Source organism: Haliotis asinina, chromosome 8 (assembly GCF_037392515.1).
Source record: "Haliotis asinina isolate JCU_RB_2024 chromosome 8, JCU_Hal_asi_v2, whole genome shotgun sequence".
NCBI lineage: Eukaryota > Metazoa > Mollusca > Gastropoda > Lepetellida > Haliotidae > Haliotis > Haliotis asinina.
Window position 1 is genome coordinate 55,560,453 of NC_090287.1, and position 121,896 is coordinate 55,682,348.

Genomic DNA, 121,896 nt, shown 5'->3' on the forward strand with positions numbered 1-121,896 from the left:
GTCTCCCTCTCTGAGAGGTCGAATGCTATATGTCTGCAAAATGCCAAGAGTAACAAACTTCCATCTGTATCTCTTAGTTTTTCAATGTAATGTTTCCACAAACCCAAGATAATACAATGTCATCATCTAAAATCTTGAAATTGAATGTTGGAACAGAGGTTGAATTAACAAAGACGAAGCAACGTTTGGAAGACACCTTAGTCACCTGAAATACCATGTGATACATATCCATCAGGAGTTAAATTTGTGACACATTTACGACAAAGAAATTCCAATGTAGACACGTTTGCGGATTTGAAAAAGGGTTTGTTTCTTACCACTCTTTCATTTTTATTTCGAAGAAGACTCTTTCAGTTTGAAAATCAGAAACTGTCAGCTGCTTCACATTGAATTGTCTCCCCTTCTGAGAGGTCGCATGCTACATGTCTGAACAATGCCAAGAGTGACATACTTCCATCTGTATCTCTTAGTTTTTCAATGTAATGTTTCCACAAACCCAAGATAATACAATGTCATCATCTAAAATCTTGAAATAGAATGTTGGAACAGAGGTTGAATTAACAGAGACTAAGTAAAGTTTGGAAGACACCTTAGTCAGCTGAAATACCATGTGATACATATACCTCAGAGTTAAATTTGTGACACATTTACGACAAAGGAATTCCAATGTAGACACGTTTGCGGATTTGAAAAAGGGTTTGTTTCTTACCACTCGATCATTTTTATTTCGAAGAAGACTCTTCCAGTTTGAAAATCAGAAACTGTCAGTTGCTTCACATTGAATTGTCTCCCTTTCTGAGAGGTCGAATCCTATATGTCTGCACAATCCCTAGAGTGATTTAGTTCCATTTGCATCTCTTAGTTTTTCAATGTAATGTTTTCACAAACCCAAGATAATACAACGTCATCATCTAAAATCTTGAAATAGAATGTTGGACCAGAGGTTGAATCAACAGAGACGAAATGAAGTTTGGAAGACACCTTAGTCAGCTGAAATACCATGTGATACATATACCTCAGAGTTAAATTTGTGACACATCTACGACAAAGGAATTCCAATGTAGACACGTTTGCAGATTTGGAAAAGGGTTTGTTTCTTACCACTCGATCATTTTTAATTCAAAGAAGACTCTTTCAGTTTGAAAATCAGAAACTGTCAGCTGCTTCACATTGAATTGTCTCCCCTTCTGAGAGGTCGCATGCTACATGTCTGCAAAATGCCAAGAGTGACAAACTTCCATCTGTATCTCTTAGTTTTTCAATGTAATGTTTCCACAAACCCAAGATAATACAATGTCATCATCTAAAATCTTGAAATTGAATGCTGGAACAGAGGTTGAATTAACAAAGACGAAGTAACGTTTGGAAGACACCTTAGTCAGCTGAAATACCATGTGATACATATACCTCAGGAGATAATTTGGGACACATTCACGACAAAGGAATTCCAATGTAGACACGTTTGCGGATTTGAAAAAGGGTTTGTTTCTTACCACTCTTTCATTTTTATTTCAAAGAAGACTCTTTCAGTTTGAAAATCAGAAACTGTCAGCTGCTTCACATTGAATTGTCTCCCCTTCTGAGAGGTCGCATGCTACATGTCTGAACAGTACCAAGAGTGACATACTTCCATCTGTATCTCTTAGTTTTTCAATGTAATGTTTCCACAAACCCAAGATAATACAATGTCATCATCTAAAGTCTTGAAACTGAATGTTGCAACAGAGGTTGAATTAATAAAGACAAACTAAGGTTTGGAAGACACCTTAGTCAGCTGAAATACCATGTGATACATATACCTCAGAGTTAAATTTGTGACACATTTACGACAAAGGAATTCCAATGTAGACACGTTTGCGGATTTGAAAAAGGGTTTGTTTCTTACCACTCTTTCATTTTTAATTCAAAGAAGACTCTTTCAGTTTGAAAATCAGAAACTGTCAGCTGCTTCACATTGAATTGTCTCCCCTTCTGAGAGGTCGCATGCTACATGTCTGAACAATGCCAAGAGTGACATACTTCCATCTGTATCTCTTAGTTTTTCAATGTAATGTTTCCACAAACCCAAGATAATACAATGTCATCATCTAAAATCTTGAAATAGAATGTTGGACCAGAGGTTGAATTAACAGAGACGAAGAAACGTTTGCAAGACACCTTAGTCAGCTGAAATACCATGTGATACATATCCATCAGGAGTTAAATTTGTGACACATTTACGACAAAGAAATTCCAATGTAGACACGTTTGCGGATTTGAAAAAGGGTTTGTTTCTTACCACTCGATCATTTTTATTTCGAAGAAGACTCTTTCAGTTTGAAAATCAGAAACTGTCAGCTGCTTCACATTGAATTGTCTCCCCTTCTGAGAGGTCGCATGCTACATGTCTGAACAATGCCAAGAGTGACATACTTCCATCTGTATCTCTTAGTTTTTCAATGTAATGTTTCCACAAACCCAAGATAATACAATGTCATCATCTAAAATCTTGAAATAGAATGTTGGAACAGAGGTTGAATTAACAGAGACTAAGTAAAGTTTGGAAGACACCTTAGTCAGCTGAAATACCATGTGATACATATACCTCAGAGTTAAATTTGTGACACATTTACGACAAAGGAATTCCAATGTAGACACGTTTGCGGATTTGAAAAAGGGTTTGTTTCTTACCACTCGATCATTTTTATTTCGAAGAAGACTCTTCCAGTTTGAAAATCAGAAACTGTCAGTTGCTTCACATTGAATTGTCTCCCTTTCTGAGAGGTCGAATCCTATATGTCTGCACAATCCCTAGAGTGATTTAGTTCCATTTGCATCTCTTAGTTTTTCAATGTAATGTTTTCACAAACCCAAGATAATACAACGTCATCATCTAAAATCTTGAAATAGAATGTTGGACCAGAGGTTGAATCAACAGAGACGAAATGAAGTTTGGAAGACACCTTAGTCAGCTGAAATACCATGTGATACATATACCTCAGAGTTAAATTTGTGACACATCTACGACAAAGGAATTCCAATGTAGACACGTTTGCAGATTTGGAAAAGGGTTTGTTTCTTACCACTCGATCATTTTTAATTCAAAGAAGACTCTTTCAGTTTGAAAATCAGAAACTGTCAGCTGCTTCACATTGAATTGTCTCCCCTTCTGAGAGGTCGCATGCTACATGTCTGCAAAATGCCAAGAGTGACAAACTTCCATCTGTATCTCTTAGTTTTTCAATGTAATGTTTCCACAAACCCAAGATAATACAATGTCATCATCTAAAATCTTGAAATTGAATGCTGGAACAGAGGTTGAATTAACAAAGACGAAGTAACGTTTGGAAGACACCTTAGTCAGCTGAAATGCCATGTGATACATATACCTCAGGAGATAATTTGGGACACATTCACGACAAAGGAATTCCAATGTAGACACGTTTGCGGATTTGAAAAAGGGTTTGTTTCTTACCACTCTTTCATTTTTATTTCAAAGAAGACTCTTTCAGTTTGAAAATCAGAAACTGTCAGCTGCTTCACATTGAATTGTCTCCCCTTCTGAGAGGTCGCATGCTACATGTCTGAACAGTACCAAGAGTGACATACTTCCATCTGTATCTCTTAGTTTTTCAATGTAATCTTTCCACAAACCCAAGATAATACAATGTCATCATCTAAAGTCTTGAAACTGAATGTTGCAACAGAGGTTGAATTAATAAAGACAAACTAAGGTTTGGAAGACACCTTAGTCAGCTGAAATACCATGTGATACATATACCTCAGAGTTAAATTTGTGACACATTTACGACAAAGGAATTCCAATGTAGACACGTTTGCGGATTTGAAAAAGGGTTTGTTTCTTACCACTCTTTCATTTTTAATTCAAAGAAGACTCTTTCAGTTTGAAAATCAGAAACTGTCAGCTGCTTCACATTGAATTGTCTCCCCTTCTGAGAGGTCGCATGCTACATGTCTGAACAATGCCAAGAGTGACATACTTCCATCTGTATCTCTTAGTTTTTCAATGTAATGTTTCCACAAACCCAAGATAATACAATGTCATCATCTAAAATCTTGAAATAGAATGTTGGACCAGAGGTTGAATTAACAGAGACGAAGAAACGTTTGCAAGACACCTTAGTCAGCTGAAATACCATGTGATACATATCCATCAGGAGTTAAATTTGTGACACATTTACGACAAAGGAATTCCAATGTAGACACGTTTGCGGATTTGAAAAAGGGTTTGTTTCTTACCACTCTTTCATTTTTATTTCGAAGAAGACTCTTCCAGTTTGAAAATCAGAAACTGTCAGTTGCTTCACATTGAATTGTCTCCCTTTCTGAGAGGTCGAATCCTATATGTCTGCACAATCCCTAGAGTGATTTAGTTCCATTTGCATCTCTTAGTTTTTCAATGTAATGTTTTCACAAACCCAAGATAATACAACGTCATCATCTAAAATCTTGAAATAGAATGTTGGACCAGAGGTTGAATCAACAGAGACGAAGTGAAGTTTGGAAGACACCTTAGTCAGCTGAAATACCATGTGATACATATACCTCAGAGTTAAATTTGTGACACATTTACGACAAAGGAATTCCAATGTAGACACGTTTGCAGATTTGGAAAAGGGTTTGTTTCTTACCACTCGATCATTTTTATTTCGAAGAAGACTCTTTCAGTTTGAAAATCAGAAACTGTCAGCTGCTTCACATTGAATTGTCTCCCCTTCTGAGAGATCTCATGCTACATGTCTGCAAAATGCCAAGAGTGACAAACTTCCATCTGTATCTCTTAGTTTTTCAATGTAATGTTTCCACAAACCCAAGATAATACAATGTCATCATCTAAAATCTTGAAATTGAATGCTGGAACAGAGGTTGAATTAACAAAGACGAAGTAACGTTTGGAAGACACCTTAGTCAGCTGAAATACCATGTGATACATATACCTCAGGAGATAATTTGGGACACATTCACGACAAAGGAATTCCAATGTAGACACGTTTGCGGATTTGAAAAAGGGTTTGTTTCTTACCACTCTTTCATTTTTATTTCAAAGAAGACTCTTTCAGTTTGAAAACAGAAACTGTCAGCTGCTTCACATTGAATTGTCTCCCCTTCTGAGAGGTCGCATGCTACATGTCTGAACAGTACCAAGAGTGACATACTTCCATCTGTATCTCTTAGTTTTTCAATGTAATGTTTCCACAAACCCAAGATAATACAATGTCATCATCTAAAATCTTGAAATAGAATGTTGGACCAGAGGTTGAATTAACAGAGACGAAGAAAAGTTTGGAACACACCTTAGTCAGCTGAAATACCATGTGATACATATACCTCAGAGTTAAATTTGTGACACATTTACGACAAAGGAATTCCAATGCAGACACGTTTGCGGATTTGAAAAAGGGTTTGTTTCTTACCACTCTTTCATTTTTAATTCAAAGAAGACTCTTTCAGTTTGAAAATCAGAAACTGTCAGCTGCTTCACATTGAATTGTCTCCCTCTCTGAGAGGTCGAATGCTATATGTCTGCAAAATGCCAAGAGTAACAAACTTCCATCTGTATCTCTTAGTTTTTCAATGTAATGTTTCCACAAACCCAAGATAATACAATGTCATCATCTAAAATCTTGAAATTGAATGTTGGACCAGAGGTTGAATTAACAAAGACGAAGCAACGTTTGGAAGACACCTTAGTCAGCTGAAATACCATGTGATACATATCCATCAGGAGTTAAATTTGTGACACATTTACGACAAAGAAATTCCAATGTAGACACGTTTGCGGATTTGAAAAAGGGTTTGTTTCTTACCACTCGATCATTTTTATTTCGAAGAAGACTCTTTCAGTTTGAAAATCAGAAACTGTCAGCTGCTTCACATTGAATTGTCTCCCCTTCTGAGAGGTCGCATGCTACATGTCTGAACAATGCCAAGAGTGACATACTTCCATCTGTATCTCTTAGTTTTTCAATGTAATGTTTCCACAAACCCAAGATAATACAATGTCATCATCTAAAATCTTGAAATTGAATGTTGGAACAGAGGTTGAATTAACAGAGACTAAGTAAAGTTTGGAAGACACCTTAGTCAGCTGAAATACCATGTGATACATATACCTCAGAGTTAAATTTGTGACACATTTACGACAAAGGAATTCCAATGTAGACACGTTTGCAGATTTGGAAAAGGGTTTGTTTCTTACCACTCGATCATTTTTAATTCAAAGAAGACTCTTTCAGTTTGAAAATCAGAAACTGTCAGCTGCTTCACATTGAATTGTCTCCCCTTCTGAGAGATCTCATCCTACATGTCTGCAAAATGCCAAGAGTGACAAACTTCCATCTGTATCTCTTAGTTTTTCAATGTAATGTTTCCACAAACCCAAGATAATACAATGTCATCATCTAAAATCTTGAAATTGAATGCTGGACCAGAGGTTGAATTAACAAAGACGAAGCAACGTTTGGAAGACAACTTTGTCAGCTGAAATACCATGTGATACATATACCTCAGGAGTTAAATTTGTGACACATTCACGACAAAGGAATTCCAATGTAGACACGTTTGCGGATTTGAAAAAGGATTTGTTTCTTACCACTCTTTCATTTTTATTTCAAAGAAGACTCTTCCAGTTTGAAAATCAGAAACTGTCAGCTGCTTCACATTGAATTGTCTCCCCTTCTGAGAGGTCGCATGCTACATGTCTGAACAATGCCAAGAGTGACATAGTTCCATTTGTATCTCTTAGTTTTTCAATGTAATGTTTCCACAAACCCAAGATAATACAATGTCATCATCTAAAGTCTTGAAACTGAATGTTGGAACAGAGGTTGAAATAACAAAGACGAAGTAACGTTTGGAAGACACCTTAGTCACCTGAAATACCATGTGATACATATCCCTCAGGAGTTAAATTTGTGACACATTTACGACAAAGGAATTCCAATGTAGACACGTTTGCGGATTTGAAAAAGGGTTTGTTTCTTACCACTCTTTCATTTTTATTTCAAAGAAGACTCTTTCAGTTTGAAAATCAGAAACTGTCAGCTGCTTCACATTGAATTGTCTCCCCTTCTGAGAGGTCGCATGCTACATGTCTGAACAGTGCCAAGAGTGACATACTTCCATTTGTATCTCTTAGTTTTTCAATGTAATGTTTCCACAAACCCAAGATAATACAATGTCATCATCTAAAGTCTTGAAACTGAATGTTGGAACAGAGGTTAAATTAATAAAGACAAACTAAGGTTTGGAAGACACCTTAGTCAGCTGAAATACCATGTGATACATATACCTCAGAGTTAAATTTGTGACACATTTACGACAAAGGAGTTCCAATGTAGACACGTTTGCGGATTTGAAAAAGGGTTTGTTTCTTACCACTCTTTCATTTTTATTTCAAAGAAGACTCTTTCAGTTTGAAAATCAGAAACTGTCAGCTGCTTCACATTGAATTGTCTCCCCTTCTGAGAGGTCGAATGCTATATGTCTGCAAAATGCCAAGAGTGACATACTTCCATCTCTATCTCTTAGCTTTTCAATGTAATGTTTCCACAAACCCAAGATAATACAATGTCATCATCTAAAGTCTTGAAACTGAATGTTGAACCAGAGGTTGAATTAATAAAGACGAAGAAAGGTTTGGAAGACACCTTAGTCAGATGAAATACCATGTGATACATATCCCTCAGGAGTTAAATTTGTGACACATTTACGACAAAGGAATTCCAATGTAGACACGTTTGCGGATTTAGAAAAGGGTTCGTTTCTTACCACTCTTTCATTTTTATTTCAAAGAAGACTCTTTCAGTTTGAAAATCAGAAACTGTCAGCTGTTTCACATTGAATTGTCTCCCCTTGTGATTAGTCGAATGCTATATTTCTGAACAATGCCAAGAGTGACATACTTCCATTTGTATCTCTTAGTTTTTCAATGTAATGTTTCCACAAACCCAAGATAATATAATGTCATCATCTAAAGTCTTGAAACTGAATGTTGAACTAGATGTGGAATTGATGACGACGAAGTAAGCTTCGGAAGACACCTTAGTCAGCTGAAATACTATGTGATATATATACCTCAGGAGTTATATTTGTCAGACATTCACGACAAAGGAATTCCAATGTAGACACGTTTGCGTATTTGAAAAAGGGTTCGTTACTTACCACTCTTTCATTTTTATTTCAAAGAAGACTCTTTCAGTTTGAAAATCAGAAACTGTCAGCTGCTTCACATTGAATTGTCTCCCCTTCTGAGAGGTCGCATGCTACATGTCTGCAAAATGACAAGAGTGACACAGTTCCATTTGTATCTCTTAGCTTTTCAATGTAATGTTTCCACAAACCCAAGATAATACAATGTCATCATCTAAAATCTTGAAATTGAATGTTGGACCAGAAGTGGAATTAATAAAAACGAACTAAGGTTTGGAATACACCTTAGTCAGCTGAAATACCATGTGATACGCATACCTCAGAGGTAAAATTGTGACACATTTACGAGAAAGGAATTCCAATGTAGACACGTTTGCGGATTTGGAAAAGGGTTTGTCTCTTACCACTCGTTCATTTATATTTCGAAGAAGACTCTTTCAGTTTGAAAATCAGAAACTGTCAGCTGCTTCACATTGAATTGTCTCCCCTTCTGAGAGATCGCATGCTACATGTCTGCAAAATGCCAAGAGTGACATACTTCCATCTGTATCTCTTAGCTTTTCAATGTAATGTTTCCACAAACCCAAGATAATACAATGTCATCATCTAAAATCTTGAAATTCAATGTTGGAACAGAGGTTGAATTAACAAAGACGAAGCAACGTTTGGAAGACACCTTAGTCAGCTGAAATACCATGTGATACATATCCCTCAGGAGTTAAATTTGTGACACATTTACGACAAAGGAATTCCAATGTAGACACGTTTGCGTATTTGAAAAAGGGTTTGTTTCTTACCACTCTTTCATTTTTATTTCAAAGAAGACTCTTTCAGTTTGAAAATCAGAAACTGTCACCTGCTTCACAATGAATTGTCTCCCCTTCTGAGAGGTCGCATGCTACATGTCTGAACAGTGCCAAGAGTGACATAGTTCCATTTGTATCTCTTAGTTATTCAATGTTACGTTTTCACAAACCCAAGATAATACAATGTCATCATCTAAAGTCTTGAAACTGAATGTTGGAACAGAGGTTGAATTAATAAAGACGAGCTATGGTTTGGACGACACCTTAGTCAGCTGAAATACCATGTGATACATATACCTCAGGAGGTAAATTTGTGACACATTTACGACAAAGGAATTCCAATGTAGACACGTTTGCGGATTTGAAGAAGGGTTTGTTTCTTACCACTCTTTCATTTTTATTTCGAAGAAGACTCTTCCAGTTTGAAAATCAGAAACTATCAGCTGCTTCACATTGAATTGTCTCCCCTTCTGAGAGGTCGAATGCTATATGTCTGCAAAATGCCAAGAGTGACATACTTCCATCTGTATCTCTTAGCTTTTCAATGTAATGTTTCCACAAACCCAAGATAATACAATGTCATCATCTAAAGTCTTGAAACCGAATGTTGGACCAGAGGTTGAATTAATAAAGACGAGCTAAGGTTTGGAAGACACCTTAGTCAGCTGAAATACAATGTGATACATATACCTCAGGAGTTAAATTTGTGACACATTTACGACAAAGGAATTCCAATGTAGACACGTTTGCGGATTTGAAAAAGGGTTTGTTTCTTACCACTCTTTCATTTTTATTTCAAAGAAGACTCTTCCAGTTTGAAAATCAGAAACTGTCAGCTGCTTCACATTGAATTGTCTCCCCTTCTGAGAGGTCGCATGCTACATGTCTGAACAATGCCAAGAGTGACATAGTTCCATTTGTATCTCTTAGTTTTTCAATGTAATGTTTCCACAAACCCAAGATAATACAATGTCATCATCTAAAGTCTTGAAACTGAATGTTGAACCACAGGTGTAATTGATAAAGACGAGCTATGGTTTGGACGACACCTTAGTCAGCTGAAATACCATGTGATACATATACCTCAGGAGGTAAATTTGTGACACATTTACGACAAAGGAATTCCAATGTAGACACGTTTGCGGATTTGAAGAAGGGTTTGTTTCTTACCACTCTTTCATTTTTATTTCGAAGAAGACTGTTCCAGTTTGAAAATCAGAAACTATCAGCTGCTTCACATTGAATTGTCTCCCCTTCTGAGAGGTCGAATGCTATATGTCTGCAAAATGCCAAGAGTGACATACTTCCATCTGTATCTCTTAGCTTTTCAATGTAATGTTTCCACAAACCCAAGATAATACAATGTCATCATCTAAAGTCTTGAAACCGAATGTTGGACCAGAGGTTGAATTAATAAAGACGAGCTAAGGTTTGGAAGACACCTTAGTCAGCTGAAATACAATGTGATACATATACCTCAGGAGTTAAATTTGTGACACATTTACGACAAAGGAATTCCAATGTAGACACGTTTGCGGATTTGAAAAAGGGTTTGTTTCTTACCACTCTTTCATTTTTATTTCAAAGAAGACTCTTCCAGTTTGAAAATCAGAAACTGTCAGCTGCTTCACATTGAATTGTCTCCCCTTCTGAGAGGTCGCATGCTACATGTCTGAACAATGCCAAGAGTGACATAGTTCCATTTGTATCTCTTAGTTTTTCAATGTAATGTTTCCACAAACCCAAGATAATACAATGTCATCATCTAAAGTCTTGAAACTGAATGTTGAACCAGAGGTGTAATTGATAAAGACGAAGTAAGCTTCGGAAGACACCTTAGTCAGCTGAAATACCATGTGATACATATACCTCAGGAGTTAAATTTGTGACACATTTACGACAAAGGAATTCCAATGTAGACACGTTTGCGGATTTGAAAAAGGGTTTGTCTCTTACCACTCTTTCATTTTTATTTCGAAGAAGACTCTTCCAGTTTGAAAATCAGAAACTGTCAGCTGCTTCACATTGAATTGTCTCCCCTTCTGAGAGGTCGAATGCTATATGTCTGCAAAATGCCAAGAGTGACATACTTCCATCTGTATCTCTTAGCTTTTCAATGTAATGTTTCCACAAACCCAAGATAATACAATGTCATCATCTAAAGTCTTGAAACTGAATGTTGGAACAGAGGTTGAATTAATAAAGACGAGCTAAGGTTTGGAAGACACCTTAGTCAGCTGAAATACAATGTGATACATATCCCTTTAGGAGTTAAATTTGTGACACATTTACGACAAAGGAATTCCAATGTAGACACGTTTGCGGATTTGAAAAAGGGTTTGTTTCTTACCACTCTTTCATTTTTATTTCAAAGAAGACTCTTTCAGTTTGAAAATCAGAAACTGTCAGCTGCTTCACATTGAATTGTCTCCCCTTCTGACAGGTCGAATGCTACATGTCTGCAGTATGCCTAGAGTGACATAGTTCCATTTCTATCTCTTAGTTTTTCAATGTAATGTTTCCACAAACCCAAGATAATACAATGTCATCATCTAAAATCTTGAAATTGAATGTTGGACCAGAGGTTGAATTAATAAAGACGAGCTAAGGTTTGGAAGACACCTTAGTCAGCTGAAATACCATGTGATACATACATGATATAAAATCACAATTATCCCATAATCTGGCCGCAAACTCACCATAGACATTGTGTGAACAAATCACACCACATATATACATAATCATCAACACGTACATGCTATAGACATCACACTATACATATATTATACATGCACAACATCAGTATGTAAAATCACGCATATACAGAAGCAAAATTGCCAAACTGACATCATACGATGCATATCTGCTTACATGCAGTAGAATATAAAGCGTGCCTGATCTGGCAACATGCACAAATAATAAATCCAGAAAATATATACAGTCAATTGGCACCAAAGTGCAAGTACATATAAAGTTAGAGACATAATTCTAGTGAATGATCGATATTGATTTTACAAAAAATAGAAGAAGAAGCCAATACTTTGAAAAGATAAACAAAGGAAAGCGCCAAAAGCCAACCTTCACACGTGTCCTAAGGAAACAGAAAACGCAACATGATATCATTTCCATTTAATTTTGTGTGCTCAAATTTATGTGAATTTCGAACAAGCCAAATTGTATACTTTGCCAAAATCAAAAGGTAAATGAACCATGATTTTTTATAAGAACTTGGAATTTTGGGAACCAAATGAAACCGATTCACCTCGTTAGATCTTTTTAATAAACCGAAAGACAACTGATCTAACCACTGGAAAACGATATCCCACAAAACATCCACACACGAGCAATAGATGAAAAGATGGTCAGAAATTTCTATTGCTATGCGACAGAGTGGACAGTAAGGAGGGACAGACATTCCCCTACCATAGAGAACATAGCCTAAGAGGTTGAGAATAATAGATGAGACGATAATTGACAGCTTCGAACTGTCTTATAGCCAATAAATACGTCTGACAGAATGGCGACATCGTCTCAGAATGCGGAAATAACAGTAAAGCAAAAGTAGGACAATAGTGACGTAAAGACATTCCTAACCAATATTTTGCAAAAAAAACCCGTCCACTTAGCTGAAGAATTAAGCAAAATATTTTGAGTGTGCTTTAAATAAAAAGAATATAATTTCGATTGGATGTGTACTACACCAAAACCACTATCCAAAATAGTTTTGTAGCACACAGACCTCCGAATAGGCTCAGCAGTGGACTGACAAATAAACCGAAAAGTCTCCCTCTGAAAAAGGTCGACATACCGTTTTGAAAATCGATACCAAAATTTGGACAAAGCCATGACATTGCACAGAGTAGATTTGCCAAAAATAGAAATAGAGCGTCCCCTCGCAGTGTTTAATACAGAACGGAATTTAGATAGTATAGGGTGAAACTGATCATCAGCACTGAAAATTCCAACTATTTTTGACTGCTCAATCCAAGTAATACCAAAAGGATGGTCGGATCTCGAACGCCATTTACCAACAAAAATGCCATGGGATTTTGCAAGATTCAATTTAGAGCCTGGCGCTTTGCCGAAAAATGAATAAGCTGCCAAAAGATGACCAACAGAAGCGTCAGCCAGATATTTTTGCTGAATCATCAGTACCAGGCAAAGAAATCCCTACAATTTTGGAATTTTTCCGAATATAACAGAACAGAGGCTCCAGGGCTAATACATACAGGGATGGAGACAAACCACATCCCTGCCGGACAGACCTCGTTACTGGAAATGGCTTTGAAATGTGTCGGTTCATTATGAGCGCACTAACTATAGATTGTCCTGATATAAAATTTTGACCCATGTTTTTAAGTTTGGACATAAGCCAAAACCGTCCAAGACTTTAAACAAAAACTGATGAGAGACCCGGTCAAAAGCCTCCTCTTGGTCTAAACTAATAAAAGCACAAGGAGCATCTTTTTGATCCACATAATCCAACACATTACGAATTAAATGACAGTTATCCTGAATAGATCGGCCAGGAACAGCACAAGTTGGGTCTAAATGCACAATACTCCCATTAACACTGCCTAAACGTGTGCATAACAATTTAGAAATAATTTTGACATCAACATTAATAAAGAGATGGGACGCCAGTTACGAACATTATCAGTATTATTAATGCAGATTTACACAAAAGGGAAATCCCTCAGCTTAAACGACACATAATCATGGTCAGAAAAACTACAAGGAGATATATCTACAGACTCAAGTGTATAGCGAAGAGTAGAGGAAATATAGAAACGGTCCAGACGAGATCCGACACCGGCTGTATTGCTTCAAGAATCCGCAACAGAAACAGGAGTGAGTGAGTTAATATCTATCGTCACATCGGCAATATCGCATCCATGTCGTGACGAGAACAATGAAAAATACATGATCTATATGAGGAATATTTGAAACAATCTAAAAACTGTTAACGAAGAACAGCAAAACCACTAGTAGATCAAGATCAAGATCAAGATGGTTTATTGTACATAAGGCATCTGGCCTGTATACATAGTGTTATAATGACAGACACCATATTGACATGATTGCAAAGCATGAAAAGCATCATAGCATTGTGAAATTAGTTACCAGGCGAAATGAGACTCTTCCTTAACGACAATGAATGTATTAGAAACAGAGCTAATTTAACATGGACAGATTCGTCTTTTGATGATAGAATTCTTATAGGGGATTCCCTTGTAGGGTGACGCAGGTATTTCTGTGGAATGTACTCCTTTCTTAAGTCGGTGTAAGCGTCACATATAAACAACAGATGATATTCATCCTCGATATCCGCCATACAGACCGGACAAAATCTTCGATGTTTGGCCAGTGACTTGTGACGGCCAGTATTGATCATGATATCTGTTGAGCCAAGTCTAAATCTAATAATTGTATTTCTAAGTTTCTTGCTTGTAATGTTTGTTAAATATGTCTCAGGTTCTATCAACATTTTAAAGGATCTATATACATCAAATCTAGAACTTAAATTAAGGGTATTCATCCAATTCTGTTGAAACATATCCACGGCTCTTTGACGGAATTCGTTCATAAACAGCTGCTCGTTACCGACCCCTTGGAAAGTCCACACGTACCCGAATCCATACGAAAATAACAGATATCTTACATTTGCTTCCTGCATGTTCCCCAGCTGGATTTACACCGTCCCTTCAGCCTTTAGCAATTTCGTCATATCTAGCCATACATTAAAATTGCACGTATGCTACAAGTAAAACAGTGGAAAGTTAAAAAAAAGTAAAAAAGTGGACTTACGTACCCTCTCGGGAGGACAATACTTTTACAGTATTTTAACCCCCCTTGAGGATACTGCCACTAACGATCTCAGTTACGAATTCAAACTTCCATTCGTAAAATATTTATCCATTTACAGCTCAGATAACAAATCTAACTCTTTTTAAAAAGCAATAATTAAATGAGAACTATTATTAATAAAATGATCCTTCAAAGTTCGTGATGTAAAATATTTATCCCTTGTGATGGAATATTTTACACAGTCAAGCAAGACATGCTTGACTGTGATTCGTTCATCACATGGGATACAAAACGGAGGACCTTCACCTTTCAATAGATGCTGATGTGTATACCTGGTGTGGCCAATACGGCATCGTCGTATGATGACCTCCTAAATCTGGACTGACAACGCAAGTAGGTGTAACCAATATAGGGTTTTATTTCATGTAAGTTATTGATACCAACTTGAGTGTCCCACTTCTTCTGCATTATATCACGAATATAAGATCTGATAACAGCTTTGTAATAAGAGTAGGGAATAAAAAGTGGTGTTACAGATTTGTTCAGTGCTGCCTTCGCAGCAAGGTCGGCCATTGTGTTCCCACTGATACCAACGTGGCTGGGTAACCAACAAAAGACGATGTCGTACTGGCCAGTAGCAAGATCATTATATAGTTCAATCATTTCTATTAAAAGTGGATGTTTACATGATACGTTTTTAATAGCCTGAAGGTATGAAAGAGAGTCTGAGTAGATTAGATATTGTTGATGGTTAGGGTGTCTTTGAATATATTTAAGAGACGTTAATATGGCGTTTCCTTCAGCCGTGAAAATTGAACTGCTATCGGGTAATCTAGAAGATATTGTTTTGGATCCAATGACAGTGGCACAAGCTACTGCGCCACCATCCTTGGACCCATCTGTAAATAAGGATTTGTAATTGCAATATGTATTTTTTAGTTGATTATATTCTTGTTTGTATTGTAATTCATTAGTTTCTGATTTTTACATGTAGTCAGTGTAAGGTCCACTTGTGGCCTCACCAACTGCCACGGAGGGAGCTATGTTGTCTAGCGCTATGCCAGCAGCAGAAAGGAAAGGTTTCACTCTTAGTCCAAGAGGCGGAACAAGGGAAGACTTCTTGTTATACAAATCTTCATACAGAGGTTTAAAGACATAGTTAATGCAGGGTTGACTCGTTGGAATATAATTTTGTTATATACTGAAAAGATAATTTTATACGGCGTTGTTCAAGAGACGGCTCATCAGCCTCAACATATAGGCTGTCAACAGGTGACGTTATGAAAGACCCAAGACAAAGTCTTAGACCTTGGTGGTGGACAGAATCTAAAAGTTTTAGGCTGCTTTTGCAGGCTCCACCACAGACTATGGAGCCATAATCAAGCTTCGAGCGGACAAGTGATCTGTATAGGTGTAGGAGGGTAGTCTGATCACCTCCCCACTTTGAATTAGACACAACTTTCAATAAATCAAGTGCCTTCAGGCATTTAGTTTTTAGGGATTTGATATGCGGAAGAAAAGTTAAATGCAAGTCGAAAATCAGACCTAAGAACCTGGCCTCCTTGACAACTTTGATGGGAGTGCCATTCAAGAACAGTTCTGGATCTTTATGTGGTTTATATTTACGACAAAAATGTATGCAACTAGTTTTTGATTTTGAAAATTTAAACCCGTTTTCAAGACACCATTTATCTATTTTGTTTAAACATAACTGCAGTTGGCGTTCAGTGGTATGCATATTTTCCCATGACAAGAAATATTAAAATCATCCACAAAAAGTGATCCATCAATTGAATCATTTAAAATCTTTGATAAACTGTTGATTTTAATACTAAATGATGTGACAGACAAAATACTACTTTGCGGGACACCCTGATCCTGACTGTAATGATCAGACAGGGTTGAACCCACTCTAACTTGAAATTGCCTGTCATTTAAAAAGTTCGATATAAATTGAGGCAAACGGCCTCGTAATCCAAAGTTATGTAAATCTGTCAAAATCCCATGTTTCCATGTCGTGTCATACGCTTTTTCTAAATCAAAAAAGATCGACACTGCATGTTGCTTATTAATTATGGCATTCTTAACAAAAGATTCCAAACGCATTAGGTGATCGATAGTGTTTCTGTTTTTACGGAAACCACATTGTATATCTGTTATGAGGTTATTGGTTTCCAAGTACCAAACAAGTCGATTATTTATCATGCGTTCCATGGTCTTGCAAACGCAGCTAGTTAGTGAAATGGGCCTATAATTGGAAGGATCAGGATGATCACGTCCAGGCTTGGGGATCGGAACAACAATGGCATCGGGCCATGACGAAGGGAATGTTCCAGTTGTCCAAATGTCATCAAAAATATGTAAGAGTGTCTCCAAACATGATTCAGGTAAGTGTTTCAGGAGTTGATAGTGGATGTTATCAGCTCCAGAAGCAGTGTCGTGGGCCTGATCAAGCTCATGTATCAAAAAGGTTTCATTGTAGTCTTCCCCATTATCTGAGTTGAAATTAATAGCTCTCTTTTCTTGCTGTGTTTGATATTTTTGGAATTCAGGTAGATAATTAGATGAGGAAGAATGTTTGGCTAACGTCTCTCCAAGCTTATTTGCAATATCTGATTTAGTGGTTAATAACTGTTTCCTATCTTTTAGATGGTGAATGCTAGATTTAGAGCCCTTACATTTGATTTTCTGGATCATATTCCACACCTTTGATATCGGCGTACGCGCATTGATTTTTGATAGATAGTTTCGCCAAGATTACCGTTTACTTTGCTGGAAAGTACGCCGTGCTTTAGCATTGATAATTTTAAAATTATCTAAGTTGTGGACCATAGGATGGCGACGGAAATAATGTTCAGCTTTCTTCCGTGCCTTCCTAGCCTGTTTGCAATCATCTGTAAAGCATGGTTTTCGGACATGAGGAACAGGAGAGGACTTTGGCATACATTCATCAGCAATTTCATTTCATTTCATTTATCTGAAAGGCATTTTATGGCACCAGGAATATCATTAAAAAGTTCAGATTTGAGTTTGTCAGTGCAGAGAACTTCATATAATGGCCAGTTGACCTTTTTAAAATTCCATCTTGATGATGGCGGAACATCGGATGGCGTCACAGGCTTTAGTATTGTAGGGAAATGGTCACTTCCACAGAGGTCATCATGGACTGACCATTCAAATTCACTCAATAGGTTAGAGTCAGTAACAGATAAATCAAGAGATGAATATGTTCCTGTGCCAGGGTGTAAATACGTATTTGAACCATCATTATAAATGCATAGATGATTATTTGAAATGAAATCCTCCAGTAATTTACCTTTAGTGTTTGTATTACTACTGCCCCAGAGAGGATTGTACCCGTTTAAATCACCCATGATTATACAGGGTTTAAGGAGTTCATCATACAGAGCCTGAACATCAGCTTGCTGAACAGATGATGAAGGGGAAATGTACAAACAGCAAAGGGTAACTGCAACATGCAAAGTAAGCCTTAATGCAACAGCCTGGAGATTTGTTTTAAGTAGAACAGGGCTGTAAATTACATCATTCCTAACGAGGATTGAAGATCCTCCAATGGCTTTATCACCCGGAAGAGAAAAACAATGATATGCACTATATTGACGTACTTCATAGTGATCTGTCTGCTTTAGATATGTCTCTTGTAAGCAGAATGCTGACGGTGTAAAATCTTTAACTAAAATATGTAAATCAGTCAAATTTGTCCTGAGTCCTCTGCAGTTGCACTGTACTACGGGTGACGAAGTTATCTCAAGCTACGTGTCCGAAAATGGCTGCTTTCAGACACATCCATGTCCTCGAGTGATCCAAACTTACTGAACAGTTGGACCTCATTATTTGACCTTTTTGGGGCTCTTCCACAAGGGTTCTGTTTTGCAGATTCAGCTTTAAATTTCGATTTAGTTTTTGTAATTTGTTTCACATTTGTGGCAGATTTGGACAAATGAGTTGAGTGTGATAATGATTGTGCCTGAGGTAAAGATGAATCCTTATCACAAGACGCCTGAGACCCAATGATTGTTTGACTTGAAGGAATTGTTTGTGAACAAGAGCTTTGTTGAGAAGGCCTCGCTTGAACTGCTGTAGATATCAAAGGTGGCGCAGACGTCTTTGTCCATGTGTAGTCTGGCAAGCAACTGTTTCAAGAGATGCATGGTTTGCCTTTGGGTCTGAAAGTCGTGTAGACACAGTGGTGGCATAAGTAGATCCTGGCTGTTCTTGAGCTAGAACAATCTTCCGTGCTTCCAGAAAGCTTACATTACGATCATGCTTTATTAGAGAGATTTTTCATTGAAGTTTCCATGTAGGACATTCCTTTGACGAGGACGGATGACTACTTGAGCAGTTGACACACGAAGGAGGATTTGTACATGACTTGCCATCCTCGCATGTTCCACCACATCGATGACAAGCGACTGGATTACGACATGACTTAGATCCGTGGCCAAACTTCTGACAGCTGTAACATCTCAGGGGATTCGGAATGAAAGCACCCTTAAGTTACAGTATCCAGCCTTACGTGATTCAGAACGAGCCGGAAGACCAAATGTAAACAAGCATGTGTTTGTCTTGACCGTTCCATTGTCTTTCTTTATTGTAAAACCTTTTAGGTCAATAACATTTTGTGATTTTAGTTCTGAGACAACGTCAGCTTCGGTCATGTCCGAGAGACACCGCATTGCGTCTCGTACAATCCCCTTGCTGCTGTTCAAAGTCCTGTGATTTGGTGGAAAGGAGAATCCGTGACTGAATGTGTTTCCTGTACTCAATCAAAAGACAGCCATAACGTAACATTTTAACTTCTTTAACTTCCCCAGCTAAACCTTCGATACCCTTTACAATGGCAAATGGATTCAGCTTTAGATGATTGCCATCAGTGGAAGACATGACTAGAAATCTAGACCAGTGATCAGAGTTCATGTTTGTGTTGAAGGATCGTCATCTTCGGAAGAGAGTGAACCATCTGGTTCATGAGTACGTTTTTTGTAAGGGGGTGCCATGTTAGTAGTAGTTATGTTTCATCCATCTGGCTCCCCCACCCACCACGGAGTGTCAACAAGGACGATGCCTTACATCTGTGGATCTCCAACAGATGGCACCAAGGATACCAGGTGGATATACTCAAGTAGAAACATATCTAAAAAGACATATCCTACTAGATTGGCCCATGAGTCACCGCCTTCTGGCATAGGACTCTAGGCAATGTAATTCTAAGACACGTTAGAACATACAAAGTCAAAATCGTCAAAATTGTTCCAACCCTTTTTCAGTTATCATAAATAATATCCATGCACAGGGCCGATTCTACCACCCGTCTAGGTGAAGTAAGGGCCGAAGTGGTGTGTTGAGCAACAGGAACACGGTTCAGGCTCCTACTGCTCTCAACCACCAGACTACCGTCCTCCACCGACACGGGACGTAACCCACGGCAAACAGGTTGCCCAATTCGGTCGCTCCTTGCGACCAGCAATGAGGTGCTATGGACCTAGTTGACCCGGGTCCACACGGGGGTTCGAACGGCTCTTTACGTTACCCAGCACCCACCACGAGGAGGGGGTCGTTCACGGGTGCCCACAGAACCAGGAAATTTAGAGCGATAGACATCGAAAATAGAAAAGTCAGAGACCCATTGCTTAATTATACTGGACCCTGCCTGTGATGCTAACCTTCCCCCTATTTTATCCAAATTTAGATTAACAACACAATTAAAATCCCCGCCAAAAATAAGAACCTTAGTGGTAACTAGATGTTTAGCAATATTTCTGAAAAAACTCAACCCTATCTTTTTCATTATTTGGCGCATACACATTTATAAATCGAATACTAAAACCGATAAATAAATCGACTACCAATACACTCCCATCAACGTCAAAATAAAAGTGTTCCACAGTAAGTTTAACATTATGCGAATCAATAAGGCCAACATGACGACAAAAATTATTCCCAAAGCTCCAAAAAGCCTTCCCCTTGAATTTAGACTCAAAAGACTTACCAATTTGTAGATTGTGAATATGGGTCTCTTGAACAAACAGAAAATCAGTGTCATCATTATCAAAAGAATTTGCCAAAATATTTACTTTAACAGGATTATCTAAAAGTCCGTTGCAATTTATAGACACAAAATTACACATGATGCTTTTAGTGAAATGATGAAAGCGCCCATAAAATACATGTAACATGCAAACCACATGTACACAGCAAGGCTAAACAAATAAACATACAAATAAATATACAAATAAATTGGATTGTATATTCCTATTAACATACAAACACAAAAAAATATAATAATAATAATATAATATAATATACATATAATACAGAGATATACATGCCACACGCATAACAAGAAATCATGCTTTAGGACGAAAACACAAATGAAGCGGCCATAAAAATATACTCCTTCCTTGGTATATTTCAAACAGATTGATAAATACCACAATTTTGTTCATTGACTCTTATAAAACTTACCAAAATGCCGACACTGCAATAGAACATTACAAAAGAAACTTGATTCATTAAATATAATGAATATTTAAAAACAAAATGACTTATTTAATATGCAAATTAGGTAAACCCTCCCACAAAGATGCCCAATAAGCCTGATATTAGAAAGTTTGCCAAATTGCAACAGCCACACCCTCCAAGAAACATGCGACCCCACAAATACACTTGCATTAAAGGCATACGGCTCAAATAATGCTGTAGGAAAATACCAAAATATGACACACTCTCTCAAATAAGGGAGAACCTGGCAGTCAATGTTGAATCCATTGTTCAGTCTGGTGTGTGATAGACATGGCAAACTAAGTTTTAATTAAGTTGCATCATTGTGATCCTGTTTACAACTAGCCTCGACTCGGCGCCGTCCAGAGAGAGACCGGTCAATAGCGGCAGTAGCAGCGGCAGTGACAGCTGCAGCATCCGCGACCCCAGGAAGAATGGACGAGACCCGCTGCATTTCCCACCAGAAGCCCCTTTTGATTTAGATCTGGAGCACTGTTTAGATTTAACTGGTTGCCATGTTTGAGAATTAAGTTCCAACAGTGCCTCGTCCACACTATCCTGCAAGCCAAAAGAATCTATAGGGGGCAAGGAAGCAGCGGCTAAGTAAGAAGAAGAGGGAGGGAAAGTACCCACCCCATCACCACCTTTATCCTCACTCTCTCCCTCTGCCTGAGTTAATACATTTTCAGAATCCTCATCCATGTCTACATCTTTAGCCACTGAATCATTATCCACAGAATCATGCTGCCCCTCACTCACTCCAGGGGTAGTCTCAGAACTTTCAACTTGCTCAGCTGCTTGTTTGTTATGCATTCTCCTGGGGCAGTCAGACCTAGTATGCCTCAGTGATAACACGTTAGACACACTGGCAACCGACCCGGGGCAGTGACTAGCATGGACATGCTGTCACCCAGTCTAACAATATATGGAATATCTTCAGCTTTACCATTATCATCTTGCAACTGGACAGTTCTCACACCAGTCTCAACAGGGGATCCCCCAATTAGCATAGTTTCAGGAGTTAAGCTCAACACCTTCCCAAATCTCCTAAAGTAGGAGTCCAGGAATTCATTGGATACTACACCATGAATCCAGTGTACTCTCAAGTCTATCTTAATGTCTCTATAAAATACTGAGCCCACTGAAAGCAGTAATCACACTCTATTTTCGTTCTTAAACGTCACAAACCAAGTGCCATTCGCCTTTGTTGTTCATATAGATAGAATTTCCTTCGCCTGTATTAGGTTTTTGCTTGCATGTTGAATAATATCAAACACATTTTCCCTGTCAAAAGTTTTAATTGCAGATTTCATACGAACCGTCTGATGTATCTTCCTCTGATCCATGAAACGGGTCGGCACAGCAGGTTCCACAACGGCAGCATGATACACCATGGTCTTTAAGAACAATGGGGGGAGACCCGAAGGTCACACAGTCTTAAAGACTGATGCCCACCCGTAGACCTGGAACACAGGGAAAAAAGTTAATGAAGGGAAAACACAACGACACACTGGCACTCACAGTATCCCAGGAGAGTCTCTCTAACTGGTCGCTTCTAGAAGATGTGGGTTGAATATCAATCGAAGCCAATATGACTGAGAAGCATCTCCTCTGATTTAAAAAAGAAAAAGTGGTAAGAAAAAAAAACCCTCCTTCGAATCCGCAAACTTGTCTACATTGGAATACCCTTGCCATATAAATGTTACAAACATAATTCTGAGAAATATGTATCACATGGTATTTCAGCTGACTACGGTGTCTTCCAAACGTTACTTCGTCTTTATTAATTCAACCTCTGGTCCAACATTCAATTTCAAGATTTTAGATCATGACATTATATTATCTTGCGTTTGTGGAAACATTACATTGAAAAACTAAGAGATAAAAATGGAGCTATGTCACTCTTGCCATTCATTAGACATGTAGCATTCGACATCTCAGAAGGGGAGACAATTCAATGTGAAGCACCTGACAGTTTCTGTTTTTCAAACTGAAAGCGTCTCCTTTTAAATACAAATGAAAGAGTGGTAAGAAACGAACCATCGTGTTCTACATGTGTCTAGATTGGAATTCCTTTGCCGTACTACGAGACAATTGTGAATTCGGCATATCAAAGTTCGCACCAACGGTGTTCAAATGTACAGGACAATTGACATTGTGCGTATATGAGTGAGTGAGTGAGTGAGTTAATATTTAACGTCACATCGGCAATATTTCAGGCATATCGTGACGAGAACATTCAACAATGAAAATGGCCATGTGTCCATTGTAAAACCTGTCAACGAAGGACAGAAAAACACCTAGAATATCACAATTAGCATTAAACTAGTGAGTGAGTGAGTTAAAACTGATATCATCATATGAACAATACAGTATAAAAACACGCTATAAATCGCCAACAACAGAAGGTAGATCACCACACTAGGGACCATGGGGACTTACAGTACCTTTGCTACCTGCATGGACCCTATTTGGATTTACACCATCCTTTCAGCCGCTGGCGATTGTAAGAAATTTTAGCCAAAATTAAAATAACACAAATACTACACTTAAAAATCCTGGCATGTATAAATTTACTTTGAAAATGTTGGAACTTAAAACGTTGTTAAAAAGATCCGAAAGTGTTTTTGGGTTGAAATATTTATCCCTTATGATGGACAGTTCAACACAGTCAAGCAGAATATGCTTGACCGTGGTTCTCTCATCACAAGGGATGCAAAACGGAGGATACCTTGTATGACCAATACGACATCGCCGTAGGACGACCTCTTCAAATCTGGACTGACAGCTCAAGTGGGTATAACCAATGTAAGGTTTTGTCTCATGTAATTTATTGATACCCACTTGGGTGTCCCACTTCTTTTGCATCAGATCACGGATATAAGATCTAATGGTGGCTTTGTAATCACTGTAAGGAATATGAAGTGGTGTCACAGATTTGTTGAGTGCTGCTTTAGCTGCAAGGTCAGCCAATGTGTTACCAGAGATTCCTACATGGCTGGGTAACCAACAGAAGACGATGTCGTATTGGCCAGTAGCAAGATTATTATACAATTCAATAATGTCAATTAAAAGTGAATGTTCACTTGATAATTTTTTAACCGCCTGAAGACAAGAGAGAGAGAGTCTGAATAGATTATATATTGTTTACGCTTAGGGTGTCTTTGAATATATTTAAGAGACGTTAATATGGCATCAGCGTCAGCTGTAAAAATAGAACTATTATCTGGAAATCTAGAAGATATTGTTCTGGATCCAATGACAGTGGCACAAGCCACTGCGCCACCGTCCTTGGACCCATCTGTAAATAAGGATTTATAATCGCTATATTTAAGTTTTAGTTGATTATATTCTTGTTTATATTGTAATTCATTAGTTTCTGATTTTTTAAATGTGGTCAATGTTAGGTCTACTTGGGGCCTAAGCAACTGCCAAGGAGGAGAAGAAAGAACACGGGAGGGAGATATGTTTTCCTCCTCAATGCCCGCAGCAGAAAGAAAGGGTTTAATTCTTTGTCCAAGAGGCCGGACAAGAGAAGACTTTTTGTTGTATAAATCCTCATAAAGGGGATTGAAAACACAGTTATATGCAGTGTTAGATTCATTAGAGTATAATTTGGTAATGTGCTTTCAGGCATTTAGTTTTAAGGGATTTAATATGCGGTAAAAACGTTAAGTGTGAATCAAAGGTTAGACCCAAGAACTTAGCTTAACAGCTTTAATTGGCGTGCCATCTAGAGGTAGTTCTGGGTCTTTATGTGGTTTATATTTACGACAAAGATGTATGCAGTTAGTTTTCGATTTAGAAAAATTTAAAGCCGTTTTCAAGACACCATTTATTAATCTTGTTTAAACACAACTGCAGTTGCCGTTCAATAGTATGCATATTTTTACCACGACAAGAAATATCAAATATCAAAATCATCCACAAATAACGATCCATCAATTGAATCGTTTAAAACATTTGATAAACTGTTTATCTTTATACTAAAAAGTGTGACTGACAAAATACTGCCTTGTGGAACACCCTGATCCTGATTGTAACGATCAGACAGGGTAGAACCCACGCGGACTTGAAATTGTCTGTTGTTTAAGAATTTGGCTATGAATTCAGGCAAAGGGCCTCGCAAACCGAAATCATGTAAATCACTCAAAATGCCATATTTCCAGGTTGTGTCATATGTGTCTTTTCACCACAGTGAGCACAAACAACAGACAATGTGCAGTTATTAACCCCATGGCCGAACTTTTTGCATTTGAAGCATCGAAGAGGGTTTGGAATGTACATTTCAACGTTGATGTTACAGTATCCTGCTTTTAGTGATTTTGGAACATTTGGAGAAGAGAAAGAGAACAAATATGTATTTGTGTTTACAGTAGCATCATTTCTACGGGTTGTAAAACGTTTGACATGAGGAACACCTTGATCCTTCATCTCTGAAGCGATGTGAAGATCTGACATATCAGCAAACAAACGTTCACGGTCCCTGATAATTCCTTTGCTCGTGTTAAGTGTTTTGTGAGCCGAGATCGTAACTGGAATGCCGACAAAAGATTTAATACTCATAAGATTAGTGGCTTGCTGCCTTTTTGCACACTCAACCAGAAGGGCACCGGAACGTAATCGCCTAATGTTTTTAACATCACCGGTGATGCCTTGTATACCTTTAGCTACGGCAAAAGGATTCAACTTTAAAGGGGTCTTGTCAATAGTCTCAACAACCAGAAAACGTGGCCAGTAATCAATTGAGTTGGGCAGTCTGTGGTCAGTTTCAACGGGATCAGTATCAAGTTGACGTTTACTCTTTTTTTAGGGGTTTCGTAAGCCATGTTTAGTCAGTTAGATTTCATCATCTGAGCTCCCCACCCACCACGGAGTATCACAAGGACAATGCTAAATGCAAGTGGGTCTCCGACTTGCAGCACCAAGGATACTCAGATAATATACTCTAGCGGAAGAATTATAAATAACTAATCCACCAGATTGGCCCATGAACCATCGCCATCTTTCATAAGACTCTAGGCAAAGTTCATATGATCATAATTCAGAATAAAAAAAGTTACAAATCAACAGTAGTGCCAAGACCAAATTTCAAAATTCCAAATCAAAATTGTGAAATGACATATACACAGTCTATGCACAGGGCTTGGCATGATTGGTTGCACCGGGCCCATTCAACCACCCGTCTAGGTGAAGTAAGGGCCAAATTGGTGTGTTGAGCAATAGGAACAATGGTCCTGCTCCCATGCCCTCAACCACCAGGACCCCTTCCTCCAACGACACAGGGCCGCAACCCACGGCAAGCGGGTTGGTGGACCAAATATCCCCACGGGTCCACAACGGGGGTGTCGGCGAGCTCTTGGCGTTACCCAGCACCCACCACAAGGAGGTGGCTCGTCACGGGTGCCTGTGCGTATATGACCATTTATGTCTATATATGAGGCTGTTCAGTGTTATCCTTGGACTTCCTTCTAGACAAGAGCTAAGATCTCTTGTGGCGAAGACGTAGTCGATGTATCGGTGTACCCACAAAGATATACCAGTGTATACTTTGCAGCTACAGGTAAGGTTGGTCCGCGTATTTAGTTCGGTTTGATACTGACTTTGGCCCTGTTCCTGAAAGTGATCGTACTGCTACGACAGTCGTAACTTCCATACTTTAACATAGACTTATGATTGTTGTCACGCTGATGACCCAGGTTTGATTCCCCATATGGGTACAATATCTGAAGCCCATTTCGGGAGTCCCCCGAAGCGATACGAGGCTTAAATGTAAACTTACTCACTCCAGTTAGAAGCTTTATCTCCAGCGATCTTCTGGAATTCTTTTGTACCTCAGTTCAAACCATAGTTTATAGTTAAACCTTTGACACTGGACTCCAACACAACTAGAGCGTCATATATTGATGACAGACAATACCAAAGTTAAGCAACCACACTGATGGCCGTGGGGACCTCCGGTCACTGACTAAACAGAGGCTAATGAATTTGGTCAGAGCTGAGAAAAACTGGCTATGTACAGCTTTACACTCTGTCATGTCCAAGTCTGTGATAAGCATTACACAACTGGTCTTCTAAGTAACCCACGCGTGTCCTAAGAGGCGACTAACGGTATTGTGTGCTGGGCTTAGCTAATTTGGATGACACATATATATTATCTTATTCCTGTTTGATGCTCATGATGTTGATCGCTGGATTGTCTGGTCCAGACTGGATTATTTACAGACCGCCGCCATATAACTGGAATATTGCTAAGTGCGGCGTAAAACAAAACTCACTCACTCATGTTCTGTGCTCAGTGTTCCGAGGGACATCCAAACAATCTTGTAACCACAATGCGTTTCAAGTAGCATTGAACGTGCCAGTCAGTACTATGATGTTTTCGTGTAATTATTTAAACATGGATGATGTTTCTGTTAATTACTGTAAAAGGTCGTGAGTAATGGGCCGGGATGAAAGCAGTGTTCAGAATCTCTGCTAAGGGATAACAGACTGTTTCATCTGACTGGTCCCTGTTTTAAACGTCTCTTTAACGAGCACCTCATTCTGACTATTCGATCACACTTAGCGATGTAATTACACTGAATCACTATTAATCCAAGCCACCATGATGATACCTGAGAGTACCATTGTCCGTTGCACTTCTGGAGCAATCCATTTAATCTGGTATACAGAGGTCCTGTGATTCTTCAAATCAATGTAAATTAAAGCAGTGAATGCATGTTTAAATTACAAACAGACCCTGCTGACAACCACAGTTTCCATGAGCACACATTCATGTATCCTCCTTTTTGTATGTCGTTGTTTACCTTGTTTTCGCCGTATTACTAGAACTGATGTCGCTAATCGCTTTGTCGCAGTATCGGGCGAATATCCCCGAGTAATATGGCAACGGCACTTATGAGCAACCATAGTTCTCTCAAGAAAATGGTCGTAAATTGCGTATGTTTCATGTACATGGTTGGTTTTCATGAATAGATACTTTCTCCATCTTATTCTGACATAAATAAGTTGACATTTCAGGAAACCAGTATGTGGCCATTTATGTCCGCTCAGACCACAGGTTTGCCATTTGGAGACATTAGGAATAAACCATCATTTCCTCATGTGATACTCCAACAATAACTTTGGACAAAGCCATCTCCAAATCGTCACGGTAAGCCTTATTGTAGCCATACAGCTCATCACTATTTGTGCCCACATGGGTGCAACACCCATTTCTTCCCACGTTGCGATATTGATGGAATATTGCTAAAAGCAAAATTAGGATACTCAAGAAGTAGGTGACGAACAGTAAACTCAGCTAAAACAGAAAACATACATTAAATGCATATGTACCATGAATTTGCACAAGTGAAAACCCGATTTTACCTGAAACTTGATTTTGATGAAATTTTTTACAAGAACTAGAAACGCATCGTCACAACGCTACAGAAACCTCCCTCCATATGCTCTTGCAGCAAAGAGTGTTCACTGTCTGACAATAAAAATCCAGATTACTTTCAGAGTGAGTGAGTGAGTGAGTTAATGTTTAACGTCACATCGGCAATGTCTCAGCCATATCGTGACGAGAGCATTTAATTCTGAAATGGAATATATGTATAGTATAAAAACCTGTCAACGAAGGACAGTAAAACAACTAAGAATATCACAATATCAATTAAAACTAGCATGGAAAGTTAAAAATAATATCACTATTCGGACAATACAATATAAAATCAGGCTATAGATTGCCAACAACTGAAGGTAGATCACCATACTAGGGACCATGGGGACTTACACAGTACCTTTGCTACCTGCATGGACCGTAGTCGGATTTACATCATCCCCTCAGCTGTTAACAATTTAGACACATCTAGCCAAATATTAAAAATACACATATGCTACGATTAAAACCAGTGGAAGTCTAAACCTACAGGAAATGTTTTGGGACTTACGTACCCTCTCAGGAGGACAAAAAGTTTACGGTACTTCAACCCCCTTTGAGGGTACAGCCATCAACAATTCAAGTTACTAATCCAAACTTCCAATAATTAAAATACATCTATTTACACAACAAGTTTTCAAAATTCAACTAAAAAATCAATGTCTTTTAAAAAACCAATAATTAAATGAGATCTAACGCTGGTAAAAAGATCCTTAATTGTTTTAACTGTATAATACTTATCCCTTGTGATGGAGAATTCAACACAGTCAAGCAGGATATGCCGGACCGTGACGATTACTTTCAGAAATTGGCATTCGTTTGAAGAAGTTTCAAGGTCAAGCCACTATGTCACGTATTGACTCTGCGGTCGAAAAATGGATCAGTATGATAGCACCCTTTGTACGTTATTTTAAAAAATGTAGAAAGATGAAAACTGCGAGTTGGTCTTGATATAGGATGAAATTGTCTTGTCTCCCCTTCCTATAGGTCGATTATTGTCCACAGCATACAATTAAGGACATAAGTCCGTTCTTATCTCTTATTTTCTGTAAATGACAATTCCACAAATTGAAGGTAATACAATGTCATCACCTAAAGTCTAGAAATCGAGTCTTTCTATTGAGCTTGAATGAAATAGGAAAACTCTGGTTTACATGACACCTTGGTCGGGTGAAATGCCATATTATATATAAACTCTGAGGATTACTGTTGAGGTAAATTGCATAACCTACGTGTGAAATAAAGTGGCAGTGTCAAAGAATGTTGATTAAGTATGAAAGGCTAAATCTTCATGTTTATCATTAATAAATTGTCTCCTCTTCTCAGAGGTTGAATGTTTCATATCAACAACATACCAAAAAGAATATCTTCCATTTCTAGCTCCTATTGTCTGCAAAATAAAGATTTCACATACAGACGGTAATAATATGTCGTCACTTAAAGTCTGAGGAATACGTAAGGTAAACCACCACTTAAATTAACCCTTAAATGTAGGCACCTTAGTTTGTCGGAATGAAATATTAGTGTGTTGGCGCCTTTCATTTCTTTATTCAAAGAACATTTCCTAATTTTGTAAGTATTTAACGGTGACTTAATCTTCCTGTTTGTCATTACTGAATCGTCTCCCTTTTTCAGCGGTCGAATGCTTCATGCCAGTAACATACAAAAAAGAACTTCCTTCAATTTGTATCTCTTATTTTCTGTAAATAATGATTCCGCAAACTGAAGTTAATACAATGTCGTAACCTGAAGATCTTGAAACTGAGGTTGAATCAATTATGACTTTGAGTGGTGACATTGTATTACCTTCATTTTGTGGAAACATTATCTACAGAAAATAACAGAAATGGAATTTTGTTCTTTTTTTCCTATGCTGTTGACATGAAGCATTCGATCATTCAAAAGGGTCGACAATTCAATAACGACAAAGATTAACGGCCAATTTTCAACTTTCAAAATTAAACAATCTTCTTTGAAATAATAAAGAAAGGCTGCCAACACATTGATCCCTTGTTCAACCCCGCAAACGTGACTAGATTTGGTTCCTCTTGCTGTGAATTGGTCCAAATTATTAGATACCCGTTCCACGTCGTCATCTTGAAGTTGTTTCATTACTTGTAAGAGGGCTTCTTCACATTTAGAACTTTTGGGTTGCCCTGAATCAGTTCCTTTCCTTTTCTTTGGACGACCAGGTGTTGATTTTCCATCAACATGGAAAGTGCAGTGGCAATCTCATTTGGCATTTGTCTTCCAGTGCGAAAATTAACGCTGCATTTTTGACGGGATATAGCATCAACTGCGGGTAGATGTGTCAGTAGTCTCAAGTCTTCATTTCTTTTTACACAGACAGAAACTACTGATTATTTCAAAATGGACACACATCATTTCCTCATCTCCTCTCATTAACTTTTCCAAATTGTCCACAAAGCAAACACTTTTCATTAAAACTGAAGCCACTAGTATGTGACTGTAAAGCTGACGAGTGAGAAGACGGTTTGCCAGGTTGAGTGGTAATTGTGTCATTCCTCAACAGATGAAATCTGCTAATTGTCCTACATCCTTTCTCTCTCAATTGTGTAACAGGTCTTCCCCCACATATTCCACACAATTTGAGCATTTGGAAATAATAAATAATTAAGTAAACTCAGTACTTTAAATATTTCCATAAAGGAATTGATAATTGAAACTGGAAATAATGGTGGAAACGTTGAGAAAATAATTTGAACTAAAGAATTCAAATTAAAAACAAAACAAACAAAACCTCACCACAAATCATGTCTCCTCAGATTCAGTCTAAGTAAACATATCCTCAGTACTTTTCGCTACACTCCACCACTGAGTCTAACAAAACCTTATGGGAGTTCGGGTCAGGTAACCTTTGAGACTGACCAATCAGAACACAGCTTACCAAATCGCAAAAGTGGACATTCGTACATACCTTCTGAACTTTTTATCTCGAAAAGGTTCGTACCCGAACGATTCCGAATGCTATTTAGCGTACGCTCGCTTCCGGGTGATGCACACGGCGTACGTAACGGAGAGTAAACAGTCGCTGAAAATAGTGTTTTGGGCAATATTCAATGAACTGAGCAGATCCGCGCAAACAGACTCGGGTTATCCGATTGGCCACTGCCACTGTATATTTTATTTCCCACCAATCGGATTGCGCCGATCTGCTCAGTTCATTGAATGTCAAGGTCACTTATGGCCGACAAGTGAGTAGGTTTGCCAGCGATTTTGGTGAAAATGTTTGCTTACTGTCGAGAAAATGACATGTAGATGTTGCAATAAGTTGTCCGACCCACGGAATGCTGCAGCCGTTCGAATCCAGCCCAGCGCTGGTGCTGTCAACGTGTCTGGATTTAATAAACTAATTTAAAAGGTGAGTTTTCGCCGTATTTGGTGATCCATGATTTTGGCGTGAAATTGCGGAGGTAGCTGTTTTCGATGATTCGTGGCGTATAACTGAAATAATGATCCGATTGTGACCATTTATGGCTCGTTTTGTAGGGAAATCATCTGGCGTTCGATCCGTTGGCTTCGACGTTGCCTTAAAAAAATTTATCCGGTGACATGTAACTTTGATCGAACAGGGGGTGGTTTCTTCGTTACATCCCTTTCCTTTTATGTAGTACTAGGGTAGGGTCTATACACATATATGTCTTTCGAGCGCTGTTTCTAAGCGATACAAGTCAATGTGGTCTGATTGTATAAATCTATTTAACCGTCTTGCGTTTGTTTGGACGGCCATTTGTCGCTCAAAGGTTGCCTGACGCGACCTTCTACTAGGTTTTGTTAGACTCAGTGGTGGAGTGTAACGAAATACTCTGAGACTAAGTGTACTTAGACTGCCTCAGATTAGCTCCAAACTGATATACTTCAAAACAATTAAAATGATGGTTCTAAAACTAACACAACGTGAACACTGATTGAAAAATACAGACTGGCAACAAGAAAGCATTAGGAAACGTCAGAATAGTTTTAGTGGGGATTTTTACAATAAGATAATAATGCAACAATAAGATTTTGGCGAAAATGGGCTTCCATACTTCTTTTCATTTTGACAGACGGTACTGAAATTTACAGTCAAAGTAATGTTAGTGTTGACTGAATCTTCCAATCATTTATCGAAATGTATCACCAGAATCACACATGCTGCTATTCATTACATACAGTTCATTGCTACAGTGTTGTAGTGATAAGTTTGTTAGAAGTTTGCATATCAAGTGAATACAAACCACCTCCTGTAAATGAATGAGTCGTCATGATAGATTTACACTTGTTCAAGACGGTTTCATGTTTAGCTTAATAGCGTGTGACCTTTTGATGTAATAAGGACCACGATTGTTTTTCTCACTAACAAGCGGACAACTCACATGTATGAAGATTATGAAAACACCATTCGTCGTCTGCTTCAGTGAGTGAGTGAGTGAGTGAGTTAATATCTAGCGTCACATCGGCAATATTGCAGCCATATCGTGAAGAGAACAGTTTGATATATATCATTAGTAAAATTTATAAATTGAGAACGTAAAATCCTCAGTAAAAGTACTAGATTATCACAGATATGAACTTAAAACTAGCATGTGAAACTAGAACAGTGTAATTAAAGAAGTCAATACATTATAAAAAGAAATCGGCCATAGATCGCCAACAACAGAAGGTAGATCACCATAGTGGGGACCGCGTCTGCTTCAACCGCATTATCTGCCGGTCTACGGTTCATCACGGCACACACAAAATAATCGAATGTGAAGTTGAAGGTCATCTGTTCTCAATATCTCACATGGTTCCCTTGAGAGGTCAGAACTGCCTGGCGCGGCAGATACGCCTTATGGAACCAAACGTAAGAATTGTGGCCGGGGGAAGTTCATCCACTCTTCCTGCAGTGCGTGTACTAACTCTTACCGGTTCAGAAGATGTTGGTGACGTGATCACAGACATTGATCACGAACATCCCATGTATGCTCGATGGGGTCTACATCTGGAGACCTTAAGGGTCATAAGGTTGTCCTGTTGAAAAATGATATTTGCTTATGGGATCGGAAAACGTAGTGCATCGTTTTGCCGTCAGATTTCCCTGCACACGCACTATGTCTGTTCTTCGGAATAGGGACAGTGAGTTAGCCTTGTGCTTAAAGCAACCATTAATCAATCGGGTGACCCGTGCTTGATTCCAAACATGGGCACAATGTGTCAAGCCTAATACTGATATTTTTAAAGAAGCGTAAAACACAACTCACTCACTCTGAACGTCAGATGCCGTCTTCACCAAGCTTGGCGTGTGTAGCCTTGGCGTGTGTAACCGTGGCGTTGTGTGAAAGTGACGTAGCGCTGGATGTCAGGAAGGGCTGCTAGGATTCTAGTCTAGGTTCCTTACGTTACATATGAACGAGCGATCCCTCGGCACCTGGTACCATTCTGTTCAAACCACAGAAACACGTGTTTGATTCTCATGTTGCTAGCAAACAACCGAATCTTGCAGACTGTGTATCGCAGACATAAAGTCTTAGATGTCTTCAAGAATATGCATTGAATGATTTTGGCTTATTTAATTTCAAACGATTTACAGTTACTTCATATGTGTTTATGTTAGTGTGTTAAAGTTTAGCAGATTATGCGTGAAGCCTACCCACCGCTTCCAACCTACCACTTACCGAAAAAAGAATTCCTTTATCACTTTCACATTCTGAATAGCTGTGATTGTTGTGACGTCCACACTGATAACGGTGATTTCGCAAATGGAGGACAAGGACGCAATGCCATTTGTTCATGCTTTGTCATGTAGCTGTTTGCTGTAAACTTGATATTTTATCATCAATGTAAAAAACATCACATCGACAAATTGGCATTCTTATTCACGTTATCTAAATTGATCTGCAAAGACACCATTAGTGGAAATGACGATCAAGTAACATGTGCAGTGTTTTATCCTTCACAACGCCTTTTACAGAAAATAAACAAAGGAGCTTTCATCCACTCCATCATGGTTTGCATTATGTTTATTTTTTTATTATTACAATGTTATTATATTCTCTTTTGTTGGTTACTCATTCATGCTGCAGTTCCGTAGTTCATGCAACACTCCCCAATTCTGTGACTTTTGATACTTGCAGTCACTATAAACGTGATTAGAAGTAACATCCGAGATCTATGGGGAGACACCCAAGGGATCATCAATAAATAACATCCAATAACTACCTTGGCTGTCAGTCAAGATTTGAATTGTTCTTTTGAGATCTACTGGCCCAAAACGGATATACTCATGAGTATTTGTCAAAATATAACGATACCTTTCTTCATTTTCACTACAATTTATAACCAGTGATTTAAAAGAAGTGACAAAGTTGGGGTTGGACTGAATGTGCCAGCTGTTCTCAATTAAAACATTTATCCACTTCAACGATCTTGGTTGATATTCCTACAACCTGCTCTGATCAGGTGATATGGCAGTTCCAGTTTACAGGCAGACGTACAGTTCATCGTATCAACTTTACAACGCGTTAAAACCGCCCAAGGAAAGCATTGTAATTTCACGCAGTTTATCCTTCCTTTAATCAATAAAAATTATAATCATTATGGTAAAAATACTTTTGAAGTTCTATTTATGTACTTTTAGCTTCTATGTAAGCATCATATAGGTTAGATCGCTGACGTTAGTATGTAACGTTTATGGTGCCGACAATCCAATAATCATTATCAGGGGATTCGAAACCACACAGACAGGTGGTATTTCACTGTCTGCCTCAGCTTAGTGGCCTGTGTATCTTCGACGTTTTCGCCCTGCTGCAGATTTAGGTACGGACGATATGCAAGAAAATAGGCTTGATCTTTCTCACACAAAGGCTTCCAAAGTCATGTGCGGATGTTGTCTATTAGCGTAGTAAATGCCTCGAGCTCTGATGACTGTTAAATGCCTCACGCAGTGTGCCCTTTAAACGGCAAACCCGATACGTTATCCAGTGGCAGTGTACTCAATTGATTGCTAGCGGTGGTTACCGGATCGGTTTTCCTGTAATTTCGCTGTATGGGTGTTTTCAGAAGAGTATGCCAATGTGCAATATTACGATTTACAGTAAATTCTTACATCTCCGACTGACCTTAAATTATCAACTAGTTCTAAAATCTACGTATTAATCTATTCCTTACACCCAAACTGGAAATGCCTTGTTTTGTCAGCTGTGACAAACTGGGATTCCAGCCAGAAAACAGAAATGGGAGGTGTTTTATAGCTGGAACAATTTTTCCGAAAGTCGTATTACGTATGCTCTGCATGAGTGGGTTAATATTTAACGTCACAAGTTCTGTATGAATATGGTATCCTTTGCAAGCACGGTCAGATCACCCGTCAGATTTCAGCATAGTTGTTACAGCCCAATCAGAATAAAGTCAGCATACCATGTCTTCTCCATTCCACAACCCTTGTTCTGCAACTACTGCTGAGTCGACTTCAGGAGCGTCTTGCACTCTCAAATGAAACCATTTGTATTTGCATACTGAATGGTTTGTTTGTTTGTTTGTTTAACGCAATATTCCAGGTATTTGATCTGTAATTGGTCTGTAATTAATTGAGGCTGGACCAGACAATCATGTGATCAACAGCATGACAACTGATCAACGAAACTGGGATACGACGACATTTGTCGATCCTGTTACGACACGCATGGGTTGCTGAAGACCAATTCGAACTCGGGTGAATAATGCTTGGAGTCTTTTTTGACCCTGTTCACACCGAGTTTACACTTTTCCTAGTAAGTAATATTTTATGACATCTTCAGCTAAACAAGTTTAATTGCTGACAAGAGGCATATGACCTATGCTCTGTTGTAGAAATGGGTGCGTCTTGTGTTTGCATTTTTTCAAACAGGAGGAAAAACTCAAACACGTTCAGCAGAACATAGAGTGCTTTACAAACAGCGCGGTGAGCCATTGCTTATAGATGCTAATCGATGTACTTCCTGTGATACAAAGATTGACCTTAGTATATTTACTGACTCACATTAAGGATGAACGAGGCTGTCTTGGTTGTCGTTCCCAGACTCAGTTCTTCCCAGAGAGCCGTTTCTTAGTAAATATATTGCTGAAGCGGCGTTTGAAAATGTTAAAATGAAAATCGCGGCAGTCTCCCAAGACAATTGTTTATCCATTTCTATCCATTAGATAGAACTGATGTTAGGGTTTTGTACATCCAATTCTGAACATTCAGTTACTGTTAAGCATGCGATCTAAGTGGCCTGCTTAGTAGGAGACGTACACGCGTGTCCAGTAGTTACAGCTGCAAGGTTCAATCCCCATTTCCTTTCACGTCACTTTATGAAAACTAATTCCGAAATATAATAATAATGATGATTCAACTGAATGTATGCCTTTTAATAATATTTTAAATTGTATTACTTTCTAAATGACGCTCCAAACCTCAATGACCTATTGAATGTCTCGCTTGTACAAGAACTGCAGGAAGTGTGGATTAATATGCCCCTCACCCACCATCTTCTAAACCTGCAATAGTTAGCACACGCACTGCAGGAAGTGTGGATGAATATGCCCCACAACCCACCATCTTCTAAACCTGCAATAGTTACCACACGCACTGCATAAAGTGTGGACGAATATGCCCCAGACCACATAGTCTAGGTAAATAGTGAAAGAGTTGCTCACAAGGTGATACAAACACCAAGAGGCAGAATCATAGTACCTCACAATTATTCAGAAATTGCATCGTTGGTGCCTGTTCCTAAGGAAAATGCTTGCCTAACAACCGTTGCTATGCAACACTGAACTCCACCCTTGATATTGTTTAGTGGGTTCTTATGAACATGTGTGCCAAGTTTCATGCTTGTACCACCTTGTGCTCTATTTAACACCCACTGCCTACACTAACAGTTCTTTATTTTGGTTACATGGGGTGTATCTGCCAGGCAGTTCTGGGCTCTCAAGAGGGTCACATATCGAGAACAGATGACTTTCACATTCGATTTTTTTGTGTGTACCATGGTGAATCTTTCTGACTGTGATTTGTGCCAAATGTGCACAATCTATCATGGTATGTTAACTATTTATATGATACATACAGTATACATATGATCCCGCGAAGACTACTTTTGAGTTTCTCTTCTGCACAGTGTACAGCTGATATTTGCAGGCATTTTCCCTTCTCGCGATAGTCAACACAATGCTGTGTTTTACCAGAGAAAACAAAGGAGATTTTGCCCATCGATAATTTATTGATTCACTATGCCATTTTAATTGACATGAAGGACAGAATCATGTCACCAGGGATACGTTAGATCACGTGGGGAAGTGTTAGGAATTATGACATGTCTTCCTCGCATTTTTTCAGAGGTGACGTATCTTAAATTCGTCTGACCTGTCGTGAAGGATCTTAACAAAGTCTGTTCCTGGTTTTATTCTCTGACACGCAACAAAATTATCCACCCACAACAATGTTAGATAAACGCACACTGGACATTGTACTACATCAGGAGTGAGTGAGTTGAATTTTACGCCGCACTCAGCAAACTTCCAGCTATATGGCGGCGGTCTGTAAATAATCGAGTCTGGACCAAACAATCCAGTGATCAACAACACAAGCATATTGGGAACCGATGACATGTGTCAACCAAGTCAGCGAGCCTGACTACCCGATCCCGCTAGTCGACTCTTACGACAAACATAGTCGCCTTTTATGGCAAGCATGGGTTGCTAAAGGCCTATTCGACACCGGGACCTTCACGGGTCCGAGTGAGTGAGTGAGTGAGTGAGTGAGTGAATATTTAACGTCACATCGGCAATATCTCAGCCATATCGTGACGAGAACATTTAATTCTGAAATGGATTATATGTATACTATAAAAACCTGTCAACGAAGGACAGTACAACAACTAGAATATCACAAATGAGATTAAAACTAGTGTGGAAAGTTAAAACTAATATTACTATTCGGACAATACAATATAAAATCAGGCTATAGATTGCCAACAACTGGAGGTAGATCACCATACTAGGAACCATGGGGACTTACAGTACTCACTGGTCCGAAGCTAAAGTGAGTGCATTTGCTCCAAAATATATAACACAGGGCAAAATATTCTACCTTTAACGGTAAGTAAACAAAGTGTCTGAAAAGTAGACCATAATGTGTGGTACGCCAAGACAATTTCTTTTTTCTCTTCTGAAAAACATAGGTTTTTCACATATTAAACTATCGCATGTGCATAGTGTATATATGAACATACACAGAGCATACAGTGGTGTATGTACTATCAATAGATGAGTCTTTGGTAACCAATACACGGTAACTAGAATAAAAGTTGACTTATTTGCCGGGTGTACATAATGCCTATTTGCATACAGATTCAGAACAATCAGGGCGATGAGGTAGCCGATTCCCCAGATGGGTACAATTTGCGGTGTACTGGAATATTGTTAAGGGTGGCGTGAAACCATACTCTTTCATTCTCTCGAAACAAAGCCTCTTACTCACTTGGTAGACTATACTGTTTTTAAAAAATCTGAACACTGTCATTTTGCAAATGAATTTCTAGTCTTGTGGTCCCATTTACGAAATGTCCAATGACCGGTCGGAAAACGATACAGGTTTGATGTATCCACAGAGCCAAGTACATTACTCCGTTTCAATTTCTTTATTCCAACAAACCACCTTCGGTGGTACAGGAACATTTTTCAGGGTGAATATTTAATAAGTAAGATGTGATCAGTTGGATAAATAGCTGTACATTGTTTCACAATTTGACGGCTTCGTACAAAGTTTGATAAAGATTTTATAATAGAGTACTTACAGGTGGACAAAAAGGTATTTAAATTTTCGAAGGTTTGGTCATTTACAGTAATAGTCTTTAATACATTTGTGTGTCTGATATTATCGGAATACGAACCTTTAAACAGGTAATGGTAACTGCTTACATTCAGAGAGTACTCAGGGTGCGTACCCAGCAATCCCCTTCCCTACAAACTTTGCCTCACTGTGTAAACGTACACGCGGAACAATTCACGTGAAACAGTTGTCAAGTAAGTCTGTAATGATTTTCTCGCACAGAGCACGCTTTCACCATGACCAAATTGGAAGGGATACCTTTCAGGCCCTAGATTTTCGAAGCTCTCTTAGCGCTAACATAGTCATGCATTAGGACTAACATACGACTATCTTAGCCCTAAGATAGCTTCGAAAATCCACGCCCTAATTTCAGCATGTGAGATTCATTTATTCGTTTAAGACAAAGGTGTGCATTCAGCAGTATGTACTTAAAACAACGAAAATACCTACAGACACCAGTACGAACCATTTTTCACTGCTCTTTTACTACTCGACGAAATCGAATTTTATGGGCAGAAAAAAGGAGACCGTTTTTTACCTTAAATACAGTGTATACTCAATCAAAGTAAAAACCTGACACTTGTTAAGTTGAATCCCACAATGAAAGTAGTGTGTGCATAAATAGGAAAGCCGGTGTGTATCCAGTTACAACGGAGACTATGAAATTTGGATTGTGGCATCGTTTTATGGAAACAATTCCATCACACACAAAAAACACACTTCACTGCTGAATCATAGGAATTATTGTGGGAAGGGCAGTCGCAGATTAATGCGTAATGTATGCCATATAAAACCTTTTCTAACCTAAACACAGATACGAAAACATAAAAAAATATGTCATAATTTGAAAATTAATATTAAAGGGATAGAAATTTTATCTACACATAACAGTGAATAAGTAAATGTACCACAGCTGAAATTGCCACTACTGTGTGCCATACAGTATGTTGTTTGATTATTCACTGGTGAAATGTATCTACATTTTGTGGAATGTTTTGAATGTCTGTTCACCTTGGCTACCAGGTGCCAGCCTATATCTTGAATTGCAACAGGAGGAACGAGTAGGTGATGAACAGTCCACCCAGCTGAAATGAATGAATATAGAGTTACGTTGCAGTACAGAGAAGTCGGATATTTACTGTAGTCTGTCATGTAAGTAGCCTGTTGATAATCCGGACAACTAGATCACAGTGTTAAATAACCCATACAACGTCATGTATGTAACCCACTACATGGGTATTTTGACGTGACCCAAAATCAGTGAGTGAGTGGGTGAGTTTAGCTTTATGCCGCACTCAGCAATATTCCAGCTATATGGTGGATCAACAACATCAGCATCGATCTGCGCAATTGGGAACCGATGACGTGTCAACCAAGTCAGCGAGACTGACCACCCGATCCCGTTAGTCGCTGCTTACGACAAGCACAGTCGCCTTTTATGGGAAGCATGGGTTGCTGAAGGCGTATTCTACCCCGGGACCTTCACGGGTCGACCCAAAATGACCAATGAGTTTACGGTAAATGAACATTTACGTGAAAGAAAACATACCGTCAGTTCTTAGTCAAATTACTTTTCAATTTGAAAATATCACATACTCCACTACACGCCATAGTGTTTTTGAAAATTACTATATTGAATTCAATATTTTTCAGTTGTCAAAATTACGAACGATAGACGTTAGCTTTCATGGCATGGGTTGTGGAAGATGCTACTTACAGTCAGAAGGAACTCCTTCTTGATGACAAAGAAGTTAATGGCCGTGAATCCAGTTGAGGTTCCTGTCAACTTGGTGACAAAGAGGTTCAGCTGAAACAAAGTATGCGTTATTTGCTAATAATGCACTCACTAATTTTAATTGTGGAACGCAGTTTTGGGAGGTGTGTGTGGTGTTTTCTATTTGGTTGTGTATGTGTTTCCTGCACTAGATAAAATCACTGATTTTCTGTACCCTCAAATATGATTTTGACACTGATGAGTATTACCTAAGATAAAAGCCGATGTTTCATATATATTTAGCTTTAATATGTGTGTGCGTGCATACGTGTGTATACACATATATTACCTTGGTATTTCAAAGCAGGAAATACTTACACGACAAAAGGGGAATATAGATATAGAAAGTTTTGACAGAAACTTGTAGTGTCGAGAAAATACTAGAAGCACAAAGAAAAATAGTTGAAGCAACAAGAAAATAACCAAGAGTGTGAGTTAAAATTTATCATCACATTGGCAATATTTCAGCCTTTCATTGGCGAGAACAATTTATAAATAAAAAAAAGTAAAAACAGCACTAAACATGCTATAGTATCACAGAGAAGCTAAAACTTGCGGGCATTCATAAAACGATATCATTATAAGAGAACAAGACAAAAGTAAAGTAAAAATGGGCTGTAGATCACTAAAGGTAGATTACCATACTAAACAATATTCGAGGAAGAGAAAATAATGAAAACGACAAGAAAATAATCGAAACAATAAAACTCTCGCTGAAAAAATATTTTATGCTCCAAAGGAGGCAGCAATATGCTTTCCAGACATGTGGGCAAAGGGAATTAAAACATCTTCACGGACACAATCCATGTACGTCCCATGGACTACATCTACTTATCCGACACAATCAGAACGTATTTCCAGGTCACATCAAACCAATGGAGCAAAACAAATCAAATAAATTCAAATACATTTGCGTCATAAGTGGCAAAGACTTTCACCGACCTGTCCTAGATATTCTGGTGTTGCGTTTGTTGTCCCAATCTGGAAAATATCCTCCAGCAGAGAATGGGCCTGAAACAGTTTTAACTATATATCTAAACAGCATTCTTTCAGACATTAGTCTGTGAAACATTGAGGCAACTATTCACCCCGAGCTAATTACGTACATGCCAAAACACGTGGAGCAATACCCTCACTGTTGGATACCTTTGTCAACATCCAGTGCATTCCTGAGAGTGTTCAAGTCAAATCGGCAGAATTTCATCCATATCGTGACAATGAAATCTATGTATCCATAAATCATAATACACTTAAAAGCTGAACGATATATATGCCTATGAACAAAGGACAACGCAACAACAACAGTATCGCAGATGTAGATTTAAAACTCGAGTTTAACTTAATATTACACTGTGTTTATTGTTAGAATTCCTGTCATGATATTCTGCTGTATCTGTCTTCTCACCATACTGAGCACACACGACGGGCAATGTGAAAGTGAGGTATGAGACCAAGCAGGATACTCCGGTGATGTAGTCATCTGCTTAAAAACAAAGATCAAGTTTTCAACCTCATTGCCCAACCCACAGCCTTCAAACAAGAGGCTGCCCGATGCAGTCGTCTTTTCGGACCAGCAGTGAATTAACTATGGCCTGTTCCACCCCAGGTGCTCATGGGTCACTCACATCGAATAAGTTGATCTCCATGAGTGCCGCCAGTATGCAGATTATAGCATACCTATATACATATACACATCACAAAGCGTACGAGTGATACAATGACATGGGCCAGATCCGGAAGTAATGGCACATCTAGACCCATCTTCCTATTTCCACAACTGAAACACAAACAGTGTGTACTTACTGCGTCATGGACATCTGAACTGCTCCCTGTCAGCAAAATTATGAATACAAAAGAACCTCCAAGCCAATACAAATAGATACAGGTTGTAACAATCTCGTTTGGACCATTTATCAACTGGTAGGAAATAAAACAGGCCAAGAGCACTTGAAGGAAAAACGACATTCCAAGAATCCACTTGAAGGTTCTGTTGATGATAGCAACAGCCTGACAAAGCTGTGAATAATGACATCTCAGCGATTGTAGGCAGGCAGGGATGTGGTCACCTGCTTCTTGAATCTCTTCGGACAGGACAGCCCTAAATCTTAAAAACTGGCCCTTGATGACCTTGGAAATTACAACCACGAAGATTACAGGAAATACCCAAGCGCCAGTGTTGAAACTATACAGGATAAGAATGAGCGAGACCTCCCACGGTTCTTCTTGAAATGGGCGAGTGAAATCTCCAGTGATAGGTTTCAACGTTGGTGAGTTTCCAAGAGTGACTATAGAACATGCCGCGATGCTGACGGCAACTACACACCATGCTACTGATGTTACAAGATTGAAATACTCTACTGGACATTTGATTGCACATCCGATTTCTTTCGTCGCAATGTTCTTGAAATGAGAATCCCAATGTTTGTAGAATGATCGCAAGTGACTAAGTCGCTCACATGAAACAAGCAAGACTGTTACATTCAGTGTGCAAAGGAGGTACCAGAAAGTGAAAATAATCCTCAAGGGTAAACCCTCATTAAGAGGAAATAGGCCAACAACAGCTCGGACGAAATTGAACCAGAGTAGAAGAAGAACCATGTAACAATACATTCGATGACTGAAAATGTTCAGAATGACTTTTGAAATTCGTCTATTCGGTGACGTTTCCAATTTTTTGCCATCCTGTTGTGGGTTAAAGTACAATCCAAAGATTTTCATAGACACCAGAAGAGATTTCATTCTTTCCTCAATGGGCTTCACAGTGTTCGTTGTTTCTCTCATGGCTGGTGGTAATGGTTATGTGTTCTATAACCACTCTACTTTACAATAAATTAACAATCAGAAGTTGTGTCTTCAGCTCAGATGAACACATTATGTATGCCTGGATGTAGACGTGAAGCATTTTATCAAGAGAATGGATTCCATGCTAGACATGAACAGAGCCACGTGACCGTTTGCGTAAGTTATTGAACAATACAACACGTGCTCGTGTCGACATCCGCGGCCAACATCATACAACCACATTTAACATCAACCAAAGCTTCACAATACAAACAGATCGTCCCAGTAAACACAATCTAATGCATGAAATTGTGTCAACAGTTAAATTACAATTTCAACTGATCCAATACTGAGAAACTAAATACACATTTCATGTAAGAGACATTGATTACATTATGAGAAGCATATGTAATCTGAAACACAGAGTTGGCAGTCATTGTGGAGTATTGATTAAAGCATGGACGTGTTGTCGTGTAGACCATGTAAGGATTGGTTCAGCTTTTAAGGGACTGCTGGTAGAGGACAAGTATGTTTTATCATTTGGCTTGCAAGTTATAAGACATAATTTGTTGACAGAAATTAGTGACTGATGCCTTTAGGATGCAGTAATTACATCAACAAACACATTTCAAATGACTAGGTCCTGAACGTCTGTAGACTTCAACCAATTTGGAAATGGGATGCAATAAACGTAACACAGAGGTATTGATAATATCACTGAAGTATATGTATAGTCTTTTAAAACGTAGTGGAATCTGAACTTTCAATCTGGATAGGAAGAATTAGTGTTGACAAAGCTTTCAAAGACAGACGCTTTATGAACGCACCACCATTTCTCTTTATCACCACACCCTAAACACAACGTGCAGTAACACCACACTCGTTCCTGGCGCGTCATTCTTGACCTTTGACGGTTTTCAAGATGGTCGATAAGTCACTGTTGACCATTACTTTTCAAAACCATCATGCATGACATGAAAATGATAATGTTTGAAAATGATAATCCTACTCATGCAAATCTCGGCTCATATACCAAATTTCTTTCAAGAGCGATTACTGTACAAACACAAACGCTGACACCGATATATCAATCAAGGTTTTCAATGTAAATTGAAAATGAAGTTCCCTTACTTACTTTTAGGAGTATAGTATTATGAATACATATATACTAGTACTTCATGTTGCTTCCTCACCTAAAATTTGCACTCGGTAAAATAACTCTGTGTGAACAAGCAACAAACAAAAGTTTACTGCCCATCAAAAGTCTAGACAAGTGTAAATGCAGGCAATGACTTCAGGCAACTGTTTTAAACTAAATTCTGGAAAATATTTCATATTGTTAAATGCCGGGGAATATAGTCGACGCCTAGTCTGTCCATCCGTCCGTAATCATTTTGTTTCCGGAGCATAACTCAGAAAACCGTCCAATATGTTTAGACCAAACTTGATAAATATAATAATCTCAAACTATTGTTGTGCCTTTTGCTATTTACAGAGTTTGAGCATTTTTCCATGGAACATTTTGGTGTTAGTGTAATGGTGGGGTGGGCTTCGTTTCCGGAGCAGAACTCAAACACCGTTCCATATTTTTATGCAAAACTTGGTAGATATATCAATCAGAACCTATAGTGGTGCCTTTTGCTACTTACAGGTTGTTGTAATTTATTATTATTTTCTCGCTTTCCATGGAGACGTTTCGGGCATAGTCTCAAAAGTGAAGGTGTGTTTCGTTTCCGGAGCACATCTAAAAAAGTTTCTAATATCTGTCAGCAAAACTTGGTAGATATATGTGGCAGACCCCAACGTGGTGCCTTTTGCTATTTACAGGTTTTTGTGATTTATAACTTTCTGGGTTTCCATGGTAACGTTTCGCACTTAAAACGTTTCGGACTCTCAAAAGGAGGTTCGTTTCCGGAGGACTACTCGAAAACCATGTCATCTTCTGATGACTTTAGTTTAAAGGTACTGACTACATATGAACTGAAATTCAAAACGTTGAACAACTTGTTGTCATGAATTCAATAATTGATAGAACAGAGTGAACATTGGTGAATTCTCAACAACATTTTACACCAAACCGCTGTTCTTCACATGCACGATATGTGCACATGCACATGGTCCTTGTATAATTCATCTGCATAAGGTGTGCAGTTGGTTCCCCACGTTAGTGGAGAAATTCCTCTTCGATGTAACATACATATATGCATAACATGCAGTGAATGCTTTAAGTGAGTCTAAACTTGGTAGTGTAGGTGGGGTGGGCAGTATAATATATTTAACTGTTGCATTCGAATATTAACAAATATTACTCACGTTTCTAACAATATGCCAAGGCTGAGTTCCATGATAAGAATATTCTTCAAATAATTTTGGTCTTCTGTAACTGGAGATTTATCAAGATATGAGTCAGCGGTTAACTCCCTTGGTCCGAATATCGTGGAAGAGCCCACAGTGCTGAACTTTCGTGCACGGTCACCATAACTCTTAATATAACACTCAGATGCCAGATGTACATCCGCAATGTATTGCATAAAAATGACATAACCCCACAAATATGGTTATTCAAATAGAAATATTTTATGTTCACCTAATACATGACACGTATCATCCAAAAACATATAAGTGTTACTGCACTCTTTATCAAAGAATATTAGCGTTGCAAACGGTTACTCAGCCATGAAAGTTGTCATTGTGCGAGCAACTGAATTACATATGAGGTCAGTGTTCAGTTACTTGGACATTGACAACCGTATATGGAACCAACGGAAACTTTTAGCCTGTATCACAGATACCAAATAGCCTCAAACCCAAGTGTCGTTGATAGATCTATTTAGGATGACAATCAAAGGAGAAGTAATCTAGCCATTAAGGTAACATGGCAGTTCCCGTGATGTCTTGTCTCTGAGTGTCTTGGGACAAATGCCGGAAACCGGCAAAATGATGCATCACATGTGTTTAGTCCTCTTAGAAATGTTAATTGTTTTATTGGGTCCTGTTTCACAAAACTGCCGTAAGCCTGAAACAGGCGCTTCATAAATAGCCATTATTTTCATTGGTGAGCATAAACCATAACATTTGCTCGATATTTGGATTCAGTCACAGTGTTTAACGTATTTTTTTACAAGTAATAGTATCAGAAAGTTTATTCATACCCATGCGTAAAACATGAATGTATGAGATAGTGGCGTTACAAATGGATGCGCCATGCGGAGGAATACACGACAGGAATAAGTGTGTCTGACCCTGACTCCTCAGGAAATGGCACAGCAATATCACTAAAGATAAGATTTGACGCTGTCAATTTTTTTAAAAAATGGTTGTGATGCCTGCACAAAATACACAGTCCATCCACATGATAATACATAATTCAAATACGGTATTTGAATTCACATACGATTCCTGTCGTCAGAATCCCAGTGTTTGTAGAAAGATCGCAGGTGACTGTGTCACGAAACAGGAATGATTGTTGCATTCAGTGTGCACTGAGGTACCCGAAAGTGACAGCGACCCTCAATCGTAAACCTTGATTAAGAGAACATTAACCCGCAGATCGAACAAAAATCAACAGCAAAACGACAACTATGTAACAACCCATATGGAGGCATAGAAATACCAGAATGCTATTACATATTTGGTGACTGTTCGGACAGTTTTGCTATCCTGCAGCAGGAAGTGTATTCCAAAAATTTTCACGGCCACCAATAATGGTTTCATTCTATTGTCAAGTCTTATATACGTGAAACTGAAAATTTCGATTTTTGCCTTTGGTTCAGTGGAATCTTTATTTCCAAGTGTGGTGATGAAGATAAACACTTTTAATTTTTTTATGTCCGTTTCACATGATGAACCACGTGGCATCTCGGCACATGCACACGCACGTGCTCATAGCTTCTTAATTAACAATATATAAATCCATTTACCGTTCGCTCTGTAAATCAAATAACAGACGGCTAATGGCTGCAGAACCATTTTAACTGATTGGAGTAGAGAGATGAAGCATCAACACTATTCACTATACATACACTGATAAAGTGATTAAAAGCTGTTCGGTGTATTATGCAAGAGGACAGATGCCGCTGTCGTGTATAGTAATTTTATGCAAAAGTAGTGGGACACATATCCGTATTTGTTTGTCAAAGTACTGCATATTTTGCTTAAATCTGTTCTATAATTCTGCCAAATACATTCTATCAGAAACAGAAACCATCTCCCGTGCTACATTATGACTCTTTGTGTTTTATTTTTAGTTTACAGTTTATTTCAAATTATACACATAAGCATTAATTAAGCACCATCCATTTTCATTCTATAAGATTGTGTTTAACACAACACACTGGTCATTCATGATATGGAAGCCAAACACATGGTTATAATTTCGTTAACTGAACCATCTAAAGTGTCAATCCATCAACTACCAACACTGCTGCTACTTTCGGCTGTAATTTACTGACGGCCCTATGGGGGCATTAAAAACGTCATCAATAATCATATTAAAAAACTATGGTCACACAGACAATGTCTGTGGTCTAACGTACACAAAGTTCTCAAAAGACGTTCACTGTTCAATCCTAATCCAACAGTAACGGTGACTTCAGTATTTGGTGCATCCTCCAAATTAACTGCTGCAACCCTCCTCAAACGCCGAATGCGCATTATTGGAATCCTCTGCCATTCCTCATGAAGAGCTAGGGCTAATGCCTGAAGATTTTGAACAGGTGGATCCCTTACTTGAAGTTGACGCCCCAGATGGTCCCATAAATGCTCAATTGGGTTGAGGTCAGGACTTCTCGCAGGCGAAGGTAACTGTCAACTGCGTTGTTCTGAAAGTATGCGATAACAGCTCTGGAACGATGGGGCCTAGCATTATCGTCCATAAATACTGGCCGACTGGCGAGGGGTGGTTATCAAAATGCGGGACAACAGCAGCTTCCAGTACTTCCTGTTGGTATCTATGGCCATTGAGCGTCCCTTGAATAGTAATAAGATTCAGCTTACAGTGATAGGAGATACACCGCCTCACCATTACAGTGAGTGGGTGAGTTAATATTTAACGTCACCCTCACCATTACAGAGCCACCGCCAAAGGATTCAGCTGCATGGATCATCCGCTGTTGATAAGCCTCATTACTCCTCCAAACTCGCCAACGGCCATCGGTAACACGAAGAAGAAAACGGCTTTCGTCTGACAGGTGGATCCTACGCAATTTCCTCAGATTGTGGTTTTGCCGTTGATTACACAAACGTTTAGCCTTGTGTCTATCAGTGAATAAGGGACGTCTGATTGGAGAGTGCTGGGTGAGAGACGAACACCCACTCTCAATTGTTCTCTGAGATCTTTGGCATTGGTCATCGGCCTGCGTCTCACTGGGCGAACTAGGGCACGGTCATCACGGAGAGTGGTCTTTCTCGGCCTTCCTGATCGTGAACGATCATTGACGTAACCAGTGGCTGCATGTTTCCTTACAAGGCGACTAATGACAGGGTGATTGATTTTCAATGTGGACCCCTAGTATGGTGATCTACCTCCAGTTGCTAGCGATCTATAGCCAGTTTTATGCTGTATTGTCCATATGATGTTAGTTTTAACATTCTACGCTAGTCCCCGTGAAGGGTCCGGGGTAGAATAGGCCTTCAGCAACCCATGCTTGTCGTAAGAGGCGACTAACGGGATCGGGTGGTCAGACTCGCTGACTTGGTTCGCACATGTCATTGGTTCCCAATTGCGCAGATCGATGCTCATGTTGCTGATCACTGGATTGTCTGGTCCAGACTCGATTATTTACAGAGCTCCACCATATAGCTGGAATATTGCTGAGTGTGTAAAACTAAACTCACTCACTCACACACATATTCCAATTTCTCTTTATCTGTCTGATTTTTGTTGACAATCAGACGATGTAATGTCAAAGCTAGCGTTTTTTACCAATACGTAAAATCCTAAAACATATAATTTATTTCATTTCCTTTTCGTTTTCATATTCGAAATTGTCTTGAAGGAGTAAAGCATTATGTCTCCAGGAACTATGGAAAAACTAACTAAATAATGAATATACAACTCCAAAGCCCAAACCTGTAGGTGACATGTACAACAATTTCTTGTGGGGCATTACTGAAAGGCCAGACTGAAGGGAATACTCTTCTAAGGATCCACTTGCAGTGAGTGAGTGAGTTAAAATTTAAATTTACTTTGGCAATATTTCAGCTATATCGTGACTAAAACAATACATAGATTAACAATACTGAAAGATAAATTATACAATCCTGTCAACAACGGACAGTAAAATCACTAGACTATCGCAGATATACATGTAAAACTAGTAATTAATTCTAAAATATTTAGCTATAGGGGACAACACAATATAAAACTAGGCTATGGATCGCCAACAACTGATGGTAGGTCACCATACTAGTGACCATGGGGACGTAAAGTACCTTTGCTACCCGCATGGACCCTAGTTGGATTTACACCATCCATTCAGCTGCTGGCGATTGTTGGAAATTTTAGCCAAAACAAAAATAACAAGAATACTACGTTTTAAAATCCTAGTGTGTTTACATTGACTTGGAACGTTTCGGGAGGACAATAATTTTACAATACTTCAACCCCCTTTGAGGGTACAGCCACTGACAGCTCTAGTTCCTACTCTAAACTACCAATCATTAAAATACATCTATCTACAGATCATATTATTCAGAATTCAACTATTAAATCGATTTCCTTTAAAAAACAATAACTGAACTAACTGTGTCAAAAAGATCCTTAACTCTCTTAACAGTAAGATACTTATCCCTTGTGATAGAGAATTCAATACAGTGAAGCAGTATATACTTCACCGTGACTCCCTCATCACAAGTGATACAAAACGGAGGATCTTCACCTTTTAACAAGTATTTGTGAGTAGATCTAGGATGGCCAATCCGACATCGTCGCATGTGACCTTTTCAAATGTGGACTGACAACCAAAGTAGGTGTAACCAATGTAGGGTTTTATTTCATGTAGCTTATTGATACCTACTTGAGTGTCCCACCTCTTCTGCATCAGATCACGTATGTAAGTTCCAATGCTAGAGTAGTATAGGGAATGGGGGTTCTGGCTCACTTTCAAGAAATGTCTCTACAAAGCCTTATTTACTAAATAAGGCTTTGGTTGGGCCATTAGCTCTTGCTACTATTACCCCTACTATAAAAAAGTTGGCGGTAATTACTGTGCCTTGGTAGGAGGTAATACTGTGCCGTACGGTACGATCAATAATTCTTCTCTTACAAATCCCCTACCCGGCCCATCCCTCAAGTAGTACAAGTTAGGTTCGTCGGCTTTCATATCCACTTTATCTATGTTGTAAGTTTTGACTGACCATATAGGATCGGTGGCTCGCTTACGGCTATCGCCCTCGTGTTCCCCCGGCTGGTATAGATACCTCACTAAGGCCCTATCTGGTATCTGTTTCTCCTTCCCACGCAATGGAGCGGCCGACTCTGCAACTATTGATTTTAGTTTGATAGCGTCTGCCGGTTTCTTACCGGTGAGACGGGTGACTTCATGGTTGATTGCCGACACCACCTTGGGTAACCTCGTGACCCATTCAGTCGATCGTTTTCCAGGGGTGGCCATCTCCCTAGCATACTGATAGCCGAACAAGCGCTCAGCCAAAGTCCTATTAAATCTCTCAACTATGGCTTGGCTGCGATGGGCTCCGGCCGTGCCACGCCTGACCTTTGTATCGTGTTTGGCTAGCAGTTGTGACACGGCACCCATGAACTCCCGTCCGGGGTCAACTTGCAGCTCTGTTGGCCACGTCAGCGGACTGCGTTTGTATATGCGTTCGAATCCTCTGGCTACCTGGGCCGAATCTTTCGTGGTCAAGGGTTCGGCTTCCTTGTAACGACTGGCTACGTCCACTACGGTTAAGGCATACTTGTACCTCTTGTCGTGGGGTAGGAACAGTAGGTCTGCCTGGTGAACGCTATTAGGTATGTTAATACCGAACCTCCTTCTAGGCACGTAGCGTGGTGCCGGCAAATAGATCTGCCACAGGGCTTGTTTTTCAAGCCACGCTTTGGCTTCCTCCGGGGGTACTCGCGCTAGTTTAGCTAGCTTATCTACTGCGCTAGCTCCTTTCCAGTACCCACGCGGGCTGTAGTAAATAGCCTCAAATTTTTTCATGTCCATACGCGTATGTGTTTATACCATCAATAGCTATCCAACGTTTCGTGTCCATAGGCGACAGGGACGTCTTGTTTATAGTCAGTCAGTATATCTTATGTCCATCACTTCTAAGTGTGTTCATTTTATGTCTAAAGGTACGGGTCTTGAACAGGGCTTCCTTGAATCTGGCGTGTTTGATGTGTTGTTTCACCACATACTTCTTAACCCCCTTAGCCTTCCGGATCTCACTATTGTCGGCTTTCAGTATGGAGTACATCTTAGGTCTCAAACCTATGTACTCGGCTATGGGCGTGCCAGCACACTCGTCCTTCATCTTACCTAGGACCTTTTTATTTACCGTACTGTGTAGGGTATGGGTCTTAGGGTAGTCGCTGGTGTCGTATAAATCGAGGTGTTTCTTCATGTCCTCGTACACGTCCTCGGTTCGAATCTCCATCAGCAGGGAATCCGTGTCAGTGTACAGCACTTCACACCTGTCGCCGTACTGTTTCTTGAGCTCGTTGTAGTAAAAGTCGTACATCAGGTGTTTGGATAAATCGAGGATGCTCATCCCCACGTAAACAGGCCGGTTGAATTTTATGTGGCTTTTCTTCATGTGTAGGGCAACCAGGTTGTCTGTGAATATCTTACTACGGTTGAATGCCGGATTGGCTATCAATTTCCTGAGCTTGTCTTCCTCACTAGATCTAACCAGCTTCACGGTCACGCGTTTCCTCAGGTTCTCCATAGTCTTACCAAACACCGAGTTGTTCATGAACTTGTAGAGATTTTTCTCAAAATCACTGGTGGCTTTTTTTCGTAGGTCTGTGTTCATTCTGATGTAGGGCTCCATCCATGGGCTCTGGTCGAACATGAGCACCCTGTGTATTTTGGTCAGCCTCATACCCAACGACAGGTACAGCTGTAGGTTGCGATAGTGAACGATGTACTTGGTCTTATTCATTAAGTTAGGCACGAGTTTTTCAACGTCTGTCACACGACCACCTGACAAGTTATGTTGGTACTCAGACATCCAGTCTGTGTTAACCCTCATACGTTCGGGTGCAAGGGGATAGCTGTTGTGCGATGTGTGTAATTCCTTGGGATACTCTAAGTCAACTTCGAGGATATACCCTTTGTTCGAATCTGGTGCAACCCCCATAACATCAACGTGGGGTACCCATTCGAATCCCCCTGTAGGTAGATACTGACTCATGGCCCAGCCGTACAGGTTGTTTGCGTCGAGGTAGAGAATGTGATTGGTTGGTTTGTTAGGATCGTAACCTTTCACGTATTGATTATTTGCTTTAGCGTATCGTTTGGATGCCATGGAAATCCCACCTCGCAAGCCTTTCTCAATGAATAGGTGCATGTCGTAATCTGTGAGCAATTCCAAATTAACTCCGGTCTTTTTAAGCAAGGCGTCCCACGACAGACCTGGGCTGGTGTAATACCATGCGGGGTCGAGTTTATACTGCTTTAAACAGGTCCGCCTGAACGTTTCAAACACGTCGGCTAACAGCAGTACATCTGTCCTTAAGTACAGGTCGTGATAATCACCCAGGTTCTTACAACCCAGTTTATTCCATACGTTAGTCGCGTGCGAGTAATCATCTCGTGAGACGGACGCCTCATTCAGCTTGCTATAAAAGCAGTCAATAGGGGGTAGTCTGGTCTCGGTGAACTTAGCCCAACTATCCATGTACTCATAGGGGTACACACCCTTCCTCATAAGCAGGGGTCTAGTCTCAGCGTCTGTGTATCGATCGGTGATAGGGAAGGTATTGTTGGCCTTGACCAGACTGTCGAGTGACGACAGGAGGAACTGAAACGAGTCAATGAACCTAAGTCCGTTTAAACTGAAGGATATGTATCTCTCCATGTTGTTGGGGATGCACGTTATATTACCATCGATTTTCGCGATGGCCTGCATGATCAAGTGTGAGTCGTACCCTCTCAAGTTGTGAAAGACAACGGGGATGTTTATTGTCTTAGGGTTGATTTTAAGCTTGAGGTTGCACGCGTTGTGAGCGGCGCCTCTATACTTACCAGTTATGTGACAGTGATCTCTCACCGAATCACCGTTAAGTGGTGAGTCGCACACGTGACAGTTAGTGCTACTAGCGTGAGCTAGCCTGGCGGCTCGGGTCATACGCATGGGAGCGATTCTATACAATGCATTCCTAATAATTTTTTCTTCCTCCTGCAAACATTTTAGAAACCTTTCAGCCGCGTCAGGGCCCCTATACACTACCGGAGCTTTCGTTTCCCCGTCACAACGGACGACAATGTATCCAAACGAACAGGCTTTATGCTCTTGTGTCTTGTGGGTGAAGCTACCCCCACTAGGGGAATCCCCACCCACAACTAAGGCTTCGAAGTCGGCGTATATAATATAAGGTACAGACATTTGGTTCTTGTGGTTACTGAATTTTAGGATATTTTCACCTTCCTTAGGCATGTCGACTCGTATGGCCGTCTGCCCCACACCTTGACAATCATCCCGGTGGGATTCTAATAAATCAGCTCGACTGAAACCGTGTAGGCATCGTTCACAGAAGTGGGTCTTTTCTCTGTGTGCCGATTGGTCGTGCAACAACCGGCTGAGATGTTTTATCCATGTGTAGTGATACTTTTCACCTCGCTGGATCATGAATATATTGATAACTTGGCGATCCTTCACCGGGCTGACCCTGTGTACTATTGTTTTGTTACCTTCGTGCCCAAAGACATTTATAGCCATATTATTCTGTTTTTCTACTTTAGTGATCTGGGATATGGGGGTGGGTTCATCTATACCATCCCAATTAAGCCCATCGTCTTGGGGATAGCTAGAAAGCCTATCTGAATTCTTGCCAGCTGGAAATAAGGCTGACCTGATAGCTAACCTCAGGCAATCGTTTCCTCTATTCTTAACGTTTACTATAGCATGTTTATTCCTATAGTAGGGAGGCAAGGCTAGGTATGACCCGCCTCTGAACGGCACGTAGTTAGCTATGTCTAGATAGACATTATCGATTTTATCTACAGCCCACCCGGACCCCAAGTGTGTGTAGCGTTCTAGGTATTCTCGTATCTGCTGAAAACTTGTATCGATTGATGCGTCAATGGTCTCTGCATGTGTGACGACCTCTTGTTGACCTCGGAAGTAAGGCTGAACATACTCAGTGGTACTCCCAACCTGCTTATCGAGCGACATTTTCACTGTGATCTGAAACTTGATACTTCCTAGGTTATTTAGTTCCTGGTTGACCTTATCAGCTATCAGAGGCTTGATATCTGTAATGTCTATGTTTCTATCAACGTGCATGCGCCAACCTCTCAAATAGTTACCTACAGCGCGCTCAGTGCGCACGAACTGTAGGTCAATAGCTCTATTCTGTCGTAATAATTCTACAAGCTGTGGTTTTCTCATACGGGAATACCCGCCTAAACCCAAATCGTGTGCCTCGGCTTTCAGTTGTTTTACAGTGGGAGGTTTTGCTACGGGGGCATGTGATAACAATGCGGTTAACCCGGCTCTCCCCAGGTTTGAATAACCCGTGTGCCCAAGCTGTTTCGCTTGAGCTTTTAATTGTTTTACCGTAGGAGGGGCTTCTAAACCTAGTAATCTCAACAATGCTGACTTCCGCATTCTAGAATACCCGATAACACCTCTCTGTTTTGCGACCCTCTTGAGCTCGCTTACAGTAGACATCGTGTTTACACCTAAGAGAACTAATGTCTAATTGGTTCACAGTAACCTTATTAAAAAATATTTCAATCCAGAAGAGGCCAAACTCGGGCAGCCGGGTCCAATTCTAGTAATTCTGTCAAATCGTCCCACGTACCTGGTAAAATATATAGTGTGGCTGTTTCAATCCAGCACTCGCCTTGGTTATAGTATTCACTTAGACTTGAAAAACGTTCTATATGGTATTGAGTCGCGATATCCCGCTCCCATTCGAAGGGGTGAGTATACTTAAAACCCTCTTTAATCCATACCACGTCCAATATTATCTTAAATCTGAAGCTTCCCCATAAAGCCAGTTCATATTTGAATATGTTTTTAATCACACTTTCCGCAGACATAGCTATACGTAGGTGTGTATAATCTCTAATTGGTTCACAGTAAGGGGAGGTAACTCTTAAGTGGCTATCTTGAGCAGTCGCCTACGTTCTTTTATGTAGCCTTTTTTATTCTCGTATATGAGTTGATGTCTGACTACGTTCGCTCCGTGAGCTTTACATAAACAGTAGTGCCCTTTAACCCCGATACCACACACAGAACACGTGTAGTTAGGACTTCCCATATGGAAACAACAGAACCCCTGATTCCTGCATTTCCTACCACAGGCCTCGGTCTTCCCCATAAGTATATATTCGCATCGGTATGGAGCGGGTCTCATGTTTACTTATATAGGTATTTTAGTTTAATTGCTTAGCAACCAACGCAGTAGCTGCTATACCCAACACTATGAAGCCCAGTTCACGATTCATTTGTCCCTTGGATGGTGTGTAGTACTGAGCGAGTGTGGGTTTATTGAGCGGTTCCAATTGTTTACCAGTTAGTAGATAGTATTCTTTCATTGCTTCATCGACATCGTAGAATGTTTTAATGGCATGGTTTTCACGCTTGAGTTGTTCGTTAATAAAATCGATCCTCTGGAGGCGTTTTTTAACGTACTCGTCCTGTGCTCTTTGTAATTTCTCAGTAGCGAGATCGTGTCGCTTCCTTTCTTCCTGTATTTCAGCCGCGTGATCATCTCGTAGTTTCGAGAAGAGGAAATTACTCCCGGAAAATGCCAGGGCATTCACTAACGCCCCACCGACCATCATAGCTATCGTGGCCATCCCTATATTTATTTCATTATATTATCAGGTATTATTCCTTGTTTTACTAGGATGTCTTTTGTGGCCATCGCCATACCAAGGTTCATTATGAGCATACCCATATCCTGCAGGTTGAAATCTAGCTTGATAGTTGGTTGTTTAAGCACCATTTTAGTCAACCGAGCGTACCCTACGGCTAGACTAGCGACCACTGTGGCGTGGTATGCGTCGTTGACGAACGTTTTCCCCTCAGACATTATGTATATGATATAAAATATTAAAATTATAACATGATATGCGGGTCGACGGTGGGGGTACCCCCCACACCCCCAACAGTGGGGGTTACCACCTCAGGTACCACCTCACGGTGAGGGTTTCCCTCACGTGTATATAACCACGAGATAGCCAAGGCAGCAGTTACACCTACAGCCAACAACAGTCGGGTTGGGTTTGTCACTTTATGTTGGTTACACCACCGTTTTTTACCGGCAGCTACTCTCTTAGGATTCTTCTGTCTGGTTACTGTTGAAGTGGTCTCCACCGTCACTGGTTCCTGTGAACTCACTGTTGGGGGTACCACCACTGGGGTTTCCTCCCTCACTGTTGGGGGTGTGGGGGGTACCCCCACTGGGGTTTCCTGTGCAGCATCCATCTATACTATTATTATTATTCTTTCTCTCAAATTGACAATGTTTTGCTGTGATAATCGCCGCCGTCACTGGAGCCAACAACATACCATATTTGTGGTACAGCCCGCAGCTGATAGAGCTCACGGCGTGTTCGATAAAAGGGTCTTTCTCGAGGTCCTCCCACAGGTAAAGTCGGCGCTCTGGTGGAATGGGAAGGAAGTGTGATACAATACCGGTGTATATCTGGGTCATAGCCGATCCTATTGTCTTTGTCATTTCTGCTCCGAGCCGGGACTCGTATCTAGCGTACAGCTTATCGATTTCTTCGGCTGACATTTTGTTAATTTTATCCGGAGTGTAGTCTCCAAAGTAATGTTTGGCTTTGCCGCCAACAGCCAACGCCACCAGTTTCTCTCGCTTGGGGGAATCCCCCACACCCCCACTGGGGGTACCCCCCAACTGTTCGAGCAATTCCTCACACTCCATCTTATAATATAACAAGTAAGATTTAGTTTTAACTATATAATACCCGATGCAGACAAAACACAGAGAAATGAAGGTTAAGTTGCACACGACAAATACTTCAAATATCATAGCTATATGCTTAGCATTTGCTTAGCTTTGCTTAGCTTTAGCTTAGCTTTGCTTAGCTTTGCTTAGCTTTAGCATACTATATATGCTACTGGTTGGTCGGTCTTTAGTACGAGCTTAGCGTGTTTAGTTTCAGCGAGCTGTTTCTTCACCCATTCCCGTTCTAATTTACTCATCACATCGTTCTCTCTCAAACACTCCTCAAACGAATCCCTGTCCTTGCAGTGAAATAAGGCCACCCATCGCGTCTGCTCCCTGAGGTCTTTCAACACCGAGTTGAACTTCTGCGTTAGCACCCAGACGCTGTGATTTGCATGCCGGCCGGAGAAGGCCAGGTACGATAGCATGTCTCTCTTTTTTGTTATCTCGCGATTAGCGCTGCAGTCGTCCAGTATAAACAGCGTCGGTTCCCCTTTAAATTTCTCGTGAAGAGCTTTCAACCAGTCCTGCAGGCGTGTTCCAGGGTCGATTTTATGTACGTCCGGGTCCGTCATCACCCAAGGTCGCGCGTACGTTTTATTCATGCTCAGAGTAGGGCACATGATAACGATGTTATCGAACACATCCTTGTAGTAACCCTCCAACATATCCAAGACGAAAACGGTCTTCCCACAGCCAGTCTGCCCGCACACTATGGCGCAGTGTGGGTCAGTGGGCAGTTGTGGGTACCCCCGGGGGGTGTGGGGGTCTCCCCCACTAGTAGATGGCTTGCACAAATCTCCCATTGTCTATATTAAGTTGCGCGTCCATAATTACGTACAGATATAATTTCAACTTACCAGCGGTTTGAGCCTTCTTAGTAATCTGGATGGTTATCCCTTCGCTGCCGTTATCTATACGGCGCCCGCTACCGTGCAGTTTATCATCATCCGTGGATCGCATGTCCAACCATAGGGCGTACTTGGTGGTCAGGTATTCACCGATCTGCACGGAGCTTAGGTCCAGGTCCTTTGTTATGTAGTCCCCAACTGGTAGCTTTTTTATCTCATCCCACTGCTGGTGTGGTCTCATACCATGACTGAACAGCTGGTTGGGCACGCCCTCGATGGTCACTTCCACCTTTTCAATCTCGGGGTTGAAAAACTTCTCACTGTCCCTCTGGAATGGCTCGTAATCCTCCACGGGGACGACCAGGATACCTTTCATCGATCTCGCCGGCACGTTCAGGTTGATATTCCACACAGTGTCGCTCTTATCTCGCACGACTGATCTATGTCTCAGTACGCGATCGTATAGGATAGCCATCTTCCCAGAGTACTGACTTCGAACCTGCCTGGCCAGCTCCGGGCTAGTGACCATGTCGAACTCAAGAGAGATGTTGTCTATGGCATAACTGGCCTCATCACCGTTCGGCGTACGCACTACTTTGCTATAGTCGTTAAACGTGAGCTCGTATTCGAGCCTATCACCCAGCGCGGCCTGGTAAAACGGCGCGTGTCCCGTGAGCAACTCAAAGTCGAGCGGCACGCAGAATCGATTCCCGTATGCTAGAGCGATGGCCTTTTCACCGGCCGATAGCTTGTCTTGCTGGTCTTGCGTGAAGACATACCCTATGCGCGCCCGGGTTGATTTGCTGATACCCTGGTACACATCATTGACTCGTTCTCCATCGCTTTTCCAGAGATCCCTGTAGCAGTGAAACACGTCGCTGTCGTCGATGCTCAGCACCTCGTTACCGCTGATCTTGACGGTCGTTTTCTTGATGATAGCTCGACCCACGTTCCGCACTAGCTCGCGTTTATCGTTGACGGAGGTCAACGTGATATTGAACGCCAGTCGAACAGTGCCTGGTACAATGAGGTCATTCTCACCAAGGTTTGGAAATCTAACCAGCAGAGTTTGATTCTGGTCTATCTTGCTGGGATTGTTGGTGATGGTCACCGACTGTCGCACGGCTCTGGCACCTAATGGCTCTCTCAATTTTCTGAAAGGATCTAATTTTCTGCCGTACATTGTTATATAAATGAAATATATTTTTAATACTAATGGATGAAGACATACCTATGGATGATATGTGGGACGATAGTGCCCAGGCATTCAATGATGACCAGGAGACCTCATTCTCGCAAAGTGACGAGCTCCTTAAGGGCGCCGTCGACGATTATTACAACACAGTTGAAAATAAATCCAAACTCAAACCGTTGGGAAGGAACTATTCCGATTTTACCCTCAGCAATGGCACGCTGCGTTTGAAGTCTCGCCCGGGGATCGATCTCATGAATAAACGCACTAGAGAACCGCTTGCTTTATCAACATTGGCCGGTAAACATGGAAGTCAGTTGGTCCAAGATGAACTAGGCTTCACAGATTACGGTGGCGCGCGACCTAAGCAGTATCCTCCGAAGTTAGTTCAAGGTCTGGAAAGTATCAGGGACGCCATATCAGATCAAAACATGACTTATGATATTAAAAAGGTGTTGGCCGACTACGAGAACAAACCCTTCCCGGGGCTCGAATTTACCGTTCGGGAACTGCGGGGGTTGGATCTGACGATGCAAACCATTCGCGGACATCTCGCGAAAAGCACGGCCAAAATAAGTGAGTTAGACAACAACATCGCCTATGAAAAGAAAAAACTCGGTGAAACTGATAACGAGGCTCTGAAAGCCCACATCGAGAAACAAATACGTAATTTGGAAGAGGAAAGGCAGACCTGGTTGGAGACAGCATCCTCCTTCAAAGAAAAGCTTCGATCCCAGGTCAACCGTATACGGGAAACCATCAATCAAGTCCTCTACCGAGACACCACGTTAGCAGACAGGATTCGGATATTGTTCCGGGAGCAAGGGATCACCATCGCCAGCATTCTGACTGCATTGGGTTTCATCATATCAACCCTGGTGGTGTCACTGACGGGGGGAACCCCTGTGGGGCCTGCCGGTGGGGGAGTTACCCCCACACCCCCTGGCGGTGGGGGTGTTAAAGACTGGATTAAAAAACTCGGTGAAGGCCTAGCTAAACTGGCTGGTAAAGCCGCCGAAGCCCTTCCCGGCATCCTGGGTAGCATCGTCTCGTGGTTGTTGAGCGCTCTGTCTAAAACTGCCATGTGGCTCAGTCAAAACCTGTGGGCAGCCATCGTCGCCGTGGCGGGTCTGGTGTACGTAGCGGCTAAGAAATCTTTAACCAAATAAGTCCCAAAGTTACCCCACCAACCACTAAGGCTGTTTTATTATCAATATGCTGCTGATAGGAGGCCTGCATATGAGGGGCCACCTCCTGTGGTGTTGGTTGAACTTTAGACTCCGGAGGTGGCGCCACTATACCCTTTTCACGTGGTGGGATGTGTGGGATATGTGGGGTGTTAATATCGGGGTTGATACCCAACTTTTGATCCTTCGTGGCTATAACTATTTTGTTGTTATAACCCACCACTTTTTTTATTCTCAGTTGCATATCACTCGGGGCCATGTACAACCCCACGCCGAACACGTAATTGACTTTCGATCTGGCGTATTCTAACACGTTTTGGTAACGGTCGATAACCCTCGGGAGATCAACTGGAGAATTGATAGCATCCTCAACGTTGGAAACGAATTGTGTCTGAGCGTCGTAAGCAGTTCCCTTACCGAGGATGTTAGAACGCGTCATCGACTGCGCACCCAACAGCGCCCACACGTACGTTCGAATCGAGTCGTTCAAGCGTATTGTACCAGCACGAGTGAATCCTTTCGATGTTTTTGAGATCATTTTAGTCCAGGCTGTGGCTGCATCAGGACTGGTTTGCTTTATACAGCTGACATGGATCTTTTCATTCGTTGTGGGGCCTGTAAATGTATGCCGGTTTGGGTTGTATGAACCATCTTTAGAACCGGCATAATATTTTCCGGACCTGTAGAAGTACACGAGAACTATACCGAGACCATGGTTCACACCAGGAAGGCGAAAGTCTTTATTCGTTGGAATCTCAAACTCCCCACAAACACGTTCATAAGCGCGTCTATCATAGGGGTTATTCGTCATACTCCACGCTTTATCTTGGGGAAGAGGAGCACTTATTTCCTTCAATATTCGTCTCGTTTGATAATAAATATGAAACAAAATAACCGCCTTACTCAGTTCGTCTATACCGTAGTCTGGTTTCACACCCGACCCTGTCGTCGCACACCACACAGCAAAGTTGAGTTGGTTCTGCCAAAACTGCATTGGGTTTTGATTCCAGTTTACCACCGCCTGCGCGTTATTAACGGACACGACATACTTTTCAAAGATATCAATAAAGGTTGTTTTAAACCCCGTACCATCTGCATTCACCACGATTTTCAAGTGTGCTAAATCCATATTATAATTTATAATTCATATATTATAATATGTACATAACACTTCCAGGAATAACGAGCGGTGAGGCCATTCAGCTGACGCACGCGATCGATAACACGTCAGGTCAACTCGAAGTCGCACTCTGCGATATCACCTACCTACCGCAATGGACTAACATTAATATCAGCAACAATAAGCTGTTCGTCAGTGGAACTCGCAGCCAGATAACTGACGGCTACTACAGCGTGTGCTCTCTAAACGACGAGGTCTTCAAACCCCTGGGAGCCGAACTCAAGATGAACGACTCAAACGGTACAGTGGTGTTAATCAACAATGGAATAAACCCTTTGAGGCTCGGCCGACCATTAGCAAGGATGCTCGGTATGTCTCCTGACGAGATAAAACCAACAACAACCGTCACAGGCACGAAGTTACCCGACCTAGTACCGTACCGAGAGCTATACATTCATCTCGGTCAGGTGAGCACAACGTATAACATTCAAGGAGGCCACCCTTCCACTATACTGAGAGCAGTGCCGGTGAAAACTGAGAAATACAACGACGGAAGAACCGAGTCGTTTTCACCACGGCAGTATAAGAAATTAACCCAGGGCAACATACCTGAGCTGACAATATCGGTGTTAGATATAAATCATAATCCTGTAAATATAGGATACCTCAGCTTAACGCTTCATGTAACATGACCAGCGCACAAGGGCCCGGAGTGAAAAAATGCGTCAATATCGGGATCTCCGACCTAGGAGACACACGCGGTTTCGACGCTCCCGGAGTAGATGGTAAATCGTACGCCTTGCAACTGAAAAACAACATTTACAAACGCGTTGAAGTCACCTCCGGTGGAACCCTAAGTGATATAGTAGATACCACAAGAGCAACAGTCAACACTAAGTACACCCTTGTCAACACCGGTGATAATAACTGGGTAATATACCCATCGTTCGGTGGTAAACTGTTCGACTTAGACGATGTTGAGAGCACTACCGTCGTCAAAAACAAACCATATATGCTCGTTTTCACCGAAGATGACAAGTGGGTGTTGTTACCCGATAACAAATGGTTTCTCAATATTAGACTCGTCTCCCCTTACGTGTTCACGGATAACAAAGACAACCACCTAAACAAAGTCGTGAACAATGGAACCCTGCTCGTGGCTTACGTCCCAACTCAGAGACGTAGCATAGTCGTCAGCCCAGTCAACACTATAGCAGCCCACATGCTATCGAGTAAACCGGCCATGCAAAACGTGAAATTGCAGTTGGTGTCTGAATTCGAAGGCGTGGTCAAGATACTAGAGGATCTACCGGCAAACTCAACATTGTTCATCAAAGTCTACCTAGGGGAACCATCGGGGAATGATGTCGAGATCGTGAAGGGGATCAAACTCGGGTGGGTGAAACGACACCAGTTTCAAGTTTGCAACGTTTACGTGCGGGTGGGTGTCGACTCCAAGACCAGTCTGCAGGGGGTCAACGTGATCGTGGAAAACAAGATATCATTAATCAATATATTCCTGCCTGACAACATACACTTCATGGGTATTAAGTTAACCCCTGAATTATTATCAGAAAACCAGTTGGAAATTATATCATAATAGTATAATAATGACCAGTCATCATCCCAACACTACGCTTAACGACCTGGGAGATACGGAGGGATTCGATCAGCCTGGTGAGGAAGATGAATTATACATCCTGCACTTCAAAGACAACGTGTACAGACGGGTGTCGTTATCAGATTTAAAAGAACCCAAATGGCTGATCAACTTAACACTCGCCTCACCTTATATCACAACAAAAGAGGGGTGGAGGTTTATCTCTAAGATTAGGAATAACGGTATCTGGCCCGGGGATTTCATTACGGGGAATGAAGCAACAGCCGAGGTATATTTTCATGAAGGAAAAATTGGATTAATTTCTGGAATAGAAAGTAAATTAACATTTAGCAGTAGTTATTTACACGAAAGGCAGCTTGAGATATACTCCCCCTACACAATCATCATAGAAGTCATGTTTACGTATTTTGACCAGGAAAACTCCTCGAAAGGACGTCAATTTTTACCCGGGGTGTCAATACACTGGTTTACCGAACACTTAGATCAATATTGCCGTATTGTTATACAACGGGATACCCCCACGGGTTCTATAATACGTTTAATAAGCCTCCCTGGGGTTTTTATTACAACAGAAAAGTCTATTGGCTTAACACCTATTATCATTAGTTATGATCTACTCCTTATAGGCTTCAAATACATTGATAGACTATTAACTGAAACCCAATTAAAATATTTTTCAAAATATATATTATAGGATGGGTCTGTACCCAGTCGTAGAGGAAGTAGCGAAGACGTTGGAAACCGTAGATGGGTTCCGCTTGAGGCAGTTATGTGATGTGAAACGTCAACTAGAACAAGACCGTGACACGCGAAAAGCATTATGTAAAAAGTACAATAGAGCTTTCAATATCGTGGACGGGGCTGACACTGCCCTTATGACAACCAGCATGGGACTAGGGGCGGCAGGCGTTGGGTTGTTAACCACCATCGTGGCTGCACCTATAGTGCTAGGTATTGAAATAACGGCTGGGGTGACAGGGTTGGTAGGGGTGGCGCTTAAGTTAGTATCACGTAGACTTAATCGTAAGGCATTGAAACACGACGAGATCAGGGTTCTGGCCGAAGCAAAGCTGAACACAGTGAGTGAGCGAATTTCCACGGCACTCTCTGACAGTAAGATCTCAGAAGAGGAGTTTCGTTCAATCCTATCTGAACTCACAAAATATAACGGAATGAAACAAGATATTCGGTCCAAGTCTCGTAAGTCTGCTATCAGCGAGGATGAGAAAAAAAAGTACATAGAACAGGGGATACAAAAAGCCCAACAAGCCTTTATTACGAACACCAAAGAGATCATAGGCGGTTCACGTTAAACTGTTTCATCGATATAAACATAACATAGGGGCGATAGCCGTAAGCGAGCCACCGATCCTATATGGTCAGTCAAAACTTACAACATAGATAAAGTGGATATAAAAGCCGACGAACCTAACTTGTACTACTTGAGGGATGGGCCGGGTAGGGGATTTGTAAGAGAAGAATTATTGATCGTACCGTACGGCACAGTATTACCTCCTACCAAGGCACAGTAATTACCGCCAACTTTTTTATAGTAGGGGTAATAGTAGCAAGAGCTAATGGCCCAACCAAAGCCTTATTTAGTAAATAAGGCTTTGTAGAGACATTTCTTGAAAGTGAGCCAGAACCCCCATTCCCTATACTACTGCTAGCGTTGTAATCCGGGCAAGGAATAAGAAGTGGTTTCCCAGATTTGTTGTGTGCAGCCTTGACAGCAAGATCGGCCATTGTGTTACCAGAAATGACCACGTGGATGTCGTATTGGCCAGTAGCAAGATCATTATATAGTTCCATAATTTCTATTAAAAGTGGATGTTTACATGAAAACCTTTTAATAGACTGAAGGCAAGAAAGACAATCTGAATGTATATGTATTGTTTATGTTTAGGGTGTCTTTCATTATGTTTAAGAGCCGTTATTTTGGTATTTGCTTCAGCTATGAAAATAGAGCCGTTGTCCGGTATTCTAAAAGATATTGCGGATCCACTTGGATGTTTTGTCCCATGGTGTTAAGTGATGATGAAATTTCCCCTCAGTGTCAATAATTCATGTGACAGCAAGCGAAACACATTCTGAACCAGAAGGAAATAATCTGTGTCGAAATCTTCATGACGTCTTTCGAGGAATTAGCCTTCACAGTACCATTCCATTCAAGCAAGTAGACTATACAAACAGAGGACTCCATGATGACTGACTGAGTATGAAGATGTATAAGGAATGCATTGACGTTCGTAACTAAACTAAAGTGTCATTTAAAACTTATGTTACAAGGGTGGTTTTTTTTTTCAAATTTGTATAATCATCGATTAGGTGATAGTCATTATGGGTCGCACCTCGCATCATATATGTTCAATGGCAACATTATTTTAGCGTCAAGCCTTTTTAGATCGCGCTTCAGAGTTGCCTCCCTTTGGGGCAATCTTTTGCATAAGTATCTGTTTTGACTGGTGGTGAACACGAGGCCGATCGAGAAGATTCTGAGAATGATACAGCCACGCTTTGCTGCATTGTTCAAGAATCTATGCCAGTATGTATAAAGGCTGGTTGTTGTGTTGACGGGCACACACAGACTAACACTCGTCGGAATTATACTGGAGTGGTGTACATCTGCCTACCCTCATCGTCTGTCAACTTAATCTAACCTACACTCTGCACTCAAGATTGACTCTCCGTGCAAACCTGTTTTCTGTGTAAACAGGCTCCATATAGTATAGCTGGTCTCATTGTAAATGCCAAGGCTCTAGTGAGTTATTACTGGACATTTGTGATCCATTACCTTATACTTGTGGCTCAACTGCATTATACTAGAAATACGTACTGTGCTTCACTGTAACTTGATCACTGTTTGCTCAATATATTTTTGAATATTTTAGATTTGTGTGTGTTATATTTTGCTGGTTCAAATGGGATTTCTCATACCTTTTGTGACGGCAACTTATTAACCTTAACAAATGACTGAAAATGTATTAACAATAGCGGGCACTTGATCAGATGACTTTGGTTCCTGCACTGGCTCCACCTAAATCTAATAATAATGTATAATAATGTATCCAGATTTGTTGTGTTTGAGATCCCATATAAAGAATAATTACAGATAATCTATCAATTAGTTTGTGAAACCTAATTGTGTAAAACGTATCTTAAGTACGTGAGACATCACTCGACAACTAAACATGTTACAGCAAAAACATCAATTAATGTATGGTCCCAAAAAATAGCACAATATTGGCACAATCAATGCGTTACTAACTGTACTATCAATATTCTTCACTCGCGCCAGACTCTTTATGCTTGCAAACTACGAATAATGGTATGTGAACACTTGGTGTGAACACTTGGTGAATTGGGCCTTCAGTGCCTGGCTTTGTACCCTAATCATCTGAAATGGTAATTGAGCCAGCAGCAGTTACAGCAATAATAAAATCCAATAGATAATGGTCTCCACTGTGTGTTTGCACTGGAAGCCTACAAGGGTAATGACCACTCGGTCTTTGTTATTTGCTAGTTTTACATAAATTGGCACGTGGCTCATAATGAGACAAAGTCATTATAAAACACAGAAAAAACGACATTTCAACACTGTACCGCTAGACAGGGAAGTGTACGCTTTGTGTTAAAGTCAAGTCAGGTTAAGGACTGCAAAGCATCAAGCATGAAAGTAGAAAATGTCACCATTTCTGACGGACAGAACATTGCAAAGGATTTCATGTTTACCACAACTGAGGACAGATTGAAACCACTTTTGATGACCATGAAATTATTTGGAATGTACTTCAATCCCAAACAGGATAGCAGTACACTTGAGTATCCACCAAATGGACGAAAGAGAATATCTACAAGTATACTGGCATTTTTCGGCCACCGAATGTATTGCTACATGGTTCTTCTTTTGATGTGGTTCAATTTTGTTCGATGTGCAGTCGCCGTGCCTCCTTATAATGAAAGTTTACCCTTCAGGATCCTTCTCACATTCTGGTACCTCCAGTGTGCACTGAATGCAACAATCATGGTTGTTTCGTGTCAACGTCATAGTCATTTGCGATCCTTCTACTATCAATGGGATTCTCTTCTGCAAAACAACACGTCAAACCACATAGGACGTGGATTCAAATGCCAAGTCAAATATTTTATGTTTCCAACATTATGTGGATGGATTGCGTTCTCCATGGGTACAGCTGCGGCATTTACAATTTCTGTTGGGAATTTGTCCACGTCGAAAATATTCCTCAGTGAAATAGTCAAGCCATTTCCAGAGACGCAATGGGCAGTCGCACTCCACCTCATCTTGCATATTTTCTGTTCTGCAGCATGGATATTTCCTGTAATCTTTGTGTTTGTAGTTTCCAGAATCATTAAAGCTCAGTTTCACAGATTTGGGAAAGTCCTTTCCAAGCAGATCCAGGAAGCCGGTGACCACATTCCTGAACGTCTCCCAGAACTTAGATCTCTTTACATGCAGTTTTGTCAGGCTGTGAATATCATCAACAGAACTTTTAAATGGATCCTTGGCATATCATTTTTTCTTCAGGTTTTCCTGGCCTGTTTTACTTTGTATCAGATGATTAATGGCCCACAAGGGATGTTTCTGTTTTTTGCAAATTCATTCTGGCTTGGAAGTTGTTTTCTACTCATAATCCTGCTGACAAGGAGCAGTTCCGATGTACATGAGGCGGTAAGTGTCCACTCGTTCCTCGTCCAAGTGGTTGCAGTTAACGCAGTGGTTGAAAGGGCCAAAGTTCTAGGTGCGCGTTTGCAACCAGAAACATAGAATCCTTCGTTCGTATCGTAGAGTCGTTCTCATTAGGATAGGTACGCCACTTCTTCGGGCTTTCTACGATTGTAAGTGGTCATAACCGGCTCGCGCATTTACTCTGTGATGTGTGACATGACCTACATAATGACAAAAGTATGTACGTCGTATATCTTACACCAGTTATTTCCCTCTTCCCAATTGTAACGACTGCCTGCTGTCCTTTTCTAAAATATTTTAGAAATATGTGCACGATTTTGCTATTTGACTACATATCCTCGACTCTTTCAGGCTCATTGTTTGCTGGATGATGTTTACAAGATTGGAACGAAACATGCCACTTCAGAACTTCTGGGACAGGTAGGTATATTGTGTCATAAAACACTGTTTACAAATTACAATGAATTATTTAGGTTCTGTCAGAAAGCAAACATATTGTTGTTATCTAGCAAGTGTATGTGGGTTGGGAAATTGGTCCTAAAGTAGAACCTAACTAACCCAACTGCATGGATGGATTCTCCGGTATGCCATATGAAGTTGCACATGGCCTTACTATGTCATATACTAACAAGTGACAAGTCTAATTGCAATAGAGGCCTCATGGTTCATAGTCCTATGATACAAAATCATCATACAGTGCGCTGGAAATCATGGACTACAATACAGCACTACTCAATTACATTTAATTTATGCGGTGCACAACGAAATTTACAGTATACACTTAGGCGATCCTTTGACTGGAACAGCTCTAATACATACTTCTCCGCTTCAGGGTTTAAAAAATACCAAAAAGGATCATATTGAAATCTTGGAATGGCACTTTTGAAACTCAGTGTGTTTGCAGCTCTGTCAAAACATAGAAAAAGGAAAGAAAAATGCTAACATCACCACATTCTTAACTATTTCAAACATAAGCAAATCCAGTTTCAAACAGTAACTTAGAGTTTGGTCGAACTGTTTCAACATTTCGTAACAGGCCTTAGGATATCTCTACCTGTCCATATAAAGTAATCTACACCAGTAGCTAATAAAACGACTATAGTAGTTTACACATAAGAAACTTCTGTCTACATCTCCTAAAATGGATCAGTTCCCAATTGCGCAAATCGATGTTCACATGTTGTTGAACACTGAATTGCCTGGTTCAGACTCGGTTATTTAAAGACCGCCACCATATAGCTGGAATAATGCTGAGTGCGGTGTAAAACTAAATTCACTCAGTCACTCACTCATAAAATGGCATTACAAGAAGTACATAAAGATATCGCTTGAAAAAGTCAACCTGTATATTTTCTATCGATGAAAAGTATATCCTAAGATCTCCGAACCATATAATAAGATAGGCAGTATTTTCGAGTCAAAAATACTTTGGGCATTATGAAAAGGGAGCGTTGAGAATGATTTCAATAATCTAGAAGACTTGCTTTTCTAGCATGAATAACTGAAGTCTCACATGCCTTTGACCAAACTAATCGGGAAGAAAATACAAGCCCAAGACACTTATAATATAAGTTATAATTAGTTCAACTCCAGAACAGAACATCTTTCCACACTCCTTAAATTCGCCCTCTTGTCCAAATTTACGTCCAATCCCCATTTGCAGCATTACCAAAAATCTATTTTTTATAGACCCGTGACTGAGTCTTCAGTAGAGACAAGATCTGCAAACAACAATAGTAAAATGTCCTCTTGTCACTTGTCGTGACCAAATATACCCCCGAAGCCACTCTAAATTCTGATGTTAATTCATTTATGAATAAAATGAACAAAACCAGACTTAACATGCAAACGTGTCTAACACTAGATGATGTTATCAAATGTGTCTAACATGCTATTATTAGATATGACACAAGCTTTAACGTTAGAGTACATATCACTGAGAACATTGCACAATTTACCGCAAATACTCATTTTATGTAAAATGTAAATTAATTGATATCCTTTTATCAAATGAAAAGCTTTCCGAAAATCAATGAAAGCAACCTGTGAACGATGTCTTGGTTTTCATAAATATTCAGAGTGACAGGAAAGTAAATATATTATCCACTGTAGCATAATCCCTCCTCAAACCTACCTGTGATTCATGTATAATAGAGTTTAATTCGAGCCAGTATCTTATTCTAGCTTCTATAATAGAGGTGAAAACTTTCCCAGGAGTGTTCAACAGAGATATACCATGAAAAGTATTAGGGTCTGAGATATTGCCCTTCTAAAATAAAGTAACCATCATGCCAGTATTCCAATTGTCAGGGAAATATCACTGTCAAGAACTTCATTTAACATTTCAAAATATGGAATTAATGCCTTTTAAATAACGTCTGCGGGAATACCATCCATACCTCCTGATTTACTGATTTTCAATGCATTTATAGGTCTAACAATCTCCCTTTCACTGATAGGGTTGGACAAAACATTCGAGTTATTGTATCTTTCACATTCTAGAACATCATGATTAGTAATAAAATTGCTAACAATATCGTCAAACTCAAATTGATGGTTTACGTGTACGATGATACAAATTTTTAAAATATTCATAACAGTCAACAGTAATGGGTCAATCTTTATCTATCACACATAACAGGAATTTAAGTTTATGTCAAAACATTTTACAATCCTTTTCTAAAACAGCTGATCTTATCTCCTCAACAACACGCTCTTTATACTGCTGATATTTACCTTACAGACATTTCGCAACTTCTTCCTGTTTTCATGATACATTTTTTGAGTTTGTTCTGATTTACAATTCCTAGGTAAATTTAGAAACGTATATTTCTCTGATTTCAATAAATTATCATGGGGACCAGCTATTTGGGGACACTTACGGTCGGCCATATTTATCAGTTCTGGCTTATGTTTTCAGCTCAACCTCTTTGTTTTCAAGTTGACGGGAGGATCCACCGGATTCACGGCAATTAACTTCTTTGTCGTCACACACGAGTTCGTTCTGACGGTAAGTTCATGCCATAATCGATAACAACTTTCAACTCACACGCCACTTGCACATAGTTGAAATCAGGAAATTAGTAATACTGTTCCAGAATACTGTTCATCAAATATTAAATCACTTGTGACTGATGGAATTTAGGTTTTTGGAATGGAAAAGTAAGTTTATATCATAAACCACAAAGTCATGGTTTATTGCTGGGCATGAATACATACGGATTCATTTCAGCTAAATCTTTTTGGAATCTGGTTCACATTTAATAATCCCATACTGATGATTAATGGATTTATTAGATTTAAATGCAGATGAATATTGTCCGTATGTTTTGACATACTTCCACCACACATCGTGCAGTTACTGCTTCATTCTATCGTAAATAGTCAAATATAGTCGGTACAATAGGACTGTCATTCCAGTATTTAAGTAACAGAAGTAAATCTTGAACAGTTCTATAATCGTGACATTCTTCGGCAGGTCATTTGCTTTGTTCCCGGATAGGGCATGAATAGAAATCCGGCCTATTTGTGGTATATTATAGATGTTAATCACTTTTAAAATTTCAAACTGAAAATCATAAGGTCACCGTGTATGTTAAGAATAGAAAATTAATGGGTGTGCCAAGGTTATGATTGTTGGTATGCAGTTGAACAATGGAGCAATCCTAAAAAGTTTGTACTAACTTACGTACTTCTTGAGAGCCGTTAGCTTGCTCATTACGACCCATTTCAATTCGTCGTCGGTAAATAGTTTTTTAATGTTGAAATGTATGCCTCGGGGTTCTAAAACATCTATATATTTACATGTTTTCTTCCGACATATCAAAAGGCATCGCGTTGTTTCTGGAAATGAACGCCAAGAAAAATACCCCTCGCAAGCACTTTTTGACGACTGAATTTTACTGTTGTGACTATGTACACCTGCACTCAGCTACACAGCCTTGCTGCAATGTAACTCAACATTTATTCATTTCAGCTTGGTGGAATGTTCATCACCTACTTCTTCCTCCTACTGCAGTTCAAGATATAGACTTATATTGAGTGGAAGACTACCTAGCCTAACTGGATCTACACGCACCTCATCCTCCACTCACAAATCCCTTTCCCCATTCCACACACACGGCACATCTATGAACACCATAACTAACTGGGCCAGCTGTTAATACCACAAGCAAACGGCACTGAACACGTACAAATGATATTCATATAGCAGATCCACTTGGACCAAGATGTCATAAACCGATTCAGCTGATCGTGATACAACATATTTATCATAATGTAACAGTTCATAAGACGAAATTAATGTTTCATTCCAAATTTAATTCTGCATATTTGCATGGCATGGCTTTGACAGATATTGTCGGTTGCATCTCTCCTGTCTGAAACCTCGAGTAATATTTCAGTGATGGCGTCTAAGATTCAATGTTCCCAAAATTGCTTTATTGACACTCAGCTTTCCACGTGGTCATGTTTCGTTTCAATGTAAGTTTTATTACAATATTGTTTAAAGAGAGAACATGAAAAGACCGATAACTAGCAAATGCGGGTTAAAACAATATTCATTCATTATTTTTAAAGAGAAATGGACAGGTATACACAGAATCACACATAAAATTGACGTAATCAGTACAACAATGATGCACAAAAAGGAAAACGTTGATGGCAGGAGGAAAAATGTTTCAATGGCCTGATACTTGATTTAGAATGAAGAGATACAATATTCTGTCATAACCCTACGGACAGCGAACTGTCCCAATGAAAAGTCTGTTAAACCATGCTTAGCAATGTTCCAGTTTGTTAAACGAATGTGTATTTTCCTATACATGTATCTGTAATAATGTCAGCATTCTATTTCTGTGCGTGTTATCTTGTTTTATGTTTTAGATACTAGTATACATCGCATATCAGATTGAGTTAAGTATGTAAGTAAGTGACTGCTTCCATAATAAACACTGGTACACACAAATTCCTCCACGTCATCTCTAACTGGGTTTATCTTACTTCTTTTTAAAGGACTTCTTGAGACTAGTTTGCATCATGTCACTTCCTGCATAACGTTGAAGCGCCGTGTAATAAATGGACTCTTGTTCGTAGCAGCGTTTAACCTGGTTTGCTCATTCACACTCATTATATGATGTATTTCGTGGAAGAGAAAAGGAATATATATTGGCCACTCTTTGGCACGTTACATTCATCACATTTCAGTCCACAGGATAATTCTCACAAAATGACTCGTGACCAGATTCGCAAGGACAACAGAACAACACAGCAGAACAACAACAAAAGATTCGTCCAACAGCTGACGTTGTGACGCAACATCAGTCTGTTAGTCCAGGGTAGAATAGGCCTTCAGCAACCCATGCTTGCCATAAAAGGCGACTATGCTTGTCGTAAGAGGCGACTAACGGGATCGGGTGGACAGGGTCGCTGACTTGGCTGGCACATGTCATTGGTTCCCAATTGCGCCGATCGATGCTCACTGAATTGTCTGGTCCAGACTCGATTATTTACAGATCGCTGTCATATAGCTGGAATATTCGGAGTGCGGTGTAAAACAAACCCCACTCACTTAACTCCTTGTCTCAACAGAACTCATTGCACTCGAAATTTGTTTCACATGACAAATATCAATCAAAAATATTTCCTCTCTTTATCCCGACATCGACTTTCGTCACACCAGCTCATGCTTCTCGTGACCCTGAGCTTGACACCAGGCTGGTCGTGCTGTTATGCTGGCTCTTGACCACGGCGATTTCAAAGCGTCCGGTTGGACATACGGAGATGTGGTTTCCACACTGTTGTTTTCACATCCTCATTAGACATGAATGACAATGAACAGTTCTCATTCGTGATCGGCCTGAACTCTAACGGCCCTCTAAGTGATTACTTTGCTGGTCACTCGACTGACAGTCGATGAATGCAAACCAGAGTCAACCAGCCAGCACTGCACACACTAATAACTTGCAATCTTTGCACAGCCGTCAGTTGAAGGGGCCCCATATTTGCTTCTTAGCAACGAAACCAGCTGATTTTGTAAGTTATTCAACTGTAATCGCAGTTTACTAAAACATAATATTGGCTTATGGCGGGTACATGTACTGCTCACCTGTGATCCAAGCACGTATATATCTAAACTCAATGTATGGTGCGGTCTAAATGTCAAAATAGTCATACAAACTAGCATAATTGTGATCTGAATATAAATGGTTGTATGGAGGTTAAAAAATCTAAGTGTTACGATAGCTTTTCCATGAGTATGTAATTGCAAAATACCCACAGGGACTAGGTAATGTAACCAGGGAATGTATACTCATTATATGAGTGAGTGAATGAGTGAGTTTAGTTTTACGCCTCACTCAGCAATATTCCAGCTATATGGCGGAGCTCTGTAAATAATCGAGTCTGGACCAGACAATCCAGTGATCAACAACATGAGCATCGATCTGTGCAATTGGGAACCGATGACATGTGTCAACCAAGTTAGTGAGCCTGACCACCCGATCCTGTTAGTCGCCTCTTACAACAAGCACAGTTGTCTCTTTATGGCAAGAATGGGTTGCTGTAGGCATATTCTACCCAGAGACTTTCACGGGTTAGGATGCAAGTAAAATAGTAGGAATGTAAATAGTATAATTTGTTGGCACGCTATAAGGACAGGCTAGGTTTACTTTGTTGGAAATTATAAACAGTAAATTGGCTTAATTCATTGCCATTGTAGAGTTTGCCAAACATTCTAATTTGCCTATATATTAAGATTCAACAAGCCTCTTCCTTTTTACTTTTCATTTATTCACATCAGTTTATGAACCACAGTATGTAATTTCACAGGCGTTTCCCGTGTTCCTGATTCAGGGTTTATTTCACGTATTTACCATCTTTTAGTAACATAAGCTCTCATTTAATTATTGCATTTTTCAAAAGAATTAGATTTGTTGACTGACTTGTAAATGAATATTTTATGATTGGATGTGGAAGTAAGTGAGATTGTTAGTAGCTGAAGTACCGTAAAATTATTGTCCTCCTGAGACGGTACGTAAGTCACAAAATATTTTACGTCAAATTTAATCTTCCTTTTTTAGCCGTAGTATTTCTGTCATTTTAATTTGTGGCTAACTTTTCATACAGTCCCCAGCAGCTGAAGGGATGGTGTAAATCCAGCTAGGGACAGTGCAGGTAGCAGAAGTACTGTAAGTCCCCATGGCTCCTAGTATGGTGACCTACCTTCAGTTGTTGGAGATCTATAGCCTGTTTTTATTGTATTATCTGAATATTGATATTAGTTTCAACGTTTCACGCTAGTTTTAATTCGTATTGTGATATTTGATTTACTGTCCTTCGTCGACAGGTTTTTTACCATATACATACTTTCCTTTTTTTCAAGAATGGCTGCAATATTGCCGGTGTGACGTTAAGTCTTAACTCACTCACTCACTCACTCAACTCACTCACTCACTCACTCACTATTTACCATCTTATTAGACACAACGCAAAGCGCCGTGAATCAGGAGCACGGGGTTCGATCTACTCACTCCGCATAGGCAATGAGTTCTCACATCACTTGTCGCTCTAGGTGTTCTTATTACACATTGATTGTCACGTGGTTCATACTGCGGCAAGTAATACATTGATCAGAGGCGATACCACACTCCAGGCAGCTTCTAATCTGAACGACATTTGAATTAAGGGCGACTGTGCAACGCATCAATCATGAAAGTAGAAAATATCGGCATTGCTGATGGACAGAACATTGCAAACAATTTTAAGTTTACAACCGAGGATAGTTTGAAACCTCTATTGATGACCATGAAAATATTTGGATTGTACTTTGATCCAAAACAGGATAGCAGTGAGTTTGAAATTTCACAGAATGGACGGAAGAGAATATCTACAGGCATACTGGCATCTTTCGGCCACCGAATGTATTGCTACATGGTTCTTCTTTTGATCTGGTTCAATTTTGTTCGATGTGCAGTCGCCATGCCTCCTTATAATGAAGGTTTACCCTTGAGGATCGTCCTCACTTTCTGGTACCTCCAGTGCACACTGAATGCAACAATCATGGTTGTGTCATGTCAGAGACTGAGTCACTTGAGATCCTTCTACAATCACTGGGATTCTCTTCTCAAAGAGAACAAACAAAATGAAATGCCGCGGGCATTCATATGTTCAGTAAAGTATTTGATGTTTGCAACATCATGTGGATGGATGTTATTCTTCATCACTATAGCCGCAGTATATACAGTTGCTTTTGGTAAATTTCCGACATCGAAGTTTTTCCTTAGTGAAATTGTTAGGCCATTTCCAGATGGACAGTGGGCAATAGCACTCCATCTCATCTTGCATATTTTCTGTTCTGCAGCATGGGCATTCCCAATAATGTTCGTGTTTGTAGTTTCCAGGATCATCAAAGATCAGTTTCACAGATTTAGGCAGGTTTTTTTCAAGCACATCAAGGAAGCAGGTGACAACATTCCTTATCGTCTGCCAGAACTTAGATCTCGTTACATGCAGCTTTGTCAGGCTGTTGATATCATCAACAGAACTTTTAAATGGATCCTCGGAATATCATTTTTTCTTCAGGTTTTCCTAGCCTGTTTTATTTCTTATCGTATGATTAATGACAGACTGGAGATGATTACAACTTTCACTAATTCATTTTGGCTAGGAGGTTGTGTTCTAATCATCATCTTGCTGACAAGGAGCAGTTCTGATGTACACGAGGCAGTAAGTACACATATTACTTATTATTAGTAGTTTCACAAGGGTGTGTCCCTGTTGTACAGCAGACCTGTTTTGTGATAGTTTCGTTCTTTTTGTGTGCCTGAAAGACATGATCAAGTTTATTAAAATAATTTAGTATTTACTTCTAATTTTGCTGAAAAGGATCCATTCAGATGTACATGAGGAAAGTACTACACACTGTTCTAAAGGGTCACAGTTCAACGCCCATAGCTGCATACAGAACCATGTAGTTGTTAGTTCAAATCGCAGAGTCGTTCTGTTATGTATCAAGCTTTGTCATTACTCCGGGCTTTCTCTTTCCAGTTATCATAACTGGCTCGTCCAGTGCGGGAATATTCGTTTCTTACATCATGCCATCTATCTTGGATCCCAAACGAATAACTACTGTCCACCTGTGTCTGAACTATTTCAGAAAAAAACGCGCCTGACATGTTTGGATTTGTACATTCAAAATGATCTGGGTACAACTATTTCAGGCCCATTCTGTGTTGGGTGATATTTTCAAGATTGGAACAAAAAGCGCCACTTCAGAACTTCTGGGACAGGTAGGAGTATATTTGTGGCATGTAATACTGTTTCCCAAAGTAAGGGACTTCAGTTACTTATGTTGGGCTTCCTACAGTGTGATAAATGTATGAGTCCCGAGCCGCCTGAGTGGATCGATCTTTCTAATTTACATAGACTGTGTCGGTGAACGGATATGTGTTTCTTCAAACGTGCATGTGAGACGCAGTTTGTTTTGAGCGTCATTACCCCATATTCACATAAATATAACATTCCAAATTTCATGTATGCAAATAGGCACGCGTGAACAGCCACCTCCTCGTGGTGGGTGCTGGGTAACGCTAAAAGCTGTTCAAATCCCCGTGTGGACCCGGGTCAACTAGGTCCATAGCACCCCACTGTTGGTCGCAAGGAGCGACCGAATTGGGCAACCTGTTTGCCGTGGGTTGCGTCCCGTGTCGGTGGAGGACGGTAGTCTGGTGGTTGAGGGCAATGGGAGCCTGCGACCGTGTTCCTTTCGCCTAACACACCACTTTCGCCCTTACTTCACCTAGAGGGGTGGTAGAATCGGCCCGATTGGTGGGTGAGGAGCTAGGAGGATGAATTCTATCCAATATAACCATGGCACCCCCACAAAAAAACGTTCACACGAATCGGATGATTCGTGCACTTCAGATGATGATGTTATAACACTTCCAAAAAATCTTGATCATTGGGCACGGTTTCTCGTTATGTCTTCTCCCGATGGTAGTCCTCTCAAGTTAAATCCCTTTGCCATTGCTAAGGGCATTGAAGACTTAGCTGGAGACGTAAAGGAGGTCAAAAGGCTTCGATCTGGACTTCTACTGATAGAATGTAAGAAACAGATCCAGTCTCAAATTTTACTCTCTACCAAATCACTGGCAAATGTTCCCGTTGAGATTTCACCGCATAGAACCTTAAACAACAGTAAAGGCATTGTACGCAATGTTGGACGATGCCTATCAGACATGAATGTGTATGACATTGTTTCAGAACTTCACTCACAATGAGTAACTGATGTAAAGCGATTCACATCCAGAAAAAACAATGAAGTCACGAACACCAATACGTATTTGTTTACCTTTGGTGTCCCAACACGCCCGGATTCACTCAAAGCAGGCTATTGCAATTTAAGGGTAGATGCTTTTATACCAAATCCCCTTAGATGCTACTCTTGTACAAAAATATGGACATCGCTCAAAATCTTGCCGAAACCCAGCTGTCTGCCATAGATGTGGTGGGAAATGTGACAATAGCACAGTATGTGCCAAATCTCCTTCTTGTGTAAACTGTTCTGGCAATCATCCTTCTTCATCGAAAGACTGTCCAACTTGGAAGGTACAATCTAAAATTTCACTCATCAAGCATGAACGTAACATATCTTTCCTTGATGCAAAGAAACTTGTTCTTGCCCAAGAATCACCAGGGCCATCATACGCTGCTGCTGTTTCCACGTCCACTGTAACTTCTAGCACAGATTCTAGAGCCATTTAGTGCAATTCCGTTGTTTGCTAGACTGACTACACTTGGACTGACTCCACCTATCCAGATTCAACCCGGTCGGAGGACATCTGCTTCACAGACAACTCCTGTTTCCAGAGAAAAGAACACTAACGCCAATGTTAATTATTCGAAGAAAAAACCGCAATCTGATCGTCTTCCTAAAGCACAAGTTTGGGGTGCTAGAGGACATGGACGTGTCCCCTCTTCAAAACACCCGCTCCCGGAGTAATTCTCCAAAGAAAAAAGATCGTGAGCGGTCTCCCATAACTCCACCTTAAATGACCACCAATCAAGTAATACAGTGGAATTGTAGATTTCTTAGGAATAATTTAAATGATTTACAACTCTTAATTGAAGATTTTCAACCATCGGCCATCTGTTTACAAGAGACATACTACAAAAACACTGATAGATTTGACGTAAGAGGCTATACTTCCTATAATGTTTTCCCCTCCTGGGCCTAAAGCGACTGGAGGTTCAACCATCTTATTAAAAAATGGCGTCATCCATAGTCCTGTCCATCTAAATACTCCGCTTCAAGCTGTAGCACTCCGTATAACTTTGCACATTGCGTTTACATTGTGTTCACTGTACCTTCCACCATCTGCTTCTATACAACAGTCTGAACTTCAAGATCTCTATAACCAACTCCCCAAGCCCTGCATTATTACGGGTGATTTAAACGGACACAACCCCCTTTGGGGTGGTGCTCAGACGAATACTAAGGGGAAGCTCATAGAAGATTTCATTTCTAACAATAGCTGATGTATACTTAATGATAGCTCAAACACCTATTTACATCCCGGCACAGGAACTTACTCTGCTATTGATTTAGCAATTACAGATGCAGCATTATTAAACGAATTTGAATGGTCTGTCCACGAGGATCTCTGTGGAAGTGACCACTTCCCCACTATTGTGAAAACTGTGACTCCTTCAGATGTTCCTCCTACTACAAGATGGAACTTTTCCAAGGCCAACTGGTCTTTATTTCAACTGCTTGCTTCTAGTACATTTAAAACTGATCTATTTCTTGACATCGCCGACCCTGTACAATTATTTTCAGATGAACTGAAGAAGATAGCCGATGAATGTATTCCTAAGTCCTCCACAAATCAACACATTCGAAAACCATGGTTTAATGATAACTGCAAACAAGCCAGAAAGGCACGGAGAAAAGCTGAGCATTATTTCCGGCGCCATCCAATGGTCCATAACTTGAACAAATTGAACATTTTAAATGCAAAAGCACGGCGTACCTTTAGGCAAAATAAACGCCAATCTTGGCGAACCTATGTCTCTAAAATCAATGCACGTACACCAATTTCTAAAGTATGGAATATTTCTAATAATAATATTTATTTCTAATAAACTTGGTGAAACACTGGCGAAACATTCTTCTTCATCAAACTATGTACCTCAATTTCAAAAGTATCAAAATCAGCAGGAAAAAAACCTATTAATTTTACTTCCGATAATGGTGAAGATTATAATGAAGTATTTTCGATTAATGAACTCCATACTGCTCTTGACCAGGCTCACGATACTGCTTCAGGAGCTGATAACATACATTATCAACTCCTGAAGCATTTACCAGAATCATCTTTAGAGACGCTTCTTCATATTTTCGATGGTATTTGGACGTCTGGAAATTTTCCTTCATCATGGCGTAATGCTATAAATGTGCCAATTCCTAAACCTGGACGTGATCACACTGATCCTTCCAATTATAGGCCGATTTCATTAACTAGCTGCGTTTGCAAGACCATGGAACGCATGATAAATAATCGACTTGTTTGGTACTTGGAAACAAATAACTTATTAACAGATATTCAATGTGGTAAAACAGAAGTACTATTGATCATTTAGTGCGTTTAGAATCGTTAATAAGCAGCATGCAGTGTCAATATTTTTCGATAGCTGTGTCTATCTTTTTTGATCTCGAAAAAGCATACGACACAACCTGGAAACATGGGATTTTAAGAGACTTACATGACTTTGGATTGCGAGGCCGCTTGCCCCAATTTATATCCAACTTTCTAAATGACAGGCAATTTCAAGTCCGCGTGGGTTCTACCCTGTCTGATCATTACAGTCAGGATCAGGGTGTTGCACAAAGCAGCATTTTGTCTGTCACTTTATTTAGTATTAAAATAAATAGTCTTTCAAAAGTGTTAACAGATTCAATCAACGCTTCCCTTTTCGTGGATGACTTTAATATTTCTTGTCGTGGCACAAACATGCGAACCACTGACAGACAGTTGCAAATCTGTCTCAACAAAATTCATAAGTGGTGCCTTGAGAACGGGTTTAAATTTTCTCAATCTAAAACCAACTGCATTCACTTCTGCCGAAAATACAAACCTCATAAAGACCCTGACTTATCTTTGAATGGTGCACCCATCACAGTTGTCAAGGAAGCTAAGTTCCTTGGTCTCATCTTTGACTCACACTTAACCTTTCTGCCACATCTTAAATACCTAAAAAAACAAACGCCTGAAGGCGTTCGATCTGTTGAAAGTCGTTTCAAATACAAAGTGGGGAGGAGACCAAACAACCCTTCTACATTTATACAGGTCACTCATCAGATCTAAACTGGATTACGGCTCCATTGTCTATGGTGGAGCCTGTGAAAGCAACCTCAAAATACTTGATTCTATCCATCACGAAGGTCTAAGGCTTTGTCTTGGATCATTCCAAACTTCTCCTGTTGACAGTCTATACATTGAAGCAGATGAACCTTCTCTTGACCACCGTCGTATTAAATTATCTTTACAGTATCTCGCTAAACTGTCTTCAAATAAGTCCAACCCTGCATATAACTGTGTTTTCAATCCCTTGTACGGGGATTTGTACAATAAGAAATCTTCTCTTGTTCCACCTCTTGGGCTAAGAGTGAAACCTTTCCTTTCTGCTGCTGGCCTTGAACTAGAAAATGTAGCTCCTTCTCGCTTGTTTTCTTCTCCTCCGTGGCAGCTGGTTAGACCACAAGTTGACCTTACATTAAGTAAATATAAAAAAGCAGAAACGAATGAATTACAATATAAACAAGAATATGATCAATTAACACATAAATATAGCAATTATAAATCCTTATTAACAGATGGGTCCAAGGATGGTGGCGCAGTAGCTTGTGCCACTGTCATTGGATCCAGAACAATATCCTCTAGATTACCAAATAACAGTTCCATTTTCACAGCAGAAGCACATGCCATATTAACAGCCCTAAACTATATAAAAAACACCCTAAGTATAAACAATATATCATTTATTCAGACTCTCTTTCATGCCTCCAGGCTATTAAAAATGTATCTTCTCAACATCCATTTTTAGCTGACATCGTTGAATTGTATAATGATCTTGCTACTGGCCTATGCGACATCGTCTTCTGTTGGTTACCCAGCCATGTTGGAATCTCTGGTAACACAATGGCTGATATTGCTGCCAAGGCCGCTCTCAACAAATCTGTGACACCGCTTCTGCTCCCTTATTCTGATTATAAAGCCGTTATAAGATCATATATCCGAGATCTAATGCAAAAGAAGTGGGACACCCAAGTAGGTATCAATAAATTACATGGTATAAAGCCCTATATCGGTTATACATACATGGGTTGTCAGTCCAGATTTGAAGAGGCTATTATGCGACGATGTCGCATTGGCCATACGCGATATACTCACGAATACCTGTTAAAAGGTGAGGATCCTCCGCTTTGTATCCCTTGTGATGAAAGAATCACGGTAAAGCATGTCCTGCTTGACTGTGTTGATTTTGCCATCACAAGGGATAAATATTTCAATGTGAAAACTATAAAGGATCTTTTTTATAATGTTAATCATCATTTAATAATTGAATTTTTAAAGGAAATAGAATTGCTACATAAATTCTGAATATGCATTGTACATAGATAATATATTTTTAATCATGGTATTGTCAAATAGCATCTGCGATCGTTAATGGCTGTACCCTCAAAGGGGGTTGAAGTAGCGTAAAATTATTGTCCTCCCGAGAGGGTACGTAAGTCCCAACAACTTTCAAAGTCAATTTTGCCCAGCTATACTTTTTAGTCGTAGTATTTTTGTTCTTTAAACTTCTGGCTAAATCTTCATATTATCGCCAGTGGCTGTAGGGATGGTGTAAATCCAACCAGGATCCATGCAAAGTAGCAAAGGCACTGTGAGTCCCCATGGACCCTCGCATGGTGATCTACCTTCAGCTGCTGGTGACGTATATAGCTCGTGTTTTACCTTGTCTTGTCCAAATAGTTATATCAGTTTTACCGTTCCACACTAGTTTTACCCGCAACTGTGATATTCTAGTCGTTTTACTGTCCTTTGATGACAGGTTTTTATCATATAGCCATATCCCATTTCAATTTCAAATCTGTTCTCGTCACGATATGGCTGAAATATTGCCGATGTGACGTTAAATATTAACTCACTCACTCACTCATGTAGGCAAATAAAACTATAACGAATACAAAGACTTACAAAACTATGTATGTATGTATGTATGTATGTATGTATGTATGTATGTATGTATGTATGTATGTATGTATGTATGTATGTATGTTGGACAGCGGACGCGGACGTTGGGACGACTTTCGTGGGGGGGGGGGGGGAGGGGGACTATAAAATCTGTTTGCATTCGCTTATGAGAGGCCATCTTCATCACTCCCTTTTTTTCAGCTGAACCTCTTTGTCCTCAAGTTGACAGGAACATCCACTGGATTCACAGCCATTAACTTCTTTGTCGTCACAAACGACCTAGTTCTTACTGTGAGTTGACACATTTCACGCACAAAAGGGCTAACATTTATCAAAATGATCTATCTGTATAAAGTTTATTCCTGCATCACAGTTTCCAGTTTACGTTCAGGGACCACAGTATCAATAATAATCCAGATTATTTGTAGCATGTTTATACATTTTTTTTGATTGGCTGATTTAATGTATCGAAATATCTCTTTACAAGTTCAAGTTTATATTTCATATATTTCTTTAAGCACATTTCGACCACATGTGATCACTTAATCACTTGTCACTTAGTTCACTTAATCGCTGATATAGTCAATATAGTTGTAAAATAATGTTCGAATTGCTGGTATTCATTTGAACAAATGCGATCTTACACATATTGTAACCTGTTACATTCTCCTGTTCGTGTGTTTTCCATGTTTTGATCAGACAAATCAGCAAATGGGTACCCAGTGGGATAACTCGTGTGAAGATTAAACCTGTAGCGCCTCTCACGCAGCTGGCGCTATCCGGGGTAGTAATAACCAGATTGTTAGCGCCATAAGTATTCACCTAGTGGAAAGAGTTCAGCGCATTATAAATTCTTATCATTAAATAGCATCACGTTGTTTTGAAAATGGCGATTTCTAATCCGACTGCAGTGTAACTCAACACTTATTCTTTTCAGCTGGGAGGATTGTTCATCACCTACTTCTTCCTCCTTCTGCAGTTCAAGATATAGGCTGACACCGGATGGCGTCATGTGGAGATGTGTTCACACCACATGTCAACATCAAAACAGAGCAGACAGCTTACACCATAAAATTATTAAATTTGATCTGCTTAATCCCAAATAACCAAACTAAATCTTTAATATGCTCAACTGTCAACTCCTCCCCTAACCAACACGAACTGATTCCTCGTCCCCATACCTGCTGACCATAATGTAAATAGAATGTAAATATGCTACATAATAACCGACATTCTGCGAGCCAGATTCCGCTTGGCGAAAATGGCAAACTGCATTGAACATTTTATCAGACGTCAAAGATTGCACAAGCATTTTGTTATTTTTCTTTATTGTTTATTTCTTTTGACTCTCGACTGAGATGTAACAGTACATGTCTTCACTACATTTCGTCATTTGGAATTACGTTCTTTCGAAATGGTTGTATCGCTGAACTTGTTAAGTCTTTAACACCAAGATATAATCTTTTTGTGTGTAAACGTATGAAGGAACTCAACCGTTCTTGAGATGTCATATACTGACGTTTCGCCAATATAATGTTTTATTACCAAACTTTGTTTTCGTTATACATATTTGCTGGAATGTTGTCTTGAAGGATGTCATTGATACACGTTGCTTCACTCCAGTGTGAAACGTCAAGCAATATTTTAATGATGATGTCATCCCATATAACTGGGTAACCACAAAGAATCTGTATTTAACGCGTACAGATTGTCAGCAATTCCCGTGAACCAAGATATCTTAATCTGATTCAGTTGGTTATGATACGCCAAACCTGTCGATCATAATTCAACAGTTCCTGAGGCAAAATTTATAAACGCCTCACTATTGTAATGTTTGATTCCAGAATATAAGTTCCTTCTGACCTTTGCAGATGTTACTTGCTGCCTCTTTCCAATGTGAAAGTTGAAGTATTATTTCAGTGGTAACGTCCATACTTCACTATTCACAAAATTGCTTTGCTATTCAAATTGAGGATCAAATATATTTAACCATAGGATAATGGAAACACACTAATTTCTATCCACCAGAATGTATGTATATTCCCCTCTACAAACATACACTCACGGGTCATACACTGGTCAAAGCATCAAATGATCCGCAAAACCAAAAGGTTGATAACAAGAGGCAGGTGCTTCATTAGACTGCTGTTCTGATTTAGCTGGAAGAAACACGTGTACGAATCTAACTGTCCGTTCAGTCTAATACCTGTAGCTCTGTGAAGCTCATCTCTAGTTTGAAAGGCACCTTGACCACGTTTTGTAATGGAGTCGTCCTGATGAAATGGTCAAGTGCTTTATTCGTTGCCTTGGTCGACCAGATATGTCATCAACCTTATTTGTCTGTGTATTACTTATGTGAAACGTTAGGACCTCATGCCAAAAGGCTGTCAGTTGTTTTCAACTCCCAACATGTCATGGTGACTACGTCTACCTTCAGTTGTTGGTGATGTTTATCCATTGTCTCCTTGTTTTATATTGTTTTATTCAAATAGTGCTATTGGCTTTAACTTTCCATACCGTTAAATACTAACTCACTCACTCACTTTGGTGAGTACATTCTGTGAAATCTGAATCTCTTGTTTATTTCCGTCAACTTGGCGTGATGTCATAGTTGTACCCAAATAAAATAGACGTGATCATATCGACCTCTTATAGTATCGTGAGACAATACCTTAACTCCCTTTGGAGATGCAGTCACTAACGGTTTTAGCTACTATTTAATCTAAACATTTTTTTTATTTTATGCAAAACATTACAACATTAGTCCAAGCGTGAAGAGGTCATTATCCGACGATGTCGTTATGGCCATTCAAAATTTACATAAGAATATTTGTTGAAAGAAAGAATTACTGTATCATGTATCAATTATATTTCGGCGTAGCATATCTATACCACACATAAGAAAATTAACAAATACCTTACAACTTTCTACCATGCATAAATATATGTATATAATATGTAGCAGTAACATTCTCCTAGAGCAGTATCATTGCATATGGAAGACGTAACACCAAGGGCTCGCTTGCCAGCCAGTGTGTGTATCTTTCCATTTTCATGCAGCCATACTGGGGCATAAAGGACAGGTATAAGTTTCATATCAAATGTTTTGAAGAACAAGTCATACCCTGTACATTTATTCTTTGCCAGTCATCTTCAGACAGAAACCTTGTGTCCAGGCAAGGCATGATTTTAAAAAAATGTTCAGACAATATATACTTCCAAGAACTTGACACCGAAACATTTATTCAAAATCCAATTTAAGAGATCAGTTTTCTTTACTTGACAAAGTTCCACCTTTCTGAAAGCTTCCTCTGAATCCCACTATCTGAGTGAGTGAGTGAGTTTAGTTTTACGCCAGACTCAGCAATATTCCAGCTATATGGCTGCGGTCTGTAAATAATCGAGTCTGGACCAGACAATTCAGTGATCAACAGCATGAGCATCGATCCGAGCAATTGGGAACCGATGACGTGTCAACCAAGTCAGCGAGCCTGACTACCCGACCCAGTTAGTCACCTCTTACGACAAGCACAGTCGCCTTTTATGAAAAGCATTGGTTGCTGAAGGCCTATTCTACCCCGGGACCTTCACGTTTCGCCCACTATCTGAAAGACGAATAATCCTGTCTGCTAATGATAGAAAAAATAACTGTGTGATATCTGGGGGAAGATGTACTCCTGCACCAGAGTTCCCAGGATCCAATTCGTTAATCAAAATTCTAAAATAAAGCCGAGCTAAGTACGCATCCCTGATGGACTCCACATGGACAAGGAGTTGCCAATGAGGATCTATCCTCAGATCTTCCAGAGTCGTATATAGCACCAGTCAGCACAAGAACATCATCCGTGTGGTACCCGCGTTCGTTTTGTTACTTGTCTTCCTCTGGTTACGTGTTAGCTCACTAGTTATTCCATAGCCTGCTGCTTCTACTTCGCGTCTCAAATTAATTCACTGTGTTTTCCAATCCGAATTACAACATGTAACACTGATAGGTATGGCTTGTGACGAACGCATTGTCGATAATGTCATCGTTCACGTTTTTGTTTAAAATGTCACAAACTAGCTTGTTATCTTCTTTGGTGGGCGGTGTTGTAACCTAGCAGTTAAAGCCTTCCTGTTTCTGTTGGAAATATAAATAGCTAAAGTCCTGTTTCCTTGAAGATCGTCAACAGTAGCAGTGTTGTCAGGTTTGCGATTCTATCTTAAAATTTCACGAGTAAGTTCGTTTCTCAGTGACCGAAACTCCTGCAAAATATCACTTTATCAGAGGTATCCATATTTGTATACAGGGAGAACGGATCAACAATGACAATTTGCCGTGGGAGAAATAACCTATTTTCAACCTAAATCTTGATAAAGATGGCCATTTTAGATCAGAACCATTTGCCAACTTGGTGTATAAAGAAGGTTTCAGTATGATTTCGTGCAAGTGAATTCCCCAGGAAAATGGAAATTCTGCATTTCCGTCATCTCTTGAAAAACGTTTGAAGATCAAAATGTGCCGTTTATGCACAGCTGTTTTGGGTCCTGTAAAGCAACGTCCAAATGAAAAGCTGCACATTATGTAAATGTAGCATTAAAAATTGTATTTAAGAAATTCTGATACACTCTCCAAAACTCGTTTGCAATTACGACACTTCCCAATTTTTTCTCACGTTAGGTCTTGATTGGAAAATGTCAGAGCAGTAACTTTATCTTATACGCCCAGTCATTTAGTCAGTCCTTCGACATAGCTCACAAAACCTAGATTGTTCAATGAACCTGGCATTAGTGCGTTGTCACGTTTTAACGTTTATCAAACATTTCAATAAGATGTTGAGTGTCAGTATTGATAGTCTCACATCAGCATCAGCATAGTCACGCCCAAATCAACTTGTACTACGGCAACTGTTATTTAACCTTTAGTCGTTGTCAGGAGTTATGGCCTTGTTCGATAGCTGTATGTTATCAGTCACGTGGTTTACCACCCGGCACGAGAATTACACCGTGTTGAGGACTTCAGTTCTACACTGTATCACTACACCGGATAGAGTGAGGTATATGCTTCACAACTTCTGATTATCTTCTGGAGGTATTGTCAAGTGAAATTACGTAAGCATCAATCATGAAAGTAGAATGCATTGCCTTTTCCGAAGGACAGAACGCAAAAACGTACGTCACAATTGAAGAAAGAATGAAACCTTTGTTGGTGTCCATGAAACTGTTTGGAATTTACTTTGACCCAAAGCAGGATGACAATACATCGGGGCAGCTTCAGAATGGACGTAAGAGAATACCTACACGAATACTGGCTTTCATCGGACACAGACAGTACTGTTACATGGTTCTCCTTTTGTTGTGGATCAATTTTTTCCGTGTAATTGTTGGGATCTTCCCTCCAAATGAAACATTACCGTTTAGGGTTCTGAACATGTCCTGGTATCTCCAGTGCACACTTAATGTATCTGTGATGGTTTTCTCATGTCAGAAACTGAGTCAATTGCGATCCTTTTATAACTACTGGGATTCTCTTTATAAGCACAATGTCACAAACCAAATTGGATGTGGATTCAAATGTCCAGTGAAATATCTGATGTTTGCAACATCGGGTGGGTGGGTTTTGTTTTTCATCAACATAGCAGCAGCATTTACGATCCTTTTTGGAAATTTGTCAACTTCAAAGGATTTTCTTGATGACATGCTTCAGCCATTTCCAGAAGAAACCTGGGCAGTAGCACTCCAAATCATTTTGCATGTGATTAGCTCAGGTGCATGGGTATTTCCTGTGATCTTCCTGGCTGTCATTTCCAGGATCATCAAAGATCAGTTTTTCATATTCAGGCGGATCCTTTCCAAGCAGATCCAGGAAGCAGGCGACCACATTCCTCATTGTCTCCCAGAACTCAGATCTCGTTACATGCAGCTTTGTGAGGCTGTTATCATCATCAACAGAACCTTTAAATGGATCCTCGGAACATCGTTTTTTCTTCAGGTTTTTATGGCCTGTTTCAATTTGTATCAGATGATTAATCGCCCACAGGAGATGTTCACACTTTTTGCCAATTCATTTTGGCTTGGGAGTGGTGCTCTAATCATAATCCTGCTGACAAGGAGCAGTTCTGATGTACACGAGGCAGTAAGTACACAAATTACATTTTCAATAAGGACAAGGGTGACCATGTGTTCGGGTGTACCATAGTTCATTGTGATAATCTCATGTTTTATGCCTGACAGAACACACGGTCGTCGAATCGTTTCCTACATATGTTTCCAGGTTTTCATTACTTCTGGTTCAGTTCCCTTTGTGAAGTGTTCAGGGAGTTTTTCTTCCAGCTTGGGCCACAGATGCTTCTAAGAATATTTTGATGTCATGTGTAACTTTCTGGGTAACAAACTCTTTCAGGCACATTCTTTGCTGGAGGATATATTCCACACTGGCACCAAAAATGCCACAACAGAACTTCTAGGGCAGGTAGGTGCATTTCGTTTACCTGAGGGAAATCTGAGCATTAATTTTATCAGAGGACATCCAATGCAACCCATCAGTTGCAAAGAGAGAGCAATATGCAGCAATATGCGATTACCGGACTTGAATTTCTTACTGGAGCTTCTAAGAATCGTGAGGTGTGCTGAGAGATTCATACATTCCATTGTAGCTGCAATATGTTTTGCCAATGCTCGGTCTTGTGAAGTGGACTTTCTTGCACCTACATGTAAGTTAGATAGGGGAAACTCACCAACACTGATTCGTTTATCTGGATATAAGTTATTCCCATAATAGAATTCATTTTACATCACCTGATGGTGTTTATTTATACTAGGCCTTTGCTATCAATGGTTGCCTTTGTCTTTTTCAGCTGAACCTCTTTGTCTCCAGCCTGACAGGAAGATCCACTGGATTCACGGTCGTCGACTTCTTTGTCATCAAGAAAGAGTTCCTTTTGACTGTAAGTAGCATCAGCCATCAAACGTCACTTATATCGCACCACACTTCGCATTAACAATGAACAGTGCACGATCTTGTGATGCTAGCCAGTTGAACAGTATTTTGAGAGACGAATAAGTGTACCACTTGTAACAAATGTATATAACTGACTGGCAAATAGCTTCACATTTTATTTATTTCAGATGGCTGGATTGTTCATCACCTACTTCTTCCTCCTGCTGCAATTCAAGATATAGGCTGATTCCAGTATGTTGCATCGGATTAGATCTGCACAGCATTGCCACATCGCACGAATGTATCAAACATATAGTTATATGCAACAGGGACGTTTATATGAACTATTTATTTTCAACTTGTTAACCAATATGGAACACTTTTACAACCATTGGCCTCTGAAATGCATTCTGTCTTGAAAGCTGTGTATTTTAATGTCACAGACTTCTATCCTAAGTCCAAAAACATTTGAAATCAAATTTAATCTTCCTTTTCTTAGCCGTAGTATTTCTGTCATTTTAATTTGTGGCTAAGCTTGCATACAGTCCCCAGCAGCTGAAGGAATGGTGTAAATCAAGCTAGGGACTATGCAGGTAGCAGAAGTACTGTACGTCCCCATGGCTTCTAGTATGGTGAAGGAACATGAAGTTTCGAATCCCGAATCTTAATTTTGTGTTCACATTCGAGACGAAAATCCTGAATTTGAATGTATGTATGTATGTATGTATGTATGTATGTATGTATGTATGTATGTATGTATGTATGTATGTATGTATGTATGTATGTATGTATGTATGTATGTATGTATGTATGTATGTATGTATGTATGTATGTATGTATGTATGTATGTATGTATGTATGTATGTATGTATGTATGTATGTATGTATCATGTAGCTCTGAAAAAGACCCGTGAAGGTCCCGGGGTAGAATAGGCCTTCAGCAACCCATGCTTGCCGTAAAAGGTGACTGTGCTTGACTGTGTTAAGAGACGACTAACGGGATCGGGTGGGCAGACTCGCTGACTTAGTTGACATATGTCATCGGTTCCCAAATGCGCAGATCGATGCTCATGTTGTTGATCACTGGATTGTCTGGTCCAGACTCGATTATTTACAGACCGCAGCCACATAGCTGGAATATTGCTGAGTGCGGCGTAAAACTAATCTCACTCACTCACTATCTCTGAAAAAAATATTCAGATTCGGCATTCGAATCCCGAATCTCGAATCCCGATTCCGTTTCTAACTTCATGTTCCCTTGTGGTGATGTACCTTCAGTTGTTGGCGATCTATAGCTTGTTTTCATATTGTATTGTTTGAACAGTGACATTAGTTTTAACTTTTCACACTAGTTTTAATTCTCATTGTGATATTCTAGTTGTTTTACTGTCATTCGTTGACAGTTTTTTTACCATATACATACATTCCTTTTTTCAAGAATGTTCTCGTGACGTTAAATGTTAACTCACTCACTCTCTCACTTCTATGAATGTCCAAGGAGTTACGCCAAGGATGTACCCTTAGTCCTATCTTCTTTATCAGTGGATTTTAATGTGAAAATTCTGAATTCGGGCATACTGGAATTCCTGATAATTCTATTTCCTGATATTTCTCTTTCCTGCTAACATCAGCGTTGTTAGAATGTATTGTTGGACTTCAATTGCTGTGGCATATTTCATAATTGTAATTGTGGCAAATAAAACTACATACTCTTTCTTCAGATCTACCCTCTGTATCTTTGAAGATGGTTGTAGTAGTCTAATTGACGCCAGAGACACATGTGTACATTATGAGTGTGTTCGTCTAATTTTACCCCACTTTCAGCAATACTAAAACAAAAGATATATTAAAACATTACAATATCCATGTGGAGACGCGAACTCGGGTGTTCAGTGGGACAAGTGAGTGCATGAACCACCATACAATCCTCACCTCTCAGTCACGGTATTCTTCAGTGGGCCAACTCAGTGAGCAAGCCACCTGATGGGTGGCAATCTGCTTCTTTCTACAAAACATGTACTACAAAACGCTTAGCTTTCGTAAATATTAGCCCTAATTGGAATTATAAATGTGGCCGTATATCCTATGTAGTGCTTGCATTGTATTACAGACAAGAATTGGACACACGGTTTGGAAATACCGATTGGTTCTCGTCCTTGTTGGTTTCATGAGTATGGCAAACGGGTTGGTACTAGTAACATGCCTTGCCTTTAAAACAGGAAAACTAAATTCTCTTCTAACTTGAGCATAGATAAAGTGCGAAAAGGAATCACGTCTATTTACTCTGCTGTCATGTTATTGAAGCTGCTTTCAACACCCTAATCATTCAAGCCCAAAATGCAGGCAGATTACATGAATATCTGACATGTGTGCCCGTATAGCTGAGAGTGTACATGTACACAATGGAGTGTGGAGTGAAAGTGCACACTGAAAGGAACATTATCGTTGTTGACAATGCAAGTGAGAGAGCGAGTTAATATTTAACGTCACCTCGGCAATATTGCAGCCATATCGTGACGAGAACAGTTAACAATGAAAAGGACAATATGTATATTATAAACCAGTCTACGAATGACAGTAAAGCAACTAGAATATCACAATTTTAAATAGAACTAGTGTGGAAATTTAAAACTATGATCACTATTTAGACAATACAATATAAAATAGGCTGTAGATCGCACCATGTATTGAGAGAAGAGGACAAATATAGATGTATGTTTGGTTGGACATTAATGTCATCTGACACGGTCGAAATGTGTCGTCGTAAACTGGTTAACTTATGACTTTGTTTATCCTCAGCCGAATTTATACTGAACACAACAGTTAACTCCACTTTCAAAATGACTCTGTCTATTAGCATTTCTCCAACCATGTATTTCACCATTTAGTGATTGTTGCGAAATTTCATACAAATGGATAAAATATACACATAGTACTTAAATCTGCAAAAGTACACGTATAGTTATCATTGCATCTTTCCGAAAGATTGATCCTTATTTTAACACTGATGTATCTTGTGTGTATGCATACAAGACCTATCAATGCCCATAGATACAACGGACAGGTAGTATCTAAATATGAAATATCAATGATATTAACTGCATTGAGGTTTTACGGAGATGCAAATTGAAAACGTCTCTCCTCTTTCATACACTGTGGTCTATTCTAAAACTAAAGACTTACACTTTTTGTCAGTTTACTAAGGAATGAACGTTCATAGAATGAAGGTAAATTCCATTAGGTAAATATGACTTGATATTACACAAGCAACTACGAAGTGGAACAGAAGAGTTCATGAAGACAAGAGGTGTGTATGCTTGTATGTATGTTTGTTCTTGAAGAACTTCACATGATATTCAGTGAACCACAAATAGATTGAAATCAAAGCAACATTAAATTAATAAGGTATTTCCAGCACCATTTGAGTCATTTGTTTGTCAACCCCTTTTGATTCACACATTCCTTCATCATCCCCCAAATGTTCTCAATGGGATTTAAGTCAGGACTATATGCAGGAAATGGTAATGCAGTCACATTTTTCTCCTGAAACCACTGCTTGGCATGTTTTGCGGTGTGTTTAGGATCATTATCTTGCTGCCAAATCCAGTTATTTCCATAAAACACATGTGCACTTGGAAGGAGAAAATTATCTAATATGTTAGTGTAGCGTTGACTTGTCAGATTTCCCTCAAACACACACAGCGGGGTCGTTCCTAATAAGAATATCCCTCCCCATACATGAAACTTTGGGCTGTATTTAGGTCGTCGATACAACGGTGCTGACGCAGACTTTGTCCATATTTTCACATTATTGGGATATACCCATATTGAGCTTTCATCAGTAAAAATCACATTTTCCCAGTCAAAGTTTTCATGTGCCAAACACCACTCAACACACCTGTCTTTATGTTCTTGTTTCATGAGAGGAGAAGGAATTCCAGTCTTTTTGTCCCATCCAAGATCAATCAAATTTCTTCTAACTGTAGATTTTGATACAACTGTTGATCCCCTTTCTATCATTTCATACCTGATGTTGGAGATGCTTGCCCTTTGCTTTTTAGACACTAAAATTCCCAGCCGGACACGATCTGAGAAGTCCAATTTTCTGGGTCTCCCTGCTCCTTTCTGGTGCCCAAAATCCTTTCCCTCTTTAAAATTCTTCCTAATCCTATACACAGTAGAGAGAGGAGGTCCTGTTCTCTCTGCCAATGTATTTACATCATCAATTCCTTGATTACACAACTCAAAAATCAACCTTCTTTTATCTTCAGCAGACATTGTTGACAGTGCTGAGGAAAATGACGTCTGCTACAAATTCAGGGGAGGTAACTCTAATTGTACTATACTCAGTAGGCCAAGATGAGTTACCTGCCTTATACCATTACTTAGTTTTAAGTATCAGTGAATCGGTTGAGGTGTTAGGATAGCTCAAAGTAAGAAGAAAAATTCTCAATAATTATGAACCAGACTATATATCAATCCAAATGGCTTAAAAGAGCTACATTCACTGAAAGGTAAATGTGAGTGATGCCAACTGTTTCAGCACAAAACTGAGTATGACTAAAGGTATTGATAACAGCATATTCACACACACGCGTACATCGCCCTGTAGAATCAATACTCTGCACAATCAATACTCTGTACCGATTGTACGGCAGTTGTAGCTCAACCCTTAGCTGTTATTGCAATCACCGAATAGAGATAGAGGCTCTTTGTGTTTCGCGTATAGATGATGGTTTTCAGTGTGATGACATGTTTACCTTACAAAGCTTTGAATGTTGAATAGTTCTGTGTGATGTTATTGTAACTACAGATATCGACATGGGCATGATTTGCTTTGTTCAATAGCGTTACGTGAACAGTCACGTGGTTCATCCTCCCGCATGGAAATCACACCGTGTGTCACACTGTATCACCGCACAGGCTGTTTCTTCGGACTTCATGCACAACCTCTGATTATCGTCTCGAGTTCTTGTCATATATATTTATACTAAAACCGATCATGAAAACAGAAGGCATAACCTTTTCCGAAAGACAGAACTCAAAAAAGTACATCACAATTGAGGAAAAAATGAAACCTCTGTTGATGTCCATGAAACTGTTTGGAATGTACTTCGACCCAAAACAGGGTGACAATGCACCGGGGCAGCTACAGAATGGACGTAAGAGAATACCTACAAGAATACTGTCTTTCATCGGACACAGACTATACTGTTACATAGTTCTTATTTTGTTGTGGTTCAATTTTGTACGGTCGGTTGTTGGGATCTTCCCTCCAAATGAAACATTACCGTTTAGGATTCTGATGACGTCTTGGTACCTCCAGTGCACGTTAAGTGTAACTGTGATTGTTTTCTCATGTCAGAGACTGGGCCACTTACGATCCTTTTATAACTACTGGGATTCTCTTTTCAAGAACAACGTCACAAACCAAATAGGATGTGGATTCAAATGCCCAGTGAAATATTTGTTGCTTGCAACTTCCGGTGGATGGATGTTGTTTTTCATTAACATAGCAGCAGTATTTACTGTCTCTTTCGGGAATTTGTCAACATCAAAGTTTTTCCTCGGTGTTATTGTTCGGCCATTTCCAGAAGAGCAATGGGCAATCGCACTCCAACTCATCTTGCATGTGATTGGCACAGGTGCATGGATATTTCCTGTAATCTTCGTGGTTGTAGTTTCAAGGATCATCAAAGATCAGTTTCTCATATTTGGGCAGGTCCTTTCCAAGCAGATCCAGGAAGCAGATGACCACATTCCTCATCGTCTCCCAGAACTCAGATCTCGTTACACCCAGCTTTGTCAGGCTGTGATCATTATCAATAGGCCCTTTAAATGGATCCTCGGAATATCGTTTTTCCTTCAGGTTTTCCTCGCCTGTTTCATCTCGTACCAAATAATTAATGGCTCACATGAGGCATTTACAACGTTTGCCAATTCATTTTGGCTGGGAGGATGTTTTCTAATCATAATCTTGCTGACAAGGAGCAGCTCCGATGTACACGAGGCGGTAAGTACACACAAAATACATTTACTCAAGGGTGACTCTGTGCACCACAGTTTGCAGTGATATTTTCGTGTTTGCCAGAATCGTATGGTCGTCGGTTCTGATTACGTTATCCGGTTTCTATTACTTCGGGCTGTCCCCGTATCAGGATGACATAACTCCATCAAAGTGGATCAAAGTGTAACACACCACACATTGGACGAATTGGTTATGTTTCCTTTCCTGTTGGTAGTACAAATCTGTACAATTGCTACAATTCTTTCAGGCACATTCTTTGCTGGAGGATATATTCCACACTGGCACAAAAAATGCCACAACAGAACTTCTAGGGCAGGTAGGTGCATTTTTTTCACCACAAAATACCGGTTCCCAAAGTGTTTTGTTATGTTGCCTTCTTTTCTGGAAACACTGTCTACAAGAAACATGTACATGTAAATTAGGAGTAACTCACAAGACTAATTCTTTTTTTCTGGAGTGGGTGAGATACTCCGTACTCAGGAATCTGTTTTCTGGAAATATGCTATTGACAATATAAGCATTTTCATCCCATCCGATTTAATGGGATTGCTGCACACCACCCTTGTCGATACGTGGACTACCTCTCTTAAATGAATCTGGTGGTTTTCGTCTATAGTCAGTCATTGTTGTCAGTGTTTGCCTCCTTTTTTCAGCTGAATCTCTTTGTCTCCAAACTGACAGGAACATCCACTGGCTTCACGGTCATTAACTTCTTTGTCATCAAAAACGAGTTCCTTTTGACTGTAAGTCACTAAAAGCATACCATTGTTCATATCAAAACGAGGTACACGTACGTGAATTATTGCTTGAATCGACTATGCTTTTAGCACAGATTTCCTCTACATATGAAAAGGGTTTTGTCTCTCCTTTCTGAAAAGTATTTTTGATTGATGAATAAATGATCGCGATAATTTGTGAAACTGAGTTAATATGAACCGTTTGTCAGACAGATAAACTGTCTTGGTAGTCTGACACACTGTACTTATTAGTACAGTTGAATTTCTCCATTGCCATCGGAACTCACATTGTGTATGGTCTTTCATTTCGTGTGACACATTTCTTGCTGACTATTGTTGATTATCATATACTAAGTAGCTCAACAATCTATTCATTTCAGCTGGGTGGATTGTTCGTCACCTACTTTTTCCTCCTGCTGCAGTTCAAGATATAAACTGACGACAGGTGGCCATATTGGATTAGATCAGTTTATACATGATAGCATGACGTATTCCACGAATAGATCAAACAACCATATATAACGTCACAGAAACGGCCATTGCAGGTATGTTCAAGTTCATTCAAGAACCATCAAATAAATCCCTTCCACTAATTTACCCACTTGAAGTTTGAATAGGATCTTTATTGTTTCAAAAACAAGAACTCAAACATAACTCAGTGCCGTTATATGAGAATTGACACCAAATCAAAACAGGCAACTATATGAGTATTTTGGCAGGTACGTGTATTGACATCAATTCAACAGACATACTCAGCTACTGACCACATCTTGATCTTGTGTGCATTTCCTATTTTTAAATATGGTATTAATACGAATACATAAAATATCTGTTGCAATTTTTTACTTCCAAAAATGCATTCAGTTTTAAGCATGGTAATGTATTGTTGTGATGCAGCATTATTCGTTGTACATCTGCTGTACCTGTACCAAAAACTGTAGAATATGTCACCAGAAGACCAGCAATGTGTGCGATGATCATACCCTGCTCAGTTTGATTATTGTTCTTTACTATATATTAGCCTGTTAGCTTCAATCATTGCTCATGTATTGTAGGGCCTCTCAATTTGTACTGTCACTCTCGTTTCTACTGCCATAGTGGTACCGTTGTTTTAAACTGTGAACTTAGTTAATTTTAGAATACAATTGCTAATTACAGCACAATCCTTTTCGTTTGTTGTTTTTACGCATACTTCTCTCACTGATTGATTCCTAGTGGACTATTTAGTTTTAATTTAGAAATAAACACTAACAGTATCAGAACCATTTCCCCTGAAATACAATTCATCTTGAAAGCTGTGTATTATATGATGTCACTTTGGATGTCAGATTCCTATCATATCCTATCCCCCTAGCTTCACAGATATGTTGCCTCAGATTATTGATTAAGTTTAAGTTTAGACATGCACAAACGTCGGTTGAAAACTATGGGGGGTGGGGGGGTGGGTGGGGGGGTTCATTCACATTGATAAGATTACGTATATATATTTTAGATCTTTAGCTGTGTTGAACTCGTCACACTGAAATTATTTCAATTATTTCAAAGAATTTTTATCCTTCGCAACGCGTTTTGCGGGGGGTTATTAATACGGACTCGGTACGTCCGTCCGTCCGTCCGTCCGTGCGCCTGTGCACATTCGTCTTTTCCGGACCAGAACTTTTTAAACCGTTCAACGTTTCTTCCCCAGATAGATCTGGTGATTTATTGGTGCCTTGGGTAGTTTTCGGATTTCTGAAGAAAATGAGATTTTTTGCTTTTCCATGGCAAAAGGTTGGACTTGGACTGAAATCGGTGGTAGTTTTCTTTTCCGGAGCAGAACTTAAAAGACGTTCACTATTTCCTGACCAGACATACACAAGTCTGGTTGTGTACTTACCTTTTGGTACTTTTGGATTTCTGAATATTTTCTGATATTTTTCCGTTTCTATGGCAATAAGTTTGACTGCCTTGGTGGTAATGCTCCTTCTTTGAGCAGAACGTAAAAACCTGCATTACTCTCCATCCACTTACACGCCCAAAATAACCTAATCAATCCAACGTTCCAAAATTACGTGGTTTACTATAAGACGAACTTAAGAATAATGCAGACCCGTCATTTGAACCCGTGAAACTGAATAGCGGTGCAGTCCATTTTACAATTACAGGGCCGAGGGTATGTAAAGCAATCAACTGCTGTGAAGCGTGACAGTCTACTTTCGCTCTACTGTGCTACTGTGCGGTTGACGATCACCATACGCACCAAATACCACACTCGATTTTTTTTTATTTATTTATTATTTTTTGTTGTTAATCCCTGCTACTCGTCATCAATATCACTGATATCGTTGTCATCAGTATTGACGCCAAGTTCGATGACAAGTTTTTCGATATCATCCTCTGGGTCAATTTTGCGATCCTACTGGTAACGATCCTCAATTTCCATCACGTCTGCAACAGTCTGACCATTCCTTCTGGCCGTTATAACTGTTGAGTTTTGGGGAAGAGTAGGAATAAGATTTCTGACAACCACTTATAGAAATTGGTGACATTTATATCGTCGTGGTAATAGCCGCTTTTCTGTTTGGCTTTAAATATCAAAGAAGCTTGGACATGTTCCCGATGGTACCCAAATACCGCCAACTGCTACCTACCTGTTTGACAACATTTTACTACCGTGTGATGGGGGTGTACCCATGCTTCGTCTAAGTACACGATTGGACGGTTTAGTTTACTGTACTGGCTTATCATTCTGAGATGTCTCAAACGCCATGCAACAATATCTTTTCGCTCCATTAGGACCTGTCTGTCTGAAAGAGTTTTCCGCCATTTGAAACCAAGTTTTCATATACATTTACGCATTGTTTCTTTACCCCATGTAATCCATATAATCAGTAGCCATTTTCATAATGCCTGTCAGAGTTGGCACTATCTTCATTGCTGTGTGGCAGTGGCGAATGTACTGGCGAATGGCTCACTTATCAAAATCATCAATTTCAATTTTGCCTTCGGTGCGACTGCGTACTTTCCTTGGGCTTGTGAAACCATCGCGAGAACGTATTTACCTTCGTCATTTATTTTGCGCAAGGTACCGACAAATATACCACTTAACAAGGGATGAATATTTAAAATCGCGAACTATGAAGGATCTTTTTATTAAGAACAGTTCTCGTTTTATTATTGCATTTTAAAAGAATTAAATTTGTTAACTGATTCGTAAATAGGTATATATTTTATGATTTTATGAAGTTTGAATTAGCAGCTAAGATAGTGAATGGTTGTATCCTCAAAGGGGTTGAAAGGCTGTATAATTATTGTCCTCCTGAGAGGGTACGTAAGTCCCAAAACATTCAAAGTATTAATCTTTCCACTTTTATAATCTCAGCATATGTGTAATTTTAACTATTGTCCAGATGAAGGTATTGTGTAAATCCAGCTAGGGTCCACATAGGAAAACAAGTTACTGTAAGTCCCCATGGTCCCAAGTATGGGGATCTACCTTCACTTGTTGGTGATCAATAGCCCATTTTTGTACTGTCTTATCCGCATTTGAACTCAGCTTTTAGAGATAGACGCTAGATTTACTTACAGATGACTGTGACATGCTGGTTGATTTTACTGTCCTTCGTTGACATTTTTTTTATAATTTACATGTATTTCTGGTGGATTTGTTTTAATCACGATATGGCTGAAATATTGCCGATGTGACTTCAAACTCACTCACTCACTCACTCACTCACTCACTCACTCACTCACTCACTCACTCACTCACTCACTCACTCACTCACTCACTCACTCACTCACTCACTCAGATATACCAGTAGCATCGCTGTCTTTTTAGTGCAATGTGTGTGTGATGTCGGAAATAGTACACATGTACTGAAGGACATTGTAGGCAACCTCATGTATTTGTGAGTGAATGACTTGACCCTGTTTACCAAATTTAGAGTGCCAAGTTTCAAATACCTGCAGAGTTTACTGCTCGTTTCACTGTCCACGTTACAATATACTGGTATACAAATGCTCATGCAGAAACATGGCGCTTCCGAACCATTGTGTAGAAAGTGATTGATGCCAGGATCACAAAAATCACGTGCGCGAAGATTTCAAACCTGTCCCCCCTTCGAGTAGGTAGTGGATCAGTTCACTGCACGCTCTCCCCTCTCCTTTCACAAATGCGTCTTTCGCGCACCTCATTCTAATGTTGGTTGGACAGTATGTGACAGATTTATATAGGGTCTGTGATAACTGAGATTGAGTGAGTTGAATTCAAACACCTCACCGACAGTTTGTCAGACTTGTCATAATGTATTACAATACTATAATAGTCGATTTGTTTACAAACCACAACATACAACTATTATGCCGCTGAAAAAATATATGTCCATGATACTGTTACTGGCACAGATTTCTTGTGAATATGGGTTTTGTCGCTTCTTTTATAAAAAAAGCAAAAGGCGAAATTGTCTGTACAGCAATATGGCCGTAAGTGCTGAAAACGTCAATATATATCTGGTGCAGGTTTCATAAAAAATTAACTGGAGTCCTTCTATCTTTTACCTCGGTATGCACTATTTTAAGGTGTTCACAGGCATGGGTAGATGTACCCTCAATGTTTGCCACAGGGAACATAAACAAACATCGAAAGTACATCAAACCATGGACCCCGAGCGACCAGTTACCAAGTTATCTTACCGGACACCTCAATGTTAATTTGAAACTGTTTGAATCATGGGTATCGGATAGTACACTTCAGCCAACCTGTGTGAATCAAACGATTAGAGTTATCTGCCTTCCATCGATTAGCATTCGCAGAACATCGGTAATCTTCGTGCATCATGAGTGATTCAATGTTATTCGAGATAAAGAAGTACTGCCACGAAGTACCGAATGAGTTGCCAATGGCAGCTGGGTACATTGCAATGTACCTCGCTTGTAATTGGGTACATTGAAAATGATAGAAGAGCAATCAGAAAACGACATTTAGGTGTGAGGTAAGATAAATATTTATGTATGTTCATGTATGTCCATGTATCCAGAATATAATATGTTCAGCATTAAAAAGTGAAATGACAATCCAGTTTTTGTTTGTTTGGCTTGTAATTACTAACACACAAGAATAATCCAATGCAGTATTTCCTCGTCTAAAGCTAAATTGCTCCTAGTTTCAGGATTGCAGATGCACATTTTCTTCACTGACACATGGGAAGAGCCCATTATACGTGTGATGAACCTTCGTGACATTTATTAACCTTCCATACATGCTGTGACGTTAAATATTAACTCACTCACCCACTCCATACCTGTTGAAATATCAAACGTGGAAAACTCAATTTAAATGACTCTGACTTTTAAGGACAATGAAGCTGATATCCCTCTTGCTTCAGTCATCTGACGGTTTTGACGTCAAGCAATTTTTCATTGTCTTTATACATTTTGTAGTATCCGTCTCATACATAGTTACATTTCTGGACATCATTTGAAACGCAATTCCAAATAATGTGCTTTTGTTTTCAAAATTCGATTCGATTAACTCAGGTATTAGTTATTAGTTTTGAGAAATGTTAAAATTGAAAAGGACAAGAGTCACCTGGACAAGGCCACTCAGTTATTTTACCATCAAAGGGAGGACATATGGTGGGGTGGCCAAAATGTTAGTATTCTCCAAAAAAATATTTAAGCAATATGACAATATACTGTGTATTCCTTGGACTCGCCATATCAGTGCCTATATTGTCTAACACTGATTCTAATATAATCTGTCTTCATAAACTTACAACATTTAATATGTTAGGCGACACAGACTCAATTGAATAATGACCTCAATTGTAAAATATATAAACCACCGTAAGTTATGTTTATTTACCCCCAGTGCATGTAATATCCTATTGAGCATACTGTCAACGAGCATTAATTCGATAATGATTATTTATGGTTTATGTCTTCTATGTAATCAGACCCGTGAAGGTCCCGGGGTAGAATAGGCCTTCAGCAACCCATGCTTGCCATAAAAGGCGACTCAGCTTGTCGTAAGAGGCGACTAACGGGATCGGGTGGTCAGGCTCGCTGACTTGGTTGACGCGTGTCATCGGTTCCCAATTGCTCAGATCGATGCTCATGTTGTTGATCACTGGATTGTCTGGTCCAGACTCGATTATTTACAGACCGCCGCCATATAGTTGTAATATTGCTGAGTGCGGGAGTAGTAGTTACGTTTACATGTGCAATAGGCAACTATAAGACCACTTGACTGTGTTGAATTCTCCATCACAAGGGATACATATTTCAATGTCAAAACTATTAAGGATCTTTTTACCACTGTTAGTTATCGTTTAGTTATTTTGTTTGGTCTTTTAAGATATTGATTTCATGATTGAGTTATAATTCACATGTGTTGTAGTTAGATGCATTTTAATGATTGGTAGTATAAATTAGCACGTGGTAGTGTTAGTGGCTGTATCCTCAAAGGGGGTTAAAGTATCGTAAAACGATTGTCCTCCTGAGAGGATACGTAAGTCCCCAAACTTTCAGAGTTTAATTTTTGCTTACCCGATTTTAAACGTAGTATATTTGGGGATTTTTCAAATGTGCCTAAACATTCCTACAATCGCCAGCGACTGAAGGGATGGTGTAAATGCAACTAGGGTCCATGCAGGTGGCAAAGGTACCCTAAGTCCCTATGGTCACATGGTGATTTACCTTCAGTTGTTGGCGATCTATAGCCCGTGTGTCATATTGTATCGTCCTCCATGGTTGAACTGTTTTAGATTTAATTACTAGTTTTAAATATCTATCTGTGATAATCTAGTTGTTTTACAGTCCTTCGTTAACAGACCTTTTACCATTCTCCATTTTTCTACCATTATGTATATTATTAATGGTTCTCGTCACGATATGGCTGCATATGTACTGACGATGTGACATTAAAAATTAACTCACTCACTCACTCACTCACTCACTATCAGAGCAAAAGGAAATTCTGACATCTATAAGAAACAGATTTGTCCAATTAATTGAATCATATTTCTGCGCAAACGCCACGACTGCTCTTCGACTGCATTTACAGCAAAGGTTCAAGGGTCAAGGGGGCGCAACTCCGGGAATGTTCCCATTGGAATTGCAACTTTAACTGTATATCCCACGTACTGGTTCCACATATGACGGATAAAGAACTAAACATAAAATTAGGGTAAAACAATCTTATGTCGTCCCCACGTGTTTTCTTTCTGAATATATGGTCTAATTTCTGGTCTGATTTGACTATAGCTGAAGTGCGTCTATCAACTCCGTCGGCTCGTTCTCGGAGCTAACACCCCAATCACTCATACCAAGCACAAAATCCATGCACATCATATAAATACCTGACTTGTGTACCCAGACACGACACTCGTATTTATAATGGGACGTCTGACAGCATACGTGTAAACAATTGAGTGATGATTGATGAGGAAGGATTGCTGCGTACACACTGAAATGAGTATTTGCGTTTCTGAGCACTAACTGAGAGAAGAACAAACATAGAGGGATGTGTGGTTGGACATGCAGATGACTGATATCTGAATGTGTAATGGTAAACCCAAAAACGTATATCTTTGTTTATCCGAAATTTATACTGAACACAACAGTAAACTCCACTACCAAAATGACCATTCATTCAAATTTCCCATCAGTATATTTCACAAAAGTGGGGCACGTTTCACAAAACTGTCGTAAGCCTAAGATCTCGTAACATTTCTCGTAGCATTTGTACCTGGTATACTGTAACATAGGACATAACATGTTCCTAGCCTTTCTGCAGATAGATACATTATACACACAGCGGGTAGATCCGCAAATCTGAACGTTTAGTTACCATTTTGTATTTTCCAAACATTGATGCATATGTTAACATGTGCAAAAAACATGTGTTACTAAAATATAAGTTGAATTACCTCTGTTGTGGTTTTAGGAAATACAAAATCAAATTATTTCTCTTCTTACATAGACAGTGGTCTGCTGAGGAAGTGAAAACTTTCACCTGAACGTTAACGCAATGAGAGGACAGTTGCATGAGGTCGGAGCTTGCTCCACAAAACCAGTCTCAGTTCCTATAATATTATTCTGTACACGAAACCCCTTGGGAAGAATAACAAAAATCCACGTGACTTGATATTTACTGTGACCGCAATACAGCAACCAACTATAAAGTGAAGTATAATACTTCATTAGTTGGGTCTTTAACACGCTTCACCAAGGCCTAACTAAACATTACACGGTCATTTTCATTTGTGGCTAATCTTGCATACAGTCGCCAGCAGCTGAGGGAATGATGTAAATCCAACTAGGGACCATGCACGTAGCAGAGGTAGAGTACGTCCCCATGGTCCCTAGTATGGTGACCTACTCTCTGTTGCGATCTATGGCCTGTTTTTATATTGTACTATCAAAATAGTGACACTATTATATTTTTAAGTTTCCACGTTAGTTTTAATACTAACTTTGATAGTCTGCTGTTTTTACTGTCCTTCGGTGACAGGTTCTTCATAATATGCATATATATTTCTTTTTTATGTCACGTATGTTCTCGTTACGATATGGCTGCAATATTGCCGACGTGACGTTAAATATTAAGTCACTCACACATTACACGCTCAGGCATTGTATTCAACAAATTCGATCCACATAGCCCCAAAATTCTCCAATTCTTCTCTACATAATGTAAGTGTAATATCACGTTTTAGCTTTTAGCAATCGCTTCATCAACAGCTTAATCAACACCATCTGCAAAGTCACACCTCCATCAAATCTGAACAGTCAATACACTGCACTGACTGATCGACAATTGTTATTAAACATTTAGATATTATTGTAAAAAAAAACCCCGAAAATCACAGATAATGGTTGTCGCTGTGATTGTGTTTGCTTTGTAAAGATTTGATAGTTAAGTAGTTTTGAATGAGGTCACTGTAACACATGCGCATGACTTACCTCGATAGTGTTACGTAAATAGTCACGTGGCTCGTCCTTCAGCACTGGCATTACACTGTGTTGATTGATGCATTAGTTCTACACTGCATCGTAGAGATACCGACCGTTCACCTCATATTCTCGGGGTATTGTCAAGTGAGGGTACGCAATACACATAAGAATCAATCATGAAAATTGAATGCAATGTCTTTTCCGAAGGAAAGATCACTGACAAGTACATCAGAATTGAAGAAAGAATGAAACCTTTGTTGGTGTCCATGAAGCTTTTGGGGATGTACTTTGACCCACAGCAGGATGCATCAGGGCAGTCACAGAATGGTCAGAAGAGAATATATACAAGACTACTGACTTTCTTCAGACACAGACTGTATTGTTACATGGTTCTTCTTTTGTTGTGGCTCCATTGTATTCAACGTATGGTGGGCATATTTCCTCTAAATGAAACATTACCGCTGAGAGTTACTTTTATGTCCTGGAATCTCCAGTGTACTATTAATCTGACTGTCATGGTGTTCTCATGTCAGAGACTTTGTCACTTGCGATCCTTCTACAAACACTGGGATTCTCTTTTCAAGAACGATGTCACAAACCAAATAGGATGTGGATTCAAATGCCCAGTGAAATATTTGCTGCTTGCAACTTCCGGTGGATGGGTGTTGTTCTTCATTAACATAGCAGTAGTATATGCACTAGCTCTTGGAAATTTGAAAACATCAAAGCTATTCCTTGTTGACATCCTTCAGCCACTTCCAGAAGAGCAATGGGCAATCGCACTCCAACTCACCTTGCATGTGATAAGCACAGGTGCATGGATATTTCCTGTAATCTTCGTGGTTGTAGTTTCAAGGATCATCAAAGAACAATTTCTCATATTTGGGCAGGTCCTTTCCAAGCAGATCCAGGAAGCAGATGACCACATTCCTCATCGTCTCCCAGAACTCAGATCTCGTTACACCCAGCTTTGTCAGGCTGTTAGCATTATCAATAGACCCTTTAAATGGATTCTCGGAATATCGTTTTTCCTTCAGGTTTTCATGGCCTGTTTCATTTTGTATTATATGATTAATGGACCAGTGGAGATATTTACAAGTTTTGCCTTTTCATTTTGGCTTTTTGGTTGTTTTCTGACTATAATCCTGCTGACAAGGAGCAGTTCTGGTGTCAATGAGTCGGTAAGTACATGCTTATTAACTTGGGGACAACGGCGACCAAATGTTCTAGAATGTCGCTGTCTACTGTGATAGTCTAATGCAAGAAAGTCAAGTACTCGAAAGTTGTTTGAATCCTGATTTTAGTTTTTACGTGTTCATCATTTCGGGATTTTGCCATAGCCAAGATGACATAATTGCCTCGTCCTTGGTTTTAAACTACATCTTCACCTTACAGACAACGCCCACTGTTTAAATCGTAGCATATCTGTTTTAATACATGGGTGGATGTATCTAAATTGCAACAGCTGAAGGGATTGTGTAAATCCAAATAGTGCCCATGGAGGTAGCAAAAGTAATGTAATTCCCCATGGTTCTTTGCGTCCTGATCTAGTTGTTGGCGAACTATAGCCCTTGTTTTATATGGAATTGTCTTCTTTAATTATAATGTTTTAGTTTTTCTGTGCTATTTTAAAATCCATATCTGTGATATTCTAGTTATTTTAGAGTCCGTCGATGACTTTCATTACATATGCATATTCACGGTGTATGCCCACCCGTGAAGGAGGCCTTCAGCAACCAATGCTTGCCATAAAAGGCGACTATGCTTGTCGTAAGAGGCAACTAACGGGATCGGGTGGTCAGGCTTGCTGACTTGGTTGACACATGTCATCGTTTCCCCATTGCTCAGATCGATACTCATGCTGTTGATCACTGGATTGTCTTGTCCAGACTCGATTATTTACAGACCGCCGCCATATAGCTGGAATATTGCTGAGTGCGGCGTAAAACTAAACTCATTAACTCACTCACTGTGTATGCCCAACATTTCTCGTCACTGTATGGCTGAGATATTGCCAAGGTGACGATAAATATTAACTCACTCACTCAGTTGCATACAATGGGCACTGGTGATCTCGATCCTGGTTCAAAAGAATATTTTGATGTTCTGTGTACAGGTTTGTTGCCTTGTAACTTTCTGGGAACGCACTTTCAGGCACACTCTTTGCTGGAGGATATATTCCATATCGGCACAAAAAATGCCACAACGGAACTTCTAGGTCAGGTAGGTGTATATCTTTTATCTGAGGGAACTCGGAGTAATAAGAATTGATCAGAACACATTCCACACAACCCTTAAATTGCAAAGAGAAAGCAACACCCGATTACCCCAACTGAATTCCTAACTTAAGTTCCAAGGCATTCAAAGTGAATTTATCATTTCTAACCGTGAATCATATGTTATTTTAATTTGTATCTACACTGACAACTGAGGGAATAGAGTAAATTCAGCTGGGGACCAGGAAACAAATGTACTGTACGTCAATGCGGTCCTTAGTATGGTGATCTGCCTTCAATTGTTAGCAGTCCAGAGTCTCTGGTCTGTGCTGTATTGTCATCTATAGTTAAATGTTTTAGATTTTATTACTAGTTTTGAATACAAATCTGTGATAGTCTAGTCTGCTGTCCTTTGTTGATAGGATATAACAATTTATCATTAATTACCACGTATAACAATTATTTGCTCTCGTCACGATATAGCTCAAATACTACCGATGTGACGATAAATGTTTACTCACTCACTCCTTACAGAAGCTTCCGAAAAACATGAGGTGTGGCGATAGATTGATATATTGCATTGTAGCTGCAGTATACTTTGCCAAGTGCTTAATACTGTTTATCCCAAAGCGACTTACTGCAGAGTGAGTTTAGTTTTAGGACGCAGTATTCCAGCTATATGGCGGCGGTCTGTAAATAATCGAGTGTGGACCAGACAATACAGTGATCAACAACATGAGCATCGATCTGCGCATTTGGGAACCGATGACATGTGTCAACCAAGTCAGCGAGTCTGACCACCCGATCCCGTTAGTTGCCTCTTATGGCAAGCACGGGTTGCTGAAGATCTACTTAGGCATAGCTCATTCAACACTGGTTGGTATGTTTATTAAAAGAAATCATTTAAAGACATTTAAAGTTATTTACTGTACACGATCAGCTGAAGCACAGTAGTGAATCTGATGGCTGTCATTGTTATCAATGTTTGCCTTCTCTTTTCAGCTGAGCCTCTTTGTATCCAAACTGACAGGAACATCCATTGGCTTCACCGCCATTAACTTCTTTGTCATAACAAACGAGTTCATTTTAACGGTAAGTTGCAAAGTCAATAACCCCGGACTAGGCAATCAATTAATCAATACAATCAATTTACAGTGGTTCAAAGTACCCAACGCTACAGCATGAAACACCGCACAATGTTGTGATATTAACCGACTCAAAACATGTTTTATTAGATTAACAAATCAGATGGATAAACTTCACGAGAACATTTTAAATGAAACGACAGTGATTCTAGGTCACAAGCTTCTCAGAATCGAAATTGCGTTTATTGGTTGCCATCGTAACCAACGTCCGCAACTATTTGTAAAACATTTGTTTAGATCGTTTAGTGATAACTGTTTTTGTATCTGCCAAGTAACTCAATATCCATTCATTTCAGCTTGGTGGAATGTTCATCACCTACTTTTTCCTCCTGCTGCAGTTCAAGATATAGAGATCTGGGATTGTATCTGTTCATACCGGATAACATAACCATGTTCCATAAATTATTCAAGCAACTAACTGATGGAGTGAGTGATTGAGTTAATATTTAACGTCACATCGGCAATATTTCAGCCGTATCGTGACGAGAACATTTCGATACTGAAATGAAATGTGTACACGTTATAAAAAACATGTCGTCAAAGGACAATAAAACAACTAAACTGATGGACAAAAGAAACGCTGGCAACATTTTTTCTTATGAAATGAAAACGTAAGACAATATATGTAAGCAATTATGACTGTATATCAAAGAGATGGTAACTGACAACAGGTGTACACGCTCTAACAAAAATATGGTGGATATTTAAGAAATTATAATGAATTTTGTTCAAGCAGTTGGATCGTCCATAAGTCGATCACACCGAAATCACCCAAAATTAAGAAAATGTCATCAGTATGGAGTGTGTCCACCTCTAGCACGAATGCACGCCCTGACACGACGTCTAACAGATGTAACCAGTCTCCTGACAGTTGCTGGGGTGATCTGACGCCACTCCTCTTGCAGGGCTTGCGTTAACGTCTGTCGGTCATGAGGACGTTGTTGACGTTGCTTAAGACGTCTCCCGAGGTGAGCCCACAGATGTTCTATCGGATTCAAGTCGGGGGATCTGGCTGGCCAAGGAAGAACCTGGATGTTATTAGCGTTCAGAAAGTCCCTTGTAACACGTGCACTGTGTGGAGTGGCGTTATCCTGTTGAAACAGAGTTCTTGGATTATTCTGTATGAAGGGAAGCACGACTGGTCTCAATACCTGGTTGATATATCCTTGAGCATTTAGATTACCATTAATGACAACCAAATCAGTCTTCCTGTCACCACAAATACCGCCCCATATCATCACACTGTGGCCACCATCGGGTTGCACCTCTTGAACACAACAACGTGACGTCCGTTCCCCTCTACGTCTGTACACGCGCACTCGGCCGTCAGCATTGAAGAGTTTGAATCTGCTTTCATCCGAAAAAACCACTCTGTCCCACTGTCGTCTTTGCCAGAGTTGCACAGTTCGAGCCCACCTCAATCGGTTCCGTCGATGTTGCAGGGTCAAGGTCATTCCTCTGAATGGTCGATAAGCCCTCAGTCCATAATGGAGGAGACGTCGGGCCACGGTCTTCCTGCTGATGGGGTGTTGTAGTGCATCTCTTGCTGATGACGTAACAGTGAGGAATCTGTTACGAAGGTGAAGCAGACGTAAATAGCGGTCTTCATTTTGCGTTGTTACCCGCGGTCTTCCACTCCGTGGTCTGTCTGATGTCTGACCAGTCTGTCTGACACGTTGCACTAGTCTCTCTATCGTGGTTTTATGACAGCCCATGATTGTCGCAACCCTGGACTGGGTTGCACCCATCTCCAGCATTCCTATCGCTCTCTCGCGCTGTACAGATGTTAAACGTGGCATTCATGTTCATCAAATCTAAACGGTCGAATGTCAGAGAAGAGTTTTAGTCATTATTTATACCCGATCTTTGCACGAAAATTTCGTAAAAGCACTTTTGAAATTATATGCAAAAACGCAGATTTCACCCAAAAATCATGCTGCACGTTCATTACATGTTATCAGCCACGAAGGTTGGGTTTGCAAGAATGTTCCTATATTGCTGTAAACAATGTTTTTGAGTTTGAATCAGTTTTGCAACCAGGTTTGTGAAACCAGCGTTTCTTTTGTCCGTCAGTTTAGAATATCAGTTACAATTAAAACTAGTGTGGACAGTTAAAACAAAATATCACTATTTGGACAATACAGTATCTGCAGATCGCCAACAACTGAGGGTAGATCACCATGCACCTGCATGGACCCCAGATGGGTTTACACCATCCACTAACTGATGAATTCATTTGAGCTGAGATATGGTTGTTGTTGCCATAGATAACTACAACAACAATTACGAAAAGTCTCTATATCCTTCAGTAACCCACCAGTAGCCAATTCTTTTCTACCGATTTACCCATCCAGTCAGTCACGTCAATCCCTAAATGTTCAAGGCAATTTGAAATATATCGTTTTATATCTGGTATTTTTGTCACTTTAATTTGGGGTAAATTTGTCCACAATCGGCCCAAGAGTTGAGTTGATATAAATGCAGCTAGGGTCATGCAGGTAGCAAAGGTACTGTGAATCCCCTTGGCCCCTACCTTCAGTTGTTGACTATCTATAGCTAGTGTTTATATTGTACTGTCCAAAAGGTGCTACTAGTTGAACTTTCCATACTAGTTTTACTAGTAATTGTGATATTCAATTGTTTTTCTGTCCTTTGACGACAGATTTTATATTATACACATATTCCAATTCAATGTAAGATATGTTTTAGTCACTATATGGCTGAAATATTGCCCATGTGACGTTAAATCTGAAATCACTCACTCACTAAATACGGATGACACTTGAAACCGACTCGTATGTTATATGTTTAGATACATACCTCAGGACTCAACAATTGTGTATGACAAAAATGAACAAGTCATGTCGAGCAATATTCCAACAGCTCCAGACTTTGATGTTAACTTTTCACGTTTGGAGTGCAATCGAGAATACTCTTTTCATCCAGAATTCAAAGAGTGTAGTTAAGAACAACAGACTCAAGATGTTGTTTCATCAAGGGAACAACATACATTTTCAGATTCAGTTAAAATGATGCAAAAAACATCATCTTTTATAACCTTTGAAAGTTGTACCTTTTACTGGACACAGATAACTGAGATAGGCCTTTACTTATTAATCTTCGTGAAAGGCATACGTGGCCTATGGTATGTTAAAAAAAGCAAATTACGGTTTTGAAACGAATACATAGTATGTTCGAACATTATCAAAATGCATTAAGAAACCGAAAGGTTTAAGAGTTTCCAACATTGTGTTGATTTCTCTAGGTTTTTTTCACGTCTTTAACATTTCCTTTATTTGAAAAAATACGTTAACATTAAGAAAGACATGAATTTAAGATTCCACAAGGCATTTGACTCAATTTGTGTAATTAAAAGCAATTAATTTATCACACACTTTGACCTAAGTGTGAGTGTGTGAGTTGAGACTGATAGTCTCATCGGCAAGATTTCAGCAATACCGTGGCTGAAGTACTCCTACATTGGTAATGTATTGACAGTAAAACAAAATAGGATATCACAGACAGAAGTATATCTTGCATGTAACATAGAATATTATTCAGCACAATGCATTACACAAAAGGGCTTTAAACTGACTACAACTGCATGTGAATTACCATGCTAGGGACCAAATGCTGGTTGTATGGATCCTCGCCAGATATGTATTTTACGCTAATTTAACCCACTTTGAATGTACAAATATGTTTATCTTACCTCATACATAAATGTCGTTTCTGACTAGCTGAGCACTCTTCTGTTATTTTCAGTGTACCCCGCTTACACGCGAGGTATATTGCAATATACCCTCGCTGCCAATAGCAACCCATTCGATACTTCTTTGTAGTCTCTTTTAATCTCAAGTAGCATCAAATGACGCATGATGCCCGGAAATGACCGATGTTTTGAGAATGGACATTGGTGGAGGGCGATGGCTACGAAAACATTTCACTCTCTTTCCAATAAATATGTTGTGACAAAACGTTCAAATGTAGTCTCTACGAATATTAAGAAAGGGAATTACATCAGAGAGACTTTACTAAGACAATGCCTGCGGCAAAAAAAAGCAAGATGCAAGATTCGAATCGTTTGATTCACACTGGTTGGCTGGGCTCAGGGAACATAAACAAACATCGAGGGTACCTCAACCAATGCTACTACCCTCGTGACCAGTAAACGAAAATTTGAATATTATTACTTTATACGCTTAAATGAGAAGCCAGTTGATTGTGGGACACTATCATAACACGATTATCACATGTACAGTTTAAAACTAGCTCAAAACGTTATATTACCACAGTAAAAGGTTTGCTATACCAGGGACCTTTGGGACGTACAGTACTTTTTGCTAACTGACGAGCCTAGCCAAACTTCAATATTAACTGCACGTACGCTTGCGTATACATATTTCAAATTATGTGTAACTTAAATAGCTTCATGGTGACAGTAACTGTTTCACGTTACTTCAAACCTCAGAGGGTGGAGCCACTAACAATCTAAACTAAACTCACTCATTCATTAGAATACCATGGCTAAATACAGCACTGAATATAAACTATCGGTTTACTGAGTTAAAGTAACATTGTAGGGGATAATACAGATACCTCACATTTGCCCAAATGAACAATACGTTCTACTCTGAAATGCAGAGCTGCTTGGGGTAATATTTTGCTCAGTTTTTTAGGCAGCGTCGTGACGAATATCAAAAATGAATATAAGTAAACAAAGCATATATCTCTCATCAAACCAGATTATCACATATACCACTTAAAACGGAGATGAAATTAACTAAAACAATAAATCAACAAAACAATACATAAATAGGGCAAAATAGCTCAAGATGAGAAGCTAGTTTTAATATCTATCGCGTTCACTAAACAAGAGGGAAAGAAAGGGAAAATAGGCGAATATACAAATTAGAACATGAAATTATTTTCGGTTTGTTTGTTTTTTTGTTTTTTTTGTAAGATCAAGTTTCTTCAGTCTTTGCTCCGACATGGGGGCGACACAGACAAAGGTACGTGGTTAACATAGCTCCAGGAAACTAGACTGGTCATGAACTGGTACATGTAATACGAATTAGGGCCTATGTCTTAAAACTCACATGTAACTAGTTGCATGCGATTTAAACACTTAGATATGGACGCATGCCGGAAGTAGTTACCACAAATCGCTTCGTGAGACTGCACCTAAAGGAGAAACAGCCAGTCATGACGTTATCGTAATGCCTCAAAATACGCGCAGTATGGGTGCAGGCAAAATTCTGCTGCTTCGTGACGTCACGTCAAGCAAATGGCTGTACGTGAAGCGGTCCACTCAATCCGTTCACGTACATTGCAAAGTTCAGACGAAGTCTTGACTCTCCTGAGAACAGTATACTTTCCAGTTTTTCCTCATCCCTGCCGTGACGTCAAAGTAACGTTTCCATGGCACGAATAACTGATCTACATTTTTAAGGACCTTTTTAATCCACCTTGTTTGATAAACTACGTGCATTCTCCTACATCATGCAAGCATCAAAGATGTGCACCATGCATAAACATACACGTGCAGGGTATGTATTTCACACGTAGTCAATTTGTTTCGAAAGATCTATTAATCTTTAATATTTAACATATTCTAGTGGACGTTAAGTGAAACTGTGAGTGTGTGAGTTAATATTTAACGTCACATATATTTCAGCCATATCGTGACGAGAACATTTAATACTGAAATGAAATATATGTCTATTATAAAACCTGTCAACGAAGGACAGTAGAACAACTGGAATATCACAGATGAGATATAAAACTAGTAACTATACCTAAAACAATTTATCTATAGAGGACAATGCAAGATAAAAATGGGCTATAGATTGCTAACAACTGAAGGTAGATCACCATACTGGAGACCATGGGGACGTACAGTACCTTTGCTACCTGCATGGACCCTAGCTGGATTTACATCATCCCCTCAGCCGTCAGCAATTTGGGAAATCTAGCCATGCAAATAGAAAGACACTTATGCTACGATTAAAAACGTGGAAAGCTTGAATTTACTTTGAATGTTTGTGGACTTACGTGCCCTCTTAGGGGGACAATAGTTTTACAGTACTTCAACCCCCTTTGAGGATACAGCCACTAACAAGCACAGTTATGAATTTAAACAACCAATAATAAAATATTTATCTATTTACAATTCAGTCAATAAATCTAATTCTTTTAAAAATGAAATGATTAAATGAGAGCTTGTGTTATTAAAAAGATCCTTCAGAGTTCGTGAATTAAAATACTGATCCCTTGTGATGGAGTACTGAACACAGTCAAGCAGGATATGCTTGACTGTGATTCTTTCATCACAAGGGATACAAAACGGGGGATCCTCACCTTTTAACAGGTGCACATGGGTATATCTAGTATGGCCAATACGACATCGTCGTAAAATAACCTCTTCAAATCTGGACTGACAGCCCAAGTAGGTGTAACCAATATACGGTTTTATTTCATGTAATGTATTTATACCTACTTGGGTGTCCCACTTCTTCTGCATGAGATCATGGATGTAAGTTCTAATGCTAGCTTTGTAATCAGAGTATGGAATAAGAAGTGGTGTCACAGATTTGTTGAGTGCTGCCTTGGCAGCAAGATCGGCCATTGCGTTACCAGAAATGTACGTGGCTGGGTAACCAACAAAAGACGATGTCGTATTGGCCAGTGGCAAGATTATTATACAATTCAATAATTTCAATTAAAAGTGGATGTTTACAAGAGATATTTTTAATGGCCCAAAGGCAAGAAAGAGAGTCGGAATAGATTATATATTGTTTACGTTTAGGGTGTCTTTGAATATATTCAAGAGCTGTTAATATGGCATTAGCTTCAGCTGTGAAAATAGAACTGTTATCTGATAATCTAGAAGATATCGTTCTGGATCCAATGACAGTGGCACAAGCAACTGCGCCACCGTCCTTGGACCCATCTGTAAATAAGGGTTTATAATTGCTATATGTATGTTTCAATTGATTATATTCTTGTTTATACTGTAATTCATTCGTTTCTTATTTTTTAAATGTCGTAAATGTTAGGTCAACTTGTGGCCTAACCAACTGCCAAGGGGGAGAGGAAAGAAGACGGAAAGGAGCTATATTGTCCAGCTCAATTCCAGCAGCAGCAATAAACGGCTTTATTCTGAGCCCAAGAGGTGGAACAAGAGAAGACTTTTTGCTATACAGATCCTCATAAAGAGGATTGAAGACACAGTTATATGCAGGGTTAGATTCGTTAGAGTATAGTTTTGTGATATATTGTAAAGATAATTTGATACGGCGTTGTGCAAGAGATGGTTCATCGGCCTCAACGTAAATACTGTCAATAGGTGAAGTTCGGAAAGACACAAAACAAAGTCTTAAGCCTTGGTGGTGGACAGGATCAAGAAGTGTAAGGTTGCTTTTGCAGGCTCCACCGTATACGATGGAGCCATAATCAAGTTTATAACGTACTAGTGATCGATATAGATGGAGAAGGGTAGTTTGATCCCCACCCCATTTAGAATTTGAAACCACTTTCAATAAGTCAAGTGCTTTCAGGCATTTAGTTTTAAGGTATTTAATATGCGGTAAAAACGTTAAGTGTGAATCAAAGATTAGACCCAAGAACTTGGCTTCCTTCACAACTTTAATCGGCGTGCCATCTAGAGACATTTCAGGGTCTTTATGTGGTTTGTATTTACGACAAAACTGTATGCAGTTAGTTTTTTAGTTAGAAAAGTTAAAGCCGTTTTCAAGACACCATTTATTTATCGTTTAAACACAACTGCAATTGCCGTTCAATGGTATGCATATATTTACCACGACAAGAAATATTAAAATCATCCACAAATAACGATCCATCAATTGAATCGTTTAAAACTTTAGATAAACTGTTGATCCTGATGCTAAAACGAGTGACAGACAAAATACTGCCCTGTGGAACACCCTGATCATGATTGTAATGATCAGCCAGGGTAGAACCCACACGGACTTGAAATTGTCTGTTATTTAAAAACTTGGCTATAAATTCAGGCAAACGACCTCGCAACCCGAAGTCATGTAAAATCTCTTAAAATGCCATATTTCCAAGTAGTGTCATTTTTCAAGATAAAAAAAGATAGACACAGCGTGTTGTTCGTTAATTAGTGCGTTTTAACAAATGATTCCAGTCGCACGAGGTGATCAACAGTACTTCTGTTATGAGGTTATTTGTTTCCAAGTACCAAACAAGTCGATTATTTATCATGCGTTTCATGCTCTTGCAAACACAGCTAGTTAATGAAATCGGACGATAATTGGATGGATCCGTATGATCACGTCCAGGTTTAGGTATTTGTACTACTATGGCGTCACGCCATGAAGGAGGAAAGTTACCCAAATATCCAAATATCATCAAAAATATTGAGAAGAGTTTCTAGGCAGGATTCTCGTAAGTGCTTCAGGAGTTGATAATGTATGTTATCAGCTCCTGTAGTAGTGTCATGAGCTTGATCAAGAGCAGTATGGAGTTCATGAACAGAAAATGATAATCTTCCCCATTATCAGAATTGAAATTAATAGTTTTCTTTTCTTGTTGTTTTTGATATTCCTGAAATTTTGGTACATAATTAGAAGAGGAAGAATGTTTAGCAAGAGTTTCACCGAGTTTATTCGCAATATCTGATTTATCAGTAAGTAATCGATCTCCATGTTTAAGATGATGGACAGTAGATTTAGTACCTTTACCTTTAATTTTCTGGACTGTGCTCCATACCTTGGACATGGGTGTCCGAGAATTTATTTTGGATACATAATTATGCCAAGATTGGTGTTTGTTCTGTTTAAAAGTACGCCGTGCTTTAGCATTTAAAACTTTAAATGTATTTAAATTATGCACCATAGGATGGCGACGGAAATAGTGTTATGCTTTTTTCCTTGCCTTCCTAGCTTGTTTGCATTCATCGCTGAACCATGGTTTTCGAATATGTGGAACTACAGAGGAATTTAGTATACAATCATCAGCTATGGAATTCAGTTCCTCAGAAAAACATTTAATAGCATCAGGAACATCAATGAAACGTTCAGGTTTAAGTTTTTCAGAACACAGTGTTTCATATAAAGCCCAGTTAGCCGTTTTAGGCTTTTTTTCGCCTTGATGATGGAGGCACATCAGATGGAGTTATAGATTTTAATATAGTAGGGAAATGGTCACTTCCACAGAGATCATTGTGGACTGACCAATCAAACTCATTAAGTTGAGAAGAGTCTGCAAGAGACAGATCCAGAGAAGAGTAGGTGCCGGTTGCAGGGTGCAGATAAGTGCTTGAATCATCATTGTATAAACATACAATCTTCCAGTATTTGACCTTTTGAGTTAGTGTTTGTACCACCCCATAGCGGGTTATGGTCATTGAGATCACCCATTATGATACACGGCTTAGGGAGTTGATCATAGAGACCTTGCAGATCTGACTGTTGGAGTGCTGAGGAGGGTGGTATATACAAAGAGCATAGTGTAAAAGTAACGTGAAGAGTAAGTCTCACTGCAACGGCTTGGATGTTAGTTTTAAGAGCTACAGAACTATGGATAAGTATCTGTCTGTTTCAGGTATGTTTCTTGTAAACAGAAAGCTGATGGTGCAAAGTCTTGGACTAATAGCTGTAGTTCATGACAATTAGTCCTTAGTTCTCTACAATTCCACTGTAATATATTTTTGGAAGAAACTATGGTGGGTTGATTGGAGATCTACCCCGCACCTTTTTAGAGGGTGACAAGCTATGTGCCCGAGGATGGATGTTATCAGACACATCCATATCCTCTAGTGACCCAAACTTATTAAATAATTTGATCTTGTCTGACCCTTTAGGAACTCGATTTGGTCTTGAAGTGTCTGATCTTGATTTGATCTTTGTTTTAACTGTCTGTTTCTCAGTTTTCCCTGGTTGTAATCGAAGTTGAGAAACGGGAGATTGTTGCTGAGAAAAGATCTGCTGATCAGGAAGTAAATCTGCTGTCTGTGTTTATTGCTGAGGAGAAAGGTTTTTAGGAATGTCTGTGTTTATCCACGTCAAGTCTGTTGACAGGCATGTGACTTGAGAAGTATTTTCTTTGTTGGTCATTTCTGATGGTTTTCTGGCGATGGAGGCATACGTTTCACTAGTATCCCTTGACTGTATCAACTTTTTGGCTTCAGCAAAACTGACATTATTAGTGTATTTAATCCTGTTGATCTCCATCTGCTTTTTCCAAGTGGGGCAACCCTTAGAAAATGCTGAATGATTTCCATTGCAGTTGGCACATTTTTTGGAGCTACTTTCACAATCTTCTGTTACATGAGTAGTCTCAGCACAGTGAGCACATGTAACAGACAATGTGCAAGTGTTCACACCATGTCCAAACTTCTGGCATTTGAAACATCTCAGAGGATTGGGGATGTATACATCAACATTAACGCTGTAGTAACCTGCCCTGATTGATTTTGGTGGATTTGGCGCAGAGAAAGAAAACAGGTATGTGTTAGTTGGAACACTTTCATTGTTTTTTCGAGTGGAAAATCTTTTGACATACATCACACCTTGATCCTTCATTTCCGATGCAATGTCAATCTCGGTCATATCTGGAAATAGACGATCTCGGTCTCGTACAATACCTTTACTGGTGTTCAGTGTTCTATGTGCAGAGACCTTAACCGGAACTCGAACAAACGTTTCAATGGACAACAGGTTAGTTGCTTGCTGTTTTCTATTACATTCAAGTAATAAACATCCCGAACGCAAGCGTTTAACATCTTTAATGTCTCCTGCTATTCCATGGATACCCTTAGATATCGCAAATGGATTCAGCTTTAAAGGAGTATTATCAAGAGTCTCAAGGATCAGAAAACGAGGCCAGTAATCAATAGATTTGGAGGGTCGCTGTTCATCGTCATCATTATCGAGTTGGCGTTTCCACCAGATTGGCCCATGAGCCACTGCCTTCTGGACATAGGACTCAAGGCAAGATACGAAATTTGAGTTATTCAATCACAAAAAAAGACATATCATCACAAAGCCATGACAGCTGACAAAAGACAAAATGGTTCCTAAAAATTTATGCAGCAAAATTTACATGTACAGGGCCGATTCAACCTCCCGTCTAGGTGAAGTAAGGGTCGAAGGGGTCGAACCCCCAGACTCCCGTCCTCCACCGACACAGGGCCGCAACCCACGGCAAACGGGTTGGTTGACCAAATATCCCCCCGGGTTCACAACGGGGGTGCCGGCGAACTCTTCGCGTTACCCAGCACCCACCACGAGGAGGTGGTTCGCCACGGGTGCCTGTCGACAAAGGACAGTAAAACAGCTACAATATCACAGAAAAGAATGTAAAACTAGTAATTAGACCTAAAACAGTTTATCTATAGAGGACAATACAACATGAAAATGAGCTATAGATTGCTAACAACTGGAGGTAGATCACCATACTAGGGACCATGGGGACTGTTGCTACCTGCATGGACCTTAGCAGGATTTTTTACACCTTCTCCTCAGCCGTCAGCATATGGGGAAATCTAACCATACAGTAAAAAGACACTTATTCTGCTATTAAAACGTGGAAAGTTTGAATTTACTTTGAATGTTTGTGGACTTACGTACCCTCTCAGGATTAAGCGAAACTGTAGCTTTTTAGGTCGGAAGGTTTGTGTTAGGGTTTTGAGTTTTAAGAAGCACTCAACGATATCCCAGCGATATGGCGATCAAATAATCCAGTGATCAAGAGCATAAGAATGTATCTATCAAGTCATCGAGCCTGACCACCCGA

The 121,896-nt window shown here is 39.7% G+C and overlaps 6 protein-coding genes across 6 annotated transcripts; 5 read left to right on the forward strand and 1 right to left on the reverse strand.

Moving 5' to 3' along the window:
- Window positions 1–40,578: 40,578 nt before the first annotated feature.
- Window positions 40,579–44,102, reverse strand: LOC137295298 (uncharacterized). The gene is made up of 4 exons (XM_067826612.1): window positions 43,125–44,102; window positions 42,264–42,332; window positions 41,265–41,354; window positions 40,579–40,632 (listed from the first exon to the last, which is right to left on the reverse strand). Exons 1-4 carry the CDS (start codon window positions 44,100–44,102, stop codon window positions 40,579–40,581), a joined length of 1,191 nt encoding a protein of 396 aa, XP_067682713.1.
- A 23,739-nt stretch (window positions 44,103–67,841) lies between these two features.
- Window positions 67,842–72,909, forward strand: LOC137294235 (uncharacterized). Its single transcript, XM_067825230.1, has 4 exons — window positions 67,842–68,861; window positions 69,231–69,299; window positions 71,800–71,889; window positions 72,856–72,909. Exons 1-4 carry the CDS (start codon window positions 67,842–67,844, stop codon window positions 72,907–72,909), a joined length of 1,233 nt encoding a protein of 410 aa, XP_067681331.1.
- A 3,677-nt stretch (window positions 72,910–76,586) lies between these two features.
- LOC137295082 (uncharacterized) lies at window positions 76,587–85,127 on the forward strand. Its single transcript, XM_067826365.1, has 4 exons — window positions 76,587–77,603; window positions 78,098–78,166; window positions 84,338–84,427; window positions 85,074–85,127. Exons 1-4 carry the CDS (start codon window positions 76,587–76,589, stop codon window positions 85,125–85,127), a joined length of 1,230 nt encoding a protein of 409 aa, XP_067682466.1.
- Window positions 85,128–89,240: 4,113 nt separating this feature from the next.
- Window positions 89,241–91,297, forward strand: LOC137293394 (gustatory receptor for sugar taste 64a-like). Its single transcript, XM_067823908.1, has 4 exons — window positions 89,241–90,251; window positions 90,519–90,587; window positions 90,973–91,062; window positions 91,244–91,297. The coding sequence occupies exons 1-4, from the start codon at window positions 89,241–89,243 to the stop codon at window positions 91,295–91,297; spliced, it is 1,224 nt and encodes a 407-aa protein (XP_067680009.1).
- A 4,673-nt stretch (window positions 91,298–95,970) lies between these two features.
- Window positions 95,971–98,980, forward strand: LOC137295399 (gustatory receptor family protein 3-like). Its single transcript, XM_067826738.1, has 4 exons — window positions 95,971–97,068; window positions 97,331–97,399; window positions 97,737–97,826; window positions 98,201–98,980. The coding sequence occupies exons 1-4, from the start codon at window positions 96,058–96,060 to the stop codon at window positions 98,252–98,254; spliced, it is 1,224 nt and encodes a 407-aa protein (XP_067682839.1). The 5' UTR covers window positions 95,971–96,057; the 3' UTR covers window positions 98,255–98,980.
- Window positions 98,981–108,727: 9,747 nt separating this feature from the next.
- Window positions 108,728–110,533, forward strand: LOC137293965 (uncharacterized). Its single transcript, XM_067824867.1, has 3 exons — window positions 108,728–108,977; window positions 109,973–110,062; window positions 110,412–110,533. The coding sequence occupies exons 1-3, from the start codon at window positions 108,813–108,815 to the stop codon at window positions 110,463–110,465; spliced, it is 309 nt and encodes a 102-aa protein (XP_067680968.1). The 5' UTR covers window positions 108,728–108,812; the 3' UTR covers window positions 110,466–110,533.
- Window positions 110,534–121,896: the final 11,363 nt, after the last annotated feature.

Coding starts and splice junctions, on each gene's coding strand:
- LOC137293394 (XM_067823908.1), top strand. CDS start 89,241: ATGAAAGTAGAATGCATTGCCTTTTCCGAAGGACAGAACGCAAAAACG. Junction 90,588..90,972: donor CAACAGAACTTCTAGGGCAG/GTAGGTGCATTT, acceptor TGTCTTTTTCAG/CTGAACCTCTTTGTCTCCAG. Junction 91,063..91,243: donor AGAAAGAGTTCCTTTTGACT/GTAAGTAGCATC, acceptor TATTTATTTCAG/ATGGCTGGATTGTTCATCAC.
- LOC137294235 (XM_067825230.1), top strand. CDS start 67,842: ATGAAAGTAGAAAATGTCACCATTTCTGACGGACAGAACATTGCAAAG. Junction 69,300..71,799: donor CTTCAGAACTTCTGGGACAG/GTAGGTATATTG, acceptor TTATGTTTTCAG/CTCAACCTCTTTGTTTTCAA. Junction 71,890..72,855: donor CACACGAGTTCGTTCTGACG/GTAAGTTCATGC, acceptor TATTCATTTCAG/CTTGGTGGAATGTTCATCAC.
- LOC137295399 (XM_067826738.1), top strand. CDS start 96,058: ATGAAAACAGAAGGCATAACCTTTTCCGAAAGACAGAACTCAAAAAAG. Junction 97,400..97,736: donor CAACAGAACTTCTAGGGCAG/GTAGGTGCATTT, acceptor TCCTTTTTTCAG/CTGAATCTCTTTGTCTCCAA. Junction 97,827..98,200: donor AAAACGAGTTCCTTTTGACT/GTAAGTCACTAA, acceptor TATTCATTTCAG/CTGGGTGGATTGTTCGTCAC.
- LOC137295082 (XM_067826365.1), top strand. CDS start 76,587: ATGAAAGTAGAAAATATCGGCATTGCTGATGGACAGAACATTGCAAAC. Junction 77,604..78,097: donor GTTCTGATGTACACGAGGCA/GTAAGTACACAT, acceptor CAACTATTTCAG/GCCCATTCTGTGTTGGGTGA. Junction 84,428..85,073: donor CAAACGACCTAGTTCTTACT/GTGAGTTGACAC, acceptor TATTCTTTTCAG/CTGGGAGGATTGTTCATCAC.
- LOC137293965 (XM_067824867.1), top strand. CDS start 108,813: ATGGGCACTGGTGATCTCGATCCTGGTTCAAAAGAATATTTTGATGTT. Junction 108,978..109,972: donor CAACGGAACTTCTAGGTCAG/GTAGGTGTATAT, acceptor TTCTCTTTTCAG/CTGAGCCTCTTTGTATCCAA. Junction 110,063..110,411: donor CAAACGAGTTCATTTTAACG/GTAAGTTGCAAA, acceptor CATTCATTTCAG/CTTGGTGGAATGTTCATCAC.
- LOC137295298 (XM_067826612.1), bottom strand. CDS start 44,102: ATGAGAGAAACAACGAACACTGTGAAGCCCATTGAGGAAAGAATGAAA. Junction 42,333..43,124: donor GTTCAGATGTCCATGACGCA/GTAAGTACACAC, acceptor AAACTGTTTCAG/GCCCATTCTCTGCTGGAGGA. Junction 41,355..42,263: donor CACCAGAATATCTAGGACAG/GTCGGTGAAAGT, acceptor ACTTTGTTTCAG/CTGAACCTCTTTGTCACCAA.